General features: G+C 37.2%; 1 protein-coding gene and 1 pseudogene across 1 annotated transcript; both read left to right on the top strand.

Annotated features, from left to right (window-relative positions):
* Positions 1–7,101: 7,101 nt before the first annotated feature.
* Positions 7,102–60,662, top strand: LOC136833683 (uncharacterized; annotated as a pseudogene).
* A 5,650-nt stretch (positions 60,663–66,312) lies between these two features.
* LOC136833684 (sulfide:quinone oxidoreductase, mitochondrial-like) lies at positions 66,313–106,692 on the top strand. Its single transcript, XM_067095873.1, has 12 exons — positions 66,313–66,750; positions 89,446–89,551; positions 89,711–89,816; positions 90,182–90,262; positions 91,195–91,338; positions 93,070–93,264; positions 93,619–93,708; positions 95,820–95,939; positions 99,941–100,127; positions 101,380–101,481; positions 104,751–104,895; positions 105,555–106,692. Exons 2-12 carry the CDS (start codon positions 89,454–89,456, stop codon positions 105,613–105,615), a joined length of 1,329 nt encoding a protein of 442 aa, XP_066951974.1. The 5' UTR covers positions 66,313–66,750; positions 89,446–89,453; the 3' UTR covers positions 105,616–106,692.
* Positions 106,693–112,467: the final 5,775 nt, after the last annotated feature.

The raw sequence follows: 112,467 nt of genomic DNA, 5'->3' as shown, positions 1-112,467 counted from the left end.
TATGCTTTAGGAGCTCAGTCTTTTACCCAAGATTTCCGGCAGGAATTTTATTAAGGGTGCAAAGTTTTTTCGGCTTCCTTTTCTTTTTTCTACCAGTTGATCACTGCAGTTTTATAACACGACTTGCAAGATAAAAAGAAAAGTAAAAAATGTGCCGGTTTCTTCGGCGCAATCGAGTTTTCTCTACAGGCATAATGCTGTATGAAACTCTCAGCCACGGCCCATGAAACTCTCAGCCGCGGCCCGTGAAACTTTCAGCCACGGCCCGGTGGTGGCCTGTGTTGTTGGCACCTATAGCAGTGCCAGACACACGATCATGGCTAACTTTAACCTTAAATAAAATGAAAACTACTGAGGCTAGTGGGTTGCAAATTGGTATGTTTGATGACTGGAGGGTGAATGATCAGCATACCAATTTGCAGCCCACTAGCCTCAGTAGTTTTTAAGATCTGAGGGCGGACAGAAAAAGTGCAGACAGACATCTCAATAGTTTTTTTTTTTTTTACTGAAAACTAAAAACGCGGAAAGAAGCATACTGTTGATTATCAGTATTCGAGGCCTCATGCTCCCATACCCCTAAAAACAAAAGACGATCGTAAAGGAAAACACATTTGAACATCTTTCCTTATATACCCTACAGTTAAGAAGAAAGGGTTTCCATACAAGAATCCTTTTGTATTACAGTACAGATCACAAGCTTAAATATAGGCCATACAAAGTGAAATACAGGAAAGTGAATTTTTGGAGTGCTATAATTACTTTTTATTTGAATTATTGTCAGTAAAATGTGTGAAAAAAGTTTTATAAGCCTTGTGTTTACTAAAAAAAAAAAAAAAAAAGCTTTTCATAATGTTTTTTGAAAAAAAATCTAGGATTACAGCGTCGAAAATAATGTTTACTTTAACATACAACATGGGCAAATCCACAATGCGGTTTTCGGACATTGCAGACCTTCAGTAATTGTTAATCAGCTTGAGTTTGCCGGATAACGTCTGTGTAGAAGCTTTGTTTCTGAAAATGTTAAAATTTTTAGGCTAAAACAAACAATCAGAAACACGCTACCAGTCTGTACTAAAGTGCTGACGAATTCTTTAAATCTTATGGCTTGAATTATGCACTGTGAGAATTTACACACTCGTTTATTATCAAATTTAAATTTACGTTTCTTGCCTCATTCCCTTAAAGATTCTATTATCATTTATCCTCATTAGTATTTTATGTTTGCTAATTATAAATTAAGTCCTTTTGTTTTGCACACATTAATCCTTTTCTCTTAGTTGTTCTTCCAATATTCTGTAGTACCATTGCGTCCTTGCTGCGATGTGAATTTCTAGGGGAGCCGTAGTAAAGATAAAGCTATGAGTAAAAAACAGATGAACGGCGATTTAGTTCACGCTTCGACTTAAAAGCTGCAATAACACTACTCAACTCTTACTTTAACACTCAATCTGCTTTCTCCCTTGATTCCTAAGAAGGACTCTATGGAAATCTTCTCATCACAATTCTCTTCAAATATAAGTTACCTTGTCCAGTAACCAGCTGGATAAATTACTGGATGCGAAACCGCAAATTCTCGGAACAATGTGCTAGAAACTTCTGGAAATAAAAACAAAGCAAAGGTCGGTGGTTTACAGAAATTGTTGGAAGAACCTGTTCATCCTTCCCTATTTTCAGAGTATAGCCTAAGTACATGTTCCTGAGAATCTCTAATTCTTCAGTTAGCCTGTCACTGTCTCCCGCCGGAAAATTAGATGTCTCTTAACCCCAGTTCAAGTAAATAGTAATTATAGCACTCCAAAAATTCACTTTCCTGTATTTCGCTGTGTATGGCCTATGTTTAGCTTTCGTTAGCCTTCAGTTTATTTTGATTTCTTAACTTTCACGAGCGTTAAGGGATCAGTGATCTGCTCTGTTCTGGCTCTTCAGAATGCGAAGTAAACAACAAAACAACTGTAATGTTTTCTGAGAAATAAAAGATGATGTGAGATGGGGAACAGTAAAATAATCCATGCAGAGTAAAGGAGTAAAGTAAGAAATCAAAAGAGAATTAAGTCACCAGACAAATGCGTGACTCATCAGAAATGTAAACAGTCCTTGGTATCTGCGTCCGTGTGTGATGTGACATCATTGCTCTGAGCAACAGTAATCTTTTAGTCCAGAAATTCAAACATAAATGAAAGCGCTGATAAAGAATGTTTTTCTTCATTTATCAATCAGATTGTTTAGATTTCTCAGTGATAAAAGAACTACTGCGGTAATCATTTTTAAGATTATGTCTCACTCACTCCACTTTGTGTAGAGCTTTGTTTTCATTACTCATTCTTATTTATATCCCCAATCTGACCTTGAATAACTTGGGCGTTATCTCAATAAAACTTCAGAATTTACAGCACAATAGGAACATGGTGAGAGAACGAAAGTCCCAAAGCGCCACTTGTGTCATCGTTGTCTCCCCCCGCTCCAACTCTAGAAAAAAACAAATAGGGTTCCACTCTGGTCCAGTGAAAAAAAAATAAATAAATAAAACTGGGTGAATTGCTTTAATTTCTTGAAATCCCTCAAGTTCGGTTCCAGTACTTTTCCACCAGGAAATTTTACTCTCTTCAGTGATCTTTTTCACCACGGACTGTCAAAGATGAGGAATATCAATTTTGCCAAGAACTGTCGTGATTTGCGTTTTCTTTTCTGACAAAAATCTTAAAAATATGAGCATGGAGTGCAATTCTAAATTTGGCCCTTCTTGTTTGTCTAAGTTAGTCATTATTCCTGTTAAATCTTCACTTTTATACAACGATGAATTGTATAAGATTTAGATATTTAGAGTACTATGCTTCATACAATGTTCATGTCTTTTGCTGGACAAATTATCAGTCCAGAGTTGCTTCTGTGGTGGTCCTCGACACAAAAAGGTCAGCAAGAGATGCCACATATCTCAGATGCAGAAAAGAGAGCACTGCTAGAATATACCGACCCATTTCATCTTCTACATCGACATCCACACAACCTTATATGTTATAAAGTATCTTTGCATTTTCCCAAAATAGCGAGTCAGAATTCTTTTGTAGTTGAAGGGGGCGAGAAAGCTCAGCTTTCTTTAAAACAGGGAGGTCACTGGACTAGAAAATGAATTACAAATATGGACCAGCTATCGAAAGTGTTGTGTGGCATTTCAGGTTCATACTGTACTACTGACATCTACCTACAACGGAAAGGATATACCAATACACAATAAACCATGTTATGAAACTTTTTGCAGTATCATGCTTGATCGGGACTACTTAAACCAGCGTCTCTTTCAACTTTAGAGGAGACTGAAGAGTCTTAGGATTTCCTCCACATCTAGACTTCCACTTCTTTTTCACACTTCGCTCCTTAATGTAGCGCTGTTCTTCCAAGGTCCCAAAGGTTTTGTAAAAGGATCCAAGAAGTTATTAAATAAAGTACATTGCTAAGGAGAGATCTACAGTAGCTTTCGTAGTGACAAATAAATTTCACAGGAAAAAGTCTAATGTTGCTGACATTGCTCAAACAGTAATCAGATATACCAAGCTGACCTCAGTGCAAATACTAGCTCCTTAGATTTAAAGAGTGCATAATACCAAAGCCCATGAAGAGATGAGACTCGTATTATCTGGCAGACAAATGGCAAATTACATCAGTACTACAGAGTACCATTTGGAGGGAAAAATAGTTCTGTTTGTTTCCAAATAACTATAAGGAATATCACCTATGAGAAAATGGGTGGTACCTATGAACCTACTGAGTAAATATCATTTAGTTGGAAGGACGCAGTTGGAATATGTTGAAAATCTTTTCCAAAAACGGTTAAGCATAACAACCTTACAGTTTTAGAAGAAAGACCAATCTTGTCCATTATTTTGATGGATTTTTTTTTTTCATATTAAAGCAGTCCTCGACTATTAAAGGGGTTATCTCTCTGTGACTCTTTCCACTGATAGATGTACGGCAACATATGAAAATCAGGGCTTAGACATTGTCATAAAAAACAGGGTCTGTCCTAAAGTCTAAAAATGCTCTTTCTTGATGGTGAAAAGGGTAGACAAGAGCGTTTGGGCAAGAAAAACAGTCTTCATAGTCTGATTAAAGTGAAATATATATCTGACGAGAAAAAATAAATCACAAGAGACAGCATGTGTATTTTTGATTGCTATAAAATCCAAAATATGATCAGGAACCCCTACTGTGTTCTATTCAAAAGCAAGATCGGAAGCCCTTAGGTCATGGTAGAGTATGAGATATAGAATTCAGCCAGTCCCTATGGTGCGCACTGACATCGCTAACACAAAACAGACCTGACTATTATCTTCCTGTATCGTAGCCATGGTGTGGGGAAATAAAAATAGAAATAGTATCATCTAAGTTTGGATTGCGATTGATAGAACACAAATGGTGATTATTATGTCTGCTACCCTTTATAACCTGAATCTTATGACACCTACATCCATATAACCTAGAATATGGTGCCTAGCACTCTGCTTGATCCAGTTACTAAATTACTAAAGCTCTAACAGAACTAATGTCATTCCAAGCAGGGAAGGTCATCCACTAAGCAACAGAAATCTGGATGATCATGGCAGAGAAGTTTCATGACAGTGCACTTCAGGCCTCAAATTTAACCACAGATTTTTTGAGTTCACATACTTCCTACATAAAAAAAAAAAACTATGTATGATGGCCACATATTGGGTTAGCATCTGTGCACGAACTTGTGCAGTTTTGCAATGCTGGCTTGTAAACAGATTCAAATATTCCCCGTTGTGGGCTAGTGCCGTCAGGGCACCTCGCGTGGTGCACTGCAGGTATTACCAAAGGGTGTTTACGGCGACCCTTCAGCCCCTAGCAGCACTCACATTTTAGCATTTTACCTTACCTCCGTTCCTGCTGCCTTTTTTCAGTTTTGCTGCCTAGTCTCTATAACCGTTACTTCTAAATAGCCCACCATTAGGTACTTGTACTTTATTTCCTTCTGGTTCTCCTTATCTTGCTGTCCAAGTACTCCAGCTCCCTCTTTTTACTGTTTTGAGAGCCGAATGGACGAAAGTGCTCCAGTGCTTCGCTTCAAGGCATAACTTCAGGGTCGTCATTAATGGGGGCCAACTGCCCCCCCGACTCAAGATGCCCCCCAAGCCTCAACTTTTAACCCCACAAGCCCCAAGAAGTAGCAGCAGCTGGTTTCCATTATTCCTACCGAAATTCAAATGAGTCATCACATTAAGTTATATCCTCCTATCTATCTATTTTATGTGCTTCAAAAAGCACATAAAATAGCTCAAAATCACAAAACCCCAGGTGATTAGGCTCGCTTCGCTCGCCAAACTGCCTTTACCCCCCATCAAAAACTGAAATGACGCCCCTGCCTAACTTTGGTAAAATCAATGAAAATACCATCATGGAATAGGTGGAAGTGACTACAGACAGATATCATCACACATTTACTACTTAACAGAGCTATTCTGTATTCCATACAGCCGTTTCCAGACAAAGGGAGATTAGCCCGCAGAAAACAGTAAAACTGAAAACCTGAGAAAATTCCTATCCTTGCAAGAAGGAGTAATTTGCCCAGCAGTTCACAAACTGCTGATTTCTATCAGAGCTAGCTGGAACATTTTAAGTGATAGGAACAGAAGCTGAGAGATGATGATAGTGGGAATTATTAAACGTTGAGCTTAATTATGCACAATAACTGATAGAAGGAAGCTTGGTAAAACTTCGGCTGGTGATTTTCACCAGGTTCAGCTGCATGTTCCATTGATGACACCACTTAGCCTACAGATTAAATCTGTACCTATTAAACCTAGCGGTTACTTCATTTGGTAAATGAATGGAACGAGCAACTGCACCAAGAATTCCATCATCTATATATAGTAATATCTTATTTTCATTACCAACAATCAAGTTGGCACTGAAGACTGATAACGACAAAAGTCATGAGTCGTCTAGTTTTACCAAAAACGTCATCGATAACTCTGCCAGTAGTAATATTTCCAGTAAGAACCGACCAATTTTAATTTCACATAAAATTTACCTTGCCAATCAGGTTTCTTACGTATAACCAATAGGGTATCATTTATTTCCAGCTTTCAAAAAGAAATTACTCCACCTTATTTTATCCTAAAGCTGTTTAAGATTCTCGAGTCATTTAAGCAAAATCTGATTAATTTCTCACCGTCCAGCTAACAGTCCCTGTCCAATTCCTAGTTTTTTCTGTGTATTTATTACCATCACGTGCTTCTCGGAATATTTTTTTTTGTTAACCAGAGACATTTCAGTCTTATTAATGTATTGTTTTTTATAGGTAACTTATTTGTAGACGGTTATTGCAACATCGTTGCAGGCTGTCATATTTCCTCACTTTCTTATTTCGACGGCCGTTCATTCTTTAGCATGTCTCCTTTCTTTCTTGACACAGACTCTTCATCATTTACCACAAAATCAATGTTCATATCATGAACAAGCATGTAAAGAGCACGAAAGAGAAAAAAAGAAGACTAGGTTTTTTCATGCAGGATGTGCTTCTTGAATAAGCTGTTGGTATCCGATAATCATTGCTTTCTATTACTAAAGTTATGTTAACTTTGCTGTCAATTGAAAATATTGCCACATCATGAAGGTGAATCACATTTCCAGTCAGCATTCCATTTTTAAAGCACGAACATTCCCATACTTATATAATAATGTTACAGAAATCTTAAAGCATAGTTAGGGTATTTTGACGAATTATTTAATTTTTTTTCTAGTAACACAAGTATAAGCATGGAATCAGGATGAATATATGATTCTCACAGGAAGACATTTTGTTAAATTTTTAAGGATGAAACTTTCCTATCGCTATATTGTCATATCTATGATTTTATTTTCTTTTTTTGAGTTCGCTGGAACCTCCGATCACTTTTGTGTATGGTGTTCTATCGGAGTATTAACCTCCCCTTAATAATGATGGTATTTTCATAAACATACACCGATAAAACCTTGGGCGTTGATTTTAAATTGCTAAAATTTATATAAATGACAATTTCCATGTATGGGAGATAGTCGGTGCACCATTTTCTTGAAAAATAATAAAATATTCCGACCACATCTTTAGAGGGGGAGGTAAAAAGAACAGCCGCTATGCGCAGTACTAAAGATGGTCAGTGACTTTACAGATGTTACGTGAATGACGGACATAATACTGCAAGTTTACAGGTAAATATGGTGACCTCCAATCTTTAAATCTCTCGGAGATTTACCTACATATATTAAGGAACGTGAAGGAAATAGTAGGAATAGGTCACGCTCTTCTTTTAGAGAAGAAATTGAGGCGAGAAATGAGGCCGGTGATGTGGGTCGAAGGGGGCAACAGTAGGATGAAAGTTTTTCCACAATAAACCTTACAATTCGCGATAAGACAGTCGACTGAATACCTGTTTATTCCTCTTCTATCATATTTTAGATGTTAGCGAAGGAAATATGCAATTTTTGCGATCGTTTTAGTGTCTCTTTATGAAGGGCTTGGCTTGTCTTTGCTGTACATATGATTTACGGTAACGTAGCCTGCTACGGTGGTTGCCTATTTTAGATCTGTCATTGTGGGGTACGTACGTCTGTGAAAAGGAAAATCATTATATTTTTTCGTTTAGATATGTCTTTATTCACTTTAGAATATTACTTAGCCCAACCCCTTTTTTTGTTCGTATTTTGGAGGGTAGGTAAAACCCGCTGTGGTAAAATTCAGATGGCATTCCATTGTTCATCGTAGCCTACCTTAACTTGCAAACCCCCGAACGGGGCATGGTGTCATCATTGCACTGCAGGCATTACTTACGGTTCTTTGCAGCATCCCTTCGGCCCCGAGCCTCAACCTCTTTCATTCCTTTTACTGTACCTCCATTCATATTCTCTTTCTTCCATCTTAGCCTACTTTACACACACACTCCTAACAATTGTTCCTTAGTGCAACTGCGAGGTTTTTTTCCAGTTACACCTGTAAGACCTCTTTACACTTGATTCTCCTTTCAGTGTTGAATGACCCTATAGGTCCCAGTGCTCAGACTGAGGCCTAAATTGTATATTCCAGTTCCTTAATTTACAAACAGCTTCGGTTTAAATCAGCTTTCTTCCAAATTCAAAATCCCTTTCGTTAAAAAAGGTTTTATATCAAGCTTAACTTTTGTTTCTTTGTTAGACTGGTGGCTAAGGGCAGCTAGACTAGGATCTGAAAACATTAAAACTATGCTAGGGTTTTGAGTCTGGTAGCATGGCTGCATAGGTTTTTGTGAAACTTATGCAATGAAAGTATGTGTAATATCAAGTTATCTTGCTTTTTCAATCTAAATCTTATATATCTTCCCAGGTAACCTTACTAATTTGTGTTATATTCATAGCCAAGGGCCTAGTAATTAAATTCCTTGGATCTCATTTACCCCAATATGAAGGAACAGTTATATATTTTCAGTCATTCATTTAGAACCTTTCTCCCATCTTGGCATACTTTCCACACCCTGGTCAGCTACATAAGCTAGGCTAGTTAATTAGCCTGCAGTGACTGAGATAGCTTTGCTACAGTGTTTCAGTTGTCATCTTGACATCTGGCAAATAGGCTACTTGGTCATCATTCTTCAATCACCATCAGTTAGCCTCAAGTTACTAATAGAAGATTTCGTAAATACATTTAAATCTCCATCTTTTGTACCATTCAGTTAAGTATTTTATCAGTTTTACCCTCATTCCTTAACTCAAAAGTTTCATCTTTACCTTACACAGTTACTGGTAACATGTCTTGCTTACTTTATTTATTCTAAGACTTTTTTCATTCTGTTCTTACCTGATAAAGATAGCTCCTTTATGTATTTTTTGTTAGCCTTTGAGGTTTTATGAGCGTTTTTTTCGTAAATGGAGGTGTTTGACATCGATGAAATGGGTGTGGCCTCTCAGATGTCTAGGTCATAGGCATGGCTGTGGTGTCCATATTGATTTTTTTTATTCTTAATATTAGCATAATGAGTGGTGTGTTGAGAATATACTCAAGATGTTTTCATAGTACAGTTATTTATTTTGACAATACTTGTCATCATTATTGTGGTTGTAATGTGTTCGCACAAAATTGCAAATCATTGCTCTGTTGGTACCAGGATAATGCATAAAATGGCTGACTTCAAAAGAATTTACAAGGAGAACCCTTGCAATGCCTGGAGGTTAAGAGATTTATTCCAGTGTGTGGCATATTCCTATCTCCTCAACTATCCAAATTGGTTTATTTCAAGGTTAACAGGTGTTACAATGTCTCATAGGCCTAAGTGGACAAACTATTCATGTTTCTACTTTTATATTTAATTATTGTTTTGTCTAACTCATCCGATAGTAGTTGGGTTTTGCATTATGCAAAATCTTTCAGATCTTATAAACTTTAGCATGGTAGCTGCCATGTCATGTTCTGTGTCTTACATGCACAAATAGGCTAGTTCTTTTTCTTCACAGGAAATTAGGGCCTTGCTTTTCTTTTCCACAGGGCTGTTTCAAGCTGAGTTTGAGTGATTTCTTACAAGAACTCATTTCGTGATGCTTGTGCATTGGGTTTAGCAGAGTTCAGTCACTGCAGGTGGATATGAATTTTACTCTGGTTTATGTTTTATGTATGTTCCATTGTATGCACCAGCAAGTGGGTGTTATTGCTGAATAGTCTTTACAGTAGTACAGCAGAATCAAGCAATAATATCTACATGATAAAAATCATGGAGAGTCAGGATCTAAAGCACACCAGTCAGTAATTGTCTAATGTTGTGCAATTCTAAGTTCATTTGATATTTGGTAATGTAGTTGTATGTTTAAAAGGCATCAGAAGTAATGTGTAGTAAGACGTGGAAGAAATGCAGAGGACATTTGAAGAGAACCTTCAAGGTTTGGAATTGATTAGGGAGGGAAGAAGTTTTCAGGGAGGAAAGGCGGCAGGTGACACGGTCAAAGAAAAAGATTTAAGAGGAATGGAATGTGCATTTTAACACAGCAGAGGGGAAGAAAATTGTTCAGTATTTACAAGTGAATGAGAAAAGAAGTGGAAGGATGAGGTATTGTATACTAAAGATGAAAATAGAGAATTGAAGTTGACAGTAAGTGAATAATGGAATGAGTGACAATGATTTGAAAATCTAGCTTAAGCACCAGTTTTCCCAATACTGTATAGTGTACTGAAATATGGGGATTGTGACAAACCAGAAGAGGTTGACACGGCAAAAGAAACAATAGAGAATGTGACATTTGGTGAATTTTCAAGAGTCCTCGAGAGATGAGAAGCGGAAAAGCCCCAACAACCAAGGGATGACAAGTAGTTTGATAAAGGCAGAAAGAGAACCAGTCTGTGACACTGACCATATATTTTGAAAATCTGGTAAAGGAGGAGATGGGATTAGAGGAGTAGGACAAGAGTTCAAAAACAATAATACATCAAATATAACAGGATATACTAGAGTGTGAAAATTTATGAGGGATGTGATTGCTTTGACATTCCATTGTAGTTCCTTAGACAACAAGGGGGGTTGTTTAGTCTCCCATCATACTTCAACTGACAGTTCGGGTTTGCAGTAGCGCACTCGGCACAGTGGTCAACCAGACATTCCAGGGAAGATGTTTGTATGACAGACAAGTTCGGTCTCTAGGGTCGGTGTTAGCGACAATTGGTGTTGACACCAACGTTTTGAAGAATTGTTGGATCTAGGAAGATGTTCGAGTTAGTCCTTTGATTTTGACACACCAAAGCTTTACTGTTCAGCTCTCTCTTTATGGACTGTGGGGATAACAACCATCAACCGTACTGCATTAAAAACATCACTTCTCGTCCGGTCAGCAAAGTTTAGCAATGATTGGGTATGGTCAGTACAGGCAGTCCCCACTTAATGGCAGGGGTTCTGTTCCCGGCCGAGCACCGCTAACTGAAAATCGCAGATAGTTGTTTACGATGTCCTAAGCACCAATAAACCACTTATCAGTGGTGTTAATTGTTTATCAGTGCCAATAAACCACTTACTGACACCAATAAACCCCTTATCAATGGCAATAAACTGACTACCAACATTGAAAATTGCTTACCATTGCTGAAAATCTGGTTAATGATGCTGTTAGCCAAGCGCTGTAAATCCGAAACGCCGTTAACCGATGCTGTCGATAAGTGAGAACTGCCTGTAGGCTACTTGGGTAGGTGACCTCCTGGGAACACTAGATGCTGTTGATGTCTAGATGCCTTTTGCATCCATATTTAAAAATGTTGGTTCTAGTCAGTACTTGGTTAAACTACCTCTTAGGATCTACAGATGCTGTTGGTGTCTAGATGTCTTTCGCATCCATGACCCAAGTCGAGGGCGTCAACTTCCCACCGTTCTGCCTGATTTGTCGGGTGATCAGCAATATATGAGCATTCCATTTCTAAGGACCCTAAACGCTTACCACTTAGGACTTCACCTCCTAAGTGCCGATAACTTTTTTTTGGTTTAGGCTCGGCCAAGAAGTGGTGTTTAGGAGCTCTTATTTCTTGTGACTTTGTGTATGATCAAATGGACGTACGCAGAAGCTGACATGTTGGACAACATTACATTCAGGGTGAGATTTCATAAGGTCAGGGGCATTGGTTTGCCCCTAGCATTCAGGAAGAACTTGTTGGACAGGTACTAAGGATGGGAATGCGGTCACAACAGACCACATTTGCCCATAGATCCTGGGACTCTTTTTTCCTTGGGTTCTGTGGTGGCTGCTCAACAGTCATGTAGATCACCCAGCTCTTGGGGACAGGTAGCATCTCGCCTAAGGTGCTGCAAAAGAGGAGGTGTGTGTGGGACTGGCCTCCTACCTTCTCCTTTATACCCTTCTAAGGGACGGTTAGCAAAATCTCATGGCTGGACGGGCATGCTGGCAGGTGCTCTAGGTGACTGAGTATCCTGTCTTTAATCTAGCTCTTTTTGGATTAATAGATGCAACTCCTACCCTCACTAGCAAGGGGAGAGAGGGACTGGCAATGAACAGACTCGTTGGTTATCTGTCTGTCCCCGTGCTTTTGTTTTTCCAGCATGGTTTTAGTGACTTTCCAAAAGAACAACCAGATATTTTGGTGGATGTGCAGGAGACATTTTTCTCATACCAGCACATCCTCAATCACCCAAGTTCCTTTGAGTTGTATTTACAGAGGAGGTATTGCTGTTCAAAGCACTTTCTTTTGGGCTCGTATACGGTGCCTCTATAAGTATTCACAGGGAATTTGTTACCTATGGGTGGATGGGGTCGATTTTTAGGAGCAAGAACTCTTTTCCTCTAAGTCAACTAGTTCAAGTTGGCTAACTCTCAGCAACATGGCAGAGGTGAAGGATGTGTTGCCTCACCTGGCTCAGTCTCTGTGCAGTGTGATTTTCAGTCGATTCTCCTAACTCCTCTTCATTCTTATCTAGTGATGTGGGGATGATACTTGAATTTGCAGGCTTGTTTGTGTGGAAGATGAATAGGCACTTGCTTCTTGAAGAATTTTAGCCCTGAAGGAAGCTTCCTAAGTGGTAAGGGCTTTCTTTATTAAGAAACATGGCCCCACTGGGGATTTTGTCTGAATAATCAGGCTTAATTACTGTACAGTCTCAGCATAAGAGATTACAACTTCCAGCTAATGTTCATTAAACTTTTAAATAATCCAGGACCATCATTGTCGCCAGGTTCTGTTGGATGGACGCTGAAACCAAGAGTTGACCATTTTATTCTTAAACCTATGTCCAGGTTTTGTTTTTCCCCCCCTGTCATGTAACACGAAATAAAGAATTTTGACTAATGTCCGTACACTTACAACATAGATGTCAGGGCAGTGGAAAGTCCATCAAAGATACCCAGCAGCTTTAATCCTGGCCAGAAACAAAGTCATAGAGGAAAGATTGCTTCCTTGAGCAAAATGAACCACATGATATTTGTTTGGTAATTCATTCTGTGGAAAGACAGTGCTTCCTTGAGCAAAATGAACCACATGATATTTGTTTGGTAATTCATTCTGTGGAAAGACAGTGTTTTTGGTAACTGGGGATTCAGAAGAACAAAACTACGTACAGAGTGACCATGACATCCACAAGTTTGACTGTTGCTGTGGGATTAGAGTAGCACTCAAATGTAGACTTATTAGCCTGCAGATTTACAGGAACAACCAGTCGATTACTGCTTCTTTGAGGGCCCTCTGGATTGAGCAGTGGATGTGTTTTTTTTAAGTTTGGCCTGATTCAGACTCATAGGCCTTTCCCCTTTATTACTCTAAGGAAGCATTGAGCAAATTTCATGTTCAAGGATTGTTCAGTGACTGAGGACCCTAGTAGCATCAGCAAATGATTTTCGAACTTTCTAGCTCTCTTGGTTGATGTATCTCTTATTCTTCTGTTAAGGGGAAACTGACTTGGACTACAGAATTTCATGCACTTCCACAAACTTCTGCATCTCATACTTAACTGCTTGGAGATGCTTGACTGTCTCCTCCCAGTAGGGGATTTTCAAAAGTATCATGGGTTCTATCCCAAATCAAGTAGAGAACAACCATGGCCTTGTGTCAGAAGCTTCCAAGCAGCAGTTTGTGTATGACTCAGGCTGCCTTTCTAGAAGAATTTTCAGTTCCTGGAACTTTGTAGACATCAAAGTTTCTCTGCTTTTTTAGATATAGACATCAAAGTTTCTCTGCTTTCTTAGATATAGACATCAAAAGTTTCTCTTTAGATAAAGACTTTTTCACTGTCTACTTTCAGGGTTATCATTGCATACTTTCCTTGGTATTGCATCATGTGCTATTAAATCTGGCTGATGATCAGCACCTAAAAGTTTTGAAATCAAATGAGATGGAAGCTCCTTTAACCCGGTACTGTATCAGTCTCTCTCTTGATTTAGACGCGGGTTGAAAAGTTTATCTGCAGATTCTTTTGAGTCTCTGGAATGAATTCCGTTGAATTATTTACTATAAAAACGTCTTTAATTTAGCACTATCAACAGTTAAAAAGAGTAAATTTATTGCAAGCGGTGGGGAAGAAAAGGAAACAGTTCTCTGTCATGTTAGGGCAATTAAAGCTTACTTAGGTAGGCTAAGCCTGAAAGAGGCAGTTATCCTTTTATTTTGTGATTTTAGAACATCTATGTCAAAGGTTAAGACTGGAGGAGGCAACATTAACCTTTTATTTTATGGTTTTAGAAACTAGAATGTCTTTGTCAAAGGTTAAGCCTGGAGAAGGCTAAGTTAACTTTTGCTTTGTGGTTTTAGAAAACCTAGATGGTCTTGTCAAGGATTAAGCCTGAAAGAGGCAAAGTTAACCATTCAGTAATATTTGGACTAATATAGATACCACTCCAACTAAACTCAATAAGATCATTGTGAATACCATCTCAGTTAGCCTGGGATTTCAAGTATACTTTCTGTGAAAAGTTAACATCTGAAACAGCCCAATCCATCTCCATATTGACCATAATCAAACTATGATCAGATGAGACCACTGGCTAACCTACTCCACAAGATACAATCCGTGTAACATCTGTGAATACAAGGTCAAGAGTTACGAGAATGGTGTGTGGGTACTTTTCTAAAGTGACAATTACTGTACTATAAAAAGAAGGTATGGGGTTGTGCTTTAAACTTGTGCCTTCTAGCAAGCAACTGGAAAGCTTAATAATGTGATCCCTCCCAGATTTTTCTTAGCTAGGCCTTTGCTCTCTCTTAGATAGTCTGTGAACTACTTAGGCTCTGCCAAGGTTCTCAGCACATGTGGATTAGAATACCAGGATACAGTACTCCTTTGTTGTAGATTTTATTGCTGAGACGCAGCTTACAACATTCATATATGCTACCATTAAAAGGTATCTTCTGTGGTGGAAGGATCCAGTCATCTGAGAGTAGGAGCCCTCCTCTCTCCTCCTTAACTAGAAGTCCGGTTTTTTATGGATGTATCAAACCATGGTTGGGAGCACACCTACTAGCCCTTCAAGTGACGGGGACTTGGATGTTACAGGATTTGTGTTAGCGAATCAAATACGTACCTTGAATTCAAGGATATCTCAAGCCTCCAAGCACCGGCACAGCAGGTCTAAGGAAGAATACTTGGTGTTACGTCAGACAACTCAACCACAATGTCAGCTTGCAAATTCAAGGAGGCAGGTCTAGTCACTTAGCAGGCTATCCGTAGACAGCTTAAAAGGCTTTTGTGTGGAGGCAGGCATAGAAATTGCTACCAGATCATAGTAACAAAATGCTTCAGTTAAGCAAAGCAAGTTATACTTTTGGGTGGGTGCTGTGATGTGTGTTGGGGGTTACCTTTTATGGACTTATTTGGAACAAATTTCAACCACAAGCTGATCAAGTGGCCTGGATGGTTTCATGGGACAACCTGGAGGTGCGTGCCTTTCTCTCTTTTGTTTTTATCGTACAGATGTTGTAGAAACTATGGGACTCAAAGAACGTTGACGTGACTCTTTGCCCTACTTTGGTGACAAAGGAATGTTTCACCAGTCTCTTCTCCATGTTGTTGGAGAGTGCCGGGTATCTTTCAGCATAGGAAAACTTGTGTGTGAACTGTGTTTCTTCAGGTTCTGTTAGAACTTGGAAATGTTTCCTTATATAAGCCTGAAAATCATCTTGCAAGGTTCCAAGCTGGTGATTTCAGTGGAAACAACCCCACCACAATCCAGGTCTTGCAGAACTCTGACAGCCAGTCACTATCAAACAAAATGGGAGCAATTCTGTGGTTGGTGCTGTAAACTGAGGGTTCATCTGTGCTATGCCACTACAGTATCCCCATAATAATTTGCTCTTTGCTGTTTCTCAGTTGTCTGTTTATACCCTGAGAACTATAGGATGGCCTATCTCAGGTCTAAATTTTGTGGAATACTGTAGTTGGGGTTTCTTCCGTTAACCTGAGAAAACTAATTCTGTATTTTAAGAAGTACCTGTAGGTTCCTAGTTATTGTTTTAGACCTCCTAAGTAGAGTAGAATTTTGTGTATGATTTCAACTGTACAGTTACTTTTCAAAATGCTGCATAAGAGAGAGCAAAAGCAATCTTGTGGCGGTGAGGGAGAGGACTGAGATGATTGGAGTCTTTATATTGTTTACGAAATATCCCAGAATGATTTTATGTATTTGGATTACAGTCACTCAGTTTATTATGACTTTATTTTTGTAGCTGAGGATAATGTATTATTAGATATAATGCTAAGTATGCTTATACAGAACTGACCTGGTTGACACATTTTGCAGTAAGATATTTTTATCCCTTCAGAGTGAGCACAGGATGCCGCTAGGACTAGCACATACTCTTTCGTCATGCTGATGGACCAGGAGCCAGTGAGCTTATTTTCCCCATGGGCTTCATACGACCTTGGTACCTCCATACTCAACAAACAGGTTGGTATTTTCTGAATACAGTAGAAGTGCTATGTATAATAGATCGACAGAAGTTGCAGGGTTTGAGATTCCTTTATTAATGCATTCTGGCCATGTATGGAAGTTACTCAGATTCATAGTACGATGCAATTCTTATTGTACATTGCTTTCCAGTACCTACATTGGCAAAAATAGGAATCCGATACTGTGCTCTGTGGGTTTAAGTATTGACTAGTAAGAATACATTCACCAGCAGAAAAGTGAATCCCATTAAATGTTGTAATATTAAGAAATTATGTTAATTTAGATATGTAAATTAGCGAAGTCAGGGTTTATAATTGGATGGTTTTATGCCAGAGTTCACTGTGTGTAATCTACTATCTTTGAGAGATGAAATTTGAAGACTACTATTGTAAATGCATGGAACTTTTCTGTCATGTGGTAAAACTTCATTCCCATTTAGAAGAGGGAGCCATCACAAAGTGAGTAGGTTGAAAATAATAAAGTTGCAAAAGTAAGAGATTATTAACTAAATTCATACGCTTTACTTAGAGAAAGGATTAAAAAGTAGTTTTCATATAAGTAACTTACCAAGTAATTACATAGCTACAGTTTCCAATTTTCGCGGGAGCTTAAATTTTGAAATTTGCGATAGCGCTTCTACTGTTTTAGTGTAGGTAACTAGCCCCGCCCACTTTCGGGGAAGAATAGGTACAACACAGCTGAAGAGCTCAAATTCGTTTCTGCTGGTCAACGACTGAACTTCAGTTATTTAAGCAGCTTGATTTTGTATTTTCACCGGATGGTTGTGGTTGATCGCTGTTTTTATGAAGTATTCCTTCTGTTGGTAGCTTTTGCACTAATTATAGTTAGATTAGGAGATTTTGATTTAGACTTTTCCCTGATTAAGACATTTTTTGGACTATATCTGACTCTAGTTCTACTAGTAACCAGTTTTGCAGCAAAGGCTGCAACACCAGATTGACGAAAATTTGTAGTAATTGCAGAGAACAAATTTGTTCAATTGATCTGACTTGTGATGAGTGTAGGGATTGGGATCAGGGGAAATGGAAGACTTGAAAGGCACACCTTGACAGACCAGAGAGAGACAGAAAGAGGAAGGTGGCTGCTAGAGCTGAAGCTAGGAGTTCAGCTAGCCAGGTTTCTTCTCCTAAATCGGGTATTGCCGATTTATCTGTTTTGCCTTCACTTATGACTGTCTTTTCCCTCGTTGCCAGCCCTCCATCTGTTCCACCTGCTCCTTTACCTGGCTCCCATGCTTCCAACCTCAATGCCATCGCCAACCTCGAAGCCAGGATAGACCAGAAATTTGGTCTACTAGTGAATACCATGGCCCAATTAGGGGCTTCCGTGAAGGTCCTTATGGACAAGATGAGTGCCAGTGATATAGGTGCAATGCAGTATCAGTGGAGGAGGTGATTACTCATCCTACCGATGCTCCTAGACAAAGGTCATTGTTAGTCTCCCGTAAACCTGGGAGGAGGCATACTGGAAGTCCAAGGGGGGTCGGTGGGGTTTGCCCACAGTTAGTTGCCCCCTCAGTCGAGCCTGTTGTCCGTAAGTCCTGTAAGTCCGTAAGATTCATTGGAAAGGCGTCCGTAAGGAACGCCCGAAAGGAAGTGCATGCGTTGTCCTCTAGTGATTCAGGCTCTAGTGTGGACAAGAAATCAGGGAGGTACTCACTCCTTCTCCCTCTATGAAGCAGCAAAACTTCTCCTCTGGGCGCAGGAAAATAGCACCAAGATTGTTGCATGATTCATCCAGGGCAAGCTGAATGTCCTAGAGGACGAACTAAGTTGCTGCAGACAAGTTCTACCTATGGGAGTGGACTCTGAATCTGCAGGTGTGCACCAACCTGTGGAAACAGTGGGGAAAGCTGTCAATAGACCTGTTTGCAACATCGAGAAACCATCGCCTCCCATTATATTGTTCTCCAGCTCTGGACCCTCTGGCATGGGCAATGGATGCCATGTTCCAGGACTGGTTAAACCTGAATGTGTATGCCTTCTCAGGCTGTTAGTGGACTTTTCAAGACTTTCACCACAGAGACCAAGTCTTCTCAGACAACTGCACTTCCATCGATTCCACCAAGGCTTATCCACTCTTGCTCTGACAGGCTGCAGACTGTCAGGAAACTTGTCAGAGCGAAGGGCTTCTCAAGACCAGCTGCAGAGGCTATTGCTAAGTGTAGACATCAGTCTTCTTCTAAGATCTAACCGGCCAAGTGGGCAGTCTTCCACAGCTGGTGTCAAAGACATAATATCTCTGTCGGCTGATCAGGATATTAGCGACTTAAGTCCTTTGACACGACTCAGCAAGAGAGGACAGATTCAGTCTCCTGGAACCTGGACGTCGTCCTTAAATGGCTCTTGGGCCCTCCATTTGAGCCCCTTCACTCCATCTCTTTCAGGGATTTAACAAGGAAAACCCTTTTTCATGTTTCTTTGGCTACGGCCAAGAAAATTAGTGAGCTACAGGCCATAGGTAAGAGAGTCGGATTCTCTCAGGGAGATGCAGTCTGCTCCTTTACAATCGGGTTTTTGGCCAAGAATGAGACTCCTTCCAAGCCCTGGCCCCATTCATTCACCATCAAGAACTTGATGGATATCCATGGCCCAGAAGATGAAGAAAGAGCCCTTTGCCCTGTAAGGGGCGTTGAGACATTACCTTGATAGGACTTAGAGGATCAGAGGCCCCTCCAGCAACCTCTGGTGCTTGAAAAATCCTTCCCAACCACTGTCCAAGAATGCTTTGGCATTCTTTTTAAGAGATGTAATCTCTGAGTCACACTTAGGAATTTGGGGGATTCTTTACCTGCCTTTAAAGTTAAAGCTCATGAAATAAGAGCCATCACTACCTCATTGGCTTTTAAATGTAACTTGTCGCTATCCGCAATCCTTCAGTCCACCTATTGGAGGTGTAGATCAGTGTTTGCAACTCATTATTTGCATGAAATGGAGACTGTGTACGAAAATTGTAGTACCCTAGGTCTGTTATCAGTGGCTGGCATGGTGTTGGGGGATGAAGCATGACAGGTATTCCTTCTATTCTCTATCTCCTTGCCTTGATACAGGTTGTCGAGTCTTGGGGAACCTGGGGGTACTGTGTACCTGGATTACCCAACATTTTGTTTTTAGTGGATGGGGAGTGGTTTTTATTTTATGTGTAGGTAACAGCATTGTGCGTTTTTTTTTTTTTTTAATTATGGTGCTGCACCCAGGGCATGGGCACTTGTTGATGCTTGTGAGCCTTGGAGTACTCCTTCACTGCAAAGCTCCCACTGTAGTAGAGGCGCTCCACGGCTCTACTGCCGCGCCACTACAAGTTGAGATGAGCCCCAACCAGAGGCATTATCTTCCTGCTGTAGCTCTCTTACCAGATAAGGTCACAAAAAACATTTCACCAATGCTAGCTACCTTTCTATTTCAGATTCATTACCATTACTGTAGTGATTTTTTTTGAGTAGAATATGTCCATGTATCCCACCTCCTGTCGATGTGGGATTCAGCTGTGTAAATACTTGGTAAGTTACTTACATGAAAATGATAGTTTCTTCATAAAATTAAATTTTGTATATGCTTACCAAGTAATTACAGAATCGGAACCCTCCTGCCTCCCCTCTCATGGACACTGGGCACAAACGAATTGAGCTCTTCAGCTGTGTTGTACCTATGCTTTCCTGAAAGTGGGCAGGGCTAGTTACCTACACTAAAACAGCAGAAGCGCTACCGCAAATTTCAAAATTTAAGCTTCCATGATAATTGGAAACTATAGCTATGTAATTACTTGGTAAGTATATATGAAACTTAATTTTATTATGAAAATATAATTTTTCTGAATATTCATCAAGCAGAAAAAGTACACGTAAAAAATGGGAAAAAAGCCAGGCTTATGAATTATAGAAGTGTGTAATGGTGCTTCAGTAATGCACTACCTTGTAGTTCCTGAACAAATCTGCTGATAAAGCAGTCAGCATTGAAGATGTGAATAGCATGTACCTGTACGTGTTGTAATTCCATAAATGATGTACAGGCAGTCCCTGGTTATTGGCAGCATTGGTTATCGGTGATCCGGTTTCATGGCGCCTGTCTAGCGATAACGATAACCGGATTTTCGACACAGATTCCCGATGATCGTTGCTGATAACTGGTTATTGGCGCTGATCGCTGGTTATCGGCGCCGCTGATCACTGGTTATTGGCACCGATAACCAGGAATCAGTGTTATTATCAACGATTTTCGATTAGCGGTAATTTTCGGTTATCGTCACGCTGTCGGGAATGGAACCCCCCTGATAACCCTTCTTGAGGAGGTATCAATTGACAACAATTTGTAGCTTTGTGGTTATTTCTGGGTATGTCCCCTGACGATCAACATTTCGCACCATCAGTTTGAATGAGTTTTGTGGGAAAAATTTCAAAATCACTCCAGTGGGCCATAAATGATTTCTGGCAACTCTTAAGGCAACTCTCGAGTAGGGAGTCAGTAGCCATTACTGGATACAGAGAGGTCAGTCTGATGAGATTTCATTGGGGACTGTACTGCAGTTCTCCATCCCAGTACGTCTCGTAAATATTTTACCATAAATATACCACGGTACTCAGAATTTGTTACTGAATTTAGTCCTTATCTGTTATGATATTGTGTGAGCTGTAATTACAATTTTACAAAATAAAATAAAAAGATTATTAGAAAAAACATTTATAACTTGGTAAAATTAGCATAATTTTACAACTGTCTTTTGGAAAAGAGGCCCTGCACAGGTTTGGAAATATTCACTTTCAGCTTCCCGTGGAAGGTACAAAAAATTTTGTAGAATTTTTATGTTAGACCATGTGCATTTGTATATCTTCCTCTTACCATTGATGTGATTTTTTTAAATTGACCAACCTTAAATTTAGCCTGGTCTAGGTGTGCTTGATATATATGTAGGCTGTCCTGTAATGGTTAAGGGAATTTATGTACAGGCAGTCCCCAGTTATCGGGCGGGGTTCGTTTCTAAGGGTGTGATGATAACTGAAAATCGACGATTTTCAGGGGTTATCGGCACCGAAAAGCGCCGATTTTTTGGTTATTGGGGCCTCTGTTAGGTATGTATAGGTGCCAATACCCAATTATCGGCGCCGAAAAGCGGAAATTGGCGATTTTCGGCACCGAAAATTGCCGCTTTTCGTCGCTAGACAAGCCCCATAAAACCGGATCGTTGTTAACCAAGCCCGCCGTTAACCGGGGACTGCCTGTAGAGGTTTAGATTGATTAAAGGCTTAGAAAACATCAGATTCCCCTCCAAATAGCTTACGACCGCAAGGGACAGTAGTTGAACACCAGCTACAAATTTGGATTTTAGATTTTTGAGATATATAGGTAAAAAATTGAGATAGAAGAGATTATAGGTGGTGAAGTAATGTGATAATCATATTCGCTTAATTTTTGTTTCAGAGTTGCCGTGTAAGAACTGGGACAGTCGACAAGAACAGTGGAATTGGAGGAGGGGAGATGGAGGTGGTGGAGGTGGAAACGGGCCTTAGGTGGCTTCCCGCCTAGTGGATGCACTGATATCTAGTGTTCTTGATGAGACAGACCAATTAGGTTTGGCCCATCTGCAAGATAAGCCAGATAAGTATGTATCGTGATTATCATATTCTACTTTATTACTTATGTTGAAACAACTTTTCAGTGGTTACTTCACCACTTACTGTGCATTTATACAGCTTTTCAGTAGTCACATTAATTTTTGTTAGCCAGTTTTGTTTTTGTTAAGGTGTATTTTTTAAAAATAAATACATTGTATGGGATAGAAACTTAGTACAGTACTGTATATGTCTTTTAGCAGCTTGTATGCCCTCAATATATAAATGACACAAAAATTTTAAGTTACATTGATAGTGTGAAATTGCAAATTAGGAAGTTTACTTGCAAAGACTATTACTATAAGTCAAGTACACTAAAACCTAAGTATAGAGAATCCTCTGTATACTTGAATTCACTGTACAGTGACCTGGTACATACTGAGATGAATTACTAACACCACATAAAGTCAATATATTTCCGTCTTTAAAAATTTTTTTGTAACTTGTTCTGTACAATAAAAATTTTTTGTAACATGATCTGTACAATTTTAAGATTTTGAAGAAACTAACCTCATCAGAAAAAGTGATAAAAGCATTTCATCAAAATCTTTATGTTGATGTGTAGTGTTGTGTGCTCTTAATTGTTTAGCGTTAAAATTTTGAGAAAAAAAGGTACTGTACATAATATAAATTAAAAATGAATTATGAGAACCAGAAACCTCAGGTAAAGCACTTTCCTGTTAAGTGTAAAGAAATATACCACTACACTTTCTTACTTAAAATGTATTCCACCTTCTAATAATAAATTATTTGGGATGAATTACCTACTGTTAAAGTTAGCTTATATCTCCACGCTGGTAGGTGAGTCGGCGTTCAAACAAAAGATCGAATGGCTGCCTGGGTGATTGTCTAGGTCACCTGTTCTCCACTAGGTGTGTCGAATTTTTTAGCTTTTGTCAGAATTCTCCTTGCCGCCATTGTGTATAGGTGCTAGTTGGTATTTTTTATGGCTGTTTGCTGATATTACAATACTGTATTGTGCATTCATTTTTCCTAGGATGCCTCCACTGGAATCAAGGCTAACGTCAGATTTTGTAGGAATGATTATTGTGTTAGCAGGATGTTGATTAATTAGGAGATACACACTGATTACACCAGCTGCAATGGTTAAAATGTGATCTTGAGAATAGATGTGAGGAAGTAGGGATTTTCGAAGGACTTTCTGCTTAAGTTCGTTAGTATAGGAAGAGAAGGGAAACATAGAATGCAAGAGCAACCAGTTAGGGAACCAGTCCGGGTATCCCCCTTCATGTGCAACCATTTTCGTGGACCCTCATAAGAGATAAGGTGTGGGGTCCCTTGCTCGTCCGTTGCCCAGAGCCTAGTTGGATTGTGAGGAAGAAGTCTGCTGCTTGGGAACTGGGTTGGTTCTTAGGGCGATGTGGTTCTGTGCCCTCCGTCACTTGCCTCTCCGTTTTTCTTGCTCATTGTCTCGTATACAATAATGCGTTAGCCGAGAGATCGTTTTGGTGAACATTAATCTTCACTACGTATGCAACTTCTGCGATCGTCGTCACCTAGTATGAGGTTGTTAGTACCTGTAGGACTAATTATATAGGTATACTGTAGACAGTTTTATTAAAAATATTTTGTATGTAACGAGTTTTACTTATTCTGATTTTATGTCAACTCAGTCGATTGTTTAACCAATCTCTCATCTTTTGCTCATTATAAATCCTCGTCTGCTAGCCTATTCCTCTTTTTCCATCGAAATGCACTTGTTTGCTCTTGCATGCATTTTCTTTGGCTATCGACAAATCTCTTACTTCTGCCTTGATTAATGTTCCTCTTTCCAAAAACACCATAGTTACAGTATCTTCTTTGTTTCCAAGCTAGATATTATTCTAGCTACATAGCTTTCAAAGGATTTGTGGTATGGGAATGCTCTCAAGTATGTTGACTTGCCTTCGGACGAGGCGGGAGAGTTGTTGTAACTCCTCTTCTCCCCTGCATCCCAACATTTCCCATTTTCTTTGCTGCCATGTTTTCTTTTACTTAGCTAACTATTGTGGACTCAGCTGAGTCACTTCAGACTGCCTCCCTTTTATCACGTCGTGGATGCGATGCAGTTCACGGCTGCTGTCGCGTCCTGTCGCCAGCTCTCTTTTTCCTGTCGCCCTCTGGCAGAAGTAGAGTTTGAATCGGAGGATCTGATTGGCATTTCCTGGAAGTGTTGCACTTTATTTAGTTGAGGAAAGAGGCCACATAGAGAGTAGGTCTCGCTTGTCTCCCAGTATTTCGGCGCCCTGTAAGTATTTAGAGAAGAGAACCCAAGCTTTCTCCTTCAGTTAGAGCGCGTTTCGTAACTTTTCTCGTACTTGGGTGCACAAAGCTTCTTTTAGGTCTGCTGGGGCTTATCTTCTGGTTTTTTATGAAGTCACGGAGTCTGCCTCTTGGGATACAGCCATTTAATAGGCGTTTAAACTGTCTTCAGTAGAAAGTTCGGTTTCTTTTCTCTTTCCTGTGACAGATTCGAGACTGACAAGTGCTTTGGACATGCTGAACGGAGTCTCAGTTTAGATTGTTGAAGTTTTTATCTTTTATTGAACTATTGCTCACTATATTGCCTCTTCTCTGCATCAGCTTAGAGGAGTTGAGGCGCCAGCTTAGTGTGTTTTTGGCACCAGTCTAGGGAGTTTCTGAAACCAGCTTTAAGGGTTTTTGGCAGCAGCAGGAGTTTAGCAAGGAAGAGTGTTAGTTTTTAATTCAATTGTGATGCTGCAGGCTAGTGTTCTCATGCTTATACTAACTCAGTTTGGAAGAAGTGAGAACACATGCTTCTATATATTTAAGCTGCACAGGTTAAGGTGATAAGGGAGGATATATTGGTACAAGTCTTGTTTTATACCTTTTGGGGATAAGTTCAGCCCTCATGTTCTGGTAGATGGCCTGTTGCAAGGCTCCTGGCATGCTTGGAGAGACTTAGAAGCAGAACCTTACATTGTGGAGTTAGGGAAGGAGAGTTGTGATTCCTTTTTGTTTACCCTCCACTGGTTTAATCTCCTATTGCTGTTCCTGTGTCTTCTCTATAAGTATTCACAGGGAATTTGTTGCCAATAGGTGGATGGTGTCGATTTTTAGGAGCAAGAAATCTTTTCTACTGAAATCACTAGCTCAAGTTGGCCGACTGTGTTGACAGTGTTCCAAAGGCCAAGGACCTGTTGCCTCACCTGGCTCAATCTCTGTGCATTATGATTTTCAGTCGACTTCCCTAACTGCTCCTCATTCTTATCAAGTGATGTGGGGATGATACTTGAAATTTGCAGGCTTGTCTGTCAGAATTTTAGCCCTGAAGGAAGCTCCATAAGTGGTAAGGGCTTTCTTTATCAAGAAACATGGCCTAATTTCTTTATTAAGAAACATGGCCCCACTGGGGATTTTATCAGAATACAAGCAGTCCCTGGTTATTGGTTGGTGGTTCTGTTCTGACGGCGTGACGATAAGCAAAATCGCCAGTAACTGAAAACCGGTGATTTTCGCTGCTTATTGGCACCGATAAGTGCCAAATCAGTTATTGGTGCCTCTGTTAAGTATGTATCTGTGCCAATGCATGATTATTGGCACTGAAAATCGCTGATTTTCGTTGCTAGACAAGTGCCAAAAACAGATCACCAATAATCAAGACTGCCTGTAATCAAGTTCAATTACAGTACAGTCTCAGCATAAGAGATTTTGACTTAGGCCTAATATTCATTAAAATTTGTAAGTATTCCAGGACCATCATTGTCGCCAAATTCTGTAGGAGTGACTCTGTAACCAGAGTTGACCATTTTTCTCTCAAACCTACGTTCAGGTTTTGTTTTTTCCTGCTGTCGTGCAACATGAAACGAATGTTAACTAGTGTTGTTAACCTTTCATACAACATAGAATGGTCAACACTATACCTGGTAAAATTGACTAGATGTCAGGGTAGTGGAAAGACCATCGACAGTACCTAGCAGGTTAATTCCTGGTCAGAAAGAAAGTCATAGTGGAAAGTTTGCTTCTCTGAGTGAAATGAACAACAGGATATTGGTTTGATAATTCATTCTGTGGAAGGACAGTGTTTTTGGCAATTGGCGATTCAGAAAGAGCAAAACTACCTACAAGGGCCATTACATCCGCAAGTTGAACAGTTGCTGTGGGATTAGAGGAGTGCTCAAATGTAGACTTACTAGCATGCAGATGAACAGGAACAAGCAGTCGATTACTACTCCTTTGAGGGCCCTCAGGCTTCAGCAGTGGATGTGTTTCCTTAAGTTTGGCTTGATTCAGGCTCACTGGCCTTTCCCCTCTATCTGCTCAAAGGAAGTATTCAGCAAATTTCAAGTTCAAGAATTGCTTAGTGATGCTTGTAGAACCCTAGTAGCCTCAGAGCAAATGATTTTTTAACTTTAGCTCTATTGGTAGATGTCTCTCTTATTCTCCCATTAAGGAGAAATCAACTCAAACTACAGAATTCCATGTACTTCCACCTACTTCTGCATCTCACAGTTACCTACTTGGAGATGCTCGACTGTCTCCTCCCAATAAGGGGATTTTCAAAGGTATCATGGGTTCTAACTTAATGAAGTGGAAAACAGCCGTGGCCATGTTTTAGAAGCAGCAGTTTCTGTATGGCTCAGGGTGCCATTCTAGAGGAATTTTCAGCACCTGGAACCTTGTGGACATCAAAGTTTCACTTCTTTCTTAGATATAGTAAGACTTTATCGCTGTCTGCTTTCAAGGTTATTGTTCCATAATTTCTTCAGTATTGCGTTACTTGCTATTAGATCTGGCTGATGATCAGCACCTCAAGATGTTGAGATTGGAACACTTCATCTCCATGTCAGTCTCTCTTTGTAATGTAAGTGCAGGTCTAAATTTTATCTGCAGATTATTTTGAGCCTCTGGAATGAGTTCCATTGAATTATTTACTATGAAACCTTTTATTTAGCACTATCGGTAGTTAAAAGAGTAAATTCATTGCAAGCATTCTCCTTAAAGCTGTTGTAAAGGTATGCTACTTTATCTTTTTGTGTTAGAGCAGAGAATGATATTAAGGCCGAGTTTTTCAGAGAACTGTAAGAATTCCCATTTAACCTCTTTGGTGGGGAAGAAGAGGAAACACTTCTCTGTTCTGTTGGGGCAATTAAAACTTACTTAAGCCTGGAAGAGGCAAAGTTAACCTTTGTTTTTTGATTTTAGAAAACCTAGCTGTCTTTGTCAATGGTTAAGCCAGGAGGAGGCAAAGTTAACCTTTTGTTTTGTGTTTTTAGAAACCTAGAACGTCTTTGTCAAAGAATACGAGGTTCTGTGTGATGTATTCTATTAGGCTAGTGCATGAGAAGTAGTTCCATACCTTTTACTTTTATTGAAGATAAACATTCATAATGTGAGAGCAGTTGCAACTTCTTTTAGTGTTATGACAATTTGTCGCTTGAGGATGGGATTAATGCGGCACAGTAGACGAGAATTTGTTGTGCCTGCTAACTGCCTTAAGTATGCAGAATAGTGTTTGAAACCAGTAAAGCCCTGAGTCCTCTACTGATAGCGGATAGTCTTCTCTGAACCGAAGAAAGAATAATCCTTTAGGCTCTTTGTTGTAAATCTCGAGTTTTAATATTTTGGGGAGCATGAAGGTACATCTTTTTTGTATAGGAGGGTACCTTTATATCATAAAAGTATTTTTTCCTTTAGTGACTGTCGTTTTATAGGGCTTTTGGACCCCGGGCACAGGGGTCCCCCACGCTGCTTCTGTTTCATTTGGCTGAAATGAAGCAGTTTTCTCCATAAGGCTGCTCTTTGCTGCACAAGTGTGAGAGCCTTGCTTCCTGAATGGTGGTAATAAGATTCAGAAAGGATTCCAGATCTGGTAAGAATGTTTTGGGTTTCATGCAAGAAACCTTTAGCTCGATTGGCTGAGCTGATTTTGGTCTAGCTGCACTACCCACCACCCTCTTCTTAATGTGGGAATTGGCTAACTTCTTAATAGTAGGTAAGATTAATTCCAAATAATATAAATTTTCATAATGAAATTTATTATTTGGATACCTATCTACTTTTAAAGTAGACCCAACCCAGCCTCCCCACAACTTGGTGGGCTGTCACATGGTGGAAAACAGGTGAACTACCTGACAGTCATCCGGGCAACCATTTGATCTTTTGTTTGAATGCCAACTCGCCTACTGGCGCAGAGATATAAGCTAACTTTAACAGTAGGTAAGAATCCAAATAATAAATTCTATTATGAAAATTTGAGTAGTACTGTATAGGCATTGCATATGTTCCAACACCACCAAAAAACTCACATGTAACCTCAAAGGCAGAGAGATTGATCCCATAAGGTTGGGTATGTTAATTTTACTAGACTTGTTAGGGAGAAAAGCAATTTTGAAGTTCAACACTGGGATGTCATGGTAGTATGTTAAAAAGTAAAAAAAAAAAAAAAGTAAAAATGACAAGTTGCTAAAATTCTTGGTGAACAACATCATTTCACTTAGTCAGGTTCTCAAGTGGGCCTTCAGGGGAGTTGCATTATGTTAATTTTAGAACCATATGTAACACAATGGAAAGAGAGATGGACGTGGGAAAAGACTGACTTATAGATTACAGTATGGTAACCAAAACATGTTATAAACAAGTGAAAGAAGATATTTTAATAATATTTACTGATTTACACAATAGCTGGTATATATTATGCACAAATTAATTGAGAACATTTTTAAAAATGATTTTACAGTAACTAAGGTTTTGGGTTTATATTTATTTGTAGTGGTATGTAAGGGAGCCTACAAAAGCAAGGAAAGATGATTTTATGACTGGAAAGAAGAAGGGTCATTAAGGATTTGGGTTTAGTTGGATGAACTTCGTTCATAATGAACTTTACAATAAATTGATGTAGCCTCAGTCCCATGCAGTTTCCCATATGAAGGTTTAAGTGTAAATGAAGGAAAGAATACAAAAAATCCAATAGTTTTGTAATTTATGAAATGTTTCCGCACAGGTTCAAATGCTTAGTTTCCAAAGATTTTGACATAAGTTTAGTTTTTGCAGAAATTTTGAATATACACACATTTATCATATTGGTAAATCTCTTTAAATTGAAGCAGCTGTAGGAATAGTAGCAAGCAAAAGTAAGCGATTGCAGCATATATAAGTGGACCTTAAGAATGTATTTGACGGAATTCCAAGTTAGGCATTTTAAAGGCAGAGGCTATCGAAAAAATCCCTTAGCTTGCTGTAATGAAACAAAACTGAATGAAATGTCCAGAAAAAGTTACTTGAACTCAAACAAGACAGGCTACTCTCAGAGGTGTTTGCAGGAAAGTGGTCCCCATTTTAAACTTTGCAGTTCCAACAGTTTTTCAAGCAAGTTCTGGAAAAAAAATTGGAGTTATAAGCTTCTTTATTTGTGTCCAAACCCTCACAGTGTAAATGATGATTCAGGAATTGTTTGCTGTCTTTGGATGCAAATATTATTCCACAGAGTGGAATGACAACAAATTTTGGCCTTCATTATCATGCCTAATCTGAGATGTGTAAATTTTATAGGGAAGTTAAATTAATAACAGGAGAGGGAGAGCTTATTGATTCTGCCAAAAAATGTCATATATAAAGTAATCCTAACATAGAACATTAAATTTTCCAGAAATTGCATTTCAGTAAGTCAGATTTTGAGATAGTTCAGAACTTCAGATTGTATCAGTACAAGGGATAAGTTCAGCTTGCATGCATAGGGAAGGACTCCCTATGTTAGGCAGTTGTGATTTCATTTTGATGTTAAATTTCTGTCATAATTGAGTCTGGTATGTGTAAGACTTATATATCCTTTAGTTACTGTAAGCTGAGTTGTTTGTTTTCTGTAACACCTACAACACTGAAGGGTTTTTATGAATGTTTTGTGGTAAATAAAGATGTTTTAGTAATTCGTAAACCACTTTTGATAAGAGTAATAGGCTAGAGTTCTATACTTTTTGTTTTTCATAGACCATAAACAACTGCTCCACTCAAATTATTGAAAACATCTTGGGTTATTCATCTTGTAACACTTATATGAGAAATAACTAAAATAGAAACTATAAATCTAAATTAAGTTGACATGTCTTTATGAACAGCTTGAAAAGATTCATTAGTCTTTATGTCGTCTTTGAATAGTTTTTTATTCCATAGATGCAAACATCTCAATAATATGGTCAGATTTGAAATTATAGCACATGAGAGGTGAGACATCGACACTCAGATACTACTTAACTGTTTGTTTTACACGTCCCTGTTAATTTATATCCTTTTACATAAGTATTGAAGCTGTTAACTTTCAAAAATTAGCTTTCCATTTTTGTATCAGGAAGCATAGTGTCTTGCAGTTCATGTGTATTTAAGCTTGTGAACAATGTTTCTAAACTTTTTCACAGATTCTTTGTTTTTATGTTTTATAATTTGTGAACTTTTGTTATATACCTGTACTTATTGAAAGGTCTTACAACTAAATTTATTGTGTTAATAGTTCACTCACATTGATTATTTGCATTTATTGTGAAAAAGTGAGAAACTGTTTTGGTGAACTGTGTGGGTGGTGTATCAACAGGTATGATAGTTTAAAAATGATAGTGTCTTGTACTGTAGTAATATAGAAAATTCTTTTGCATTTTCTTTTTCTTTTTATTATTTATTTTACATAATTTACTATTTTTAAGCTATAAACAAGTTACAATATTGCCGTTTTAAATTTGCAGCAGAACTTGTGGAAGTAATCTGAGCCACAGTTCCAGGAGTTTAGGACGTGATATTGGAAGTGATAATATACTATGGAGTTCAGGAGGCTTAGGCAGGGGAAACCACACAGATGACTTTTATCCTCCTCCAGCCCATCCACACAGTCAGTCGGACTTCATTAATTACTTATATGAATCAGCTGTCCATGAAGAAGAGGTATTGTAAATTTCTGTAATCTGCAGTCAGATAATGAATTTTGTTGGGCATTTTACACCTGAATTATTGCATATGCAAGTTGATTGCCTAACTTATTTCATATAGATTAGTAATGTCAAGTAGCACCATTTTTTTTTTTTTTTACCATTTGGCTCATGTTTTTGTCTGCTCTGCTGGTATTGTCAAAATAATTTATTTGTAAGGTTTTTTTGGAAACACTAAAATATTTGTAGTGCCATGTCCTGATGGCCAAAAGCAACAGTTCAAGTACCTTAGGTAATTAGTGTCATTTTTCAATCAAACTATCTCTGAAGTCAAATTCTTGCAATAGGACACTTGATCAAGCCCCTGTGTTTTCATTTCAGGCTGGTGTACAAGGGAATTATGGAGAGCTTTTCAGAGAACGTGAACTAAGTGGTAGCTCAAGAGACTCTGGCTATGGTTCCTTTCTTGGGGTGGGTGGGACAGGTTCCCCACCAGGGATGTCCAGTAGCAGCCAGACTCCTCTGTGTGATGTCCGAAAAGGCCCAAGCGATTCTCTTGGTCATCCCTCAAGTAGGGTTGTCAGTCATGATTTTGACCAGTTTACTAGTGAGTTGAATGCAAACAAGAATTTTCTAGATAACCTACAGAGACTCAATCAGTTGAATGGGTTAAATGGTGGAAATTCTGCTGGTTTATCACTTCTCCCTCCATTAGGGGATTTGGATCCACTTCTCCTTGGAGGCTCTGATCTCAGTGATGCTGCAGCCTTGGGGCTTAACCAGCTTTTGCCATCTGCACGTGATCTCACTCATGATCTCTTACCTCCTTCTTCCACTCCTACGTCAGTTGACCCATTTTCAATATCATCACTAGGGGTCAAGACAAGTTTAGGAGGTCTAGATGTAATGTGCGGCCAGTCATCTACCACCAATGGCTCTGGTCCACCTGTCCAGTCAACTCATCAGCCGAATGGTCTTAGTCAGGCTGAAAAGGGTCAGCAAATTGTCAATCTTCTGAATGGAATGAATCTTCATGATGGACTGTCACAAGATACTATTAACAATATTACCAGTCATCCTCTTGGAGCCCTAGCTGTTCTGTGTACTCCTAATCTCCCACCTACAAGTGGCCCAAACAATGCAAATTTGAATGGACATTGTATCCCACATCGACCTCAGTCTTCACCAAAGTTTCTGAACTCCCAACCAACTATCTCAAGTAGTGGCGACATATCTCCCAATGTGCTTCGTAAACCTCGATCTCAAGATGAACGCGGCATTGCTTCTTGTGTAACGTCACAACCTGGGAGTCAAGGGTCTCCAACAGAGTCACGATCATCAGACCAGCATACAGGACCACCAAAGGAAGGCCCAACCCATTGTGGCCCAGTGGGACCACCACCTAAAGGGCCATTTTTGGTTCCACCCCCTCCAACATTCCCACCAACTGATGGTGTCCCTCCTTGGGAGTTGCTTCCTCCAATGGGAGATATCTTCACTCCACATGGACCCCCTCCGCCTCTCCTTCCACCAAACACAGACATCATGCCCCCTTTCACTGACCTTCCTCCTCATGCTCTTCTTTCAATCCCTCCCCCTTACTGGGTTTCAGGCCATTCAGGTAATTACAACAAGAATTGTATCTTGAATATATAATGATTTGAAAAATATCAGTAATTTTTTAAAAATAAAAGTTTTTCAAATAAATCATGAACTTGGAGTTGGCCCATATCATGTTTAAAATGGGTCATTTTTGTGAAACAAACCTTTTCAGTGTAATTTAAACTATGCAAAGATATGTTCAAATATCTTATTGTATTCGATATTTAAGTTGGAATTCAAAAGAGAGCATTTTTATAATGTTACTGTAATTTTATTGTTATTGAAATATTTAGAAACAGCCTTTTAACTTTCTGGTCTTCCTAGGCGTACTGGAGGTAGTGGTGAATTACACTCCAGGTTAGAGGAGTGCTACGATCAGTTTCGTCAGCTCGAACGAGAACGAAAGAAAACAGAAGCTGAATTAGCAAGGTGCTTTCCCGGGAAGCGAGTGTCATCTGCCAACACAGTCCCTCTTCCACGTCTGCCACCCTCCCCTAGTCGTGTTGATCGACTCATCATTGACCACTTGCGCGAGCATGCTAGAGTATGTATGGCTGTGTTTAGTAAAGTAATTTAGTGTATTGTCTCTCTATGGAAAGATTCCTGATTGATGGTCAGGACTTCTAATTTTTCAGAGAGAGAGAGAGAGAATGTTACATGAAGCACAGGAATTTTAAGTTTTTAATAACAAAGGATTTTTCATACAAAACGTTAACCACTTACTGTATGCCCATATTTGTCTTCATAGCGTCACAATGCACCTTGCAGATATGCATTTGTCTCAGTCACTTATCTCACTTATGTAAACGTCGTGAGGTTGCAAAATTTTATGTATTTGTAAAAATTTTATTCCTGTGAGATTACAATCTTTGTCTGTTATGTGGAAAGCTGGTGTGGTCTTTGAAATTTGTTAATTAACAAAGATAACCATATACAGTACCCTACTTGGTAAAATACCCTTGAACCAACTTGCATAGCCTATAGTGTACAGCAATTTAGTATAAAGTAATTAATAGCCTATCCTAATTGATATTTTGTAGTTATCATTCAATTTAAAATGTTATGTCAGTCAATCAGAAATATATCTGCAGAGTGAATTGCATCTAGAAGTATATAAATACAGTACTGAACAGTATAGCCTAACAAAATTACCCAGTTGCACTTCTACCTGCTTTTACTTACAAGATATGTAAAATGCCTAAAACACATACAACATATAGAAAAAACAGACTGTGAACATTTTTTGTTTCTCTTTTAGTGCAAGTTATGAAACACTAAGCACTTACTGTATGCGTTCCCCCCTCCCCATCTCTCTATGTCTGGTACAGTGTATTTTTAGACATTTATTTAAAGCAGTACTCATTCTTACACGATTTGAGTTGCGTGAATTCACAGACACGTTTAATTTTCATTGGAACCTAACTAATTGTCATACGCGGTTTTTTCACAGACATGCGACATTTGCGAATCTGAGAGAGAGAGAGAGAGAGTTATTCTACGTTAGATATCAAAAAGATGGAAATTCATGATTTATGAAGGAAAAGGAAAAAAAGAAAGAAAAAGAGAGAGAGAGAGTACCAGAAATCTTTTGAAATGCTTTGGGGAATGATTGACACATCTGACAGCTTTGCCCTCACCCCTCTCTTCAAAGGTTTCTCAAAAGATTGGAAAATTATATTTGTTTAAAATATCACATAATTTACTATAGAAATGTATAAATTTTATAATAATAATAATATAATAATAATATAATAATAATAATAATAATAATAATAATAATAATAATAATAATAATAATAATAATAATAATAATAATAATAATAATAATAATAATAATAATTATAATAATAATTCCCTTTTGGACAAATCTAGTTTACTGACAGTGAGAAATTGAGTGCCTTTGACAGGTGAGACAGTTATCTAACAGCCACTGCTTTTTGTGATATCTCTCAAGTGCCTAGTTTGTGCACTGTAAAGTTATATTTTTTATATCTTGGTTTTCATTCATGTGACTGAGACAAGATATTGATTTGCAGGTGGTGACATTAGTTGGGAAGATGGAGCGTTTGAGAGGGGCTCCTTTGCAGCCTGGAATTCATCGGTCAATAGTTGCATGGCAAGAAGCTGTTACTACAGTGCAGGAGCGCAGAAGGGATGAGGTTGTAAATGCAATTACGCAACACCATAATCCCCTTCCTAATGCTCATCACACTAGTGAACAAGGTAAGCTATCCAATTTTTTCAACTTTTTTATGAAAGTCCTAAGGAAATATGAACTTGATGAGACATAATGAAGGAAATAGTATTGAGAAATATATAGTGTAAACAAAATAATTTTTTTATAAGCTTGTTGCTGATAATAGCCCACATCATAGCTTTAAATACCACAGACACTTCTGTCACAAATTTTAACAGACCAGAAAAGATTCCTGGGTCCTTAGTAATTAATTAAGTACTTAATTTTTCATGCAGTCTGGAATGTTAGCTTTGAGAGATAAACAGTTTGGAGGCAGTAGCTTTCTGAAGGATGTTTATGAAAAAAACATTGTTTTTATTCAAGTAACTTTGTTTTTATATAAGCAACTTACCAAGTAATTACTTAGCTAACGATCATGCTCGCATGGCATCCTAAATTCAGAATTCGTGGCAGCGCTTTGGTTGCAAAGCTGGGGTGACATGCCCCGCTCAGTGCAGTGGGGGCAAGGGAGCGACAGAAGCTAGTGGCATCATTCTATTTTATGCCGCTGTCTCGACAACACGTTCTCTGAGCTCCCGCTTTCATGATTTGGCGGTTGTTCCTAGCTTGCTAGAAGTCGGTGAAGTACTCATTTTAGTTTTGTTAAGCTGTGGCCTTTGGCGGTTTGTACTTTGTATTAGCTTACTTTCCGATTAGTGTAGCCATTTCAGATTCGAGTGCTTCCAGTCGTTTCTGTAGCGAGGGCTGTAAGACTAAATTACAGTACTTAAGATATGCTATGATGCACATACCATGTGCACTAAGTGTAGGGGCAGGTGTGTTCTAGGGAGAGTACTTGTTCTGAATGCAAGGATTGGGATGATTGTAGTTGGAAGAGGTTTGAGTCCCGTCTTATTAAACATGAGAAAGACAGGCTTAGGAAGGTGGCCGCTTGTGCCGTAATTAGGGCCTCTGTGAGTAGAGATTCTTCCCCTAAGCCTAAGCAAGACTCCGGTCTTGCACTTTCCTCCACCCCAGGACATACTCACTCCCATCGTCAGTCCTCCCTCTCTTCCTCCACCCAGTCCTTTGCCTAGTTCCCATGCTTCAGACTTCGATGCCATTGCCAGCCTAGAATCTAGATTCAAATCTAAATTCGATAAGACCAGTTTAGTGGTGAATTCAGTTTCAGAGATGGGTGTGTCCCTACATGTCCTGATGGACAAAGTGTTCAACAACAAAGTGCCTTGTGACAAAGTGCCAAGTGATGTGTTAATGGAGGAGGTGGTGTCCTGTCCTGTTGGCTCTCCCAGATGAAGGTCACTGTCCCTCTCCCCTGCTGCTGGGAGAAGACATACTGGAGGTCCAAGGGGGGCTGGGAGGGTTTGCCCATGGGTTACTGCCCCTTCTGTCGAACCTGTTGCTAGTTCCCAGGCTTCGACCAATGACCTGCCGTTGGAAAGGCATGTCACTGGATGTGCTCCGACTGTCATCAGGCTCAGGTTCAGATTCTGATCGCAGGCGTCATAGACGCTTCCTGGATTCATCCCGGCCATTGAAAAGGCGTGAGGATGACTCAGCTCCCACTCGCCCTCTGCCGATCAAGCATCGCAGGGACACCTTGTATTTTCCGCTCCCGTCTTGCAGCTACGGGGTTAATCCCTCAGTGTTCGCCTCTTGTCAACTTCCAGCACACCCTTGGGATTCTCAAATGTCATACGCTGCTTAAGGATTCTAAACGTCAGAAGCATCGGTCTCGGTGCCTGTCGCCCGAGCATCTGGCTTGTCTCAAGGCGCCTGCTCCCAAGAGTCCAGTTCTTGCTCCCATGCTCCCATCTTCCGCTCCTGTGTGCCCAGCTCCCGCACTTCCAGCTACCGCTCCCGCTCGCCAGGCACCTGCTCCTGTTCACCCAGCTGTGGACTCTCAGCATTCGGCGCCATCTTCAAGACATCCTCTCAGACGACAAGTTCCACCTTGGAATCGGACGACCCCACCTAGCCATCAAGGACCAATTATCCGAGATTTTGAGCTTCGTTCGGAAAACTCCCACTGCAAAACCTGTTCAGGATCTGACTCTTTCTCTGGTCTCTTCAGATGAAGAGGATGCAGACCAAGACGCTTCTCCACCCACGGCTTACACATCTCTTCTTCTTTCCTCGGTTTTCAAGCACAGGTTTGGATCTTTCATCTAATCAGGATCTTAATGACCTCCTTAAGTCTTTTGATATATGTCTAAGCAGAAGAAGTCTGATTTAGTGTCTTGGAACTTGGATGTAGTCCTTAAATGGCTTTCAGGCCCTCCTTTCGCACCTCTCAGTTCCGCTTCTGTCAAGAACCCTTTGCAGAAGACCCTCTTTCTAGTAGCCCTGGCTACAGCTAAACGCGCAAATGAACTACAAGCGATCGACAAGAGGATTGGCGTCTCTCAAGGGGATGCAATTTACTCTTTCACTTTGGGCTTCTTGGCTAAGAGTGAGGCTCATTCTAAGCCTTGGCCTTGCTCATTCCATATCAAGAACTTGCAGTAAACCCCCTTATTCACGTTCTCACAATTCAAGGAGTCACCGATTCGCAGGATTTTTTTTGGAACATATCTATAAATTATTTGCAAAAAATTCGGCAATTCGCGGACTTCTTCAGTAAATATTCATTAATCAGTGTATTTGATGTAATTGTCATAAAAAAATTATTTACTAATTTTCATAAATTATTAAGATTAATAATAATAATAATGATAATGATAATACTCCACTTAGGATAGACCCGACCTCATTAAAGTGAAGATAGATGCTCAGAATGGATACTATTGAAGTATAAAATTATATTAAAGTACTAATGATATTATATTAAAATGATATATAAGAGTTAACATTTTATTTTGTAGTTTTAGAGAACCTAAATATCTTTTTCAAAGGTTAAGCCTGGAAGAGGCGAAGTTAACCTTTTGTTTTTTGATTTTAGAAACCTAGAATGTCTTTGTCAAAGAACACAAGGCTCTCTGTGACGTATTTGATTAGGCTAGTGCATGAGAACTAGCATCATACCATTTACTTTTATTGAAGGTAAATATTCATTATGTGAGAGCTGTCGCTAATTCAGTTATTTTGATGACAAATTGTAGCATGAGGATGGTTTTAATGCGGTGCAGTAGAAGTGCAATTTGGTGTTGCCGTTCAGCACTTTTAAGTATGCAGAATCATGTTTGAAGCAGTAAAGCCCTTAGTCCACTACCAGTAGCGGGTAAAGTCTTTTCCTGATCTGAGGAAAGAGCAATCTTTTAGGCTCTTTGTTTTAATTCCTGGGGTTTAGTATTTTTGGCAGCATGAAGGTACATACATTGTATAGGAGTGTACCTGTATATCATAAAGGCATTTATTTTTAGTGACAGTCGTTTTATAGGGCTTTTGGACCCAGGCACAGGAGTCCTCTCACACTACTTCTGTTTCATTCTAGTCAGCTAGAATTGAATTGAAGGGGTTTTCTCTGCAAGACTGCTCTTTGCTGCACACATATGAAAGCCTTGTCCCCTGCATGGAATCCAACTTCTGGTAGCAGTAAGATCCAAAAAGGATTCCAGATCAGATAAGAATGTTTTGGGTTTCATGCAGGGAACCTTTGGCTTGATTGGCTGAGTGGATTTGGTCTAGCTGCACTACCAACCATCCTCTTCTCAATGTGGGAATCAGCTAACTTTAACAGTGGGTAAGATTCATCCCAAACAACATAAATTTTCATAATAAAATTTATTATTTGGATACTTACCTACTGTTAAAGTAGACCCCACCCAGCCTCCCCACAACTTAGTGGGCTGTCAAGGAGACTTCTGACGAGCTTAAACAATCGAAACACACCTGGTGGAGAACAGGTGAACTATACAGTCATCTGGGCAGCCATTTGATCTTTTGTTTGAATGCTTACTCGCCTATTGGCACAGAGATGTAAACTAACTCTAACATTAGGTAAGTATCCAAATAATAAATTCTATTATGAAAAAATTTTTTTTTTTTTTCAAGAGAGATGTCAATAATGACCGATTTAAATCCCCCAAGGGAAAGCAAAAGGGAAAGGATTATCCATTGCTTCTTAAAGATTAAGCCATTAAGGAATTTACCTTCCAGTTCAAAATGTTAAGTGGTGAAGACTTGACTCAGCCTTAGAAACCACATTCTTGATGTCTCTAAAATATATGAAAATCAAACAGTTTTAAAATATAAACATACATAAATTAAATCCCCTGTTATCTTGGGGCACACCTGACTAGCTTCCATGGCGCACCATTTGAGAAATGCTGGTGTAGATGTTTGAGGAATAGACTTGCCAAAATGATGAAGGAGGAGGTTAAACAGATGTGTGAGGAATAGCCCCCCAAAGTGTTTCTATCTTGTTCTTCATTTAAACCATGATAGGGAAAGACTGAATATCAAGCAGAATGATAGCTTTTAATAACAGCGAGATATATGGACATTCCTTAGGTACATGAAGAGGTCAGCTATTGTTGGGATATAGGCATTGAAGAAATAAGAATCACATTCATCACTCCAAGTCTCGAATCTAAATGACTTCCTTGGCAAAGGGCAGTGGTAGAAGACCTGCAAGACGTGGCAATATCTTATGCAGTTCTGAAAAGCCTTATTTTCTGACACTTAAGTTTGATAATTGCCAGTGGAGGTTGAATGACTTTGTGTGGCTGTGAACCCAGTGGAGATGGGTTGCTTTAGGAGACATCTTCAGGTGAGGTGGGACCAAGAATAGTCAGCGTGAGCACCAGAAGGTGTGGGAACCACTTCTGTTCTGACCTAAGGCTGGAGTGTGGTATCTCTTGCCAAAGCTGCTCTGTTTGCCTGCAGAGAAATGTGGTTCAACATCATGACGAACAGATCCAGCAAGGGATTCCCCCCCACACCTGCTACAGACCCTTGCAGAAGTCTGTGTGAAGGGACCATTAAATGGAAGAACTTGATGAGCCCATCATTCCATTTTCCAAGCATATTTTTGGAGGCATACCTCTGTCATGTCAAAAGTATAGGTTTTACTGTTTCTTTGCAGTAATATTTGAGGGAGGAGCTGTGTAGTTGGGAAAAGAATATTCATTGTTTTTCCTGAATATTATTTGTAAAGTTGGGCTGCCCCGTACATGTTGGTAAATACAGTAACTTTACGAAGAGGGAGTCATAAATTTTCACTTAGTGCTTTGCTGGCCACTGGGTCTTGGCACTTGATTTAAAACCATAGAAACTTTGGTTGTTGTTCTTTACGCTTTACTGGGCAGTAGCTGATAGAAACTTTGGTATTTTTTCCTGACACTGTACTGGGCAGTAGCTGCCATAAATGACAATAAACTAATTTATATACTATTGAAAAGGCAGTTTATGACAGGTTTGTATGATGCAATAGAAAATAAGCTAAATTGTGATATCTGTATATTTTATGTAAATTCTTTGTTGTGGAAAAGTATGAACATATTTGCTCTCAAACTCATCATTTTTACTTTTCTTACTTTGCTTTTAATAAACAATACAATTAAGTGCAACATTTCAACCAGTATGCTAGCAAGAGCAGTAACTTAACAGACAGCAATCAAAACTTTCATATAAAATAATTTACAGCCAGAATTTAGTGAGCATAAATTTGGAATCAAATGAGGTGCCACAGATCTTTCATATTCTTAATTTCTCATACCTGCATGTTTTTGGGAAAAGCATAATTTTAGTTATATTTCATAAATATTAGCCTTTCATTTTAACTGTGGTGCCTTATTCACAGCCTATCATGTTTATACATTTATTACCGATTGCTGTTGGTCACAGAACTATCAGTAAACATTTCTCATGAACAGTTCTTATAGGTAAGACACAGGGCTTTTCTAGGCAGTAAGAGGGACTTACCTGAAAGACTACTCATGATTTTTTTTCACTGTGACTTGAGACTACTCGTGATTTTTTTCCACTGTGACTTGTTATATGGCATTTTTGAGCTTGTAAACATAAATAAACCAAATGAGTTGTGTTAATGGACTATGAAAAAAATTTTTCTTTCTTTTATTTAGATCTACTGGCCCTTGCAGCTGCTATGGGAGGACTGGTTACTGCTAGTCGTGGAGCTCGCACAGCAATGTTTTGTGCCCTGACACTGACTACCCATTTAAGTGTTGAGCCATCTTTGGCAACAGCAGCAACACTTCCATCACAGTTTCTTCCAGGCTCGCATTCCCCAGGTGGATCTTCGTCATCCCCTACACTTAACACTGAACCCTCACGGTCATCACCTTCTGATGTAGCAGTGTCCTCACCCTGTACCACCACCCCTTCTAGCTCTACTTGCTCTTCTTCCACTACCTCCTCATCCTCAACATCATCCTCTCCTGCCTCTTCTTCTTCCCCTCCTACTTCAGCTTCATCAGCAAGTTTTTCATCAAGCACAACATCCTTAACTAGTGCCATGTGTGGTAAGAGTGTTGGTGTAACATCACCAACAACTGTTAACACTACAACTACACCAGTGGCTTCTGTGATGAAAGAAACTTCACCTTTACCTATAGCAGCATCAGCACCAGGGAGGTTTCTTCCTACGGGAGGAAAGGCTGTGTCATCATTATCGTCCTCTGGGTTGAACCCAGCTTCTGTCTCAGTGGTGAAACCTGCCTCCACTACCTCCTCTACCCCCCCTCCATCACCTGCAGATAAGTAACTTATTGTGGTTGAGAGGAGTAAAAGGGTTTCAGTATGAACAAATTAGGGGAATTCACAAATGGAAAGATATCCTTATGCAATGTATGTAGGTCTTAAGACGAATGGAGAAAGTAATTTGATGTTTATCTGATGAAACAGAATACACTGATACGTTAAGTGGTACGTCAATCAAATTATTTTCAAATCAAACTGTTAATAGAATTCAGGACATAATTTAGTATTGTAAGGAGCTGTGTAACAAGAAAGATTTAAATATCTTTTGAACTAGGGTTGCATAGTTGTCAGGTCAAATGACTTAAGGAGCAGTTATATTAATTTTTGAATGGAATATGACCAAAGCCTCATTTTCATCACCCAGGACCTGCACTTGACACTGTGTGCTTCATTTAAAAGGGTATTCTTAGAATGTTTTGTATTCCATTTGTGATCTATTAAAATCAGAATAATGATAAATTCAGAGGTTATTTTGCCAGTGTCTGGCGAGGATGATATTATCTTTGTGTGTGTTGCTTGAAATGGATGGTATGATTTTTTTCCATGCAATTCATTGGTATTAAGTTGAAATTCTTTTAGCAATGAGGTTTTGTGTATCGACTTTCTTGGTCTTGGTAGATGTCATTAGATATGTTGATGCTGGCAGTTGAGGGAGCAATTCCTGTTTGCTACCAAAGACTTGTATAGCAGTTGGTGGTTACTGTATGATTATTGATCAACCTTTTAGAAATACTTTTTGCAGTTAGTGACCGCTCAACTAGACTGAAACCCAGTCATTAAGACATGTCCAGTGTCTCTTAAATCTAATGTCCCTACATAATGGAAACGTAGCTCTAAAATGTTTAATACTGTATTTGGTGTCAGAAAAAAACTGCTTAAAACAGCAAAAGAAAAATCATGCCATTCCATTATAGATGAAAATATTTACCTATTTAGTGTATATGTATGAATGTGTATGTATTTATAATAGTATTTGTATACAATTGTGGTAAACAGCCATAATGTATGCAATTACTCTTATGATATATATACAGTATTTCATTCATAGATATGTACCTAAGTACAGACATCCTCTAACATACATATTTTCCTATTCACACAAAGTTGTGGTACATATGTGTACATTCATTGACACACACACATGCTCACACAGGCACATATTTGTAATAAGTGTTAGGTTCATGAATGGGTAGAAGCACATTTATGGAGTTAATTCTTACCCTGAAAATAGTTTAGTTCTGCCCAGCCTTTCAACAACAGAATTAAAAGCTATGATTATGGTATTGTGTATGTGTATGCATAAAAGTATTGCATTAAAGTTTTAGTTAGGTAATATGAAATACATTCATCTCTAAGGTTTATTCCAAGGTAATATAACAAGGGAAAAATCTGTCTGGCTAATAGTTAAACTGTATTTGCTTTTATAACTATTTTACCTGGCTCACTCTCATTAATGAGAGTGATCTTTATTTAAGGCAAGTTATCCTACAGTTAAATGTATCCATTCAAGAAGGAACTGCCAGTTTATGAGTCATTATTTAAAAGTAAATAAGCATTTTATACTTTTAGACTGTCATTTAGTGTATCAGCTCCTAGGAAAAATTTTATTCACATATTTTACCAAATACAAAGTAATTTTTGCAGATTTTCTTGTTGGGCTGGGCAGGAGACTCCACCACCCTTTAGGGCACACTGAAACACATTTATGGGGACTTCCCGTGGGTCTGTGGACCAGACACACTCATTAACTGTGGGGGTTTTGGATGTAATTGAAAGTTTAGACTTGATGGTATGAACTATTCTAGAAGGGTGTCCACAGACCTGGTATCTTATATATTTTTATCACTCATATAGTGTAAAGTATAGTCAACAGGAAGCTTTGGCAGTGTTGCAGCAATAACTAAGCTCAGATCAGTCCCAGCAGATCTCAGCACATCTCTTTGAAGTTAATACTCTTGATGTGTGTGGACCTTTGATAACAGTATCTAATTTACAGTTGGCCATTCCAATTCTAACAAATACTAAGATTGGTATCAAAGTTGATTATGTGAATGTATTATTGCTAAAGTTATATAATCTACCTGAATGCGCAAGTGTGAAACCAGTATGTAGCACAATATCCATTTGTTGGGGGGCAATATAATTAATGATAAGATTCATCGGTTTTATAATCAATGAAGATAAAAAGACTTACATCAAGAAATACTCACATGTAATGGCTTTGGAGAAAATACATTAGTAAGAATTATTACTAATCAGCTCATTATAATAAGATTCTCAAGGTCGAGAGTGCTGGGGTTCTTGCTGGGGACGAGCAAACTAGGCTTCTTCGGAAAGGGTTGTAGCTTAAACTTACTGTGATAACTATTGCATGGTAATGTGATTTCTGTATTACTAATTAATCCTACAATAATGGAGCTAATCTCTGAAAGAGCAACTTAAACAAGGAACAAGTGAGTGCTACTCTTGTATTTTAAACACCACCTCATCTTTATGCAGGAAGAAAAGTATTGAATTAAGAAATTCATTGCAATTTTATTGGTTGAATATGCTTTTGGATGTCCCAATGTTGCTTCCTTCAGCCAATTCAACCAGTGATATGGTTGCATTTCAAGTACAGTACTCATTAACCCAGTGATGTGTCATGAAGAAGCTTGGTGATCTTAATGATAATTCCTTTCTTATTTAAACAAAGCATGCATTACTCGTGTGCGATGAATCAATATTAACTGTTGTTCCATGTGAGAGAACGTGCCAATTCTACTCTAGCTCCTTTTACGAGTTTGTACTGTTCTCTATTATATTATCATACCTTTATGGATGTCCTCTATAATTTTCTGTCTTAAAATCTTTCAGTTATTATACAGTATATATAAAAATATATATGAATATATATAAATATATATTATTTTAATTTTTGGCTTTTGGATGATCTGAATTCTATTGGCTTTGCGGAAATCGGAAAAGCCAAAGTAGGTTGATCTTTGTGCTGTTTATTGATGTTCTAGTCTATTACAGGATGATTTTCTTCAGAGGATATTTTTTTTCTTTTGTGTTCCTCCACACAGTTACTTTACTTGGTGCAATAAAATGCCAATGAACAGAAACAGGTTGAATAAAGGAAAAAAATTGTAGCACATCTTGATATTGAACTCTCTCTCTCTCTCTCTCTCTCTCTCTCTCTCTCTCTCTCTCTCTCTCTCTCTCTCTCTCTCTCTCTCTCTCTCTCTCTCTCTCTCTCTCTCTCTCTCTCTCTCTCTCTCTCTCTCTCTCTCTCTCTTTTTGTTGCTCCAAGTAAGCCAGGAGGATGAACTATTTAGGTATTATTCTTGGAGTAAGCCTTCCTTTGATTTGTTTATTTTTATTTTATTTTCCCAAGGTTGTTAATATAAGTGGATGCTCTTTTGATGGGGGTTTAAATTTTTGAAACTGGATGCATTTACCAGCTGTTGTTTTTATGTGCTTATACCTCCATAGTATTTGGAACTGTTGTCTTTAGTGTAGTAGGTTTTTGTGCCTTTTCATTCCCTTGATGAGTTCACAAAAATGTGAAAATTTATTGACCACTACAGGGGAACCTAGACCCAGTTCCTGCTGGTTCATTGTTGGATAACTTGCAGCTGAGTCACCACATGTCAACTTGATATAATTGGTTACCAGTCATGGCATTAAGGATGTTGTGATAGTTAATTAGTTTAATCTTGAAATGGATACACTTGTGTTCTGTTACTTGAAGTATGATTTTTCAAATTGCAGCTCACTTGAATGAGCTTCTTTCTAAGTTGCATGTGGTGTCTAATGTTGCATTCTGTGCCTCACCCTAGAATGAATTTTTTAAAATTATGAAATGTTGATGTGCTAAGGTATATTCTCTTAAAGGCCAGTTGGTCGTAGTTATAAGTAAAGTTTTATACTTTGTTTCATTGATTTATTTATTCTAGTATGAAACTTAGCACATATGATTTAAAATAAATTGTTTCTGTGGCAATGCCTAGTATTTTGTACAAAGAGAATATCAGGTTATCTACTATGGTGACTGATAACCATAAATGCTTAGGTATTTTATTATGTATAGGCTGTTTTATGCATCACGTGACACAATCAGTGAAAGTTTTGATACTGGTAATTTTTTTAAGTTGGTTTGCTGGTGCCAACATTTTCTGTGATCTGTAGTGGGATAACTACAAAATCGCCAATTTTGGTTTTTGGAAATCATTTGTCAGTTTGTCAGGCATATATATGTATGTGTGTATATACTATATATATATGTGGAAAAGGGAGCATAATATTTATATTTAAAAGTGGAGTCATAGCATAAATAATATCCCTACAAGCAAAATTTAGTAATTTATCTAGGCAAGTTTATTTCCAAACCCTATTTGATTGTAGTGTTATAAGTTTGAAGATATTATAGTTGTTGCAGTTCTGTTTTCAGAATGTGTCTGAAGATCTATAACTGAATGTTGATGATTGGAATCCTAAAGTTTGTAAGATTTATAGATATTCTGTTTAGATTTTGACACACTCTGGAGCCAATATATAGGGAGCAGTTATTTTGTAATCATCACTGAGTCAGGGTCATTAAGAGACTTACATTGTTGAGCTAAAGGTACATTTGTGAAAGAGTAAGGTATTGTTTAGCTAATCCCAGTTACGATTCAGGCTCTCTAAGCTGGTGGTTACACGATGACTCCTCTTGTAGTTTTATGGCCGTCTAATGGGTGGGTGGACCAGCACAATCTCAGGGTCTTTGTTTGCTCCTTGGAATCTTGTGCTGCGTGAGTGATTGTAATAATCCAAGTATAGCGTTGGCAATATATCACAATTTTTGTTTCGCTAGTGTTAACTGCTATTTACCTCAAGGTCTTAAAATTAGCATTATATATTAAACTTATGGCCAAGTTCACAGGGCAATTTGAAGTGCCTCCCTTTGAGATGCATCCCTGCTGATTATTATTATTGTATTAGTTTTCTGCCTCCTACTCTGTGTCTCTCTCTCCAAGTGGAGTACTATATGAAATATATAAATGATATTTAAAAAAGTATTTTAACAGTGGTGGAATTGCACTGTGACTTGACTTTATGAGCACTGATTAGTCACTGACGTGTAGAAGTTTTTGAAGATGTTTCCGAGTAACTAAGTGTTAAGATTGCTCACAGTTTATGGGGGGTCGACATCAAGGGGTTGACGATAGGTAGTTTCCTCCCCTTTTGGTTAAGTAAGGAAGTGTTGCTTTTGCTTTAGAATATGGATTGGAAAATGAAGGAAGTGTTTTCTTTTGTTCATGAGGGATTTTAGACTTAATGAGACACTGCATCTTTAATTTTGATTATTTAGGTAACTGGTCAATTGTAGGTTATTTTAGTAGAATACTGTATACCAGCTGCATGAAAACCATATAATGGAAGATCTTGAGGTGATGTTTTTTCCCTTCTCCTTTGGTAGAGGGTGCATGAATCGCTTGTGAATGGAAGCGTTCTCTTGCCAATTGTGTGCTTGTGATTCATTTAAAATCTTTATTTTTCAACATGGTTATGTTTAATGAAGACAAGTTATTTAGTCAAAACGAGAGTTGTAAACCTAAAAACTTGCTGTAAATGCTCTCAACATTGCTCATGATTACATACACAAATCTTAAATAAGATAAATTTATAATTTTTCTTTCCTTGCATTGTTACTATAGGAGTTTATGGTCTTGGAATTGTTTCTTATTGTTTTGTCTTTTACAGTATATTAGACTTCGATTTACAACAGTTATTTTCAAAGTCAAAGGTAATGTGATAAAGAGGAATCACCAGGAAGGTTTTATTATGAAGTTTAGGTCATAGCTATGATGTTAGCAAATGGGTTTTCATTTTTATTCGATTCAAGTTTTTAATGAAAATTTAGCCTTATTCGGGGAATTAAGAGAAATTTCTTTTCTTTATGTCAGATGGAAGAGTCATTGTAGAGTACTCAAATACTTCAGTGTACATCATGAGAATAATTTATTCCTTTCTCTAAGCTCTAGTTATATATATCAGTATTACAATTTACTGAAGTAAAAGAATGAAGGAATTAATGCTCATGAGAAGTCATCATCATTTTGACCAGCCCTGTGGACTGGTTAAACTGTCTTATCAATCAGTGAAGCAGTGGGAAAGGATGGGACATTGACCTAGGAATTGATTAGGAGTAACTCTAGTAGTTTGCCTTCTAAGTGTGCAAGGTTTTTAAAGAGTTCAACATGGTTAACTAGTTAAATGAATGCTTGTAGAATTAATTGTTCTTATCCTAATTATTAGTTATTCTTTGTATGAGCTGAGTGGACTTCTCATGTACTGTGATGATTTTTTATTTTAAAAGCAATAGAAATGAATTTTGCAAGTGTTGATGCCTTCCTTGCAAATTCTTCATGCAGTGGAGTATATTGATGTAATGCACATTGGTGTTTGAATGTTTGTATATTTCTGTGTTTGCGCTTTGAATATTAACAGACAAAAGGAGACCAAGGCTTACTAATAAAGCCAGGCTGAGAAATGATATACTGAATATCCCAGGCCACACAGTAGTGAGGTTTTTAGGTGAAGGCTATTAGGTGTTAGATGGGTGAAGCTCAAGCAGTAAAATTTTTATTATGTTCAGGTTTTGCTCATTATTATTATTATTTTTGTCTGGTTAAAATTTTTTCCTAAGCAGCCAAATTTACCAGAAGTTATGAGTGCCCCATTGTAGTCTGAGGTGAGAAGGGAGAAGCATAAAATTGGAAATGTTGGGCCATTTATAGAATTCTTTTCTGATAGTTTCATTAATTGATGGAAATATTGTATTAGGAAGGGTTTGAGAGGATAATTTTTGCTTTGGAAGCATGGGAAGATGAGTCAGTTATTTTTAGTTGAAGTATGGCTTTAGAATTTCTGTTTTCTAACATAAGGTTCTGACTACTTATTTCCACTGCTTTTTGTGTAAACTGTCTTGTGTTTGGTATGCAGCTAGTAGTAATTGTGAATAGTGGCCTGACGCGCTCGCTGATTTTTATACGCATTTGAAGTTTGCCTTTACTGGATCAGCATAAATAGGGTGTAAGGTGTGTTGCTAGTTATTCTGTAGGGTTCCAGCTCTGTGAATGCTTTGGTCAAATATGTGTTTGTGTGTACTTGATTGGACTGAGGATTTAACGATACTCATAATAATAATCTTTACCTCCAATGATGTCGCCCCCCAGCGTATACTCGCGTGGGTTTAGGGAGCACTGGGTAAATCAGGTCCATTAGTATGTATATAGGATATTTAAATTATTGTTATTATTTTGCCATAAGTAAGTATTACTATCTTTATGAATATTTATCATATCTTGTATAATATGCTATTTAGGATACGCAATATGCTGATGTGTGACACTGAACATGACAATATATAGGTAACTTTTTCATCGCTGGTTCTCTGGATGGACCAATATATGGGGTCTTTAAGGTGTATTAAACAGTACTATAGTTAGTGTATCTCTTCCTTAAAGCCACCCTGGGTTAGCATTTTATTGTCATTGGGGAGTCGTAAGCATGACAATCAACCATGGTCCACGTAGATACATGTCAGATGGGTAATTATTATTATTAATTATTATTATTATTATTAATTATTATTATTATTATTATTATCATTATTATTATTATTATTGATATTTATCAAAAAATTATAGGAAATAATGTGTACTAAAGCACTGACCCTAGAAGTATTGTTTAAAACAAGATCTTGTAAATCTGAGTGGAATGTCATCTTCCTAGCTGACTCCTGTCGTTGGTAGTATTTTTAGCCCCAAATTAGGGTGTATGCACGAATTGCTCAAAGATATTTATGTCGTTATTGCCTGTCTTACATGGCCAAAAAAGAATTAATATGCATTACTGATCTGTGTAGTTTAGATTGGAATGTCCTTTTTGAGATTTCTTGTATAATTTTTGCAAGAGCCAGCATTTTATTTTTGTTATTAGAATTACCGTCATCCCTTGTGGTAAGCACTGTTGGTCTTATATTGTTGTACCAGCACTAGAAGCACTTGTGCATTATTTGTTTTCAGGCCAGATACTGAAATATGCAGCTCCCTATGTCCCTCTTCCCGCGACCAATAAACAACCACAAATTTTGTAATGCACACAAAAGGATTAGTTGAAAAGTTGAATACTGTACTAATTGATTTCTTAGTCTGCTAGATTGATTCTCACAGTTATTTTGTTGTGTGATTGAATAATAAGTGGTTAAATGAAGACTGTTCACCCAAGGTCATGGGATATGTCTGTATCTGCCTCATTTTCCTATTTCCCTCCAGTAATCAACCACTACTACAACAGCTACTACCACTAGTGCAAGGCTCAAGTTGGTGTTGCTAAGCAGTTGCGTTCATTATTTTGCATGACCCTACATGGTATAATGATGGGTAAAATGAATTGTGATAAGAGGATTTACTGTACTGCAGCTGTTTGGCATTTCTAATATAAGTTATTTTGGTGCTCAGTCTTTTTATTGATTATGTATTTGGATATGTTAAGAGCAGTTTTGGATATAGGTCATGTGCCATTGTTAAAAGGAGGTAGATTTCACAAAGTGGATAGTAATGTATTTGCATGCATGCATATAGAATTGTATGTATATATATTGTGTTTGTTCAAGATTTATGTACATGCATTTATATATACATATATTCAGTCACTTGTATATACATACTCAGACATTATGATGGTGGTGTACAAGTATGTCATAAATGTGTTTGCTTGTATGTATACCCATTATGCATAGAACGGATATGAAACCAAATATGACTCTTCACTTAAAAATATTCTTGATGGCATTTGATGCACAGTTTGACCTAATTGGTTCATATGACCATGTGAAGGACTTAAAAGGTTTTAAAAAGGATAATTGTTCCCTCTTTGAAGTATGTGTATATCTTCCAGCAAATCTCTCATATAACTATAACAGAAAATGATTTGGGACCAAAGATGGATTACTCATTGTAAACTGATATTCTGTAGTATTTTTTTCATACAGATTCATTTTCCTCTGCTAGTTTTGTTCTCGAGGTAAAGGGAACCTCTGTGAAACACACTTAAGTCATCAGGGTTACCAGTGATAGGCATTGTAATAAAGTATTGTAGTAGGAAATGATTCATTTATTGGGAGCCATATAATTATCTGGCCTGGAATGCTATGGTTGTGACAGTTTTCTTACTTACTTGTTATCTGATAGGAAGCACCATCTCCAAAGCTTCGTCATTTCTAGGACGTAGGACATCAAAAATAAAAAAAAAAAAAATAAAAAAAAAGTTTATAACATATCTATGTATCATATGCAGTGTAATTTAATGAAAATTTCAGAATGATATTTAAATGGGGTTACTTTTTATTATCAAGTAATGTCATGTCCTTTATGGAATCACTTTTGACGAGTGATTGGCAGTTGTCTGCCACTCGCCTCAGTTTCACACCAATACCCTTATTATTAGTACTTCATTTTATACTAATGCCATAATGTACTCAAGGGGCTTAATGGCTTCTGCAGTGATTGCTAAATAAAGAATATATTTTGTTTTACAGGAGAATATGATGATTCAGTACAGGGTTGCATATGTTTTGCATTACAACAACATTTGGAATGTATTTAGAATTGTTTCATAAGTTTCAGTGTGAGTGGGAGTTATATACTGAAATGATCAACTGCAGCAGTATATTATAAGTAACTGTCATGAAAGATCTTTGCTAGTGTTTTTAAGCTTTTTGAAATGAAAAAAAGAATGAAAACAGAGAGGGAAAAATAAGAAAATGCCAATGCCAGTAAGTTACCCAAGCAGAATTTCTGTTCAAGATTATGATGGTTTTCTTCAGGTGTTTTAACTCATTTTGGATGTTTCATTCTATCTTGATCTCAGTGTAAATTTATGGAGGTAGTTGTGTTTCATGTAGATGATTGGAGCTGTTGTTAGAGCTTGTTCTAGAGTGAAAGAAGATTTTCACAGATCACTTTGAGGCTGATGATAATTTTAACAGTACCTGTTGATAAAATGTGTCAACAGAAACTATTCCAAAGGCCAATTTCACTGTCAAGAATTTTTATACTGTCTTTTGTAAGTGATGACCTTAGAGGTTGTAATCATTTTTACAGTCTCAAAATGTGGATGGTGCCAGTAGTTAGTTTACAGAGGTGTTTTTTATATTTTGCACAGAACTTTGTGATGTACAGGTAGCTCTGTTTAAGTTTAGGTGAACTGTAAATTGATGGTTTTTGCCATGTTCGTGCAAAAATAGTCATTGATAGAAATTTTTTAAACAACTTTTTTGCCTTCAGTGTATGCAGTTCAAATTCCTGGGATGGGAGGGGGGGAAGATTTTGCTGTGCAGGTTTTTTCCTCATAGTCAAAATAGGATTTGCTACTCTTCATATTATTAGAACTGTATTTTGGAGATACACATTATCTTTTATACAAGGAGGATACATTATGCTCATTTATGTTAGTGTAAGTTTAGAAAGGAATGGCAGCTTTAAGTTATTATCTGAGCTACTGGAGATATGACTCTTCCCTTTACCAAGCTGACCAATAGAAAGGAATACTGTAGTTTTATTTTGGCAGATTTTGGAATCCTAATACTTGTCAGTGAATTTAGACTGGCATTACGTTTAAGGGTGTTGCAATGATCATCTTTTTGTCTACTGTTCCTAGTTGGTTGGTTATTAATTACAGTGATTACTAACCCCTTTCTTCATTTGATGGAAGACCCTTGGTGACTTTTGCCCTTTTTGGGTGTTTTGTAGCACTACTGTAGTCTGAATCTTACCAATAGTAAGTAAAAGTTTAGTTCATTATACTTCAGTTAAATATTACATGCTGGCATTATATGAATACTACAGGAATATTCAGGTCTTTTCTATGCAGGAGCGGATATGACATTATTTGATGGAAAAAGGAATATTACTGATTAGTAGTATAGCATATTTTGCATATCCAGTACATTTACACCTGAGATGGTGCTGCCTCTTTATTGTCGTTCACTGCACTACGTCACGAGTATTTCTCCTGTAAGAAGTACAGATATCACTGCTCTTTTCCATATGCTAACTCAAATTCACTGCTTTACCGTCCATTGAAGATGAACTTCACTATCAAAGATAAGAAGATTCAAAACTTACAAAAATGGTTTAACGAAATGTATTATTTATACTGTCTTGGTTTTAAAAGCCACATGATGGAATGATTTGACTTCAAGTAAGCTTTGCAAAGCTCATGTAATTCAAAGAAGTCATTTAAGTTTACTTTTCAGCACGCCCAGCTTATTATCATAGTCATGCTTTCTTTTATTGTCAAGCAGTATATAACCTCATTATACCAAATAACAGAGATTAGATTAGATGCCATACTTTGGAGCTTAATTTTTTCTAGTAATTGCTACCTTTTTCCTCCCCCAGTAGATATAAAAAGTATTACGGTAAATACTGTTACTATGTTGATGATAGACCTCTATAATGGTCTTCAACTGGTCAGTTTCTTGCAATCCATTTCTACATGTAAGTCCATGAGAGAAACAGATTAAGTCTGATATAATAAATTGACCCCATCATATTCTGATGATGAAGATGATGATAATTACAATGATGTTAATGATATATGGGAATTCAAGGTTCAGTATATATTAATCATTAAGGGTTTTTATGTTTGATATGAAAGTTTGAATTTGTGGATGATGTTAATAATGTTAATCTGCTTGCTAGTTCCTTACTACATTGGCCGCTTTCCCTATTACACTTACTTGTGGCCTTGTTTGTGAAGTGTCGGTAGCCCTGGGCACATTGGGGTGTGTGCCGCCTCCTACACTCCAAAACGACATAGAGTTGCATATTGAGGCACTTAGCAGCTGAGTTACCCATGCTACCTAACACTCACGGGCCCACACATACATTGCAGGATGAGCCTTATTGCAGATCTAATAAGGGATATGGCCTGTCACCTTATATATGATGATGTATCGAAAAGGATACCAAAGATTTGCTGTTATTGGTGTCATGTGTCATTTTGTGGATGTATTGATTGTTCATGTCAACCATTTCTTCTTCTATTTCCCCTTTTATAGGATTTTTGGATTGTAGGTCTTCCCGCAAAATACACCATATCTGGGGTTGTCTGCCTCCTTCGTTGTTGGCAGGGAAAATGATTTATATTTACAGGTACATTATAGGAGAAGAATTAAAAATTCAGAGGTGTAATCGTGTCTTTGGAAATCTTCCAGTTGTAGTATAACCTATTATACTCAAAAGTTTTGGAGAGTAATTTTGATCATGAAGTGTGTGGCAGTGCACATCTCCTCCTTATTGTTTCACTAAACCTTTCTGTAGACGATAGTAGTTGTGTTTTCTTGTAATGTAAGCATTCACTTTAGATAATGGCATTAGTTATTATTCCACAGAGTTCTCAAGACTAGCTCTTTCTGGTGTGATCAGGTATAATATAGACATTGTACGTCAGACCTTATAGATGTACTATAGTTACACTTCACAATTTTTGCTGGATGCTGCAAATGGGTTGATGTTCAAGTGAATCGTTATCTGCTTGGCAGATTCTGCTAATACTGTATTGAAATATAATACACAAATATAGGTATAAACAGTTCCAAAATACATATCATTCATCTTTTAAGATCTTCAGTGTTTTCAGCGATAGTAATCAACCACTGTCACCACTTTTACTCAATATAGTTTTATTATTTAAGTCAGATAAGTGTTATGTGATTGTAAGGAGATTAGGATTGCTTGCCGTTGTCAGGTATGCATGGTTGCTCTTATGGACCTGTGTTGGTTTTCTTGTTATCTGTACTTTGTATTTTAAGGGATTTTCAATATTTTTTTCCTTTGTAATAGTTGGTACAGTATACATACTTAGAGTACAGTATATATTAGGTATTAAGTGATGCCGTAATCTGCAAAATTTTGTTTGTTTGTCTAGATAAGTATAATGAAATTTTAAAATCAAATATATGATGTAACATACACATGTTGAATGTGGTTCCGAAGATTGAGGACTTTCTTGTGGGTGTCAAGTTATACACATAGAATGCTAATTATTATTATTATTATTATTATTATTATTATTATTATTATTATTATTATTATTATCATCATTATTATATTGCTCTAGGAATCATTTCTATGGTGCACAAAGGGGAAAGCATGCGGGAAGTATATATTTACAAGATCAGCATTAGTGAGCCTTTAACAGCATTGACCTGAGACACATTTAAATTAGCAACACAGTTTGAAAGATCTTTTTGCGACAGAAGGCCCAAAATTGCTGTTCCAAGTCCCATTTATGCTGCCCGATGCATTTTCCATGTCTTATTATTGTCATAGTTTTTGTACTCTTTAATTTGTTGACTTTTGGAAGTGTGATATATGAAGGTGGAAAGTAATATTATCATTAGGTTTCCATGTGCTCCTTGTTATGATTTATACTGTAATCATCATATTAATATGGATGCAAATATTATTTTAAATATTACCATAATCAGCATTTGATATTTGACTTTAGTTATTGAGAAGATAGCAGTGTCTATTTATATTACATTTAATCGTTTGGAAGTAGGTACTGGAGCGCTTCAAGAGTGCAAATTGTAGTCTAGGTATGATATTACTTAACACTAGTGTTAGTCGCGTAATAATAAAGTCATTTATTGCACCCTTTGACTTATGGTTAGGTGTTACTCTTAAATGAATATGCATTCAGTGGATTTCAGTGGACGCATTGTAAAGCCAGTTATGTTTTCCCTCTTGGTTTGTTTTAAATACATTTCAAGGCCAGAGAAGTTGACAAGAGAAAAGCCTTCTCTGATTTTTGTTCATTCTGTTTGTGTAATCTTTTTGAGGACAAGCAATTCAGTTAATGATAGAATATAACAGTAGTTGCAAATCTTGTATACCTATACTACCCTATGAATTATGAATTATAGGAAAAGTCTCAACTTATTGCTTTGTGCAAGCATTATGCAAGGGGAGAGGGCAGATTTTATTGTGATACTTATCAGTTTTATTTTATAATTAAGTTCTATTTTTTTTTATCTTGAACAACGGAACTTGATTTCTTTATAATGGAATAGTTGCCTTTCATCTCCAATGATAATAAAGACTGTGCTTTTTAACACTGAAGAAGCTTTAAATGAGAATTGACTCTAGTGTCTAACAAGATTCAGATTCCTTGAATCATAGGGAATTGTCTGTTGCTTTTATGTAGAAATTTAAAGTAATGTCATGTACCAATTTATAGCTTGTCGGGGAAAATTTGCCATAGATTGCTAAAATGTTATATCAGGGTATGTTTTGTTATATATATTACAATAGAAATTAATTTTTTTTATTGTTAAGATTGTGTCATGCTGTTAGGCCGTGTTTCTGTGCCCATTTTATCATGGTGCATTTTTTTTTTTTTCCATCAGCTGCTGGCTTCTGATTAATTTACATCTTTTATGATTTTTTTGAGAAGCTGTATTTTATCTTGAAGAATGCTAGATAATAGTTTAGTAAGTGCAAATCTAATTTTTGTGAAAGAACACAGATGATTTCTTCCATGTTTTATGCGTGTGTACTTTAATGCATGGCTAAGGTATATTAATTTTATAGGTAAAAGCTTACACACATAAAGCTGATTTGTTGAAGCACATTTGGAAACCAACTTTTGGCGTAATTCAGCTGCGTTCTTTCGACGGTATAAGTTTTGTTGACCATTTAGCCAATAATGTGTTCATGGTAGTTACTATTGGACAAGTAGTTATTCAAAGGCTTTGTTTCAGTGGTGTGGTATTCCAATCTGTGATTTTTCTCGTGCGGTTTGCAGCTACTGAGGTTGTCGGAGCCAACTTGGCGGACTGGGCAGGCGCGTTCTTTAGATGGGGATTAGATGATGAGGAATCTAGATACAACAGGCTAATGAACACAATAGTGATAATTATAATGATAATAATGAGTAATTAACCTCTTGAATATAACAGTTTGGTACATTAGTCCTGCCTCCCTAATCCTAATGGTGTACGCCAGATTTTGCACTGTCACTATGATGTTTGCAGGCCGAGTTCATGACCTTCTAATTTGTCTTTCTTTTTTGTTTTCGTACATAGTGGCATTTGGTACAAGTCACTGTCTGTGATTTCCTGTAGTGTAATGTTTACTTTCGTGCTGACAAAGGCTCTCTCGTGTTTTTCTGTGGCATTATGGATTATGGAGACTATTTATGTATGGTGTTTTCTTTTTAATTCATTTTTTATGGATACCAAATACAAATTATTCCTCTTGAGTGGGTAAACTTTTTCACTTACATTTGGCTGTGGAAATTGCTTTTATGTATGGACAAACTGTTATTTTTCCTTACAGTATATTTCTATCTACAATACAGTGCATTCTCTTATAAGAATCAAAACATACCAGTAGGTGTATCTTTATATACTGTCGTCAGTATACAGTATATATCTGTATATTTTGTTATTGGAAAGCAGTAAATTGTTGATATTATTGAAATCAATGATTTTTACAGGAATTAGGTTGTTGAGGAAAAATAAATTTCCTGGGTGGTTTGTTATGGCATCCCAGCGGAACCATCACAGTTACAGTACAGCAACAACACTAAGTCACATACAGCATACTCGATCTCCAACACTGTTTTTCCCTTGATAGCACTACACTCATTGTTGTATTATTTCATTTAAGAGTGAAATTTGTAGTTGATCTGAAAGTGGTTTTGATGAAAAAAGTTGTCTTCCCTTGTGTGGTTAAATATTCAAGAAAAAATTAAGGAGTGCTTACTGTAGCGTATTTTGTTTTCAAAACAAAACCTTATTATGAAAAAATAATGCTGAGAACAACTTAAATGTAACCGACTCAGCATTCGTTGGTTCAGATATTCTATAGTCTGGCAGCTAATGCCTTGAGCAAAATCTAAATTATTTTTTTATAAAACTTTGTTTTAACATATTCCTATGAAAAAATTCTTTTTGAATAGTGATGTTTGTGCTGTCTTCTTAAATACGAGTAATGTTCACTCCCCTTGTATGCACAGATATTCACTTAAAGATGTTGGTTACTTACTAGATGCAGCTCTTGATATATACGTATATATATATATATATATATAGTTTTTAAGTAGCCTTTTGATCAAAATATTTTTGGGGTCATCATCCTTTTGTGAGAAAGTTTTGGGGAGTTTCTTTGTGTATTTTTTGAAATTGGATTTTCATTCCTTTTATATTTTCTTGAAAGTTTAGGCCAGGAAAAGTGTTTGACCAAAAATAATGTTGCCTCTTAATCAGCATACATGTTCAACAGATGGTTTGACTGCTAATAAACCACCTATTTTTAATGGTAAAAGTGAATTTGACCTTTTAATTATTTAACCACGCACAAAACTACTCCTCTCATCTTGCCATAATGCGTCCCAATGGTCTGGTTTTGGTTCATCTCAGGTAGTACAATAATCATAGTTTATTTATCCTTGTAAAATGCAATGTATGGAGCCGTGCCAAACTGTTACAACAAAGATAATAGAGTTTATTGAAACCCTTGAATTGCAGCTTGTAAAGCCCCATTGTATTATCAATGATAATAAAAATATAAAAATAAAAATGCAAACAAAAAATTTAACCCTGCAGATAGTAAATTATATGTAGTTTTCTAGGCATTGTGGGACTTTTTTTTTTCTCCATTTTATAAAGCCAGACATCTCTGGTGTAGTAAAAGGAAGGTAGATTGCATAGACGAAACACTGCATCTCAAATTTTAAGTATTTTACAGGTGTATTTTGGGTATGGTTTGGAAGTAATTAAAATACTTGCTGCATTATTGTTTAGATTCAGATTATCGTTTGTTTAGCATTTTTGCCTTATTGAAAAGAAAACCAAAAGTCTGAGCAGGCTACCTTTTTTTTCTCTCCAATTTTTTTTTTTTTTTTTTATAAGTACAGTAACACATTATTGGGTTATCTGGTTGAGTGGAAAAACATTATATTTCCTTGTGCAATGTATTCCATAATGGTAGGTTTTAGGGTTCTCATTTGGATAATTGATATCGTGATATATGCTTTATATTGTAGCACTTGGATGAGGAATGGTGCTCTGTAAAAAATAAAGACTGCCAAGTAGATTATTGTAGAATCTTGTCATAAATGAGTTACCTTAACTTTCCCTGTATCAGTGCATACAGAGTAGTGTAGTTTTCATATGCAGTTTTAACGAATGCAATATATATCATATAATATGTATGTCAAATATTGCAGATTTATGGTGTTTGCCCAATATAGTTAGTTGCTTGGTTACTGGTAGGTCTTCAATAATCACATCTAATTTTAAGATTTAACAATTTTATTAAGTTTTAAAAATTTATGTAATGTTTTTTACTCATCCAGTGCTCTTTTATTTTTCTTTTGGGTTAACTTCAAAATAGCCTGATTCTGTTTCTCTTTGTGTTGAGTTCATTCTTTTAATATATCTCGTGGCAAATTCACTCAAGTGAGTCTTAGTTCTTACTGTGTATTTGAATCCCAGTGTAATTTTAATAGGATTTTTGGAGTATAATGATGCTAATATTTTGCATTGCCAATCCAGTAGTGCTGGTCATTTTACATGTATTAAACTATGTGAAGATGGTTAATTCATTATTCAGATGAACTGTGATGTATCATATTTTTGTAGTATCGTAACCGGTGATCTTTTTTAAATTATGCAAAATATGAAATATATTGCATGAATTAATGCTGTGATTGAACAATTTATGGGGGAAAAATCTTTGCAACATCACATTAGTTTTTAACTGAAAATGTGTAGATAAATTGAAGGGTATTGAAGATTTGGCCAAGTTCTCAACAATGATGATGATAGTCAATTAACCATTTTCTCTGCTCATAGATCCCAAAGACAGTGTACTTAATGTTGTACTTAATGGATATCAAAATAGAAATTGAATAAAGGTTTAACCGGTGTGTTTTTGAAATAGAGGAAATTTTTGTAATAACAATTGGTCAGCTGTAGGATTAATTTTGTTAATGTTTAATATTCATGTGCAGTCTATTATAATGTGATCTGATGATGCTGGATAAAATCTACAGTGCATTTTTATTATAGCATGATGTACCTGGAATCTTATATGATATGATAAAGTAGAAGAGAATTGTGGTGATTTGTCATCCAAGTTGTATCTTGTGTCAATAAAATTATTGTGAGTTCCTTATGAATATGTGGTATGCATAAGAATTTACTGTATGAAGGGGGTTGCATAGGAGTGGATTGAGTGTTTGGTTTGTGATAATTTAACTTTTGGGTGAGTATGGTAAACAGCTATTTAAGATCTTTTAATTTAAAATATTGCCAGGTTGTGAAAATATAAGGTTATTGAGTTACAAGTAGTATGGTAGTTAGTGCACGATTAGTATGTCATCGATTCTTGCTGATCAGTTTGGGATGACCATTGAGGTAATGTGTCCTGTCATCGTAATATCTTTTCCCATTACAATGTGATAGAAATGTAAGTTAAATCCGAATTGTTACTGATATGAAGACGAAACCAAGTGAAGTATGTTGTACCTTGACAGGAAAAAAGCCCAAGGTTCATATGCTTAACCCCGTGGTGCAAATTCTGTAATTCGATTGGTATAGTCTTTCAAGACAGTATATTTCATATTTGTATAAATTCGTCAGTTTTGATAAAAGTGCATAACAATCTGACATTCTATTTACTGTACCTACATGTAACCATCTTTCAGTTTTATTGTTGAGTTACAAGGGATAACAAAATGGGGGATGTAGTTGCAAACTATTGTTCAGTTTTTCATCAAGGGTTATCTTGTATGTCATGGTAAGTGACCATACAGACACTATTGATTTAATATACAGGGATTACAGTATTTTATTACTTTATTCCAGCAAATATATCATTGTGATTAAGGTGTTCATCACTACTTGAGTGGGTTTTATCTTTTGAAAGTGTTTTATGAGCACTGTACAAATATGTATATTGTTTAATTGCATTTTTAAGAGTTTTAAGAATTTGGTCACACAATCACCCAATTAACAAAGGCATATAGTGTAACAGATGCAATGTTAATCACTGTGTCACGTTTAGATGCCAAGTACACATACTGTAATGATATCAATAACTATTTGTAAGTTGTTTACCAAATTTTATCGAAGAATATAAACCATTGAACTACTGTGAGCCTGCAAGGGACAGTGTAAGTCTGGCGTGATACTGTAAATGCCCTCGAGTCCCCGGAAGGGCGTGGCCTTTGCTGAGCTGAGCAAAATAAACCAGTGTAGCAGTCATTTCGCTTTTGATTTTACCTTATACTTAGCTTTCTGGTCATGAGGGAAGTATGTGGAATGTACAGAATATTAATTGGGTTTTACTATTTGATTTTACCCTATACTTTGTTGTCTGGCCATGACGAAAGGTGTGGAATGTACAGATTATTAATTGGGTTTTACTGTTTATGCTGATTGAAACATCACATATGAAAGGCTACAGAAGAGAGCCTTCAGAATTTTCTTATTATGTCACTGTTTATAGTTAAGGTCAAGGAAGCAGGGATAACGACTGTTCCATTTTCAAAGAACCAAAACCGAAAATTACAGCATAATTTGAAACTCCAGGGTACTGGTAAAACTCCAGCCTGTCTAAAACAACCCAACACACTTAGTAAACGACAGGTATTCTGAAATATGACAATAACATTAGAACAGATTAAATAACCTTGCTTTTGTGCTCATCCCAAAAAGTGTGCCACCATGAAGTAATATTACGTCTTTGAATGGCTCTTACTCGTCTGACCATTTGATAAAAATGCGAATTACCCACGAGTCGTTAATTCGACCTGGACTAAAGGTGACTCGTGTTTGAGGAAAGGAAGCTATTGTGTTCTATGTAGATGTCAGATGGAAACGAAACTGAAAATGGGAGGAAAAGTAATACAAGTTTAATTAATGAAGAACTTACAATCTCCAATGGCCCTTGAAAATCATTTCAAATACATCACTGCAAGTTCAAAGCACTGTCTCAACACCAGTGCAATTAAAATACAATCGAGTGATGCTCGTAAATGAGGTTCTCCACCCTTCCCTATTAGAGCTGATGTGAGGATCAGATTTTCACCCGAACTAGAACTGCTCCCTCCTTGGACAAACCTGTAGGGTCCGAACTTTTACTCAAGTTATAATATTTGTCCAAAACTTTGTCAGCTATTGCAACATGATATTTCTCCCAATAGGCATAAATCCTGAACGTCCGAAACACAACATAACATGTAAGATGCAAAGTTCCACACTGTTAGATTCATACGGATGGTTCCAAATGCCTTATCAGGAGTAGAATTTGCTGCCGTCTCGCCTAATGAAACAAACATTCTTATTAAACACTGCTTGAGTTTGCACAGCGGAACCGAGTGCAATGATTATAACACGACGAAACATGCGATCCCAGAAATTTGTTATTTTCAGTGACTCGATTAGTAATATGAGGTCCAGAACGTGTCCAAAAAATGTTCTAGAGCAGCGAATTAGGTTTACGATCCCCAAAATTAAATGAAACTCACGTAAGTGGTAAAGTATGTTGGATCTCTGCCCATGTCATCATAAAGGGATAGCGATATAGCAGCCAAAACTGCAATTAATGTGACCAAAGGAAACGTAACCATCCAAGTCAGTAACTACAGGATCCGATGCTGTATGCAGAGAAATGGAACTGGAAATGAAATATCAAATTTAGGTCAGAGGCCAAGCGTTAGGACCTCCAAGGTCATTCAGCGATGAAAGGAAAACTGAGTAAAATGTTTTAAAGGTGTAACAGGGGGTAAGCCTTGTAGTTGCACTATGAAACAATTGTTAGGAGGGGGCGGAAAGTAAAAGGAAGAAAGATATGATCGCAGGTACAGTAAAACGAATGAAAGGGGTTGTAGCTAGGGGCCGAAGGGACTGCAACGTCTTTGCAACGTCCCTTCGGCTCCTAGCTGCAACCCCTCTCATTCCTTTTACTTTACCTCCGTTCATATTCACTTTCTTCCATCCTTCTTTCCAACCTCTCCTAACAACTGTTTCATAGTGCAACTGCCGGGTTTTCCTCCTCTTACACTTCTAAAACCTTTTTACTGTCATTGTCCGTTTCAGGGCTGAATGATCTCACAAGCCCCAGTGCTTGGTCTTTGGCCTAAATTCTGCATTCTATTATGTTCTATTTGGCCCATCATAACATTTTTCAACGTTTATATCACCATATAATTTGCTAGACGAGAGGATTTTTAAAACAACAATTTTGAAAGGTATCCAAAGCGCTTCTGAAGTCGCTGAAAATTACAGATTTCTGTGGTGGCAAGCTTTTAATAATCTTAACAGCTGACCATGTTGCAGACAATTCTGCTGTGGCGAAACCCGATGCATTACTGGTCACAGAAAACTGGTTTGTGTTTTCGATTTTATTGCAGAAGGTGCTACACCTGACGTAGATTTAAACCCGTCCGTATAAATTGTGTGATAAGGACTTTTACGCGTAATAAGCCTTTGTTCTATTGAATGTTGCTTATGATTGTTCAGGGGTATATGAATTGTGTTTGGACAGATAGTTAAAGCATGCAATGACAAGTACTTTACGCGTAATCCAAAGTGTGGGAAATTTCAGTGCTGGGGAAATCGTGTTTACATTCATTGACAAGGAAAATATTTTGGCTCTAACTGGGAATGGCGGTGGAGAACAATGTAGTGACGTAATGGAATGAAAATAATATAATGATACTTAGAAGCAAAAGCTCAGAAAAGCTAAAAATGTAATTTACAACGACAATGTTACTAATATCGTCTCCTATAACCGATGTAAATATAGGAAAATATATCAAGGCAAAGCTATACACCAGGTTCTTTTGTTAGTTCAGTATGAAATTCTAAAAAATGATAGCTCTGGAATCACAACATATATTTGCATTAAAAATAGCACATAAAAAAGTCATTGTAAATAATACAATTTTCGTATTTTGATAAATAATAATATTTCAGGAAACTATAAGTAAGTAGCTAAAGAGAAATTATGATCTGAATAATTTACTGTCAGTCATCAGATATTTCTAGGTTCTTATTAAAATCAGAAAATACTAGTGTCTCTGAACAGCAATGAATTCATTATAAATTCATTGCTGTGAAAATCTTTATTTATACTGTGCAGAAATCTAACCAGCTAATAGAACGAGTGGTAATGTTTAATAATGATAGTTTTTTTTATCTCGTTATTAATGCGTATTAGTTTTCTTTCACTGGACCAACACAAAATGTCAAATTCCACTTTTAATGAGATGTAACTAACAAAACAAGCAGAAAATATATATAAACAGCCTCAACTCCATAATAAGTTGCAAGGAACGGTATATGTGCCTCCTAAATTATTTCATTTAAGTTGCCTAAATCCCGTACCTAATTATCTACTGTATGTTTATACAGCTGTGTTATACTGTGCGTCGCGGATGTAAAGCCAGTGTAACGTAGTATTTACTGACGATTTCTGCTGGCTTCCGAAGAAATTTATGAGAGTATTGTTTAAATGAGGCAGAATAATGTGTTTACTAGAAATACGCCAAAAAGGATAACTTCAATCATGCATCTTCTTCTTCGTTTTAACGTGCTTTTCCCCATTTTTATATGGGGTAAGGACGATGCCCTCTTTTGAAGGACTTTGATTTGGCGTTGGGGTAGGCCGCAGCCTCGATCGGCTGCCCTGCCTGGCATCACTTTGACCCCGGTAGCGAATGTGTACATGCATATGACTATATAAACAAAATGTTCTAAAATCATTCTCTTGAGAACTAAAACTATACCTGAAATTGAAATTAGGAATGTTCCAGTTTTCTGGCGAAAATATAATGATCTAACAAGACTGAATCATGCACGAGAGATTTGATGACCTACCTTTAAAAAATCCACGTAACAGAGATAAATTAGTTATCAACAGGTTATGAACCACATCACACATATATCAAGGTATTTCCGTCGTGGCGAGAAATCACACCAGCAGGAGTGCCGGCGTAGGTTTTATTACGTCACATAACACAGCTAAAGGTGTGTGTGTGTGTGTGTGTGTATGTATATGTATGTGTATGTGTATATATATATATATATATATATATATATATATATATATATATATATATATATATATATAACAGATAGACACACTCACCTACATACATACAGTATAATAGGTATACACAAAATAAGAAACAAGTAATGTACAGCATGTTAACGTTTCCTAAGCCACCATTATTTTCTAAGCTTCATTTAATAACAGCAACAACTCAGTACAAAATAAAAGTAATTATTAAGAAAATCACTGTTCTAAACCGCATACGTTTTTCTTCAGCATTTCATTCACTTGTTTGTTAAAACTACAGAGGAAATGTCACAAATAAACAAATACCAGGAAATTGACTTCTTAGCGGGAATCCTTAAAAACTAAACTAAACCGACATAAAGTTATTCATATGTAAAATCTATCACCCAAGTTTCTGAGGACTGTGCAAAGGTTTCCTGACCACTCCCAACTACTGTGGAAGTATACCAAGAAAGAGAACGGAATATTTTCTCCATGCCATACGGAACAGAGACATGAGAGTATCCCACAAACGTGATAGTCTAAGGCATTCTTTGTTGGTAGCCGCTAGATGGCTCTGTAATGTGTATCAGCACGTGTGGTGGATATTAACGAAATTTATAGTTGTTTGTTACAGGCTTGTCACCATCGCGTTAAAAGCAACACAAAAGGAACAAATGAAAAGTATAATGGAAAAATTAAAAAGGGACGTATTTTATTTTATCTTGAAAGGGGCATTTTACAAAATGAGAAATAAAACAATGTTGCCGTATTTCAAAACTCGATTTAGAAAGGCTTAATATCAGACATGTTTTCGCTGAATATAACCCATCATAGACCGAACAGATAACATGAACTTGTCAGAAAGGTATCAGAAAGCAGACACTGGACTAAACCCTCCTGAATCCTATCATGAAATAGATAATCGAAACAGACCGACCGCCATACAACTTATCGCTAAATATACATACAGTATAAGTCCCAGGTCAACCCAGTAACCCAAGGTCCAGGAATCAGAACTGTCCTATCAAGAACACCATACGAGAAATCTCCTCGAAAACAAATTCGGATAGAACACCTCATAAATACAAACCGGTTCACTCTAAACATCTTTTGAACCCATATAAATATTGCTGGTGTAACTCCTCAAATTTTCAGCTGAGACGAGGGTCGTGTGTTGAGCGATATACAGTATAGTGGCTTGCTCAAATCCATTTATTTCTTTTATGAGCCTTTTTAAGGAAATTATTAAACCGCTAGATTAATAAAGCAGAAAAACATACCATATACTTGATTTAAAAGTCAAATTCTAATTTCCAATAAATATCAAATTTAAAGAATGCATTGGTCTTATTACAAGTAGACACCAGTATGCGTGGTTATCTTTCATAAGTATATCCCTTCTCAAAAACTGTTTCGTAATTTAGTACGCAAAAGGATTATTTATAAGCTAATGAAAGACGTCCCACGGAAAAAAATATATTGCATTCAGAACCTTGGAACATATGAGTATTTCAAATGCTTGCCTCTGCAAGTAGTGGTGATTGTATACGTTAAGAAATGCTTAGGAGAAAACATTATTGGTGTTGTAGAGGAAGAAAACGAGACGCTCCTGTTTTGACGTCGACCAGTTATAAAATCTAAATACGTGTTTGGAAAGAGACAGCGTCGGGGTTAACAAAAGATTTTGGTGTTGTACATGGTAAAATCTATTAGACAATTTCCGTAAGAGAAATTACCGTATCCATGAACACTTGATAAGCTCTGATTCGAAAGGGAAACAATTTTGAAAAGTATCTGGCAATTTCTTATTATACAGTATAACGGTATCTGGCATCTCTCCAAGTCATACTTCCTATATTCACCGATAGATAGCAGTATTAGCTAGAGTTGTCATGACATCTTACTCCCTTGAGAAAAACCAGACTTTCGTGCCTTATAAAAAAGACTTTGTGACGCAATACTGATGTTTACCTGTGACGTATTGAGAAGACGATTGTGACGTCAGGGTACGAATGGGATTGGTGCGCGACTCAAAGCCCTTCACTGTCACTGGCTTTCGGCCTCTGCCTCCGTCAGGTTCTCTGGCCTGCCATCACTCAGAGTCCGGCGTTCGTTGAGAGTGGAACCGTGAACGACCCCCTACACTTGAACACCTGTCCTTTTCAAGGTCACCTCGACACCTGCGCGACCGTCCGTCCTCCGTCATCTTTATGAAAGCCTAGAAAGGTGGAAAGGGAGGACTACCTAATTACAGCTGTCTTAATTTTCACCAGCTTAAGTTTAAAGGTGAGGAGGTGTGCTGTGCCGCATCTTTTATTTTGTCAAGATGATTTCTCATGGGCGTGATACAGAGACTTGTTCGTCTTTGTTGCTGTGCCCCAGTGTCTCATACGACATGGAGGAAGTTCTGAAATACTCGGTCAATTCTGAATTTAAAGATTATTCGTTAATCACGGTGAACTTTTCGTTTCGTGCAAAACAACGAAACTTCCTTTAACATTTTCTTCTAACTTTTGAGTTTCATTGCGCAAAATACTATTAATTCATTTGTTATATATATCGCAGAGAACGGCAAGTTTTTTTTTCTACGGATGAAACGAGATGCGGCGTGGATGAACTTCCCATCTCATGGGTGACTAGGGTACATTATACGTAGAATACTTACGGACACGAGTGTTTGATGTTCAGTGGCATTTGTTCTCTTGTTCTATGTCAAGATCGGCGTTTTGTGCCATTTGTTGAAATTTACGCCAAGGTGGCATGCTTTATTTAAAACGTACCCAAGTACTGCTTGTTAAATAAATTGTGTAAGACAGCACCACATTCTTTTATGTTTCATCGTAGTAAATTGGCCATTGTTTCACTTTGCGTTTGCCAGATACTCGTAGATTTACGAATAAGCAGAGCCTAGGTTTTTGCCTAACCATTTTATAGCATTGTATTCGTAACTAGGTCCATTTTTTGCTTCGACAGAAACCGGTTTGAAAGCTATTCTCCACAAAGGTAGTACGGAACGCCACGAGTGTCTTTTTTTTTTTAACCAGTTTTTTTGCTTTGTTTTTCAATCAGTTTTTTTGCTTTGTTTTTCATCCAGTTTTCCTTTATATTTCAACCATTTTTTTCTGCTTTGTTTTGAGCCAAAATCATACGCTTTTGAGATAAATGTACTCCAACTTTCTTACTTCTACACTAGTCTTACAGGGCATAGGTCTGCCTCAAACATGATCCTTCATATTTATACAGATAAATGAAAGATAAGGTCCTTCGCCTATCAGTACGTACCTAATTTGACAGTTTCTGCCAGAGCTTATTTACACATTGAGAAATAAGCTGGGATTTTAAAAGCACGCAACCGGTATAATTAGCGCACCCTAATTTGTTACAAATAATTGGTTTTTCTCATTGAATAAATTGAACCCGAGCATTTGTGTATTTAAGACTTATTGGGTATCGCAGAAGAAAGTAATTTGGAATTTAGTTTCTATTATAGCTTCAAGTACGCGAACCTATCATAAAGCTAGGCTACTTAAGCTACATTCAGTTTTACGGGATATGGAACCTCAAGCTAGTTTTAATTTTTTAACTGTAGGAAGTGAAAGTAATATTTGTGAATGGGTTTTGCAACTGGGACCGTTTTGTAAATTTGTAAATACGAAGCGAGCTTCACCACGGTCGAACGTTGTTCCGAGACATAAATCCTGTTATTTAGCAAGCATAGTATCATGAAATCCTTTTAAAGCCCAGGGATTTTTGTCATTTATAGTCAAGCTTGCGTCTAGGGCTATCGTCATCAATTTTGGGGATTGCAGTGCGTTATTGAGCCTTGTATGTCAGCCTTTCCACGTTGCCATCTTTTACCCACGTTTCTAGTCCTTAACATCAGGCGTAACTAAATTAGACGTAACCCCAAAATGCTATCTTCACTAGACTTTAACTGGACACCACCGTCTCGAGAGAATATTTTCTTCTAAGGTTACTTTGACGAATGTAAAAGACAGATTTGCAGATAGTTATTTTTTCTTTTTCATTCATTACCCTTACAAATGCTAAGCTAACACACTATATACATCACTGTCTTACTAAAATGGGGGACCGCAGTGAGAAACATGAGTTTATGAATGGGAAAAACGAATACAAGGGAAATCGAGACGTGTAATTTGACCCAACCTTGGGAGTCAGAAATAGGCCTATATTGTGAAATACAGGAATGCATCTAAACTTAACCAATTTTAGCTTAATCTAACCTAACCGTAGGGCTCCCGTGTCATACCTGACATTTGTGGCCGTAAATCTGAAACAGAATATCTCATTTGTCTTCCCATTCGTCATACTTCCTAAGGGAATGAGAAGCCCCTACCTCGAACCAACCTACCGTGATCCTAAGGCCTACGACTCTAAACTTTTGGTTGCTCGTTGTGCTCATCATTGCTGTTAGACACAAGGGATAGTGGAATGAATTTATTCAGCTTCCAGAAATGGGCTAGCTGTGTATATTGTTCCCACCTGAGTACAATCTTTTGGCAACAGAGCCATGACACACGACGAAGCCTCTATAAGGTTATGCTCGTTACAGAGTTCGCAGACCTATCAAGCATCAGTAGTAACCAATTTTAATGAGAAAAAAACATTCTTTAGTAAAAGAAATCCATGAAATATCGCAAACTAATGCTTATAGAAAATCGTCCAAGCAACCTACCTGGCGAACCATAAAAAGAATCGTATTATGTGTTGAGTCACGGCAACATTTGATGAACTATCCTTATTCCCCTGTCCAAGACCTTGCCCCTGTCCATGTTTGAGGGCAACTGACTTTCACAAAAGTAAAATTTGTAAATGCAAAAAAAGACACGCCTTGAGAGAGGGCAGCACTTGTCACTACCAACATCTCGGCAACTATACCAGAGACCATAAACCCCGGATACTTTTTCATAAAAGAAAAAATAGGTCTCAGTAATTCCTTAGGTAATTATTGCATATATTATTTTAGTGTAACTAAATGTTTAAAAATGACAAGTAGAATTACCTTTATGGTTAGGGTTTTCCCAATTTAACCAATAAAAAAATCACTCCAAAATGTGTGTACTTCTGCAGAACTCACATTTTTCTTTCTTTCATTGAGTTCAGTCACTCCTTCGCTCATCGCATCAGTAAATCTTTTGTTCGTCGTTCTTTTAAATGTGAATAGAAACTTGAATATTTACTGTACTAGATAAACACCGACTCTGCCCTCGAAAGAGACCATAGCAATGCGCTTGATTTTTATGGAATCGTCATTATTACAATTATTTTGGATAATAAAATGATGTACCTTTTACCTGTCATTGTACGATTCAGAATGATCTGAGTAAGAATCCTAGCCTAAATTAACGGAGGAAAGCAGTAGAAACCGGTAAAAACCGATAAAACAGCCTTTGCCTTGAAAATAGTTCCGTCTACGCGCCCTGCTTTCCATCTGCGCACGATCGATTTTAAGATCACTAGCACTATTGGAATTATTTATCAGTAAGTAGAGTTATGTAGGATCGGGTAAATTGATTTCTTAGAAAGTTGGGCAGTGGGACAACGGAATTAACATGTTCTAATGCTGTAGTCGATAAGATAAAAACTTATAGGAAATAGCTAGATAAATACTGTACTTGATCTCTAGAATGCTAAGATTAATGGTCGGCCTTCCTGTGAGGAGCCACAGCCCTTGGCCTTCATTTTTCTTCTACAGTTTTTTTTTTTTTTTTTTTTTTTTTTTTTAAAGGTTGGTTTAGTGATGAGTTTCACTTCTTGACTGAGTGGTAGGCAAAGTGTCGTAGACTTTTCATTGGCATAACATAATGTAATGTGCGTGAAAATGACGGTGTTCCTGTCATGAAACAAAATTGTGTTGATTTTTCCAGTGTTATCCAGGAATCAACAAGATGCGATTATTAATTACTCTAAATATAGGACGGCGTAATTAACCATTCGCAAATGGATTTTTTTGTGGGGGTGGTAATTGCTGTCGTTCAGTATTGAACATTATTAATTACTAGATGAATTTTTAACATAATTCCCCAGGGCTCGTATCACGAGTTATTTTTTAATGATTAACTGGGGTTTAACCACGTGGTGGGGACGATATGTAGGCAGTAGAATACTGTTGTTCAAAGTTTAGTTAATTAATTTCTCTAGTATTCGGGTGTACTAAGAAGATGGGGACCACCCCGGTTAAAAATGATTAAATATGGTACTAGGGATGTCCCATTTAGAAATAACGATACCAAGACACTTAAACGCAAAGGGTAAATATCAAGCGTCCCCGTTCTTCAAGTATATGTATCATGGTATTTCCGATTTAAAAGTGCTCGATCGGATGACGTCATCATGATGGACATTGATATTATTAACGCAGGATTCGCGGATGACGTCATTATGATCGCCGTTGACATTGTAAAACAGGATTCGCGGCTGTTATTGATCATACAGATAAAATTTTCAAGGACAGTCGGCTTAAAGTAAATCCTATAATCTTGTTGATATAGCCCTCCGGTGCTATTTAAGCCCCCTCTCTCTCTCTCTCTCTCTCTCTCTCTCTCTCTCTCTCTCTCTCTCTCTCTCTCTCTAGTGTGAAAGTATTTTTGTATCTGTGTTTCCGATATTATGATTGTGTATTAACTTTATTGCTAGTCCCATGTGATAATTGTGAGAATATGGTATAGCTTACCATTTTGTTTTACATATACTATGTATCACATTTGTGCCTTATAACTATCATCGGAACTAACCAAAAAGAAAAAGAAAAAGCTGATTCGGAACGAACGACGTTCATTAGACGCTATTGTTCTAGTTACTCCCTCGTCCATTTTATCCAAATTATCTCCATGCTGTATATCCCTTTGGTTAGGAATGACTTAATTAAAGAAAACAGCAGTCCTGGGAATCATTTAACATGCTGATAACCATTAATGCGGTACTTCCTTTGTTCCTGTAATCGCACCACTTTAGATGAAAGACGAACTACCGTAAGTCTGGAGTTGATTGACCTATTTGTGTGGATTTCGTTCTCAATGCAGGCGGATCGATTGGCTCAAGTTGCCGAATCGTATTCACAGCGTGGAAGTCGACATTTGTTGAAATCCTGGAATCCTGGTGCTAAGGGATTTGACATACTTGTTGAGAGTGAAGTTTTAAATGGGATCTTTAAACCGGTTGTCAACGCTTTCCAGTCTTTGAACTTGAGAACGCAGAGGATGACCGTAATGGATATTTGTACTCTCTCTCTCTCTCTCTCTCTCTCTCTCTCTCTCTCTCAAACTCAGTTGTGCTTTTCAGTTGTCAGTTTGCCTGGATTTCAAGAGGTAAATGTCAGGCAGTGGTAACCATAATTATTATTATTATTATTATTATTATTATTATTATTATTATAATTATTATTAGAAAATCTAAATCTTCGAGATTAGGTATAAGATACTTGTGCTGAAATCACTATACACGTTTCACCTCTCGGGAAAACTTCATTATTATGGTCGTCGGCCTTTTACGATACCAATTAATAACTGTCGTATCTTTGTATTTCGGACTTAAACTTTAGATGATTGGGAAAACACTTTTAAGGATTACCGTTATATAAAGTATAAACATGGATTTGGTGCGGGCATAACTTAAAATTTAACTTGATTACAACGCTCCATACGTTGTACATCACAGGTGAGAATGCGCCGGATAAATATGGTCTCGTCATATCCACGAGGAGAGGATCTTACGCAAGTCCGCTTGAAGTGGTCCTTCAGAATCGTGTTTTTTCTTTTCTTCATTAGCCAGGGCGTACGTGATGTTGCAGTCAAGGCGCGAGTCCTCTCTGGTTATTTGTTTATTGCTCCAACATAAAACAGCAACGTGTTACATGTAGTTATCCATACTTGGGTGCGTTTTGGCGATAACGTTGTCTAGACTTATCTGCTTACATTAGTCCTTTTTCACTTTATATAGTTTTCAATGCATTTTAAGAACGAAAATCTCTTTCTCTCTCTCTCTCTGTCTCAGTACATTTCATGTACCATTTTATCTTAAACTGCCCGTACATGTATTTTGTTGCATTGTTTTAATGCTGGGACGGCTCTGCCAACTTATGAATTAGGACTTGCGTGCTACTGTGAGGGTCTCTGTTATCAGTGGCATTGTAAACAACTCTTGAGTTGCCTCTGTGGGAGATTAGCTAGGTAATTTGTTAATTACTCCCCGCGTCCAAGAGGGTCGTGTTTCTGCTTTGCCTCTTTTACTGTAATTGAACCTCTTTTACCACAGTTATGCGGTAATTATTAGGTACATTCGTGCAGTGATTTTGAATGTTGTTGCACGCATAGTGTTTGTATAAAGATTCTTATTTTTGGTGCTTGTTAATTTCACGATTGTGTTGTTCATGTCATGATTTGTTTACTTTTTTAAGCTTGAATGTATATGGAGCAAAGTTTTTCTTTAGCAGATAAGTCGTCGTCATTACGAAAGCTTTAACGCAATGGTACGCGTACTGGAATCGAGTTGAATATTTGAGACACCTTTTTGCGTGTTGGATCTCGATATAGAGTGATAGGAAACCTTAGTCGTTTGGATAAAAACCTCAAAGCCGTAGTAGTTCACGCAATTAGTAACGAGCAAATGAACCCCATTTTAAGTTGAGTCTTTATCCATTATACGGTGTTAGTACTCATGGTTTGCGCTGCCATATGACTTTGCGCGGCATTTCATGCTTTTAAAAAAGCCTCGCAAATTGTCGAAGGAAATTTTTTTTCTGTATTCATAAGGGTGCATCCACACTGCGCACTCCTGAAACTCGTTAAACGCAAATAAACTACCTATGGTAGACCAGCATTTGCCAGATTCATTTTCCACATCCAGTCGTTGACTTGCTTTCAACCAGTTTGTGACATGTATGTGATAAGTTGCCGACGTAAATTTATGGCATGTTTTGCCGTAGTGTGGACGCACTTAAGAATGCTGTTTATGTGGGTAAAGTGCATTTCGTTAATTTCAAATTTTTGCTTTTCATTTTGCAATTCGGTTTGATTCTCTAATTACCCTCTGTAACTTTTACCTCTTAACTTTTGCTTCAGTTTAGTAGAAAAAAAACAGTTCCCATTGCTTGTTAGCTGATTACTGAGATGTCTGCATGAAAAAATGAAGAATTAAGTGGTTGCAAAATTCTGGAGTAAACATCACGGGGGAAGTAAGTAGAATGTGTACAAAAAAATATGAATTAATTAAGAGATTGCAAACTTCTGAAGTGCCCTAAACTGAAATGATTAAGAGGAGCCTCGAAATGTAATTACGGTAAAAGCATACTAAAAGAATGTGATACGTAGACACAAACGTGAAATGTAAACAAATTGCATGCTTGCAATCCTGACTCGGATTGAAGGAATTGATGGAAGTAGTTGACCGACTAACGAGTGCTAGGTTTTGGTAAATGATACACGCGTTTATACTAACAACTGTCTATAAACTTTATAGACATTTGAATGAGATCTTGCGTTGAATACGCGCTACAAATGAAAGCGTTAATGCTCTGAATTACGAAGAGAGTAGTTAGTTTTTTTACTCGTCACCAGATGTAGTCATATTGCCGAAGTTTAAGTTGTCTAAGTTGACTGGCATCATTAGTTTTGACATGGAGCAAAGGACGATTGCGTTGGGTGACCTAATGGCATATTTAGGAGAGAGAGAGAGAGAGAGAGAGAATTAGAAGGGTCTTCAGAATGTAAGATTTGACATATAGCAAGGGATCGTATAACAAGCTTTTCCTTATGGAAGTTAAGTATGGTTAGTATGAATGAAAGGGAAGTGGAGGAATATGTTACATGCGGAATGAAACGATTGTCTCAGTTTGTTTCTGGTGGGATGTCATGCAGAGAGGATAGCGATGCGAGTTGTGTGAAAAGTGAGTGCATAATTTGAATACACGGAAGGAAGGAAGACCTGGTGTTTAATGAGAATCCAGGTAAAAGTAACAGAAAAACGTCACAGGAAAAAAAAAAGAAACATTAATCTTACCTAGGGTTTTAACCCGATATGTATCCAAGTATCCACCTTTGCGGCGTGTTTAGTACAAGACCGTTGGGGATTTTTTTTGGTATGTATCCACCTTTACGGCGTGTTTAGTACAAGCCCGTTGGGAATTACCGTAAAGACATAAACAAAAAAACTGTAAATATCATAATGATAATGACCCCCAAGAAATATGAATTTTTCCCTGTGATTTTATTACCGGTCACCATAAATTAATGACTTTTTCTGTGACTTTTTTTCCTAGCCAAAACTGTGACTTTTTTCCTTTGACTTTTTTTCCTGTATTTCCGGCCATCGTTTAATAATTGCCGGAGATGCTGAAAAATTGTTGTTGTTGGTGTTGCAACAGGTCCTAAATTATTAATTCAGGAAGCGTAAGGAGTCCGCATATGTTAGGGGCGTATGTGACTACATGAAGCTGCTCATGAGGCTCTTTGTCTTCGACGCTGGTTTCAACCTTCATTTGGCTGTTACCTGGCTGTAGCGCAAATGCTGAATTGGTTTTATTTAGGCTTACCATATGCCAGGACAGACTTGCGTATTGAAGTAGAATTAAACTAGGAGGTTTCTCTTTCTAGTGAATAAAAGATGGCCGAGTGTACTGGAGTTTTGTGTAAACCATAAAACACACCTCAGCTTTGATGGCAGAAGACGGAAGTGAAGACAAGCTCACCGATAGTAAAAAAAAAAAAAAAAAAACACGAATTAGTTTTGGTGCAGTAAAAAAAAATAGTACAGGTATCAAATTTATTTCTTTTCCGGTAATCTCCGGGAGAAAAAACCATTTCATGAAAAGTTTTTTTTTTTTATTATATCGTTTTTGCCAGGATTAACGTTGATTTAGTCCTTCGTTTTACCGAAGCTGTCACTCCAAATCTGTTTTTTACTTGCCATACCAGTTATCGTGAAATATCTCATTAGCGTTGATCTAACTGTTTTGTCTCGTCCATACAAATCTCTCTTCATTTTTACATAGCAGAGATAAAATGAACACTTAGGCAGACCTCGTATAGAAACTTAAATCAATGTTTTGAAACCATGGAGTGTAGCCTATATAGTCATAAGATAATTTTTTCCCAGTTGGTTGACAGTGGGGTGCTGTTAATTTTCCTTAAGTTGTAGAAAGCTTAGTTTCTGCAAATATCTGATTTAGTATTGGTTTTTATTTTTTTCTGATTTTTATCTTTTTTTCCTTTATGCAAATGGTGGACGCTCCTTGTATCTAATTTCAAAATGCTTTACTTTTCCATCGTAAAGGAATACGCTAGACCAGTTCTCGGGTTGATGTTTTATTTAGAAGGGCGTTTGCTCTCGTAATAGCTCTCCTTGGCACTAAGATACAGATTATGTCATCACATTGTTTGTGCAATCTCTCTCTCTCTCTCTCTCTCTCTCTCTCTCTCTCTCTCTCTCTCTCTCTCTCTCTCTCTCTCTCTCTCTCTCTCTATATATATATATATATATATATATATATATATATATATACCCGCATACTGTGCCGAGGTATGTATGAAATATGAGACTAATTGAGACCATCAGGATAGAAGTATTAATGCCTTTAAGTAACACTTCCGTAATTGCATTTTGAGAAGTGTTTGTCGTTTGGAGGTAGTGAAGATGAAATGAATGAAAGTAAAGGATATTAGTGCAGGGATATGCTCTATCTGTAGGGAAGTGGCTGCAAAAAATCTTGACCTTTTTGTGACAAATGGTATCTCAACTCATGCATTAGTAGTTTCCTTGTTTGTCAAAGGGCCAATTTAGTCCAGCAACAAGTGGTCTATTGTTTTATCTGTGCGTATACAGAAGAGTGGAACTGGTTATAGCCACCATGTACCATGACACCAAGGAAACCGAGGCAGTTGTCCCCTTTGATCTCTGCTATAACCTGAAATCACTTTTGCATTGGCGTTCGGATGAGAGGGCTAGTAGGTCCTGTAACGGCATTGAAAAAAACGTCCTCCGTGTACCCTGGCATAGATGACAGGTTGGTGCGTTCTGAAAATAATTGTTCCTCATGACCAAGGCCACCGAGAATCCCGTAGCTACGTCGTCCACTGCCAGCAGTGCTACCCATTGAGACTAAAGGGCGCCAACATAATGTAGGCAACGACCATTTTATGAGAATTTCCTCAAGGAACTTACGGAGGCAAGGCACTGTAACAGAGCGCGTCCTCAGTCTGAACTGTCAGAATGTTTGTAAACAAATTATCAACGCCCACTGACTCATTGTCACCTTGCAATGTTATGATTTGCAGAATCATGGGACTCATATACAGTACACACACACACACACATACACATATATATATATATATATATATATATATATATATATATATATATATATATATATATATATATATATATATATAATTATATATAAACTAAGGCATTATATAAAACTACAAGTGAGTTGTATCCAGACAGCATGACTATGTAATAAAGGTAACTCCTAAAAAAATTTACACTAGTAAATTGTACTGTATTTCAGACGTTACACTAATTCTCTTTTCAGGTGAACTAATATTTGACAGTGCTAAGCTTTATGAACAAGAACAGTGTAGGAGGAGTCGGTTACAAAAATGATAATGGGGGTTTTAAATACAAGATTGCATGGTTTCAGGGAGGAGTTCATCGGGAAGGAGAAATTTTACTGCAAGTGGCAGCTGAGAGACTGCATATTATAATTAGGCATGGAAATGGCTATTATTGTTTAAGATTAAGCTCTTGCTATTGAGCAGGCCGTAAGGTGAAAGTGCCCGATTTTATAGCGTCTTAATAGCTGTGTTAATTCCCCTTTCCACCAGCTTGCAAAAAGTTTCATACTTTTTGTTTTGCTGAACGCTGGTGCTTCCGTAATTTCCTTACGTATATCCTAGAGCTTTTAAACGGGAAGAGTCGTCCCAACAGATGCAGTGTTCACAATCCTGTACATGGTAGAAAATTAATGTAGTTTGTGCATATCTGGCATCCTGAGTTGGGGCAGAGAGCGGCTTGTTTTTCAGAACAAGTAGGCCTATTCACTTACGTTTGGAGGGATGCTGTATACGCCCGCTGGATGGGTCCTTGGTATGCGTCGATGAGGGAATTCCAGCGATAATTGGATAGTTGAAGTTGAAGGAATTTTCTCGCTATTCCTCGCTGAGTTTTTGTTTTTTTAATGCAATGCTTTTTTTATGGTAATGTATACGGTAAAACTTTTTAAGTTGGAACAATTATTTGCCATGTTGCCTCTATAGTTGATTTTTATTACTTGGCGAATATTAAATTCTGAGGATAGGATATCCTTACACACACACACACACACACACACACACACACACACACACACACACACATATACACACACACATATATATATATATATATATATATATATATATATATATATATATATATATATATATATATATATATATATATAATTATATATATATATATATAATGTCGTAATAAAATATCAGATTGCACTTGAGTATACGTTAGAATGTCAAGTCAAAGACGCAAAACCCCCGTGAAGATAAACTCTCACAGCCACTTTGTTTATGTATGTAACATCTTCGTCATCAGCACGTTAACCAACTCCTTAAAATAGTGCACATTTCACCTCCGTGTCTCAAGCATCGTGGCATTGACTCCAGGATTTCGGTGTTTTCATGATGATTTTCTGGTAATGAGGTTTTATAACATATCGTAGTGTGTTTTAATATCTGTCTGATATTCAGTCATACCAACAAATGTTGCATTGAAGGTCATAGCACTTGTACTTAAGTTAAAGGCTTCTCCCAAGGTCACGGAGACTCGGAAAGGTTGGTAGACGTGCCAGGCCTAGAAATTATTCACAAGCAATTTCAACTGTAATTTATATTTTGTTCTCAAGGATTTTAACTTTTTATGATTGGTAAGCTCTGTTAAGGTATGGTTATATTTTTTGGCGGGGTGGGGGAGGGACGCCGTTGGGAGGAGGTATTTCCATAAGATATAATCTTGTTTGTAGAACATACATGAGAGAGAGAAATCAGAGAGAGAAAAACTGGCTGTCACATGAGAGAGAGAGAGAGAGAGAGAGAGAGAGAAACAAACTGCGGATTGCGTGTTTTCGTTGCCTGGGGAAAGTGATACGAATTGGTGGATGGTCGATTCCATTAACAGTGCCGTCAGTGCACTTCATGCGGTGCAATATAGGCATTACTTAAGGTTCTTTTCAGAGTCCCTTCGGCCCTAGCTGCAACTGCTTTCATTGCTTTTACTGGACATCCGTTCGTATTCTTTCTTTCATCTTACTGTCCACCCTCTCCTAACAATAGATTCATAGTGCAACTGCGAGGTTTTCCCCTGTTACACCTTTCAAACCTTTTCACTGTCAATTTCCGTTTCAGCGCTGAATGGCCTTAGTTGCCCCAGTGCTTGGCATATGCCTAAAATCTATAAATCAGTCAATCTGTAAATAAAGTTTGTTTTTTCTCAAGTTTGACAGGCATTGCAGTTGGGTTTGTTTATTGGGAATGGCGCAAAAGTTCAAGATTAGACTCAAGAGTCCTTCCTTTCGTAATCAACATCATATTCATAATTTTCTGCGACGTGTAAATTAACTTTCCGAAAATGAGGCCACCAACTGATATTTATAAGTTTTCTTTATTGCCATCAGATTAAAAACCTTTTGAATGTAGAACCATAATTACTCTTCTTAACTGATGCCTAAGATCCATCATAATGCATTTTATATTTAAGTTTTATACCAATAATAAATATATTTTGTATATTTTTTGTACTTACCATGATACCTAAGTTTTACACAACTTTATCCTTGACTCATACTGATGGTGATTTTTATTCTTGGTCGAAACCGCGTAATAAATTGAATGATAAATAGGTTTACTCAAGACAAAAATCTTCCTTTTAGCTGAAATACAGAAATTTCCCATATCTGTAGGATTGTTTAGTTTTCCACAATACAGAGGAAGTTTTTCTGCTGTGCTTTTTTCATTTAAACCTGACTAATATTTATGCCACTGTTAGATGACATCCCGTAAAATGGCCGTTAAATCAAATGAGATTTTTCATTCTTAAAAATATTCCTTTGAGTTAGTAATATATATACAAGTATGATTAACAAAACACGATGTTGCCAACGAAACGGTCATAGCCTGTTTAGATATATATCATTACTACGGTGTAAATTGATGGAATAAATGAGTTTTATTTTTTGTGTTCAGATTAATTTTACTGCGAAAACTTGCTTGGAATTAATTTTTTATATACTTGAAACTTAGAATTGGAATTCAAGTTCAAATAATAAAATTCCCCTTGTTAAATTATCTTATCCTTTTGTCATTGATCCTAACTACTATCGAGCCTCTGTCATTTTCCTGTAGACATTCCTGCAAGGAATCCGACTTGCTGCTTTGGAATTGCTGTATTGCTTGGGAGTGAGTGTTCCATGTCGCAAAATTGATTCGACTGGTGTTCTCGGTGAGACTTGTGTATCGGCGTTCCATAAACTTCTAGCGGTCTCGATCGTATCTGCAAAGGCGAATGAGATTGTCAGTTTCTACAGCAGATTCTATCTCGTAGGGGGCATTACTTAAGGTTCTTTGCAGCGTCCCTTCGGTTCCTAGCTGCAACCCCTTTCATTCCTCTTCCTGTACCTCTGTTCATCTTCACTTTTGCTTCCATCTTACTGTCCACCCTCTTCTCAATATTGTTTGCACTGAATGACCTCTTAGATCCCAGCACTGGGCCTTTGGCCTAAATTCTACATTGTGTTCTAAAGCTGAATCTGTGTCTTGCTGGTTATCACGATTAAATAGCGACCAAGAGTGTTGCTTAGGCTGTTCAAATGATGTCGGTTTCATTTTCGCACTAGCCGTAATAAACTAGAAACTCGTGTTGTCATGCTAACCCTTTCAATTGTGCTGCAAGTTTGATGAGGAGAAAACCGCAGTGATACTCTTAGAATTGACCGTCAGGTATTGATATTCTGCACTTTGCTTGTCACTCGTACATTCGTGGGATAGTGCTGCCCTTCGTCCTAATGTTAGGAACATTTTTTGAAACAATGTGTGTCTGCCGTTCACGCTTTATTCCGTATTGCGTGCCGTTCGTTTGCCACGAAGCGCGGAATAATACCTTTCATGTAGTTTATGGAGCAGTAAGACAAAACGCAACAGTCATCATTAGGTGGAATATATTACAGGAAAATAATTCAGTTTTGACGTGCATCGCATATTAGCATATTATATATATATATATATATATATATATATATATATATATATATATATATATATATATATATATATATATATATATATATATGTGTGTGTGTGTGTATGTATATTTTATATTGTTCTGAAAATGAAATTAGTTAAATGGCAGATGAACCCACTCCTTTCAAACCGATGTTACCAGCACGTATACTGTCGTTAGTCAATTTCCCAATATTACAAAGAAACCTGTATATGAAACTCAAATTGTATGCAAGATTTTTGGGTGTGTAACAAGTAAAGTCTACGGGGAGCACACCTTGGGTTTAGATTCGCCGTCGTCTAATCCGGAGCCACCGTCAGTATTTAGTATCAAGGAAGAACTTTGCAATATTCATCCAGCCTGAAAAATTCTTACAGCTGCAGATAAATTTAATATGCTGTAATCAGAAATACCACACAGGTCATGAATTGCTTGTATATACGTATTATTGAGACTTTAGGTGAAATAAATTTAATGTGACTGTTTTAATTCCAGAATGACGTTCCAGCACATGTCATGTGCTGTGAGGTCATGATATTGATACCTGTCCTATAGCTATCTAGCTCTTATTTCAACCAGAAATTTCCACCTATAGTAACTGCCAACGTGTCTAAAGACCTCATTATCGTGTCTCGGCAACCTACCTGACTGTCAACACTCCGTCCGTTTTCTTATCGGTAGGGTGCCAAAGCACAACAGTACAACCTTTCGACTAGTTGTCCTCGGCTATAGCACATACAACCCTGTTAGAAATGCTTTGAGATAGGCTGCAAGTTACCTTAAAGAACAGCATATTAGTCTTAGTCTTTTACTTGTGCTGTTTATGTATATACACGATTTCATCTGTTTGTTTTCCATATCATTCACTTTTGGGCGTGACGTTCTGTGGAAGTTTGCCTTCAAAGTCAACGATTGCCCAGGCCTGTTCCACATGTTTGTTATTTCAATAATAATAATATTAATAATAATAATAATAATAATAATAATAAATAATAATAATAATAATAACAGACCTTTTGCTTATGAAATCTTAGGGTAAAGTAATTCATACAAATTTGGTAATGTGTATGAAGTTACTCGCTCATTTTAAGCATGACTTCAGGAGTGAAAACCGTGCATCAAGTCAGGCAGTCATTGCCTTTCTTAGACTTTCAAGAGTCACTGCACATATCCTGGAGGCATAGTATTTTGCAAGATCATTGTGGACATAGTGTGTGGTGAGATACGGCTCTGTTGAAAGCCTTTTAACCAGAACGTTTCGGGAGGAAGTAGTAGTCACGTCGCCAAGCATCAAGTTAAGGAGTAGAATACTCTTTTATTATAGATGGTACATCAAAGCTAGTCCAACCAAGTGTATTTTATGCCGCCTCTTGACGATTTTTGTTGCTTCATAGATGTTAGTGGCATAGTGACTCTTAAAAATTTCATAAAAGTTTTAAAATTACAGCGTGGGATGTTTTTCCGTAGGGGCCATTGCTGTCATTGCACCACAAGCAGTGCATTGTAGGCATTACTTATGGTTCTTTGCAGCGGCCCTTCGGTCTTTGGCTGCAACCCATTTCATTCCTTGTACTGTACCTCCGTCCATTTTATTTCTTCCATCTTACGTTCCACCCTCTCCTAACAGTGGTTTCATATTGCAACAGAGTTTTCCTCATGTTACACCTTGAAAACCTTTTCACTCTCAATTTCCCTTTCAGCGCTGAATGACCTCATAGGTCCCAGTGCTTGGCCTTTGGTCTAAATTTTGTATTCCATTCCATTCCAGTGTGAGAGGTTTATATTCGCAAAATCAGTAGTCTTTCATTTCAGTAGGTTTGATTGGTCACCCTGTTCCTGACTTTTTATCAGTGAAAAATAAAATTCCATAATTACAGACCGGTTTATGGGTGCATTTCTCAGGAGGTTTGCTTGGCAAAATTATGATTTCGTTTGATTTTGGTTCGTTCTTGCGTTGTATAAGTTGGACAGCTTTTGCAAGGCTTTTTTGTACGTAAAGGCAGCTGATGGTACTACATCAACCAGTCAGTCAATCAATCACTGTCGCATGGTTTTTGGGCATGAAGTTTTTTAATCGTAATTCATTATCAGTTTGTTTTTTTACTGTCACAAATAATCTCTCGATCTGTTAAGTTTTATGTTGATAAGAAACTCCAGAATTATTGGAAATTTCTTCAGTAGAGTCCGTTGAAAAAGAAATGACATTATGTCGGACGTTGCGATGGCAGATATTCAGTATTTTTAAAATTGATGAAAATTTTTTGAAGTAATGATAGCATTTTATTCGGTCCATAAATATTTTGACCTGTGAAGTTTGCTACAGAGGTCCTTACCAAAAAGCCCGTCAGATCAGTTTTCTGTTTTTCGGAGCATATTGAATCTACACGTTGGGTCTACATATGTGGCTTCAAAGATATCTAAAAATTGTCCTCGAGCTTTTTTTTTTATTGAATGTAATTGCCGTTCACTTATCATGATTTTGATTCATACCACTGATATTCGTTTCCTGCTGAGCGTTGACGAGTGTGTTAGAACCATGATGAGTAAGACACATTTTAGTGAGTGCAAAGAATTCTGTAAACCTCTTATGAGGTTCTTAAGTGGATGTTCATTGAGTTGTAGATAATTTAAAGGAGATGACTAATAACATATGACATTGCTCAAGAATACTATTCCATTACCATTGACAAGAATGAGGGAGGTAATGGTCGCGCGATAATGACTTCGGGTGGTTACCAGAAAATCCTGGAGGTTGTCAAGGTTACTTTCTCGTGAAGATCCAGCAACATGTTTTATTTTGAGATTTGTTTCCTTTCTTTGAATCTTATTAATAAGAAACTGGGCTAATTGCATGTGATTAACAACTCCCAGTTTGTGAAGTTACTCCTATTGCTGTCTGTTGCATGTTATTTTTTTAAATATTGCTGTCATCGGGATTAAGATTTAATTAAATCTCTGATTAGTAATTGTATTTTGTATTTAATTCTAGTGCTAGCTTTGGATTTCCCGAAGAATATGGAAATCCTTCAAAAGTCCTACGAGTGATTTTGACGTATGGGCTGTTTGGATGCTAACAGTGGCTTTAAATAACAAATTTAAACAACTTGTCATGACATTGTGTCGATGTGTTCTAGATGTGCTTGCAGGCCTAATTTGAAATAACGTTTTTGCGGTATTAAGAATTTGTAGGGCCAAGTCTTCTGCAGTGTGGGCATTGCTGTCGCAACCATTGGTCTCTGTACCGTTGTACCGTTGGCCGCTGCTTTGTCAGGATGACTTGGATGAATGAGTCTAAAAAGGAAGAAGAAAAAAAAAAGAAAACGAGTTCCAGGGAGTAGTGTTATGTATTCACCAATATCCACTCTACTGAATCGAACGTCGGAATTCGGAGGGGCAATGCGCAAGCGTGCATGCGTGTGTTAGTGCTTGCACTTGCCTTTGAATGATGATCACGTACCATAGAGCGAGGATTGGCCTTGGTAGGTCTTCATTGGCTTGCCAGAATGTTCGCTGTTGTATAATTGTACAGAAGTTGTCTTTTTGTTTTTACTTTTTTGTAGGTGGTGTCAGTGATCATTGTTGTAGGAGTTCATTAAATTCTTGTAGTCTCTCGAATTCCAAGGACTCGGCTGTCACGTAATGTATGGTTTTGTTCATAACCAGGAAGTAAATTGGACCAGAGATTGAGACTGGGTACACTTCTCTCTCTCTCTCTCTCTCTCTCTCTCTCTCTCTCTCTCTCTCTCTCTCTCTCTCTCTCTCTCTCTCTCTCAATAATCGTTTTTGAATCCTATCTTTTTACGTGCATGGGACAAAGGTTTAAAATTATGAATAAGAAAAATGCAAAATTAAGAAGTTCTCTTGCAAGGAAGTCAGTCCTCTGCAGATTTGTACGATACTGATATGACTGAAGGTGTGAATTATGTTCAGGGTGTAGCACGGCATGGGGTAGCAACCTCATACTAAAAATTTTTGCTGAGAATTGGAAGCGTGCACGCTCACACACACATAATAAATATGTATATATATATATATATATATATATATATATATATATATATATATATATATATATATATATATATATATATATATATATATATATATACACACACACATCAATCAATTTTTGTACACTGTGTACACATTACACACATATATATATATATATATATATATATATAATTTATTATATATATATATTTATTTATTTGATCACTTTTTATTACTTATTATCTATATATATATATATATATATATATATATACCTATCTATATTATGTGTGTACAGATAGATAGATAGATATTGTGTGTGTGTGTGTCACAAAATTACATCCACATTTGGTGAAAAAACAGGAAACTGTTTCACTTTTAGGAAAATCAGTAAAATCTTGTATTCCTGGTTTCATTTTCAGGCGTGTCCTGGTAGGATAAATTGCTGCATCATGGTACTCTGGGCCAGACAAACTGTCTCTAATAATGGTCATCCTAATTGGCAACCCCTTATCCTGAAAGGGTTGCCTAATAAGCAAATCCTGAAGTGATTCAGTGCTGATTGCCTTTAGAAGTATCGAATGGGATTCCTAAATAAAAACAATTCCGCGTCGAGGATACCATAAAAACTAAATGCTTACAACGATAAAATGTTATATTGTGAAAAGTAGGTTTTTGGAAACGGAACTTTATTTTTATAAAGTGAATAACTGTGCAAAACTGAGAGAGAATGTTTTGTACGAACAGAAATTCAAAAGATGTTCACTTAGACTATGCAAGCGTGTTAGGGAAAATATATGCATTTTAAACAGGTTAAGAAGTTATTAGATTTAAGCAGCATCACCACAGATTGCCGAAGGGAAGTCCAAGACAAGACCATAATCATACATCTTTGCAGATTCACTCGGTTGCTGCAAATGACTGTTGCAGAGTTACTTCATACATCAGTTCAGTTTAGCATATGAGAAACACTACGTGTGGTTGTGGATTCCTCTTGAATATACGTTGTATTGTAATCAGTAGAGCTTGTGTGTGTGTGAGAGGCAGAGAGAACATTCAAGTGTTCAATAAAGACTACTTATCTCTAAGTGACTGACACTTGTTGTTTTTGAACAGTCACAATAAGTATTTATCACTGGCAATCAGTGCAACCTGATAAGTACCTCAAGATCCAATGCCATGATTAATGCGTCCCTTATCCCCCCCCCTCCTTCCTGTAAGGTTTTATTCAGTTTTATCATTTTTGGAGAATTGATTACGATGACATTTTGTCTTGAGGCAGAAAAGACTGTTATTGTTAGTTTGCAATTCCTGGATTAATATATTTAGATGCCTGTTCCGTCGCATAATCAGAATCCAGTGGCTCGTAACTCCTGATGAATAGTGACAACAGATGTTGGTATCTTGAGTCAATTGTCATTGATCTTGACATCGGCCCATCCGGTTTTATAAAAAAAAATACTGTATGCATAGAAACACCATTATTTTCGTTACGTAAAAGTTACGTGCGTGAAATCAATATTTCAGCAAGTTCGTCGCTCAGCATGGATTATAAAATGATTTCGTTTCTTTATGAGGATGAATTCTAGATAAAAAAAAATATATTTCGTAAGACGGTAATTGAAGTTATAAAGGACGTTAAATGAAGATGGTGGAAGAAGAGGTGTAGAAAATAAGCAAAGTAAAAGAAGACAGCAAATAGTTGCGAGTCAGTCGAAGGTAATATACAGTAAACATTTTCGCTGCTGCTGTTAGAATTCGCCAAACTTTTGTTTGGATAAGAAAATGCCAAGGTTAAAAGGATGCAATTGTTGTGCAGTTTTGCTGAAATCAGTCTTTTGTTTGCTGGACACATTAAACAAATATCTAGTACTGAAACAGTTTTAGAATATGATTCAGGATTTATATAACATTTCAAATTCAAGTGCTGCCATGAAAGCTGAAAGTGATATTCTAGAAAGGACAAAAATGTATCTGGATTCCAATATACCATCTTTTAGGGCAGAAGAGCGCCTAGTGCAGGGTTGTGAACGCCTGGGAGATGGAAATACCCCTTAAGTGGCATCAACCTGTCCTGTGAGACTGATGGCAACCATGTACTTAAGTCAGTTTAGGTTCTGGAAAACTGCTACTGTAGTAATAGTCAGCAGTAGATGGGCATTGTTGCCCTATGAATTACCAGTGATTAACAATCAGCATCATCTGCGCTTAATCCGTAATTGGGGTCGCTGTTTTCAGTGAGCCTTCTCCAGTTGTTTCTATCTTGGATGGCTTATTTCATAATTGGTTTAGGCAGACACTTTACGGACAGATGCCCTTCCTGGCTCCAGCCCTCCCTATTTATCTGTCAGTGGTTTACGATAGATATAATATTCCTCGAGCAGAGGAGCGCCTAGTGAATGGGTGTAGACCCCATGATGGGAGGAAATCCCCTTATATGGATGATGATTCTCAAATCCTGAGGACACCAGCAACCATGCTTTCACTCCTGTGGGTGCCGGAAAAAAACTGTAACTATCGGTTTCCGGAAAAGGAAAATAATGGCGCGCTTGCTGATTGTGTGGTGTTGAATATACCAGTTGGCCAGGGCATGTGGTTTGCAGCCCTGTACCCTTTTCTGATATTGCATAACACTTGAAAACTGTATGTATATGTTTGTATAATTTCGTTTAAAAGCAATATACAGAAACTTATTCCCATTGCGTAAGTTCTTTGTAACGATTGTTGCATGTGCTTGAAAAACAGCAGCATTTTTATTTTAGACATCTTAGTCTTAAATCTAACTCGTCCATTTGCGCTGTGTAATGCTAAAGGAATGAAAGATTCTTTTAGAAATGCAGTAGTGGTGATATCAACATAACAAATAAGATCATACGTGATGATTTACATGCAAGCTCAGGAATGACAGAGCGAAGGACATATTTGGGCGCAGTCGGGTAGCTTCGATCGAGTTTAGGGTATAGTGACGTCAATGTCAGTGTTAGGTCGCTTCTTGATACGAGCAATCGTGCCCCACCCTGACTCTCTCTCTCTCTCTCTCTCTCTCTCTCCGTTGAAGCTTACAAGGCATTACAATATCGGATCTGGTTTCCCATTATCTAAACAGTTGAAAAGCATTTCAGTCCCAATAACAAGTTGCCGGTATGATCTCAGCTTGTTAGCAAGTTGCTTCAGAAGTCTCGTCGATTTCCTGAATTAGGAATAGAAATAGGAGGGGGGATTTGATATTGGCAAATGCTGCACTAAAAATTTCTTTCTTTTTATTTCCTTTGTCGGAGAAAATGTTTAGTTCTCTCAGATTAAACTAGAATTCTCGCTGTTTGTAGCCTATGCCAGGTTTTGAACCCTACCGTGAATAGATAGACACTTTGCTATCCGTGTAGACATCCCAGGATTATATATATAATCAACGGATTTTCTTAAAAAGCAAATGGATGTTACAGACTAAATACACACAAAACAAAGCCACTACAACACCTTCTAAAAACATAAACATGTCACACGTCTCGAACTCTCGCCATACCCGCGCAATAACTTCTCGCTGCTGGGAAGAAAGGGCGTTGGGTCGGGTATGATACATGACACATACTTACCGGGGTCTAACGATGTCAGGCAGGGCAGCCGATCGAGACCACAGGTCTACCCAAAGCCAAATCAAAAGTCCTTTCTACCCCATACAAAAATGGGAATAAAAATGTTAAAAGAAAAGAAGAAGATTGGCATTATTAGGTGCTATGTAAATCATTCTTCTTAAATGTTAAAAAGCTTAATTAAAAAATTCTTTAATTTTTAGAAAACTCTTTTAATTTAATGTGCAGTCGGTACTGTTCGTTATCAAACTGTTTGGTCGTAAGTATTCGATCAAGTTTGTAGCTGAGATCGAGCTGTAGAGATTTTCTTTTTCTGGCTATCTTATTGCATTTTGCTAATATGCCATATATTCTGAGGTAGAGATAAACTTTGATTCTAAGCAAATTACGGCTTTGTTTAAAACACTTTTGTTTCTGGCCAGACTTGTTGTTTATAAATCTCTTCTCATTTTATAGTCCAGAATTTGGTTTTGAGCAACAAATAATTATTTTGAGTCGACATCTTTAAAACTGGTGCACAATAAGTGCCACCTATGTCACTGTAGTGCCCCATCCAAAAACTAACATCCAACATTTTCATAAACTCTTCTGAACTTTGATGATCAAAGTTTGCCCAGTGTCTGTCTGCCTGGCTTGCATAAACTTTTTGCATTTTTGACGACTTCTCCAGAACCACTGGGAAAGTTTAAGCCAGGCCTGGCACAAAGCATCTTTTGGTAAAGGGGATTCAAGATTTAGATGATGAGGGCCATGCCCTTTACCTAGGGGAGGTAATCAAGAAATAATGGGGAAAATGATATCTCTCAAGAATCTTATTCTCTGGAACTGCTGGGTAACAAATACAGTAACTTTAATGTGAAAGGTTACTTGGGTACAGTACTGTAGATTTAAGCTTGTTCAAACCATGGCTCCAGGGGATCAGGTTAAAGGTATATGGGTCCAAAATTTTGCATAGGAATGTAAAGGATAAAACTTGCAAGTTGCAGCAAGGTGGCCCCATCTGGCAAGACCAGTTGGATTGTCCCTTATAGTAAATACCTATAAATGTATTAGTGTAATTATCATAATTTCTAGAAGCTCTCATAATAATTGTTTTTATTTGTTTTTATTGCAGAGAACAAGATGATATCTCAGCGAGGAGTTCGCCTTCTAACTGCTCATGGCTTGAGAGAATCACTACAGAAGGCTGCCTTATCCACAACGTGTGCCAATCATAAAAGGTTAGAGGAATGTTGCCAATATATTATTTACATTTACTATTGCTAGCATATGGGATGAAGTGAAAGTAGTTCAGGGTTAGCTGTAAAGAAATAAACTCCATTTAGTCTGCCTGTAGCTGTCTGTGTGGTCTAGCTGAAATTTCCTCTTTCTTCCAAAAGCTACAAATTAGTGGTCGTGGGTGGTGGTGCAGGTGGCTGTGCAACGGCCGCAAAATTTTCATCGAAGCTCGGCAAGGGGCAAGTTGCCGTTATCGATCCTGCAAATGTAAGTAAAGTGAACCTCATGCTACCTTAAGAATATTTATTATTAATGGGTGCTTGTTAACTTTCATGTTATCTTTACATTTTACTTACTAATTTATGGATATAACTTGTCATTGGATTCATGACAGGTGATGTGCTATTGATCTTTGGGGTATTACTCAAAACGTTGCATGCTCTTTGGCAGTTATGCTGTCGTGAAACATGAAAAGTTTCATCCATTAATAGTGAACAAGTACTACAGTACTTGTATTACCAGCCGTAATTAGTAGAGGGTGGATTGTATGCAAGCACTGAACAGTTACTGTTTTTTTTTTTAATTAAGTTTTAAATCAATAATGATGAAATAATGATGATGTTCTGTTGCAGATGCATTATTATCAACCAATGTGGACTCTTGTGGGGGGTGGTATGAAGACCCTGGAAGACTCGGGCAAGCCAATGAGTGAGGCAAGTTTTCTATATTTTATTTACTGCAGTGATCCATTTTGACACTTAAGGTTCGGGAGAGCCTACAAAAGCAATGAGAGGTAAGCTTTCTTTTATTTTTTTTTTAAGCAAGTTCTGTCTTTCATTTTTGTATGAAGCAGCTATCCCTGCATAAAGACTGGAGGACATTAGCAAGCCAGAGAATAATGTAAGTTTTCTTTTTTTTTTCCATGTGACAGTGAAATGATGTTGTTGTGACAGTTAGGTCAAGTGTGCAGTGGCTCCACAACTGCAGGTGAATCATTATCTGTCACTATCATAACTGTGGTGAGACATATCCTGAAACAAGAACACTTTTGTAGATATACAGTACTAAAATCTTTGTTCTGGGTATTGACACAAGTTCCAAGCTGGGTATGAAGACACCAGAAGTAACCAGAACTTTCCTTGCTTTAGGCATTCATGACGGGGCTAGCACTACAAGTACAGTATCAGTTTTTCTTGTTATTGTTGGCAGGCCTTTGTCAGAAATTATATAATAAAAGTATTCAACCTGCTCTTTTAGTTAGTTGTGCCAAGAAAATACAGGTTGGTATTATACTAGCAGCCCTTTGAAACTTACATATTACCATTGTGGAATTATGAAAGAAAATAGTAATTCATATGTGATAAAACTTTGAATTATTTTGACCAGTATGGAGTCAAAGTGGTTATTTCTCCCAGCACTGTCCATGTGATGATGTAACTGAATATGTTTCAGAGGAAACTATACTGTACTGTATAGTAAAGAGGACATGTTTAGATTTAGGAATGCAGCTATAGTATTCTTTTCTTGTACTTTTAACATTTGTTTTTGCTTAAATGTCTTTCTCTACTCTCCAATTAATCTTTGGATCCACACAGTACCAGTTTGTAAATATTTATGATACTAATTGCTATAATTTTCTTTACAGGTTTTACCAAGAAAAGCAGACTGGATTAAACAAAAGGTTGTAGGTTTTGATCCTCACAACAACAAAGTAATAACAAATGAAGGCCAGGAGATAAATTATGAATATCTTGTAGTTGCTCTTGGTATACAGGTGAATTATGACCAGGTATGTACTGTACTATGTTTTAGTGTTAAATTACAAGGTAGTGTTTGTTGATTCATGTATAATAAAATGTGTTCTACATTACAGTCATGAGATATGTTGGCTGCAAAATAGGTTAAAAATTTAGAAGAGGATTTGGTATACAGTTGAATTATTTTCAATTATATTTGGGTATATTGAGAGTGTACACAAACCCCTCTCTTCTCTTGCTTGTGCTTTGCTTCATTAACCTCAGGTTGAGTCATATGTGTCTCAAATCTACAATGGAACCTATTACTGGTTCTCCATTGCCTCATGTCATGATTGTACCTTTTGTACATCAAGTGGTCTTAGCAATTGCCACACAAACCATTTACAGTACTGTACAAATATTTACATTATCAGTCAAGTTCAGACATACCATACATTGACCTTTACTCACTTAACTATCCAGTTTCTTTAACTTGAACTTGCTTCAGTTTTCACCCCTCATTTAAGAACAAATATTTTAGATGAGCCCTGTTAGTCTAGAAATGTTACTGTGTTGGTCTTTTTCAACTAATTCAAAATGATGATAAAACTACAGTACCTGACATGGCACAGCTTTATTTTTTTGGTGAAGATCTCAGCAGCTAGACTTGAAACTATTGTCCATCCTTTCCTTTCTAGACTGTGTTGGATAAAGAGAGAAATGCTCTTGTATTCATTTGAATTCATGGAAGGCATATCCATTCCTATAAAGCCCATAGCCCCTTCTGCCAACCTGATTTCTCACTCTATTCACTACATTGCTCTTGCTTAAGGATACAATATACTTAAGGCTCAAAGAAGCCATTAAAAGAACTCTCAGAAAAATGATCTTGTTGCTTTGGTTATAGTTACATCATCTCTGTTCAAGTTCGAATCAACTGTGTATCAGGTTAGGTATACAGTTTGCCTAAGATGCCACTCCAATCATCCTCATACCCCAGAGATGTTATTCGTAACACATTTTTTTAGTGGTCATAGGAGTGGCAGCCATTAATCATTCTGTAATCATTAGCTGGTTTATAATCTTTTCACTCATTTTACATTCATTTGGCTTGTCACAAATGGTTACTTCATGCACTATGAAGTTTGTTAAACTGGTTATCAAAATCCTAACTCCAACCACACACTGTAGCAGTTCTGCTCAAGTAAACAGTTGAGATTGTTTATTTGAGCAGAACAGTTAGTGTGGTTGGAATTAGGATTGGGATAACCAGTTTAAAAAGCTTTCATGTGCAATGAATGGTTTGTGTGTGGTAGGATTTAAGATTTTGATAACCAGTTTAAAAAGCTTTAAAGTGCAATGGTTACAGAGTGTGTGTGTGGTATGAAATAACCATTTGTAGTAAGGCCATGGTTGAGTATTTGTTAAGATACATAGAATTTTATTTGAGAACATGGCTTGAAATTTGGGAGTAAAGGAGTACTCGTTACCTCCTTGGAAGCACAGCTATTGCCAGTTTTAATTCATAATCAGAATGTTCTTTGAGTTACAAAATACTAGCAGGTAGTAAGACAATAGTCCATATTCAGAAGACGTAAATTTAATTAATCAAAAGCAATAATGACAGCTTATTATTTTTCATTTGTCAATTTTACTAGAATAATTGAGTAAAATTTGAAATCTTTGAAGTTAAAATGCATGTTTGAATTGAAACTTAGTACTGGTATAGTATTTAAAGCTGTCCAGTGAAATTAGAGTTCCACTTTATATTGACTTTATTTCAGATCAAGGGTTTAACGGATGCATTGGAGACACCAGGAGTTTGCTCCAATTACTCTCCTATATTTGTGAAAAGAACATTCAAGAGTTTGAAAAACTTCAAAGAAGGTAATGCATTGTTCACCTTCCCGAATACACCCATTAAATGTGCTGGGGCACCCCAGAAAATTATGTACATATCAGAAGAATATTTCAGAAAGGTAAGATGTTATAAGTGTTTGATCTCATGACAAAATATGGAATGCTTTTGGATTTTTTTTAGAGTAATCTGTAGGGAACTGTTATAGTTATAATTTTATTAACAATATTGGATATATTTATCAAAGTTGAACTATACTACAAGGCATGTTCATGAAATTTATGGAAAATAATAGAAGTACAGTATGTACTGTATTTGAATTATGCCATCATGCAAAATGATAATTGGTATTAAGTGTACCTAATTGACCAACTCTTAAAGCAATGAGTACTTAGGAAAAATAAAGTTACTTAGAATTAGTGTAATATCCTTAGAAATAAAGATGTATTTACTTAGGAATTTTATTCCATTGCAGCATGGGAAACGGGACAAGGCGAACATTGTTTATTACACGTCACTTCCAGTTTTATTTGGTATAAAAAAATATGCAGATGCTTTGTGGGAGGTAAGAAATGGAGTTAACTCAACTAAAGTTCTTAAATTTGGTTTACTTTTAACAGTGACATGGTTTCCTTCTCATAGATACCATTTGATAGTGTCTCACTTGTAGAGCCCAATATGTAAGTAATTAACTGCAATCATACAAAGTTTCAGTGGAACTGCCCTACTGTCAGAGTTGTGCATTGTTAAAGCCATGTATTCAATATAAGAAATGTCTGTAAGTTGCAAAGCTTACCATATTGTAAGTGTACGATTTTGTGGCTGTTTTTATTTTCATTCCTTTCTGCTCTTGTTTCTGCTAAGGTTTCTTTATTAGTATTATTATTATGAAATTGTTTAATGAAGAAGTAGACTGTTTGGTGATAGAGGCCATAAGGTATGGATACAAAGTAAAAGGAAATAAACTTTTACAGTAGTTATAGATTGAAAGGTTATTACAAAAAGCCTTCAGTACTGTACTGTATTATTTACTGTGCAGTGTAAGGCATGCACCATCCAGTCACTAGGAAATGTTCATACCACAGTCAAATAGATTTAAAATCAAAACACTGTACTATAATTTATGGGTACAGTACTTCTATTCAGAGCTGAAGTAAAGAAAGATGATTTTATCCATTCTCCCACAATGAGGTCTCAGAATCTGTCTACATAATGAACAGTTTGGCATGTTTGTGATCACCAGCCCAAGATTGAGAAACCAGTGATGTAGTAAATGTACAGTATTACTGTATTGCTTTACATTTATTGGTGATTATCCATTAAAAATTTTACCAGCCCCAAGTTGCTTAATCTCATAGATAAGAATATCAGTGGAGTAGTAAATGCTACTGCCATCAATATCTGTGTTCATTTTTTCTTTTCTGGGGGTTTCATGAGTTACATGCAATATTTTAATTACAGTACAGTACAGTAATTTAATTTTTTATGTGATTGCATTATTTGTCACATAATCATCACATATTCTTTTAAGTAGTTTATTTAGTTGAGGGGTTATTTTAAAATCCCTGTACACTTTGCATCCTTCCAGGGAATTATTTTAATTTTAATTGTTGTGTGATAGCTAGTGCAACTTTATTGATAAGAAATAATAAAGAAGTAATGATGTATGTATCAGTAGGAGTAGCCAAATCTATTGGGATATTTTAGATAGTGATCACATTAAGAGAGATTGCCGTGCAACAATGATATACAAAGGAAAAAGAGGATGCACTTGGTGAAGAGCATAGAAGAATGATTTATGAGTCTCGGGCAATCTTTGTAACGAAATAATGACAGGAGAAATGCCATGTAAAAAAATGTACTATTGTATACTATATTTGTGGATCCTGAGAATGCATTTGATAGTGTACCAAGAAGGCAAAGGGTAACTGGAAGAATTAAGCTACTCAAGTTACTCAAGATCATAAATGAATACATCTGGTATATTAGTAGAATTTCAGATAAATTTTTTATCATAACATTGGCGAAATCTACAAGGAAAGGCAGAAAGGGGGTCCCTGGCTTCTGTTGCATGTAGAAGACCTTTTTTTTTTTTTTTGTAGTGAAAGGTGGTCATAGAAATGTTTAAAAGATTGAGGAGATGCCACTCAAAACATCAAGCAGCAGAAAAATGAGCACTTGCAAAGAGAAGGGCTGGAAGATCTTCATAACAGAAGAGGAGGTTGAGAGATGTGGTGTCCAGAATCTGGAAAATAGGCTGAGATCTCAAAGTTTTAAATAATTTGGACATTTTGTAAGTAGATGTGGCAGTAGCAGGAAAGAAATGCAGTAAGGACCCATTGAAAATGATGGAGAAATGAGATAGGGGAAACCCCAGACCATAGAATTCAGGTAGAAAATACTATAAAGAAGGGGAGTGGATTAATTTCATGCCTAAAAGTCTGTAAAGAGAAATCATCATACAATCTGGTTGGAGGAGAAAGTATTTTCAGGGAAGTTTAAAGAATTGTGCTTTTTTTAGCACAAATAAATTGCAATACTATTCTTTACTTGCTTTTTTTTATTAAAAGTGTTTTTGAAATAGATGTAATGTCTTTTTTGACAGGAAAAGTGTGCTTTGGCTGGATGAAATCATCATAGAAAATGTTAATAGAATTTTCTCATTTATTTATTTAGGTTGTAAAGGAGAGGAATATCACGGTGAACCTTCGTCATAATCTCATTGAAGTAAAGCCAGACTCAAAGGAGGCAGTTTTCCAGAATTTAGATAAGCCAGAAGAGTTATCAAATGTCAAGGTAAGTTTTATATTTAATCGTTATTTTGAAATGGACAACGATTGAAGAGTTTCTTACATGAAGAAATTTTATAGTTTTTGGAAATTTCTTATATTTAGTTGCTAAAATTTCTTATATTTAGTTGCTATAGCTTTGTGGAAATTACATTTAAGTAAAATCAAGAAATTACCATGGTGTTTATGTTCAGGCTTAGAGAACTCCCACCCTCCAAAAATCTAAATCCAAGCAGGAGTAAAATTTTTGCAAGTCTCAAAAGGAACACAAGTTATATTTTGCTGATGAAAACTGTTTTGATAATACAAAACAATTTTTCCATACTAGCCCATTAATCATACACATAGTAATCCTCTCAATCATATTGCACTAATCTGAGGTGGGTGTAAATTTTTGCCAAGTTCCAATGATTAGTAAATATTCTAGCTTGTGTTATGTTACTCCAAAATCCTAGCCCAACCTTTCCTAGTCTGTGTGAATACAGAATAGGTCAATAAAACTTTTAATATTCTATTGAAGCAAGAACAATATAGTATTATAAATTTGAAAACTAAAAGAACATTAACACTCTCTTGAAAACAATAAGTAAAACAGACAGTAAAATATATATTTCATTGGCAGAATTGGGAAAATTTGATGTTCTTAGTATATTTATAATCTTTGTGAGCATGTTTGTAAGCAGATATACCACTCTGCAAATGTGCAGATTGGAAGTGCTGCTGGATGGAAGCATAATCCTCTTAGCCTTAGTGACTTTCTCCGTCCTGGTCCCCACAAAAGGTAGCAAGCTCTAATTGTTCCTTGTACCCATTTCTGGTTGTTGGACATGGTAAGGAACTTTTGGAGAAACTGCTTAGTCATATCTTTGTTGGACTGAAGATAACAGAATGGAGAGAACATAGCACGACCATTCAGTGCAATTACTTCCATTTGTGATGACAGGAAATGAGACTGATGAACACCCATTTATTGGAAAAGCAGGTAGATCCCTGGTCTATCAACATTTGGTGTCCACAACAATGTCCAATACAGTATTGGCCATGGCCAGGTCAAAAACATGGTTTGTTGGGTATCTTTGTTAATCACTGCCTAGTCAGCTGCAAAGGCTTCCTTTTTGGGTTTTTGAGGTTTTTCTAAATGGACAATCTCAACCTAATCCAATACCTCCAAAAGGAAGCCTCATTCTTTAAGGTCAAATCTACATGCTCAACCCTGAGAGTCAAATCATGTTGTCTCAACAGAAAATCAAGGGAATCTTTGGCTTGGCCAGTGTCTTTTGAGACCAAAGGGTTCCTTGGAATAAAGGGCTGAAATCAGATGGCTTCCTCTCCAGGTTCTTAGAAGACAAACCAATTTCCAGTGATGACTACTGTCTCCTCTTTTTCTCTTGGAGGGATTTGTAACTGTTGGTAAGGAGACATCATGAGACAAAAACAATAAGGGAGAGGCAGAATGTGCAGGAATCTACTTTGTCAAAGTAGTCCATCCTTTCAGGAGAGAGCTGGTTGATGTCTGGCCCTTGGAAAGTGATCCTCAGTGAAGGAGAATTGAGTTGGCAGAAGAGTTACACTCCCCTACAGAATGTGGCTAACTACTGATGCTAGACTTCTTGCAGGAAATCTCCAGAACTGCATCAGGCAACAGGCCTTTGTTGCTGTTCTTAGCACAAGAATTGTAAATCTCAAAATTTTTTTTATCATTGCTAGTATATGCAAACAAAAGAGTGGTCAATCAGAGATCTTGATATGGTCACTGTCTCCATGATCTTGACCACTCACCCATAGAATTGGTCATAAGCATGACTAGTTGAAGCTAGTTGATGATTTAGAGCACTGCTGGTCATAGTCTTATTCTATAGGAGTTATGGCTTGTTCATTTTCATACCTGAAGAAACATACTCTGAGAAGATGAACTGGAGCTTGCATGGTGACTGCTGGAGTTGAGAAGTCATGAGAAGGCATTCATTGTCCTTTAGGACCATGAGGTCATGGTGGTCGGCTTGGAGGCATAAGAATGCCTCTTGATGTCTTGAAGAGCAGTCACAATGTCTTTTTTTAACACTGGTGTATGAGTAACTGCTGGAGTAACATTCATGAGAACAGTTGTCATTAAAGGACACATGGCAGTGTTAACCACATCTGTTGACTGCCTCAATTGCATCCTAATAGTTGAAAATAGTTTCTGTGAGCCATGCTGTGTATGTGTATTTGCTGGCTGCAGGACATGTCCACTGAAGAGACCATGGGCAAAGCAACAGGCATGTACTTTAGGTAAGTCAGTCAATGGGCAGGGTGGGAGTCAGTCACACAGGTATAGACACTGGTAGTGATGGGCAAGCAGTTGGATCAGTGAGCAAGGCAAGAGAGGAGTGGACACAACAGGCAGTGGGCATGTCATCATGAGTGGGCCAGACTGTAGACATGGAAGGAGATTTGGGCTGAGTAGTCAAGGAGCAAGGAAATTACAATAAACTGGACTGGGACATCATCCAGTGACAGTTACTCCTTTACCCCCCCAGCAACAGTGAAGAGACACTGTGAGCTGCCTGGAGACAGGAGAGTCAGAGGCAGAAGGCATATCAGCACTAGCACTCTTCTGTTGTCCTTTGTCCAAAGCAAAACAACATCTCATAGATGAGGAGTGGCAAATATACCTGGCTGCAACAACTTTTACAAAGGAAGTGAGGATATCTGATGAGATAGGACATAAAGGTATAAATAAAGACTAGTATATAAAAATATACAAAAATCTTGAAAAAAACACTTTGATGCTAAAAAGTAATTAGTAATTTAACAATTATATTTCACTGCATTAGTGAAGACTACATAGTATTTGCACATAATTGCACCTGACTAACAATGCTGACTGCAAAGCACCTGTTACTTTAAGAAATAATTTTTTGTCGGTTACTGAAGCATTTAAGTGTAAAAGGGCTGAAAGGAATGATGACTATTATGAAAAAATGGAAAATGGTTTATTCACACATACTGGAATAGCATCTACACATACTGGAATAGTGAGCTCTGCCCAAACAAACAAAAGGAGAGAGTGTAGAGTTGTTTATAAAACTAGGGCCATAAAATGGGATGGTTGTATGAGACATACAAGAGGATCCACAGGACACTTGCACAATGAAACTACCTTCTGTAGATGGTGTGTGTATAACACATGGGCCTGCTGTATCTCTTAGGCAAAGAGTTTGGGTCCCTTTAGGGTACTGTGGGGTAGGGGGTGTACAGTCTTCCTGCTGATGACTAGTTTGGATCTTTTGTACAGAAATGCTATGGAGTTCTAAAGGAAATTACTGTACATTGGGAGCTCCAAATCCCATTCTTAGGCTTTAACTTTTTTCTTTTATGAAATAATCCTGAAATTATGTCACTTGGATATTTAAATATGTAAATTTTTATATGTTTTGTCATAGAAAGCCAAGATAAATATTAACATTTGAAAACCCTTGCATCCTTAAAAAATCCAGTCTTGAGTTTTTGAAATTAAAATTTTCAAAATAATATTAATAACACACCATTGCAAAAAAGATATTTACTCATGAGTGTTGTGACTGTAGTTTCATGACTTCAAGACTTTTAATTATCTTTTTTTTCTATTATATGAGCAGGCATTTATTTTGTATAACATACATAACATGATGAAAGTAGCATGAACCAAATGCAGAAATTTGTTTTAACTTTCATCCTTGACCTGCTATGTATATTTTTAGGGACTGTTTGGTTGGTAGTCTTTGACTCTTAAAAACTACATAAAGGAAAGGTCACTTTTGGTTATCAGTTCATTTTTTTTATAAGCCTTCCTTGAAACCTTATTCTGGCAAAAATTACAGTACAAATACAGCTCAGTTTAGTATATTATATGGAACAGTCAAGCAGGTATGAAAAAATCAGAACTAAAATTATGCATATTTACTGGGAGAGTATGTTCATGCTCAGCAGTCTTTTTACTGTAGTTTCTCTTTCTGCAGTTTTATTTTTAAAACATGTTTCTTTCAGTATGAAATGCTTCATGTCACTCCACCAATGAGTTCTCCAGATGTTTTGCGGAAATGTTCAGCCCTTGTTGATGGTACAGGTTACCTTAAAGTCAACAAAGAGACGCTGCAACATGAAAGTTTTCCAAATATTTTTGGCATTGGTGATTGTACTAATATTCCAACTTCCAAAACAGCAGCAGCAGTAGGTAAGTCTTGAATGTTAGAACTGTTAAAAGGAAAACAAGTGAAGTAAAGAAAACAGTGGTTGAATGTGAGCAAATACCGTAGGGAGTCTGGAGTGAAGTGAATCCAGAAGGCTCATGAATAAATTGATCTTTTAATAGAAGCTACAAGTGGAAAGATGTTGTCTGAAGAGAATTCAGTCCTGTGTTATTGAAGATTTTGAAGAGTTTTTGAATGTAAAGGATAGGAGTGAAGTAAATCTTAAAGATCATATTCTTGAGTGGATGGGGTTAGATGTAAATTTGAGAAAGCTTCTGGAATGGAATAGTATACAATTTGGGCCAAGTGCTGGGACCTACGAGAATGCTTGTTGAAGTAACTGTTGAGGCTGTATGAAGGCATTTAAAAGGGTGAAGAATGAGGAAACAAAGATAATTTCAAGCAAGAACTTGCATTACAGCAATGGTACTGTGATTGGGTGGTTGACCAAGGTATTTATGGTTTTAAACAAATCATGGACAGTGAATGAAATCTCTAATCCTGCATTTCTCCAGCAAAAACTGTACAATATTTCAGTTTTGCTTAATCCCTCCAAGTTTTGCAGAATGCTTCCCCCTTCAGTAAATAATAGAAAAAACTCTTAAAAATTTGTTCTACACAGGTGTGGTAGCTGTAGGTAAAATTTTTCTCCTCCAGTAAATATAAGAAAAACATCTATGACTAATGACTCCAGTCTAGTATAAATAGTCTTGTGCAATGAATTTAAGAAGGATGAAATTAAGGCGAAACCCTAATACTGTTTAAAGATGTTTAGCTCTTCATTAGATAATTAGTTTTAATTGTTATGGTGGGATAGAATGTAATTTCTGTGATGAAATAAAGTAGTAAGTAACATTTTGCTGAGTGCCAGTAACATTTACATTACAGTCCAAATTGCTGCTGATGATGTACAAATTGTCACAAAAATTTCCTATATTTTTAGGTACTTAGTTCCTGAGATGTCCTATAGCCTAAAATTTAGAGTAGCAAAATCATTAACACCCCATTTATGCTTCATTTTATTTTATTATCTTTGACAGATAACAGATGTATTATACAAACATTTTGCATTGTATATACAAGACTTGTTTGATAAATTAATTGTACATAAAATATTTGTAACTCAAGCTGTTTATTATAATGGTACTTAAACTCTACAAATAATATACTGGTAAATCCCATTGTTGATCTTGGTATGTTGTTAAATCTTTTAGTCATTACTTTATATTTTTATAGCTGGGCAGATAGGTGTTTTGCGGAAAAACCTAAGTATGGTAATGGAAGGCAAAACTCCTGATTCAGCTTATGATGGCTACACATCATGTCCATTAGTTACTGGTAAGTTATCATTAATATTTATGTATATTTTTGTATATTTATTTTCTGCTGTTATTCTTTGTTGTTATTATTGTTACTGTACTAGTATTATCATACTGTAGTTCATTGCTTGTAAACTGTCAGTTGGATTAACATTTATTTGATAGGCATAGCATTTTTTAATCCAATTGGGCTAAAAAACTTAGCCACATGCCCAGAGGTTTAGGGCATCTCTATTACCTTTCTTTTATATAACAATCTCTGCTGTTGACCTCTCTACAGGGAAGGTAAAGCAGGGTTGTTCAGGGAAACAAACCTGACTTTGATAATGTAGGTCCTTTCAGTGCTTGACACATAGGTATTGCAAGCTTACCAGGTATGCAGATCCTTTGCTGAAGAATTTTTGTGCTGAGCAAGAATACCAGCAGAATATCATGAATTATATACAGGTTGACCATCACTAATCGAGCAGTTGTTAATCCAGTTCCATCACTAATCCTGGGACTAATTTTGGTTAGCACAATTTCAAATTTTCCGGGTTCCACACCAACCTGACGCTACTGTTTGTTGGCGCTACTTGTGTGTGTATGTACATTACCTATGCACACGATTGCGTTTATCTTTTGGGTTGTAGAAAATGAGCAAATGCAGTAAAAGTATAGATGAGAATAGCATAAAATATAAATAATAAAATTTAAGTGTTAACAACACAAAACAAATGCTGTAGGAAGTTCTCTAATGCCAGCAAATGAGTTTGTGCACAAGTGTTTGACCTACTTACAGGACTGTGTTTATCTTTTGGGTTGTAAAAATAAAAAGTGAGAAAATACAGCAAAAATATAAATGAGAATAGTGTAAAATATAAATAAAAAGTCATTCACATAATAACACGAACCAAAACAAGCTGTAACAAGTTCTCTGAAGCCAGAGAGTGAGTATGTGCATTCATATGTACCATATGCATATGATTGCATTTACCTTTTGGGTTTTGAAAAAAAAATTAGAAAATACTGTAAAAACATAAATGAAAATAGCATAAAATAGAAATTTAAAAAATCATAAGTGTAACAGCATGAACCAAAACAAGCTGTATCAAGTTCTTCGATGCCAGCAAATGAGTTTGTGCATATTTATGTACAGTATGCTAGGCACACAATTGTATTTTATTTTTTGGGCTGCAAAAATAAAAATGAGAGAATATAGTAAAAATATAAATGAGAATAGCATAAAATATAAATAAAAACATCATAAGCATAACAACCCAACCAAAAACCAGCTGTAGCAAGTTCACTGATGCCAGTGAATTAGTGTGTGCATTCCTACATACACTAGGCACATGATTGCGTTCCTGCGTACACTAGGCACATGGGCGTTTATCAATTGAGTGTTTATCTTTTGAGAGAAAATTCGGTAAAAATAAAAATGAGAAAATACAGTAAAATATAAATTAAAAAATCAACAGTGTAACAACACTACAGAATTAGCTGTAGCAAGTTCTCTGATGCCAGTAAATGAGTTTGTGCATTCATACTTATTCTAGGGGCACAATTGCGTTTATCATTTGGGTTGTAAAAATAAAAATGAGAAAATACAGTAAAAATATAAATGAAAATAGAATAAAAAATAAATTTAAAAATCTTAAGCATGACAACACAAACCAAAACAAGCTGTAGCAAGTTCTTCAATGCCAGCAAATGAGTTGTGCATTCGTACATACAGTACCTACACATGCACACGATTAGGTTTATCTTTTGGATTGTAAAAATAAAGGATTATAAAATGTGGTAAATGTATAGATGAGAATGGCATAAAATATAAATAAAAAAAAATCATATGTATGAACTAAAACAGGCTGTAGCAAGTTCTCTGATGCCAGAGATTGAGTTTGTGCGTTCGTATGTACCCTACGCATGCAATTGTGGTTATCTTTTGGTTTGTAAAAATAAAAAATGAGAAAATACAGTAAAAATATAAATGAGAATACTATAGAATATATTAAAAAAATCCAAGATGAAGAAAATGGGAATCCTGTGCTCTTTACCTAACATGTAAATGTGCTTAGTTGCAAATTCAAGCTCCTCATCTTGGAAGTGGCAGTGATGAACATTGTGTAAATCAACAGAATTACTTGTACCATTTATTTTGCCTATTCTTCATTAAAATTTCACTTGATTTTCATTCAATGTTTCTTTCTTCCTTATTAACCAATTTGTACTGATTTACAGGGTATTTTAAAGGTGGGATGAGGTGGGTAACCGTGGGGTTAAGTGTAATGTAACATAACTAGTCTGTAATCCGGGAAAATCATAATCCGGCACCCTGCAGGTCCCAATAATACCCAGTGATGGTTGATGTTTACTACAAAAGTACAGTACAGTACTTTAATTAACAAACTACCATTACAGATATTTGTTCGTCAGTCCCTTGCAGAAATACAAATGGTGAATAACAATGAATAGTAAGAGACTGTGAAACTTGCTAAGAGCAAATTTAAGCCGTATTAGCCAGCATAATCTTTCATCAGAAGGAAAACCCAAAGTTAACAATGAATTGAATGAAAATTAACTTTCAAGAAATTCTGATTAGTCTGTTGCTAATTTTTAAAACTTTCCAAGAAAAAATTACCAAAATATACAAATAGAAATAAGTGCCAACCAAACACTATACTTGAAGCTAACAGCCCTAGTTGCTCTTCTCTTCTACAAACAAGAAAACTAATTCAGTATACTTAACGTTCTTACTACCCAAACTGACAGAAAACCATCCACCTCAGTCTTCAAAAAATTAATGAAAAAATAGCTAGTCACCTCATCACATGAGTGAAGTAAACATAAATAAAATGGAAAATGAATTAAAGGTCAAGTGAATAAAAATACTTGAAAAATTAAATGTTAGATAAAGTGTGTAGGGACTTAATGAAAGCAGTGAGAAATGTTTACAAATGAACTGATTGTTGTGGCTGCCTGAGACCGAGATCCACCCACTGTAGTTCCACTTTGTAAGAGTGTCTATAGATGAGTAGGATAAAAAAAAAACTGCATAGCTACCATGAGATTAAATGCTCAAGATAAATGTTACTTAAAATTTATATTTTAAAGAAATTTTTCCAAGGCCTTCCTGAAAAAAAGAAAGGAAATTACTAGATAGTAATTATACTGTACAGTACTTATGATCGAATTTGTCTAAAGTGAATTTGTTAAAATTATGTGAATGACAAATTTCATTTATCTACCTTATATTTTAGTTGTTGACTACCTATATCCCTTATTTGGTCATTGTTCTGCTAACAGGATATTCAACTTGTATACTGGCTGAATTTGATATGAATGGAAATCCTTTGGAAACCTTCCCTGTTAATCAGGCAAAGGAACGCAGGTCTATGTTCCACATGAAGAAGGATATAATGCCACACATGTACTGGATGGGAATGCTAAAGTAAGTCTAATGGCTGGTTTTAGATTAAATTTATGATTCATGAATAATGGTATTTATTAAATATTTTTGGTACTCCCAGAAGCCTCTTTCCAAACACCGGAGTATAATTGACTTGAGCATAATTCTGGTTTCTCAAAACTAAAAAAACTAGAGATTAAAGCTTTGGAGTAGGATATTTGTCACTGATAGTTGCATCATATTTTTCAGTAAGTTTTCTTAACAGCTACATAATTCTGGGGTTTACAAATTGCTAAACCTGTTTGTCTTTTTGACATATCTTACAGCTTCTTATAAGACAGCAAAGGTCAAAAGTTTACCCATAATACCATTCTTACTTTTTTACTTTGTTAATGATGAGAAAAAAGACGACAGTCTTCTATAGTAACAAACTTTTGAAAATCATATAAATTTTAAGAATTCAGTGTTTACCCTTTCAGTACTAAAAATATATACAGTCCCCTCATGATGGAAAAGAGAGTACAGTGCATTTAAATATTTTTATGACTGGAAAAATCAGTTTTCCCTTGGTTTCATTATTCATTCTACAGTATTAAGAGACACTAACAGAAAATAAATGAGGACATGCTTCGTCTACCCAAAGGCACTGAAAAATGTGATTAAAATGACTAATGCTTTTTGTAATTTATTTTCATTCACAGTGGTTACTGGGAAGGACCTAAGTATGTACGGAAGGCAATGCATCTTGGATTTTCTAAGTAAATATCCCGTTATTTTTATCAGTTGTTACTTATACTGTGAAAGTTAATATGTACTGTATTCTGTTTTTAAAACAATTTTGGCATATTTAATGGTCATATTGTATTATTTTGCATGATCATGTTGTGTTATGTTGCTGTATCAATGCTTCATTAGTGAAAGCCAAAACTCAGATTCGTAACTACAGGTATTAGTTTTGTTTATTAGAAAAGAGGAATAATAAACTTAGAAAAGCCTAAAAGAAGAGTTATGATGGTTGTATGTCTGCACAAGAGTACTTGATGTCTGTTCATGGATAAATCAGAAATAATTCCTATTTTTTTTAAATAAAAGGGAACCATACAAAATAGAGAATTGTAGTTCAATCCAAACTTCAACTTTGTGATATATGTACCATTTATTCAAAAGATCTGGAGGTGGTTTTTTTCGTGGCTCTTGGAAAAAATCTTATTTATTTAATCCTACATGTGAAATTGTATTGCCGTAATAGTAGTAGAAGTTGTAGTACAGGTCATAGTAATAATTTTTCATGGTTGTCAAAGAGCAGACAGAAAAGAATTATGTATAACAATTGATGGCAGTTATATGATTATTATTACACTGTCTTTATTAGTAAACAATACCTAGTGTGTCACACAAAACATGGGATATTAATTGAAATTTCATTTGAAACAATCCGTAATGCATAGATGAATTAGGGGTTTTGTTATCTTTTATGTTTTGACATGAATACTAAAATGGAAATTTTGTATAGTTGTCAGATAACCTAAAGATGATCATGCAGTACAAATCCCAAATGACAATCATGAGCCACAGATTAGTGTTTGTCAAACACAAAAAAAATGATGCACTCCAGATTACTCATAAGTAATTTGTAAATGTATATTTTGGAGACAAGTGAAAGGTATGGTACATAACTGTTTTTCAGTGTACATGTAATATTTCCACTGAAGGTTGTACACTTTAAAATGTTGTAGGATATTTCTGGCATATACTGTGATGTAAATTCATAACCAGAGTTTATATATCTAAGAAAGGAATATTTTGTTTAAGTTTTCCAATAAAGGATATACTGTAGCTTGTCTTTTGTTTTATTGTGTTAATTCTGTCATGATGATCACAAGCCAGTCTAGTAAATATGTGAAGAGCATTTGTTTGAGAACATTAGTCAAGGACTAGTCAAGTTGTGCAAAAGCTTGTAATCATTATTGGTCAGGAGAGTTCTCTACTTGCTGAGGTTGAGGAAGAAATCTCTGACAGCTAAAAAAGTAATGAACATGAATAATACAGTATAAAATTTTGTTTGTCTGGGTGTGTAATGCTTGAATTGAACTTTTTTTATATTTTTCAAAGATCATTTTAATATCCTAATTAGCATTATCTTTTTAAAGGATCATTTTAATATCCTAATTAGAATGGGTTTAAACTACTGTCATTAGTTACCCTTTGAGCTAACAGTGAATTAATTGATAAATTTGTTCAAAATGATCATGCATTCTTGAAGTCTTTCATGGGAACAATTGCTGTGAATACATTATGTATGCATGGGAATATCTTGTGTAGTTACCAGTAAATAATATTGGATACTTTAAAGACTGTAAAATGTAGTTTTAGTGGGCTCACACTCACTACCTGATGATGTAGTACAAATTATGCAGGAATGTAAACTAATATGATATAGTTGTACTACAGGGCTTGATAATGCTATTAACAAAGTCCAAGAAGTTGGAGTAATCGAGTACTATACTGTAAATGCATTAATAAGTAAAATATTATAGAGATGATGTACTTGTATACAAACCAGTTTAAATTGCATAAAAATCTTTAGCAATGATCCAGCTGGCAGCTGGAAGAAAGAAAAATGGAGCACGTATTACGGACACATGGGACAGATTACTTGATTTCCGTAAAAATTCTGCTTAAAAATGAATGGGTTACACTTTTTGGAACTAGAATATCATAATATCCCTTATTAATGTGTCTGTAGCAAATGTATCAAATAAGTGGAATGATGATACCTGTATTGTAATGTGTTCCTGTGCAACCAGTTATCTGACCACAATCATTAAAAGTGCATAACTCGGTACTGAGGCTCATTTGTTATTACATGGTCCTTTGTTAATTTTTTTATCCCTCTTGTCTACTTATCAAGCAGGTTTACTTTTCTTCACCAGCATTCTTCGAGTGGTTGTTGTTATCTTGATTTTCTTCTATTTCTATGCAAGTGGCAAAATATTTGCTTTCATTTTTTCCATGGCAATCCTACACAGTATTTACTCTCACTGTACTCAGGTATGTGTCCCTAACATAAATTAATTTTGTGCTATACTGTTGCAGTTCTGGCATTAGACCAGTCTCCAGATGTTAAACAGATCTTGACACCCATCTGTTTTCTCATTGCAGAGTATTTTCGATCAAAAACCTAGATTTCACATTTCCTTAGTTGATTATTTGTTGGCACTTGTCAGGAAACCCTGAAGGGTAAGTATTTAAATCCAAAAATTATTTGCAAACCAAAAATCACGTACCAATATACCACAGATTCAGAGACAATAGCAGAAGCATTATTTTGAGTCGGCTAACATACTCCACTTGCCATCCACAGGAATGCTGCAGGAAACATAAGCAACCTGAGTATTAAACGTACCATGTTATGAGCTGAGGTTGTTATGGAGTAAGAGGAGCTGACACTGGAACCTCTGAAGTAAACATTAATCCAGTTGTAAGTAATGCTACATTTCAAGAATAAATCTATAATTTTGTAGAATACATGAAAAATATAACTAAACTTAGACAGTGGTAAGCATTAGGGGCCCTGCATCAGAATGTTTAAGTAATGATGTTAGTCTTTGCTATCATTGTAGAGCACACTAGTGTCTGAATAGTTTTGGCCAAAGTTTGCACCACAAACTGGCTAAGGTTGTCCTGGGAAAAGCTGTTGTGACTGTGAGGCAGTGAATTGAACTATTATGGAATCTTACTTAAAGCCAATTAAGCTAAAAATAGAACTATCATAAGGGTTCGAGCAAGTTTTTTAACAGGTCATTGGAACCCTTGACTTTCCATTCAGATTTTACCTATGTTCAATCCAGTTCTATATTGTAACATTCTTTATTTAGTATTTTATATTTTTATGATTTTTCCTGGTTTTCTGGATTTGTAGATCACTTTAACAGGTCGGCAACGGAATTTTACTCACTTGGCCTTGAAAATCTGACTTTACCGTCCAGGAAATCATAAAAATGGCAACCTTCCCATAGATCTCGTTTTGTGGTTGCAATTCCCCCCCTATTGTTGCTTTGTTGTGTTTGCAACTCGCCAAATCGGTGATTAGCAAAGCTAAGCTGGGTGCGAGACAGTTCTGAACCTAATACCAAGTGCACAGACCAAGAAGTTCCGCGCAAGTAATGTGTTTATCTTAGCATAGAAAATTTTTTACAAACATGACTGACCCTAGGAAATTAGGGAAATAGGGACGCATGTAACAACTGAGAGAAGAGAACCACCGTGTTAGATTTTGTTAATGCATGCCTTTCATGATAGGCATTTAGGAAACAATGAGCGCTAACCATTTTCTTTTTGAGAAATAGTGCGAAAAAATTCCTCTGTGCAAAATTTTTCACTTCGCATTTCAGAATCGCAAATTATTTAGGCGCTGACGAACTCCCACGTGTGACAAGATGAAATCAGTTTGCATTGCTGAAATTCTCTCTCAGGATAGCTAAAACTAAGTTCAAGTGTTAGGAAAGCGAAATTTGAACTCTGCTTCTAGGCAAAATTACAAGGTTATTTTACCACTATCTGCCCATCCCGGGAATTTCCCCGCAGTCAGGAAAGCCCAGACAGTGTTTTGTAAACAAAAGGGTTCATTCAACCAGTGTCTAAAAATAACCCGCATCAGCCTAGAGTCCAACGACCTTCACCCCCACCCTTCCCATCCCGTGTGCCTACCCAAATCTTCATTCATTGCCCAAGTAGTTTGTCCCTGTAACTTTGTCCATACTTGGCCCAATCTTGCAAATTTTTTTTTAATCCAAATTCCACGTCCCACGAGACGAATAAGTCCTATAGGACGGACCCAATCCAAGTCCTATGGGAGGAATCAATTTCAAGTCCTTGGGACAAATCCATTTCATGTCTTACGAGACGAAAAGTTTGTACGGGGACGAATCCAATTTCCAAGTCCCATGGACAAATCCAATTACCACGTCCTACGAGACGGAATTTCCAAGTCCTATAGGACGAATCCAATTTCCAAGTCCTAAGAGTTGAAATACAAATTCCACGTCCTCCGTGACGTCCTCTGTGACTTCCTCAAACATCCTCCGTGGCGTGCCCAAATTCCATGTCCTCCGTGGATGTCCACAAATTCCCACGTCCTTCATGGCGTCCTCAAATTCCACATCCTCCGTTACTTCCACAAATTCCATGTCCTCCGTGATGTCCACAAATTCCACGCCCTTCATGGCGTCCTCAAATTCCACATCCTCCGTGGCATCCACCAATTCCTCGTCCCATGTGACGAAACAAATTCCACGTCCTCCGCGACGAAATTAATTCTAAGTCTTACGAGATGACAAACCTACCATCCCTGCAATAACCGGCCGAGGCCGTGCGAGAGATAAAGTATATTTCTTCATTTTAGCCATTCAGGCCACCCCCACGTCTTATTAAGATAAAATAATTCCAATCGCCTAGTTGCCCCCACCAAAATCGGTTCCTGATCCCATTTATTTCTCAATCCAAATTCATTTAACTTTAGAGGGCCTACCAACTAAATTTGTCAAAATGTCGACTCCAAGACCCAACATAATGAGGACTTTAAGTTCTACATGCAGGAAGGAAAAGACCTGGGAATGTCGGGCCAAGAATTACGGGACTGGATCCAGGGGAACCTAGATGCTGCAAAGGCGGAGAGAGAGATGGCAAGACAAGAAAAAGAGATGGAGCGGCAAGAGTGGGAGATAGACAGAAAAGGAGATAAAAAGAAAAGAAAGGGAGAAAGAATTGCCCAGGAGAAAAGAGAGGAGATAGAGAGGCAAGAGAGAGAAAGAGAGATGAGAGAGAGGCAGGCTGAAAGAGAGGAACAAGAACCACAGCGTGCCCATGAACTCCAAGTGTTGGCCAAAAAGAGTGCCTCTTCCCCCTCTCCTTCTGCAGGGATGAGCGCCCTCAGCCAGGCCCATTCGTATATGCTGAAGTGGACTGAGGCAGAGCCCGAACTATGGCTCGAGCGGGCCGAAAGGGTTCTAGACTGCAGTGCCCTCTCCCCCGCTGAACTCTCCCTTGTTTTTACCAAACTCCTCGGAGGTAAGGCACTGATTGCCTATCACGCCCTCCCGGTGGAGGACCAGGGAGATTGGGAGGTCGTACGCCAAGCTGTTACCAAGGTGTATGAGATCATCCCCGAGCGCTGGGGGAGACGATGGAGAGGGCAGACAAGAGATATAGACCAGACGTGGTCAGACTGGGTGTACCACTCGGAGCGAGCGCTAGCGAAATGGCTCAATTCCGAAGGGGCCATCAGCACAGCCGAGGTACTTGAGAAGTTTAAACTAGAACATTTCCTGCGCTATGCCCCTCCCACTCAGGCCACGCACGTGATAGAAAAAGCCCCTGCGACACTGACTGAGTGTTGCCGCATAGCTGATATGTGGGAGACTCGCCACCCTCGGGAGGGATCAATGCGGCGGAAGATCTATCTCCTGCCCTTCCTCGGGGTATCTGCTCCCCCCAAGAATGGGAACTCGGGGAAAACACTAACGTGCGGCACTTGTAAAAAGCCAGGGCATTCCTCTGACCAGTGCTGGAATCGGCCTGCAGCCCCCTCCTCTCACCACCCTCCGTGGCCACCCCCGCCACCTCCTGCGCCTGCTCCCTGACCGCCGCTAGCAGTGGGCACCACACCCAGGCAGGAGTTCTGCCATGAAATCTGCTGTGACTGCAGAAAGTGGGGACAATACTTCTCCTCCTATAAACTCTGCCCTTGACACAACCAGCCCAAGACAGTGGGCACCGTAGCTTGTCCTAAACGGCCCGCCGGGTGGATTGGGCTTGAGTCTGTGAGGGTTGCGCCTCTGGACAGGTCCAGTCCTCCCCGGCAGTTAGAAAATATAGTCAATACTGGGTCGGAGGTGAGCCTTATCGTACGCAGCAAGGTCGCCCCCGGAGCCATCATCCGCGAGGACGAACGGATGATGATCCTCTGGTTGAATGGGGACCAAAAGGACCTCCCAACAGTCAGATTGAGGGTCACCACAAGTGACGCCTCTAGAGAAAGGGAGGACCTCTTTGGCCTAGCTGAAATGTTAACAACTGGGAAGCCTCTTCTCCTAGGACAAGATCTGGTACAGTGGAGGGATCCCTCGATTTCACTTCGCTGCCTGAAGCCATCCATACCCGTGGGTGCCCCAAGGCCACCTTGAAGAAATCAGGATGATCTGCTTCCCCCTGGCCTGTCCCTAGGATCAATCCCTTGGCTCCAGGAGCTGCCCCCGGCCTCTGAAAATGCAGAGACCAGTCCACCATCTACCACCTTCCTTATCACTGGGGCCGCAGCTGCCCTGCCCTCCCTTGCGAGGGAGAAGTTAATAGAAGCCCAAAAGGCGGATGCCTCTATACAACGCCCTCACTGACCTGGTGAGAGACACCTTCCTGCTGGAGGCTGATCTCTTGTACAAGGTGACCTGGGGGCCTAATGAGCTGCCCCAGGTGCTCCATAAGCTTGTGGTAGTCCCCCTGGCCCTGCAGAAAGACGTGCTGAGTTTAGCCCATGACGGCATCAGCGGGCACTTTGGTGTCGCATGAACCACTCGTGCCATTGGGAGCAAATTCCACTGGCCCGGACTCTGGAAA

Source organism: Macrobrachium rosenbergii, chromosome 52 (genome assembly GCF_040412425.1).
Source record: "Macrobrachium rosenbergii isolate ZJJX-2024 chromosome 52, ASM4041242v1, whole genome shotgun sequence".
Taxonomy (NCBI): Eukaryota; Metazoa; Arthropoda; class Malacostraca; order Decapoda; family Palaemonidae; genus Macrobrachium; species Macrobrachium rosenbergii.
The sequence above is the reverse complement of the archived record's forward strand: the minus strand, read 5'-3'. Positions and strand labels throughout refer to the sequence as shown.

Coding starts and splice junctions, on each gene's coding strand:
- LOC136833684 (XM_067095873.1), top strand. CDS start 89,454: ATGATATCTCAGCGAGGAGTTCGCCTTCTAACTGCTCATGGCTTGAGA. Junction 100,128..101,379: donor CAAAACAGCAGCAGCAGTAG/GTAAGTCTTGAA, acceptor ATATTTTTATAG/CTGGGCAGATAGGTGTTTTG. Junction 104,896..105,554: donor TACTGGATGGGAATGCTAAA/GTAAGTCTAATG, acceptor TTTCATTCACAG/TGGTTACTGGGAAGGACCTA.